At 44.7% G+C, this 143,051-nt stretch overlaps 5 protein-coding genes across 11 annotated transcripts in view; 2 read left to right on the top strand and 3 right to left on the bottom strand.

Annotated features, from left to right (window-relative positions):
• Positions 1–1,578: 1,578 nt before the first annotated feature.
• Positions 1,579–2,478, bottom strand: LOC123021921 (syntaxin-3-like). The gene has a single exon (XM_044427177.1). The coding sequence runs from the start codon at positions 2,476–2,478 to the stop codon at positions 1,579–1,581; it is 900 nt and encodes a 299-aa protein (XP_044283112.1).
• An 8,467-nt stretch (positions 2,479–10,945) lies between these two features.
• On the bottom strand, positions 10,946–61,122 carry BRWD3 (bromodomain and WD repeat domain containing 3). 4 transcript variants are annotated; one of them, XM_044427225.1, is made up of 40 exons: positions 61,038–61,122; positions 60,866–60,924; positions 60,676–60,705; positions 59,762–59,821; positions 51,029–51,179; positions 50,542–50,640; positions 48,445–48,605; positions 47,265–47,486; positions 46,629–46,729; positions 44,237–44,307; positions 43,909–44,009; positions 43,007–43,047; positions 41,788–41,892; positions 40,656–40,809; positions 39,495–39,629; positions 38,616–38,744; positions 37,355–37,580; positions 36,254–36,421; positions 35,948–36,131; positions 33,746–33,839; positions 33,217–33,366; positions 32,204–32,280; positions 31,560–31,737; positions 31,344–31,460; positions 30,855–30,962; positions 29,754–29,878; positions 28,835–28,917; positions 28,463–28,574; positions 27,534–27,595; positions 27,258–27,413; positions 26,610–26,730; positions 25,932–26,057; positions 25,531–25,612; positions 24,693–24,749; positions 23,684–23,824; positions 22,689–22,841; positions 20,630–20,799; positions 19,928–20,025; positions 19,073–19,231; positions 10,946–18,289 (listed from the first exon to the last, which is right to left on the bottom strand). In XM_044427225.1, the coding sequence occupies exons 1-40, from the start codon at positions 61,078–61,080 to the stop codon at positions 17,523–17,525; spliced, it is 5,376 nt and encodes a 1,791-aa protein (XP_044283160.1). In that variant the 5' UTR covers positions 61,081–61,122; the 3' UTR covers positions 10,946–17,522. The 4 variants fall into 4 exon arrangements, with proteins under 4 accessions (XP_044283160.1, XP_044283162.1, XP_044283163.1 ...); XM_044427227.1 differs by lacking the exons at positions 10,946–18,289; positions 19,073–19,231; positions 19,928–20,025; ... (12 more) ...; positions 30,855–30,962; positions 31,344–31,460 and having other exon boundaries at positions 31,566–31,737; positions 32,204–32,276; XM_044427228.1 differs by lacking the exons at positions 10,946–18,289; positions 19,073–19,231; positions 19,928–20,025; ... (17 more) ...; positions 33,746–33,839; positions 35,948–36,131 and having other exon boundaries at positions 36,260–36,421; positions 37,355–37,459.
• Positions 61,123–90,705: 29,583 nt separating this feature from the next.
• HMGN5 (high mobility group nucleosome binding domain 5) lies at positions 90,706–112,620 on the bottom strand. 4 transcript variants are annotated; one of them, XM_044427388.1, is made up of 8 exons: positions 112,570–112,620; positions 109,051–109,110; positions 100,717–100,746; positions 99,950–99,979; positions 98,347–98,397; positions 96,177–96,320; positions 92,532–92,614; positions 90,706–91,413 (listed from the first exon to the last, which is right to left on the bottom strand). In XM_044427388.1, the coding sequence occupies exons 2-7, from the start codon at positions 109,054–109,056 to the stop codon at positions 92,558–92,560; spliced, it is 318 nt and encodes a 105-aa protein (XP_044283323.1). In that variant the 5' UTR covers positions 109,057–109,110; positions 112,570–112,620; the 3' UTR covers positions 90,706–91,413; positions 92,532–92,557. The 4 variants fall into 4 exon arrangements, with proteins under 4 accessions (XP_044283323.1, XP_044283325.1, XP_044283321.1 ...); XM_044427390.1 differs by lacking the exon at positions 112,570–112,620 and adding an exon at positions 111,021–111,514; XM_044427386.1 differs by lacking the exons at positions 109,051–109,110; positions 112,570–112,620 and adding an exon at positions 102,368–102,767.
• SH3BGRL (SH3 domain binding glutamate rich protein like) lies at positions 111,946–138,898 on the top strand. The gene is made up of 4 exons (XM_044427385.1): positions 111,946–112,325; positions 130,798–130,983; positions 133,605–133,685; positions 134,924–138,898. Exons 1-4 carry the CDS (start codon positions 112,281–112,283, stop codon positions 134,954–134,956), a joined length of 345 nt encoding a protein of 114 aa, XP_044283320.1. The 5' UTR covers positions 111,946–112,280; the 3' UTR covers positions 134,957–138,898.
• Positions 138,899–142,373: 3,475 nt separating this feature from the next.
• The window catches only part of LOC123022117 (TLR adapter interacting with SLC15A4 on the lysosome-like), a 5,066-nt gene continuing 4,388 nt past the window's right edge, over positions 142,374–143,051 (top strand). The window contains exon 1 of the mRNA XM_044427542.1: positions 142,374–142,575. The gene's annotated coding sequence lies outside the window, so the exon portion shown is untranslated. The remainder of the gene's footprint in view (positions 142,576–143,051) is intronic.

Genomic DNA, 143,051 nt, shown 5'->3' with positions numbered 1-143,051 from the left:
GTCCAAAATCCTAACATACAGCCATTAAAAGTAAATGTGCCATGAGATGAACAAAGGCATACCTTAATTTAAAAGCACCCGCTTGAATTGCATGCTGCCCATAATGCAATCTCTTTAGAGCTCACCTAAAATGTGTGTGTGTGTTTGTGTGTCCGTCTGTCTGTCTGTCTGTCCGTCTATCTGTCTGTCTGTCCATCACTCCACCCTGCCCCAGGTTATCTGATCATTGCAAAACAGAGCAGGGGTGTTGCATTTTCTTTCTGCTACGCATCACTCTGCAGTCAACACTCCTGTTAAACAACCGGGAGTCAGAAAATCCTTGCTGACCTACAGCAGATCACTCCAAGATCTACTGAGAGACTCAAATTTGCCTCCCACTTGCCCAGTACCAGCTCGAGCTTTTGCGAGTCCTTGAGAGCAACATCCAGCAGGTCTACCTCCTCACCTCCACAGTCACCGGCAACCTATGGTTGGGAGCCGCCCCGAGGCATTGGCGAATGGGGCGGCATAGAAGTTCCCTAAACAAACAAACAAACAAACAAACAAACCTGCTCTTCTCTTGCACTTTCTCAACATGGTTACCATGCAGGGAGAGGGCCGGAGAGCAAGTCGGCTTCCTGGCACCTCCCGCTTGTCCTTCTTACCTCTGTTGCCCAAGCCAGAATGAGAGGCAAGGGAGGAAGCAGGCTGCAGTGGCAAAGAGGCAGAGCAGAGGCAGGGAGCTCCAAGACCTTGGTGGGTACCTAGCCATGCCCACCTCGGGTGCCACTCCTAGTCCACTCTTAAAAGTATCCCTGATCCTTGAGGCACAGTCCCTCCATCCCTTTATTCTGCCACAACCTCCATCAGCTGCTGCCTGAAGTAGGTCCGGATCTCAATTTTGGCACACGGAAAGACACCAAAGAGGAGAGCGTGCCTTGAAGTGTGTGCAAAAGCACCTTTATTTCATGACTGTGTAATTGTGACCAGCTGGGAAAATGAGTCAAGGATACTTCTTTAGATGCTTCTGGGCTGGTTTGACCCCAGCTGGCTTTCTGATTTGAACCCCTCTAACGGAGAGGTGCTAGAGCTGTAAAACTAACACCGTTGTGGCTGTCATGTCATTATTAAGAGCAGTGGCGGGAAACTGAAGCGTAATAAGCCAAACACGTGGAAGATAAATCCACCCACCTCCATTAGCCATAAATAACTAAACTGAAACTCCAGGTGTACCAGCGCAGGATACCATGGAATAGTAAGTACTGGGAACCCATGATGATTTGACTTTCCTGTGGGCTTCCCAGAAGCACTTGGGCATCGTGCATCTGCACTTCTGGAACAGATGTGCTTTTCGGATAGGATGTTCAACTTAACCACTGACCCCTGGACCGATGCAGCAGACCTTTTCTTGCCCTCTTCATAACTGAATACGAGGTGGCGCTCCAACAGCGGAGCTCAAGAACTCGTTGACCTGCATCTCCAGATGCCTCGGTCTACCCGAAAGATGCACGGAGGACCACCTGGGATTGCGATACACATCCAATGCTCCAAGGCATCACCAGTCTCCTTTGAGAAAATGCCTGTGCCCCAGGTTTTGGTTCAGCCCACCACACTGGGAGTTGCCAAGCACGAGACACATGTACAGCAGGCACAAAGACCCAGCACTGTGGACAACACAGCAGAGAAGCGGGAGTGTCGCTCATATTTGAGGGCTTTCTTGACCTCCTCGTTGGACTGGGAGATGTAGTCGAGGGTGCGCAGGACGTTGAACTCAATGCTGTTGATGGTCTCCTGCTGTTCTGAAACTAGGACCTCCATGTGTAGGAAGAGGGCGTTCAGCTCGCCGATCTGGGCTTCCAAGTCAAGTAACTGCTGGTGGCGCACCTGAACCATGGCCAGGTGTTGCTTTGCTTTGAGGACTTCCAGGTCCTGGCCAACGATGCATGGTGCTGCAGGGCTCTCCACCAGTCTCCTGACGTCCTCTTCCTGGAGCTTCAGGCCAGCCAGCTCTGTTTGCCTCTGGATCTGCTCTTTTAGCCTGTGCACATACTGAGTCTCCTTGGCATAATGGCGGGTGATGATCTCCCGGTAGCGGTTGATGAGGACAGAAAGTTGGCAGTGCCGGATGCGGCTGACAGCCAGCCACTGCTCGCCGTCTCTCATAAGAGCCTCTTGGATGGTGCTGAGCTTTGGCTGAAGAGCTTTGGCCTCCCTGGTGAAGTTGTCCTTCATCTTGCTCAGCCCCTGTTTCTGCTCGCAGATGCTTTCCTCAGTGGTGCAGCAAAGGACCTGCTGCTGCTTCTTGTCAATGTTCTCCGATAACTCTTCCAGCTTCTCCAGAGCCATGGAGAGGCTGGAGATTTCCTGAAAAACCTTGCTCATGGGGTTCTCCTCGTCCTCTTGGAAAACGGGGTTGTCGAAGGAAAGAGGATCATCCAGATCCCAGGAATCCCCATCTTCATTCACTCGGTTCCTCAGTTCCTCTAACCGGTCCTTCATCTTCAGCGCTCCTTGAAGCTTGAAGCTGAAACATCTGTGTGAAGGGAGGCAAAGAAGACACGCCCAGAGGCCTTTATGGGGCCTGGAGAGGGAGCTGCAGAAGTTTTGCGTCAGCAAACGCCACTTTTTCGAAAAGGAAGAAAGAAAGAAAAAGCAAACTTCCCTCCCTAAAGCTACTGCAAATATTGACCATGGCAAAAGAGCTCCAAGCCTGCATTTACTCTCCGTATCACAGGGTTAAGTCAGACCGGCTGGACTAGATTCCAAGTCAGGTGAGCATGGCAGGCGGCCCAATGGTGGAACGTGAGCTGCAGAAATGAACTTTCTGAGAACAGCCACAGGGAACTATGAAAAGGAGGAGGAAATGCTGCGAACCGGACTCAGCTGACTCCCAAAGGGACCCCCTGCCTACTTTAACTACCAATGTCTGAAGCAAATGCAAGCTGGACAGAACTGGAATACAGAGGGGTGTTTGCGTGGGCGTTTCACGCCATTCCAGCCACTTCTGTGCCCAGGACTGAATAAGTGATCGTCCTTGAACAGCTCGGCTTGCTGGCTTGGTTGTGGGGATTTTTCCTTTAGGGGAGGGCATTGTGGTTAAAGCTACTTACTAGTCCTTAAGTGATAGCTTTTGCTTTAATGTAGGAAGTTGGCTCTTTGACCATGATCAGGACTGGCAGAATCAAAATATATTACGCAAGATGGAGCGACACGTAAGAAGGGAGCTGTTTTGTGCCTCCTGCACAAAGATCTAAGAGGTAAAACAAAAACGATATGGCAGGTCTGTTAACTGATCTCCAAGGGCTCATTTTGATTGGTGCAGTGGTGCTTACCTTAGTGCTGTTTTCATTGTCGTAATCATCCCTGCTCTGGCACAATAATAAGGTTGGCTCCAGCTCTGAGGAGTTTTGGCAAGACGCCCCTGCATGTGCTGCGCCTTCCATAGGTTGCTCATCTGGGCAGCCAGGACTGCTCCCTGCTGCTCTCGCCGATCACCTGCCCACCAGGTGAGGGGACAGGTGCACCAGTTGCTGGCGCCATTGGGCAGGAAGGGCTGCCGTTTCCACACGCTGCTTGTGGGATGCTGGGAGCAGCCAGTTTGCCAGACCAATGGACCCCTGTTCTGATCCAGAATGACTTTCCTTCCATTCTTATCTCCTGTCCTCTAAGTCTTTCTGACAGATGGAGATGGCCCAATCCTCACTAGAACCCAAGGAAAGATGACAGAGGCTGACCATACGAACAAGGACCTTTTCTGGAGGGGCTGAAATAAGCTTCCATTGAGGGCCTCCCAGGTCCCATCCTTGCAGGATCTGAAGAAGGTCATGAAAACTCTTCACACTGGCCTTCCTTCAGTGATGTTGTATCCAACCACTCTGTGGCTGTAGTTCTGGGTTAAACATTGCCCAGAACTACATCCACAGACCGGTTTGATACACTTTATCTTGCCCGGCCTTTCAAGCAAAGGCTGGCCCAGCCTTTCTTGGTTTATTCCAATGCCTTTAAACCCAGCATCGCTCTGGAATATTGTGAGAAATCGGAATGGAAGCCCATTTTAAAAAAGTAAGTGAAGGGGGATCCAAGGCAAACAATGGTCAGCAGGGTTTGGTGGGACATCGGGGTGCCAGCAGCCCCAGAGGTGCTGGCTGCTAACGCCAACAAAGAAAACTAAGATGCTTGGCATAGATCCTTTGTCCTCAACCAGTATTAGTTGTTTTTATTTCAAAGCAATTGTTTTGTGTTGATGGAATTCACACTTGCTGACGGGATAAAGTCAAGGCCAAATGGAAGATTCAGGATGTATCAATGCTAGCACTGTTTGTGTGTTCTGGCTCAGGAAGGGTCACATTCTATAGAAATGCAAGTCCGTGAAGAATGACTCATCTTCCACAATACAAGAGCTGATAATATTTTCTTTGTTCTTTTAAAAAAATCCAGCATGGCTAAAGAATTTCAGCAAGATAAAGGGAAGGTGCAGGTACACTCAGTCAGCTCAGGGAACAGACAATATTTTCCAGTGGGTCTTACAGAACCATAACCTGATGGTACAAGTGGAACCTATAGCAAACGGCATGGTCCTATGACCAAAGTCACCCATCGCTGTCTTTTGGGGGACAGGAGAAGCTTGGAGGCAATGCAGGCCCTGTGTTCTTCCCATGCTCGATTGGGTAGCTGTAATCCTCTGAGTGTGGAAGATTATGGACAGCCAAGAATCTTGGGGTAGCACCCAAAGTATTTCCAGTCCCTGTGCAGAATTTCATCTTGTACCCAGAGGAGGATGACTGACACGGCTATCGCCAGGGCCCCAGTGAAACTTCCTAGCAATGGTGGAACGCAGCAAGGATGCTGCTAGCTGCTGGGCCTGCCTGCCATTTTAATTTCCCACAATTCCCCACTGTGACATTCTCACAGAACGTAAGAAAATGAAATAGGGGCTGGATGCAGCTACATGGTGCTACTCAGAGCACCAAGACAGGAAATCAAAGTAAATGGGCCCCAGGATAGGTATCTCCAGTGGGGATGGGACCCTGGCAGCTGCCCAAGGATGCCAGACACTGGTGCCAATGATGTCCTGTAAATCAGGGCAGCTGGAGAAGATGAAAGAAGCACTATTGGCTGGGTGAGGAAGAACCGAGTCAGACAAGCAAGTCTTCATAGCTGCCCATAGCTGCAAATATAAAATACAAGCATTGGCATACCGGCTGGGAATGGAGGGAGGGGGGAGCGTAGTTTTGAGAAAGGCTAGAAATAAACATAAATACACAGAAAACAAAGCAGGAAGCGTGAGAGAACAAGCTGGGAGATGAAGAGGCTAAATTAGAGGTGTATTTTTACAGCGTGCCAGTAAGCTGATCAGAAGGTTCAGGCCAGCTTTTATTATTTTTCCCCTTCTTCATGCAGTGAGTCAGCTTCATTATATCACGCCCTTGTCTTCCTGGGGAACTATTGTTTCTTTCTTTACAGAGTGGGACTACATGGGGACAAGTTTCAGAAAGACTCCAGCAGAGACTAATTATGGTGATCAACTGATCTGTGCAGCTGGTGCTCCTTCAGGGGCTGCGAGGGTCTTCTCCATCTCCAGCCACACAGCCGTGCTTGTGCCCCAAAACATCTGGAAGCTCTACATTCGAGCAGGCTGGCAACTTAGCACCTGGGCGGGTCCACCCTCCTCCTTGCCACCAAAGCACCCGAAGCATCTTGCACAACACCTTTCCAGGTTATAAAAGGCCATTCAGTCCTGTGAGCCTTCCCTGCACATGGGGGCTGCCTCAAGGCCTACCAGATGTTCATCAACAATTTTGGGGAGCATGTGATCTATAGGGGGTCTTGCAGGGAGCAGAGACCTTTCTTATTATAGGCATAGAAGGTGAGGGTGACAAATTAATTTTGGACACGGCACTGTGTAGCCTTTTCTGAAAATAGCCAACTGTACTGGGTCGAAGTCTATATTTTATATCATTATATTTAATTGCAGGAAGTGAGTGTTGTGTTCTGATCAGAGGAGCATGCCTTCAGGCTGGGGAAAGTCCAAAATGATTAACTTCTGGCGATTTAGGGTGAGATCCCACTTCAGGGGTGTTTTGGGCCTCATTGCAGTATGCATGGGTTTTCTTTTGAGGTCTTCAAACCCCCTTCAGCAGAGAGGGCATTTTGCCAAGGGTCCTGAATTATATTTGAGGAGCAGCTGCGCACCTGGACAAGCGCCAGCCGCGCGCTGGCTCTCCAGGGGCAAGGCCTGCAAAATGTTGCACAGGTGCAGTGCCTGCTTCGACTAAGGTCCCGCCTGGTTCCAGCGCTGAGCACCGAGCCCCGCAAGCTCAGCCGGGTGCTTTAACTCGTGAAAGTATGAAAGAGAGGTTTTCTCATGGGAAAAACGAAGCACGGCTGAGCTACCAGGAAGAGGGCTTTCCAGTGGTGGCAACCTGGTTTTGGGATACCCTCTTTCAAACAAGGAAATTATGCTTCTGTTAACGTCATATAGCACGAGGGCACTTTATCCCGTCACAGACGAATGCATTTGATCCTAATGCTGGCCAAGGTGTAAGTCTGCCTGCCTGAAATTGCCTAATCCTTTAAAAAAGTGGTGAGATCCAAGGGCATCACATCATCTTGCAGTGCATTCACGTTTGCAGTGCTTGGATTAGTATTTTCCCCACCTTGCCTGCTCTGAATCTTTCTCTCTCTCCATCCAATTCCGATCCTATCTTGGACCCAGTAGCTCAAAGCAGCTCACATGGGCATTATAACAACCCTGTGAGGTAGATTGGCACAAAGACACAGACAGACAGACACACACAGAGAGAGAGAGAGAGACTGCTTCAAGGTTACCAAGTAACTCTTGTGCTAAACAAGGATTTGAACTCAGCTCTCTCTCCCTCAAGGACAGCACTTTAACCACAAGGCAATCCTACTGCCACCATTGTCATTGTGCAAGCCCAGCATCCTTATACTATGAGAGAAAAATACAGTCTTGGCATCTGTCTGCAGCATTTCATGTCTGCAGCATTTCATCAGCTTAGATGCTGAGATCCCTTCCCTTCCCCTCCCCTCCCCTGAAAGCACAAACAAAGTGCATGGGAGGCCTGTTGAATTCCATGGGGGATCTTGTGTTGTACTGTCCCGCTTTCCATTTATTTTCAATGGATGGGCTTCCTTTATACTGGCAACGTCTCTTCATTCTAACAGGCGGGGCGTCTGGATTGACGTTCGTGTTGTAGTTTGGGTTTTTGCCGTTCTCCCTTTCTTGGGTGCACTGTTGTGAGGACCTGTCCATGTTGATTTCTTGCCCGTTAGCCACTTTGGTTTGCTTGGAGGAAAACCTGGGTGTACAGTTCAAAAGACAATAAGTGCGACATTGTGGCTACCTGCAGTTTTATTTTCAACTCCTTTAGCGGTGTCCCCCGACACTGAATTTCCTTCTTTGTCCCTGCCCCTGAACTGGCATTGTACTAAGAGCTTTCCCATGGAGTTTTCTTTCCACAGCTTAGGACACACAGAAGCTGCACTTGCCATTTCTGCATTGACATGTTCCGATGTGGAAGGACATGGCTCGCCACGCCCTGCCACACCAAATCCTCAGATGTGCTTTAAGCATTCCCTGTTCATGGGGCCCAGGGAGTAACCTCTGCATTAGTAAGCTTGCTGATAGGAGAGGGGGCAGCAGTGGTATATTGATCTGTGCCCAGTGATTGGCTGCTGTGTTGGGTTCCCACAATGCTTTGGAGCAGCAACAGAAGCATTGTGGGAAATTAAGAAGGCAACTCCCCGATTCAGGCAGGATTTCAGGGGCCCAGGATAGGTCTGCTAGGAGCACCCTCCCCACCCCACCCCACGCTGCACCTTGGCACAATTTCTGCATGATTTTGTCCTCTCTTCACCCTCCACATAGTAAGATGTCGCAGTTCAACACAAAGCATCGATGGTGCGTTGACATTACTGCAGCCAACTGGATCCCTCACACGCCCTCAGTCTGAAGCCAGAAGCAGAAGTGATTTCTATTGCAGATAAGGCAGCAGTGTGTCCTCTTTTACAGAGGACAGTCCTCTTTTTGAAAGGCTGGCCAATCCAAGTCCATCAGAAGGAAACGCCAGGCCTTGATGGCTGCTTAAGGAAGGCACACTGGTCCCGTCCCTGGTCCGTGTCTTCCACACCGTGGCATTTCTATACACTGCATATCCATGTAAATTGCCTGTATTTGCATCGATACATATAAACCGGCAAATGCAAATTGGTGCCCCTTTTCCCCTCTTCTGTGACCATTCAGAAGCGGCAATCACACTGCAGAGAGACAGATCCTGCTCTCTGCCACACAGCGGTGTGTTGCCAGTTTCGTGGCACGCTGCCAGCTTAGCAGAGCAAAGCCAGGATCTCTGGACTCGTTGCCTCGGCAACAGGGACAATGCACAATGGGCAAACACTTTGTCCTTTCCTAGAACACTACAAAAAGATTGCAGAAAGGGGAGGTACCTTTCCATTGATGGGGAGCTTGAAAGATTACACAATAAGCCCATCAGCCCTTTCGTTTTAGCTCCTTTAGTTCTCCATCAACTTATAAGTCGAGTTTACAAGTTTCTGTTTCTTATGCCAGGACACCTTGTGTTTAACTTTTGTATCACACTGCACAGCCCGTTCTATAGCCCATTCACAAAATACGCAAAACACTCAGCATGATATGAAACGATGAGCGAGTAAGGGCCCCCGTTTTCTCCTACAATGCCCAAGCTGGCCTGAATGAGCTGCAAGACTTTAAGCAAGGAAATAGGAGAGGAGGCCAGCGTGGGGGGTGTGAACAAAACCTCCATCAAGTTTCAGCAGATGTGACAAATCATTTTCATCTAAAGGATTAGATGTATTCCAGAAAGAAGATGTACTTCAGAGCCGTGGCAAACATGACGTACTTCATCTATTTTCAGAAGCATTTATAGAGATGGTTGGGGGGTGGCACTGATGAGAGATTTCTCTTGCCCTTTAGGTACACAACGAGCTTCACAGAGTCATTCTAATCAACCGGTTGCGTGGGCTGAAACCAAGGAGATGGGAAATGCTCCGTTAATATTATTATTGCAGAGGATAGCATTAAATGCAACAGAAGAATCTTGCTGGCAAATAAAATGAGTAAACCTAGGAGCACTCAGGACTAAAGTTTGAACACAGTGGCAACTTCAGGTTCGGATCTATGCAGCTCTGTCCCGGCAGCCCCTCCTGCTCCAGGTGCGACTGAGGGATGGAGGGGGCCATGCCACTGGCAAAATACACAGCACACATGTTCAGAGGCATCTTTCCATCCATGCAGCAGAAGCATCAAAGGCCAGCACCACTGTTGGCATCCTCAGGTCTTTGGCACCCCGGCGTTGATTGTCCTTGATACTTAACAGAATTCAGAGACAGGCATCATGTGAGGACAAATCAGGAGGTTCCTGTTGAGTTCCATACACATGAAATCCATCCAGATTTTCAAAAGCAAGGTTCCAGATCACAGGTATTTCCCACACACCCAGAAGGTCTAGCCCCTTTGAAGAAAATGCATCCTGTCACAGGTCGGGTTGGAAAGTATATTAATCCAAGGTTATGGACCACTGTTTCAAAAAAGGGTGCTGCATATTTTGAATTGTTTCAGGGTGTCATTCATGGAAATCTGAAGGTCTTGCATAAGCTGGGTTTGTGGGGCAGGGCTGGGTAAGGGATGCTCTTCTCTGCTAGGTTCTGCATGGAGGTCATTAAAAGGCCAGGTGTCTCAAGTGGAGAACCTACAGGCACCACAGGCACGACCATCAATACCACAGTTGAGATTACGTGCAGATTACTGTTGCTTTTATTCATTTAGGCATTCTTGTCTCCAAAAAGACAACTGTGAAGAGGGATTATTTATAGGTGTTTTATCTGCCAAACAGCAGACCTTCTCAGGGCCACATATTTAACAGATGGGAGAAGAAGGGCGAGTAGATCACTAAGGTTCTTCCAGTGGTTCCCTGAGCACCATTTGAAGTTCTCTGCGGAATTAATTCCCTGCCAGTTGCTGGAAAAGGCACCAACATTGCTTTGGTTGTGGCAGCTGCTAAAGTTATTACTGCTTTAAGGCAGCTTTTAAAAAAATGACTAGCCATGACATTATTGCTTTTACTTGATTTTAAATATGCTTATTCCTTTGTATGCTGGTTCTTTTGTTTTCACCACTGAGAAACATTTACACACACACACACTCCGTGGGGGGGGCGGGACTGAACCACTCACAAATTCCATCTATTCCATCACCCCCCCCCCCCCCGTTCTTGTAGTAGCCAAACAGAAGCTTCTGGAAAGCAAAACTGGCAGGGGGCACTCTGCCCCTCACCAACTGGTACTTGCAGGATTATTTCCTGAGCACAAAGGGGCGAACTGCCAACCTTGCAGTTCGAAAGCCTGCAAATGCAAGCGGATGGAAAGGTACCACTTTGGTGGGCAGGTAACAGCGTTCCTGCACCTCGGTGTTTAGTCATGCCGGCCACACGACCACGGAGACCGTCTGCGGACAAGCGCTGGCTCCCTCGGCCAGGAGAGGGAGATGAGCACCGCCCCCGAGAGTCAGGCATGACTGGACTTCACGCCAAGGGGAAACCTTTACCTTTACCTTACTGGGGGACAAGCCCCCGATTCGGTGGCCAAAGCAGCCTAGACCTCCGAGCGTTTCTTGTGGCTGGGAAGAACAGCACTCACAGAGTGGTAACCTCCTTGCCGTCCGAGTGAATGCGGAATGGCATTAATGGACTGGCGACCTGCGCACAGAGATCTCTTCACTGCCTTGCGACAATCCCCAACGCTTCTTCTCCCAGGACCGGCCCAAGACACGGCAGACCGCCACATGCGAATGGCAAAGGCTCAGCAGCCTGGCATTTGAATCCATTTGCTCCACTGCACCTTAGGTATGATTTACCATCAATGCATCTCATTTTTCTTTCACACTAGTTCAATGAAATAGGAAGAACAAAAACATGAGAATGAGTTTTTTTTTATTAAGATAATCCCACAGCTGGAAAATGAAACATCCTAAATTACATTAAGTGGCATCCCTCCCCCACTCCCCCTCCCTCCCAAAAATCTCTAAGAAATTTTTTTTACAAATTTACATTTTTTACAATACAAAAAACTAATAGCTCATTGCATATAAATATTACATTTGGTCTGCCATCATCAAGTGGCATTAAAAATCCCTGAAGCATTTCAGTTTTAAAGGGACCTGAGATAGCAGATGTAAAGATATGAACAAAGAGCATCCCCTGAAATTAAGAGAGAAGCAAAACAATATCAATTGAAACCAGTTTGTGTACACTTTTTCTCTTCTATTTTGGTGGCGCATTTGACGTCACAAACACACGAGTGTGCCTAGGTCAACTGTAAACAAATGAACTCCAAATGGTTAGTTCTAAACTACGTTTATGTTGAAGTTTCATCATCTTTTCCCTGACCTGGTACTCTGCCAATGCTGGACTCCGACTTTCGTCAGTCAGGCCAGCGGTCAGCAAGGAAAGAAGAATTGTTCCAAAAGATATGCAAAGCAACTGGGAAAGTGCTTTACTAAAAAGAGGCGGGGGTGGGGGGAAGGCATGACATTTAAAAAAGACTGAAAAAAAGCCTGGGATATGGAAACATGGCCACTAAATACTATTTAGTCAAGATATGTTACCACCACATTCAAATATTAACAATCACTTTCATTCTATCACATTGCAAACACCCTTATCCTACATCCTCACAGGCCTCCTTCGTGGGGGGAGGGAAAATAAGGAAGACGTGAACTATAATCTAACCAAGATTGAGGCCTACTATTCTTAATGTGTTACTGAGTTTAGATATTGGGATGATGAGAAATACAAAAACCTTATAACTGGTATGCAACAGGTCTATAGGACTTCCAGTTCCTTTGCTTAAACACTGTCTGAAAATGACTCACCCACTTCCATGCATATACATGTATTTATAAGCACCATCATATATAACACTATAGGTTAAGGCTGTGACAGCAATTCCATTGGAAAATACAGGCCGCATCCCAGCAGGGATCTTTCCTGGCACACCCCATGGAAATAAAAAAGAGCGTGCCAAGACATGGCTCACGAGTGCTTCCTGTTGATTTAAAGGAGCTTGCACAAGAGCGGACCAACGTGCGTTGCACTGATAGCATTTTCACTGGGATCCCATGACACGAATTTGCTGTGGGCTAAGCTGTACAGGTTCAATATTGTTCTTTAACTCCGGGCAATCTCTTTCAAAAATAGAATTGTTAAAAACATTGCCGATTGGTATCTTTTTTTAAAATGTAAACATCTGTTATAGTCATATTTGAAAAGTGACTTCTTATAAATGCAGACATTTATGACACATATTTTAAAGAACGTAGAGCTTTCCCCGGAAGTGCCTCCTACTCAGTCTCCCTTAGGTGTTGAACAGAGCCATTGGTCTAGAAATGTCAGGCTGATTTTTTTTTAAGGAAAAAAATAAAGTTCACATGACATTTCTTAGGATCAATTATGAAACCAATTCAACATGTCTTTAAAAGCATTAACATTGCAATACATACTGAATGGAAGCAGTTCTCTACAGGTTGACAAAACACCCTTAGGGTTGAGCCTACGCTATGCCTTTTTGTCCTGGTATGTTATCAGCACAACTAGAGAAAGATAAATTGTTCAAGTTAATCTCCTCAATTTCATTATGAATCCATTAAACACACACGTCTTTGCATGATTTGGATTATTGCTGAGAAATGTGCCATTATCAGTTTCTAAGGCTGCTAAACAGTATAGGCAACATTTTATAGGCCATTATGTTTCCTCCACAAAAAGACAGCAGAGCACTTTAATCTTTGCTCTTGCAAATCCTCACTATTTTAACATCAACTACATGCGGGGGAATCACTTGACTCTGCAAGACATTTAGATGGTTTGCCACGAGGCTTGAACCAGAACCCTTGATTCCTGTGGAGAAGTTACCGCTCCGAAATTTTCCATGAGGACTCCAGTTGTGGCAAAGAACAGCAATGCCAGACAGCAATGGGAAACAAGAAAACGACACTGAGTACAGTCAGATACTTTGCTTCTTGGTGGCTAAAGGTAATGCTTGAGAAAGAAAGAGAACTGACCAAAACTGAGTTGGTTTCATTATACATTTAGCTCCCAGTTCTCCCAACCTCAGAAGTTCAGCAAGGCATTAAACAACTTTCAGATGAAGCACCTAATATTGCTTTTGATACCAGCACATTTCATGTACCTATAAAGCCTGTATGCAAAAATCCAAAGCTATTAGTTATTTCAAAATCTGTGAAAATAGTCATTTATACTTCCTCCTATTTCATGCTGGTTATTTCTAAAGATGATGCATTACTATCCTTTTTAAAAGACTGCTTCCAAAATGCACGTGCTAAATTGCACAAGAAACCTAAGGTGTCAAAAGGGTAAAAAGCAGACTGTGGGCGGAAGAGCCAGGGACAATGGGCAATTCAGATAAAACAGAGCCAGTTATTCCACCTGCGACAAAACATTGTGCTAAATTTTGAATCTGAACATCCAGTGTACATGGATGGAGTTTTGCACACCTTGTAGAATCCCTTAAAATGTAAGGGTTAGATTTACTCTGCCCAGATATTCAGTAGCTTATCTATTGAAACACAACAGAATTTCCTTTCTAAATAAATCCCCCCCTTTTGGAAGGCTTATTGTCAAAGATAATTTGGTATCAAAATCACTAAGTTACTTAAGTTATTGCCAGTTACAACTATTGGGAAGAATACGAGGACGAATATGAGTCCCCAAGTGTGAGGGACAAGGAGCAAGACTGGAAGGCAGCAAAGAATGGATCAAGTCTGATACAAAATGACTGGAAAAGCATACAAAAGTCCTGCTGTGGCCAAATCCTTCAAATGAAGCGCTCGTGTCCAAGCAGAAGGGAAGAGATGATGTGCAAGGTTTAAAAATACGAAGACTATCACATTTGACACTTGTTTACGGCCTGGGAGAGGGGGTTGGGTGGGCTGTGGTGGAAGTGGCAGAAATCAGTCAACACTAATTTGTCCTTAACGCCTCTTAAATTTAAATTTAAACTTAAATTTGGCTGGAAATTTCTTTGGTTGCACCCTGAATGGCTGTAAAGCAGACAGAACTGGGGGGGGGGGGACGGACGAAGAACTAATCAGATACATATCATGTATTCGTGATATGCATAATATGCACATAAACTTACTGAAGTACAGTTAGTATATCAACCTATGTTATCTACAAGTACATAAACCTACTGAAATGAACAGAACCAAGCAAGCTGACACTGATTCCCACACAAGCAAGAATCCCAAGGGGTCTTTTAAGCTCAGTTGGCTAAGGATGGGATGCTCATTCAGTTCAAACATTTGATCTTTGCTGCAAGCATTCAGTGAGTAACCATGAAAGCTTGACACAAGCATGGCTGCCTCCAGGTGGTACTGGGGCGTCTGCAAGGAACAGAAAAAGGCAGAGCACAAGATGGGAGACAAATCATGGCGTCCTGAGTGCTGTCTACAGGAGAATGGGCCTTACTTGGTCAGTCTTTTTCCTTCTTCCTGAGGAAAATTGCTACATGGTCCTATCTAACTCTGACACTGGAGAGGAGACATTTCCAAATGATTCACACATCGAGATGACTCATGAACAGCACTTGGTATCCTTGAGCAGCCACAATAAAAACAAAATAAGCAGGGCTAGGGAGGAATCCTCATTGAACGCTATCCAAATAACCTAACTCAAAGTTTCACCTACTTTCTCCCATGCATCTGATTTCCCGTGCACAAGAAACTCTCTGATCTTTTAGAACAGGTGAAGCCTCTGCTGTTTTCACATCTTTGCTGCCTAGCTCTTTGTCAGTTTAGAAAACTCGCTTCTAATCAATGAAATGATTTCGCTAGGCTATCATCTGCACATTAGATAATTACACCTACGGACGAGAAACCACTGAAGGTTTTTCATCCATATACTAATTGCTGCTAAAAAGTACATCTATATTTTAGAGAGGAAACAGCAACAATGCACAGTCTCTCTCTCCCCCAAGAAAGAATTCTTCACACTGAGTACAATAACAACTGGTTTCAGCAAGAGGAAAAAATATACAAAACTTCTATGGCCCAGAATATCAATTTATTGAGATAACATTATTTGTTCCCATGGTGGTTATGCATACCCTTGGTGGGGTTATATACTGAAATTCAAACACCCATGATGTTCTAGTGGAGGAAGAGGCTGATATGAGAGCCCTTTTAAATTTGCCCCCGGCATGTAAATCTGAAGCGCTGTTCCGAACTGGGAGACTCCTTACTCGCCCGTCCTGAGCTAGAGCCATGCATACTTGCAGATGGATAGAAGGGCCTCGTGTATTCAGGCTACTGCTCCGTGATTTCACTAAGGGGAGCAGATCCACATGCAAAGAGGACCAAGCAGGACGGAGCCGTGTTGGGGGCCGAGAGCTCCGTGTGCACCTCAGGCTTCCCATGGGCAAAAGAAGTGACTGAACTAGCACAACTGTGCACTCCATGAGGCTGTCGGACTAGCATCTAAACTAAGGCCGTCTAGAAATGCTCCGTCACTTATCCATGACAGTATTTCATGTTTGCCCACATGGTCCTTAACACTTTGGCAAACAGCTTTCCGTCTGACTGTGGTTGTTTAAACATGTCCATTCACACTTAGGATACCTAAGCGATTTCTGTGTGTGCATTTGGTTGAACATAGCATGCAAGTAATCCTACTGTTGTTGTGTGGAAGTTTGCCAACTGTGACCAACAGTGTTAGGCAAGGACTTTGCCCGCAAGACCGGGGGGAAAGGATCCACATGATATACCCATCATTTTATTTGGGCCTCCTGTTCCTCTTTCCTCCACTCAATTCTCCTATATTGCAGATTACAAAAAATAGGAAAACGTAAGTTCTTTCATCTCGGGGGCATGGGGGGAAAGCACCATTCAAAACATTAATGTGCTGTTAAATGCTTGAGGAGCAGGAAAAGAATAGTTCTTCAACCCTCAATTTCCCTTAAATTAACATATTGTTAAACCACTTGTGCACTTTGCTTTTTCAGTATCAAACCATACACTTCCACTGTCATCCAAACCCTGCCAATGTGAGACTCCCTGCTCATGTCAACCGCAAAAAGCTGGTCACCCTAAATGAAGAAATAGGAGCAAGTCAACCAGGTTCCTTCAACGAAACAAACAGGGAAACACTTGCAAAATAGGGTCTCGCATAAGTTCTGGAGTTCCCGTATCAATTAATCTCTGGGATAAGAGCAAATGAATTCTTTTCTGGAACCTTGAGATGTTATCAAATGCACATGTGTGAGCTTCAGTTACGTGCATTAGCATGGGGGCAACAGTGTTTTAAAAAAGATGCTGTTACCACTGTAAGGGGCAAATTAAAAACAGAAACAAAGCGTAGCGTGTATGAGAGAGAGAGAGAGAGACAGACAGAGGGGGAAATCATATCGTAGTTTGCACAAATATGTGCAAACTCAACAGAATATCTGAACTAGCAAATCCGTGAAATATTTATCAAGTACGATTGTCAGACTGGAGGCCAACTAACAGTTATTTTGTCGTTTACTGAGCGACTCTGCTCCATAGAACCTATTGCAGCCCCATTACTGAAGAAAACTGTAAAGGTTGTATTATTTGCATGCCTGGAGGTAGCTAAACTACTAGGAAAAGAAGTGTTCATGAACAGCCAGTCAATCCAATACTGATGTCAACATCTTAGTGGTAATCTTGATTAATGCAATAAAAATAGGAGGACAGCAGAAACAAAATTGATGCAGGTCAACTTTTGCTTTTGGCACCTCTGTGTCTAGATATTCGTATTTTTCAAGTATTCTGTTATAACATTGTTAACATGTGTTAGACATCTCACGTCAAAGATTTGCTACATATTACAAGGCACCAACCCTCTCTCTTAATCTCCCTCTCTTTAAAGCATGAATTAAAAACCAATGAGGAAAGCATATCAAAATACCCAACTATGAACACACTTCAGTTCATCACAAATTCATGAAAGTTTGGCCTGGGAAGATCAAATAATCCAGAACCTGTGCACAATAGAGAAACTGTAAACATTTTATAGCTGCCTTGAGGACTGGTGTATTGTGCAAAAGATATTATGGTATGTGAGGAATTAATGGCAGACCATGTTTTTAGAACTCTGTAAAAAGGTGCTGTTTCTATAATGCACAGAAAAAGTAAGAGCAAGTATGAGAGACTTCATAAACATGATTCAAATGCCACAGCCCTGTGACCAACTCAAGGTGTAGTGTGGGGAAGCATTTTTGCAGCAGGTTATAGGATACATGGGTAAGGCTTCTTTTGGCCAAGAACGTGGGGCAATAAGAAGTCGGCAAACACACAAAAAACATATGGGCAAAATGGAAAGCACCACAGAAAAATGTGAGTGGAGTCCCCCCCACCCCCACAATTTGCTTAGTAGATTTTCTGGCAGAAATCCCTGCAGTAGAAAGCCTCTGAAGTCCTCGCCCCCATGTCCAGTTCCACCGTTTCCCCTCGGTCAATAATTCCAGCCCATGAGGTGGCTGACCCTGGCCTTTTCTGTCATTTTCCGTACCCTGCCTGACCTGGAAGTACCAAGATTCAGGGGATCCTCCGTGTGCACGAAAGTGTCATTATCTGAATCGTCATTATACAAAACAGTCCGCCTGCCCTCGTTCCTCGTTTTAATCCGAGGCGGCCGACTGAACCGGCCCCCAAAGGCATTCTCGCTGAAGCGACCGCTGAAAAGATTCTCAAATTCGTCATCCGCCATCCTGGGGCGCTTTGCTCGGGAGGCTCCTCTCGGGGCTCCTCTCCCGCGTCCTCTTCTGCCTCCCCTGCCTCCTCCTCTTCCTCTGCCACAGCCTCTTCCTCCACGATTGCCTCGCCCGCCTCTGCTCCACCGGCCCCACCGGCCCCACCGCCCTCTCCTCCCCGTCCCTCTACCCTGCCAATTTCTCTGCCCGTTGGAGATGTTCCTTCTGAGTTTTCTCTTGGGCTTCACTTGCACGGATTTGCTGTAATCGTGGTCTCCATCTACGTAGTCCTGATCGGTCCTGGAGCTCGATTCAGAGTCTGAATCAGAGCCACAACGGCTCTCAGAACTTGAGCCTGATTGTGAGTCCCCACTCTCTGAGGAAGATACACCTGGCTTTTCCTTCTGTTCTCTCTTCTTCTCCTCACTAGTCTGTTCGTCCTCTTCTGATGCACTTGACAGCTTTCGCTTGACGGCTGCCCGGAGTTCTCTGCCATCACCATTTGTCAGAGGCTTTTCCGAAGGCTGATCTATAGAATTTGAAGCAAATAAACATGCATTTGTCAACAGTGCCACAACAGTGTTTGGTCTCAGCTCTCCGGGAGAAAACCACGTTCATTCCAGTCTAGATGAAATGTGTTATTTTCGTCATGAATTCCTCTGCCAGGCTACAAACATGTCCTGGAAGTACAGTATGTTTAGCATCTACCCAAATGCAAGCCACAAAATACAAAATATGGTGAGCTTTTAAAAAATGCACACACGTTTAAGTGCTTTGCTGAACCGAAAGGCCAACACGTGCCTTCTGCAAGGCCCACCAGACGGCACTGGGCCTTGAACTAAGCTGTGATTCTACGGCCTGCATGTGTGAGGCCCAGCTGTGATGAGCCTCAGCAATTAAACCCCTCAGCCGTAGCGGCCGAGTGCCAGCGCACAAGCTACCGAAGCACCCAGGGAAGGAGAAGGTATGTGCTACTTGCTTGTTATTTACTGAGTGATCAAATGACCCCAGGTAATCACTTAAAGCTCATCAATATCAACTGAAGACAAAATGAGGGTCCAGCAAAAGGAGCTAAATACAAGCAGAGTAAACCTTTGCCAAGGTACAGTGGGGAGATAAATCCCAGGAGGGAAATCTAGCAGGAATCTGAGAACCAATGAGGACTCTGCTACATTATTGGTTGCTCCATGGCTACAAAAAAGAAGGCTATAAAGATTAGGACCATCCCTTGCTCTAAGTATCCTTGCTTCACAAATCCAAATCACACAACAAAAAAGGAAAAGGAAGTATCCTGATTTTTGTAGTTTCCCACCTTGTTTAACTGGAGTCAGTTTATTTCTGACTAGCCTGTTTTTCCCTGGTTCAGCATCATTTCCACTACGATTCAGGATGTTTGATCCAGATGAGGATGGATGACTTTCCCTTTCTTCAGCAGTTGCTGAGCCAGGTGGTTCCTCAGTAGTATCTGAAACTTTAGAAAGGAGGACATTTGCTTGGTAACAGAAGTAAAATGGTGCCATTGAAGAAAAGGTCGATACAAGGATCTGAAAGTGCAAATTCACAGTTTGGTTTGGTTTAGTAGAATGAGGGCGAGCAGGTCTCAAACACTTGCTGTGAGGACACCTCTAAGGAAACTCCTCTGGGTCTAAGACTCATGTCAGAGTTGGCATCCTGCAAAGCTAGAGAGGCCACAAAATTAACTCAGCTTTAATTCCTAAAGAGACCAAGCCTTTCGCTGTTATGCTTCGTATGGCTCCGTATGACTGCTGATTTGGGAGAGGATGCTAACATTTTTCTCTAATGCTTTGACCGTCTCCTCACTTGCTTAGAACGACGGGCATAAGATGCAGAAGCACACAGTGCCCAGATCTTGGGGGAAGGGGGCAGGGAGCCCATACAAACGGAATAAAGAAGCAAGCGTGAATGGGCAGTGACAGCAATGGTTTAGTGTTTTCGAGGGTACATCCAGCTGTTCAGGCTTTTGGGGCCAAATTGGTATGGGGTCAGTGGCAGCCCCTGTGAGTAAAACCCGCAGCTTCTGGTGGGAAGGGAATGGAAAGTCCCTGCTTCTCAAGCATGTAAAAGGCGAGCCTTGAAAAGATCTACTGAATCTGGATTGTTGGAATGAGAGACTGTGGTGCTAGGATGTAAAATCTATTCCACTTACCATGAGATGAAACTGAAGAATTAGTCCTAGTTAAAGGCAGTGAGGTATTTGAGTTTGTTTTAGGCTGCATCTTCAGTTGTTTTTGTTTTCCCTTTGGGCTAAAGGCATTAAAAAACACACACACATTTTTAACAAGGAACCTCAGCTTCCATATAATCCTACTCCAAAAATTCCAAGGAGCCCCCAAAACGTACTATCATGTGCTATGGTTGTGACTTTTCTCTCTCAGGACCAGATGTGAATGTGAGCCGTGGATCTTGTACCCAGGCAGAGTAACTTGTGGCCCTCCAGCCATTTTGCCCTATGGCTCCCACCAACCCTTGCCACTGGCTTTACTGGTGAGGGCTGACGGGAGATGTACGCTGAAGCATTTGGGGGGCCCCGAGTCGCCCACTGTGCACCACTCCTGACCGCGTTTCCCACTGCAGCTGAGAATTTGCTGAACTGCAGATCTGAGCAAGTGCAAATAGGGCCGTGTTTCTGCAAAATCTAATTGGGCCAATAAGCAAACAAGGATGCAGAGCAAGTCCGACAACCCGCCAAATGCAGAACTGAGGGCAGGGGAACGCAATGAGCGCATGGCATTTCCGCCTTGCTTGGTGGAGCCTGTTCTTCCTGCTTTTGCTGCAGTGTGTACTGTTTGGGGAGGGGGGCACCAGCGATATAAACAAGCATGTCGTGACGGCATGGGCAGCAAGGTACCTGGGCGCTCTGCTACTTGAGGAAGAACTGCTGCTGCTCCGGAGGCGCTTTCGGTACCGTAGCCGCGGCCTTCGCTTCTTCTGGCATTGCACTGCAGACTTGTACTCAGAGATTATGTTCTTAATATGGTTTTCAAACAAGGCGGATAATCGGAGTGTCATGCTGTAAATCTGGGATGGGGAGAAATGAAGGATTGCGTCATGAGATTCTGCATGGTGCGGCAGCCGTAGCCCTGGGCTTGGATGGGTGAGACCTGCTCGACCGCCAATTCCTGCTCGGCCTGAAAACGCCCTGGGCAACCTTTGTCCAGGCACTCCCCCACTGGCTTGTGCTACCTCGCAGGACTGTTGTAAGGATGAGAACAGGGCACTCCTTATGCATTGCCCTGGTTGTACTGGACGAAGGAAAAGGTGAAAATGTGGACAACAAAAATGTATAGGTCCATCCAACATTGAACTAATCTAAAGATCTGGAGCATTTAATGGGCAGGGAGATGAGGGAGTTCAGTGTAAGATGAAGAAAGAACAGTCTTTAGAGGCCAGGTATACAGCAGCCCAACCTGAGAGGGACCAGTAGGCTGGCTGCATGGCCAGCCAAGCCCGCTCTCAACTGTTTGGTACATGTCACCGGTATTCAGGTTAATATGACAGGACACTACCATCATTTTAGTGACCTGCATCATATAAAACATGTCCAACCAAATAGATCTTCTTTCAGATTGTATGCAAATATAACTAGAGGAAGATCCACATGGAAAATGTACCACGGCAAGAACCTCTAACCCTAGCTGCTAAGTCACATCAGCCAGGGTCCCAACCAGAGGTATGAAGCTTCGTGCCCCGACTGTTAGGACACGACTCTCCTTCGGTCCCAACCAGCAGAGACAATGGCAAGGGACAAGGGGAGCACCCAGAAGGCACCAGTCCACGTACACACCTTCTGGGTAACGGAGGCTTATTACTTAGCAGCCCTGCAGTCCGTGGCCATTAAGCGGAGATGCTGGGCACTGGAACGAGAACCCTTGTCTGCAAGGCATGCTGCAAGTCTCCCTGCTCTGTGCGTCCGGACAGGCAGTGGCCAGGGCCGTGATCAGGGGCCGGACCCGGCCCTCCTGCCTGCAAACCACCCAGCCCTCCGCTGAGTTACAGCCCCTCTTTAATTAGAGGAGACGCAGCACTTCACATTGTGCGGTGGGAACTGTCGAAGCCGCCACAATGCTATTTTTTAACTGCCCTCCCACGGGGTAATTAAAAATAGTGCCATGCAGCACTAGTCTTGAAGCGAACCCTTTCATACCTCCCACAATCAACAAAAAGAATGCAAAATCCTGATTTTATCCACATTTGACATGATGGGAGGAGACGCCGCGCTTATGTATTCACAACGCTTATATCCTGACTTTTTCCCTGCAGGGTGGTGGCATCATTCTTCTGCCTTCTCTCCGTTCCATCCTCATGATCACCCAGCATGGTTGATGAGGCTGAGCACCAATGCCCAAACTCACCCGACGAACGTCATGGCTGAGTGGGAATTGGAGCCCAGACCCTAATCGCCCTCACCGAAAGCCCCATTTCAACACTCCACCCCGTACAACACATGCTGTTGATCCAGCCAATGCAACGAGGGCATACCGCCTCGTTCCCTGCCTGCCGGGGTGGCGGAGGGTGTCCATGCCTCCCCCAACTACAGCTTATGAAGCTCTCCTACACAGCGAAGACAGCAAGTCTGCTCACAAACCAGGAGACGCGTGTTCATGCACACTTGAACAGTCTAGCTGTGACCATATCCTGCCCCAAGTACCAGAGGCCGCCTGCCTTTGGGTGCTAGTTGCTGGGCTACATGAAACGGAGGGGATGGGGAAACCCTCCTGCCTGTGGGTTTCCCCACAGACATCTGGATGGACTCTGGTCCAGCATGGCTTTCTTCGGTCCTTATCTATGTAAGGATATGGCTCCTGAGCTAGGGTGCAACTTTAAGATCGTAACACGAGCATGCTCCTATTCAAATTTCTTTCCTGCCTCATCGGCACATTTCAGATTGGAAGGCTTTTGCATCTTACCCTTGACTTCTTATTAGGAGTGTACGCTTTGGAGTTGCAGAATATCAAGCGAACATCTTTGTAGAACTCAAGGGGGTTTGTGTAATTACCAGCTTCCAAAGTTTCTTTCACAGTACTGAAGTCCATTGGTGTGTCTACAATATCTCGATAATCCTAGAAGAAACATTTTGTGCATGTTACTCATAAACCAAAAATACAAATATTACATGAATGAGTCCTGGCCCTCTTCCAAGCCAAAATTTTAATGGCAGTAAAATGTTCCAATACAATTCAGAGCACCTGGTGTCAAATGCAGAGAACTTACATCTGCCTGTGCCAGCTTCTCTTTGAAAAAACTCTTGGTTCTCCCAACACACGTATTTCCCATTAGCTGAGGTCAAAAGAAGCACTCCAATGATACAGATCAACCATTCTTGGGATTCTTTTGACCTGGGATCTTTTTGGCTTTCAAAGAGAAAAGTCTGTACGGACACTATCTATCTGCTTCCCTGCATAATTTTTTGTTAAAGTTTCTGTACTGAATCCCAACTTTGGCAGGGGCAGAAAAGCAGACATAACGCAGAGCCTGGTGGTATTTTCTGTCCCAGTTCATGAAACTAGAAATCACCAAGGAGTGAATGCATTCACTGCCAAGGGTCCCACTAAGTTTCCCCAGTGTCACCCAAACCAGGATGAGCTTGTATCAGGGAAAGCACAGGGGTTTTGACCTCATGGAACAGGCCTCGTTTGTCTGGATTTTACAGAAACTTGTGAGGGCGGTTTTCCGCAACTATGCAGTGCAAACATGGCATCCAGAAATAAATGCAGGATTCAGATACCAAGAATCTTTCACGTCCTTAAGCAGCCTAGTGAAGTGCAAAGCCAGGGCTGGAAGTAAGCAAGCAAAGCTCAGCAAGGTACCAGGGGCAGGCCGTGACCACTGATGAGGACAGAGTCCCTGTGTTCCACGCATCTCTTTCTTCTTCTTCCCTGAACTAAAGCACGGCAAAACTTACAGGATATGAAAAGAGATCAACAGGTTGTCGGAATGGCTCAGAGTCTTCACGTTCATAAATCAGGCTTAATAACTGCTTGCACTGCTCATTCCAAGCTTCGGCATGTGGTTTTGAAGCCTGTCCTTTATTCTGCCGTTTTACCTGAAGAGAACAGCATCCAACCCTCATCATATTTGAAAACCATTTCTTCCATCTCATTTAGTTTAGGCGTCATGTGACCAGGCACACTGCATCACACTAAGGTCAAGTGAAGAGTAGATATGCTGGTAAAATTGCTATGTTTTAAAAGGAGTTTTAAAAATGAGACATTTGTAGGGGACGGGATAGAAAAGCTTTTAAGAAGGAAGGACGGATGGATGGACGGATGGAAGGTCCTCAGCCTGGCTTGCAAACACAGAAGCAACCTTTTCCAAATGAATTTGAACCAGCCAGTACGCCATTCCCAAACCCCTAACCTTGCTCTAGAGAAGCAGCAGGGGATGTTTGTTAGACCAGGCTCTGGCAAAGACTTCTTCTCCAAAGGACCCATCTCCTACGATTAAGTCCTAACTGAATAAAACTATTTTGTTGTAAAGAGGAGGCAGTGATCTAAGAACCACACAGATAAGCTGGAAGGCAACGCGAGCCAGGCCAGGAGTAAGCAACTGTAAGACCGGAAAGAAGTCAGAAAGCCTTCAGAATTCTCTCCTGCTCATCAGGGGATTATGCTCTGCAGTTGTGCATAATGCTCTTTCATCACCAATCATTCTGTTTCCATCAGGCACTAGAGTGGGAGGGGGAGGGTAATGCATTGGTGATTAATTCTGCCATCAGCTTTTTTTTTTTCAACTCAATGATTTACCCTGTGCCATGTTTGACTTTGGGATCATACATAGTTATTAAAACTAAAAGACTAATCGATAGTCATACAAAATGGGATGCGTTTTCTGAATCAAGGCCATGCAGTTAAACATAATGTGTTGACAGTTATCCAAAAACTGGCTCTGAATGGCAACTCGGCAGCACTTACAGTTCTTTTCCCAGAGGAAGTTCCCGGGCCATCTGAATCAGCGCACGTTTCTGCCACCTGAAGGAAAGCAAAATTACTACATGCCAAGGAAGGGGCAGTCGTGGAAGCTGTTGGCAAAGCCCCACCCATCATGGATGAAAGAGAGTTTCTTCCAATTACAAAATGCGGTGAGTTACACACATTTAGTGGGAGCACGAAAACTGACTCAGGATTTAAAAACAGGCCCTCTCTGTACGCCTTTTGGTCCCCCAAAGGGCTTGGGAAGCAGCGCTGGCTGGAGGATTAGGATGGCCTTTGGCCAAGACACTCTCGATGGACCCATTCATTCACTACTCTCTCATGGCCATGGCTCTGAGCTGCTCTTGCTTCTTTATCATGGCTACCACTTTCTTGCTTTGGCAGGCAGGAAGCCAGCAGGCGGCTGTATCTGCTGCTTCCCCCTCTCGCCAGGACTGCTGCCTGAGCTCACATGAGAGGCTGGTGAACAAGCGGGATGCAATGATGAAGAGGCAGAAACGTAAGAGGTGCTTATCAGTGGGCCTCTGGCTGGGGAGTGAATCTTAAGCAGGTGCTCAGCCTTCCCTACCTTTGATGCCACCCCTCTGGGGACTGATCAAATTTGCCTGAAAAACCTCTCCTGTGTTTTCTGAACAGATCAATCACTGCATTTTTCACTTCAAAAAGGTGTGGCAAATATTTTAATAATCCAACTATTTGTACATGTGCCTTTTAAAACCAATGCAAACTTGAAGTTGCTTTGCCTGTTAACAGGAGTGGTAGCATGCGGGAAGCCAAATTAACTCTGTTCTTCAAGGTTCTCTGTTTTTCTTTTTCTTACCTCCTCCTCTTCCTCTGTGCTGCTCAAGTCTTCTGCTTTCACTTTGTTATAGATCTCCAGAATATCTGTACAACTCTGATCCCTAAAAGATACCAAAGTTACCAAAGTACCATTTCCATGCCAGATAAAACACCACATCGCTAGTAGATGATTAACAAGGTCACAGGAGATGGGTCATGTAGAAAAAATGCAGCTCAGTCATGGGAATTTGCTGTGGGATTGCTTCTCACACTGGACAAGGAGAAGTATGGGAGTGGGAATTACTTTTCAGCATAAAAGCAGGGAGGAAATATGCACACAGGTGAAGCAACTGCAGCAGTTCAGGAAAGGCTTTACTGGTCAAGCAAGTTTTACAAAAACTATTTCTCAGCTGTAGACTGTGAGGAAGACAGAGTGCTTACCCAATGTAGTGAAGTAAGACGTCTGTTACAATTTTGGCTGCTTTAACTATAGGACTATCGGGCTCATTGAAGGTCCTAGCGTTATGCTCAATGTATCGTACCTCCCACATTAGAGCAGATATTCTCCTAGAAAAGATGGTAATACATTCAGAAATACAAGTTATTTTGTGACTGGAAACCTCTTTACAGAAACTACACTGGCTTTGCGTAAGTGGTGAATACTGACAATTAAAAAAAAACCAACCTTAAGCATAAACGTCAACGGAAGAAAAGACAATTAGAAGAGCTATTGTTCACCATGTCACTGTTATAAACGGTGACACGTTGGTATCCCACAACATGAGACTGTTGAACCTCTGAACAGATGCCCTCTGGGATAGAAATCTTAGAAGAATATCAGAAGCAGGTCAAATAGGAAGTCTTTCTTAAGAATCACAAGTCACTAGGGAGCAAGTAAAAAACCATGCATCCTGGCCTATTTCAGAAATATAACTCATGGGGGTGGGGGAGGTCTTAGATACTGAGTGTAAATTAGCCTGATGTCACTGGATTCTGTAGTTAAGTGAAGCTGGACAAACTCTCAATGATGCTAGAGCTACAGCAGATTCAGCTTAGCAACCATGCTTGAAAGGCAGAGGCATTTAACAATATGTGATGGACAAAATGCATCAAGCTGACCGGTAAAATCTGTTTTCAAGTCTTCTCCTTATTGTGGTGAGGTCAGTTGGATAAGCAACAACAGTGCAATACAGAGGATAGGCACTAAGGTCCACGGGGACAGCAAAGGGGTTGGCAATATCTAAACCGAGAGAGAGAGAGAAGAAAAGCTGATTAAATTCCGTAAGTTGTGACAGGGAGAAGCCAAATTGTGAAATACAGATGTTCTCAGTAAAAACAGTAGGCATATACTACATTAAATGTCAAAAGCCCTTATCTCAAAGTGAGCATGAAACAGAATATATTATTTTTATTGTTCATGCTGTAGCCCCACCATAAGCAGAACAGTTGTCATGGAATGTTCAAATGTTTCAAGTGACGCAGGGACAGCGAAAGAACGTGGCAAGAGCCAGAACAGGATCAGTAATGCACGACTGGTACAGATGAGCTATTGACAGGAAGAAATGTTTGTGCCAGGGTGCAAGGACTCAGCCTCAGACTTCTGTGAGGGACACGAATCACACATGCAATAAAACCCCGCTTTTGAAACAGGCAAACACACAGCATCTACGGAAGCCCAGAGCACTTCAGGCTCTGGCTCTGGCATTAGACAGACTGCTCCTTTCCCCGACATCATCTCCGCCTCTTTTCCTTCTAGGCCTGCAATACCTAGGGAAAGAAGTTGATCGATGCCCTGAAGGACTCGCACACATTCTTCATCGCGGGAATGGGAGCCCCATTCGCCCTCCTGTGGCTTGTAGAGCAGAGATGCTAGTTCCTCTGTTGTCACGGGGACTCCAGCCCCGACTTCTTCTGGATAAGCAGCTGCAAGAAACGAGGGAGGGGCGTTCACTTGGATCAACTGTACAGTCACATGATTGTACTAGCATAACATGAACTGGCATGCAAATGAAAAGGGATGGGGGATAGGGAAGCATTATTTACTTCCTTCGGGAATCTGCTCCATGTCCCAGGGACTCATCTTCTCTCTTTCATTATTATCCCAGCTGTTGAAAGAAAAAGTCATTTTAAAACTTAGAAGACATTGAGCTAACACACAACAGAAACTCTAGGACAGAGTTAACTATGTGAGCACACAGGTTTTTGCAGTGTACAAAGCAGCAAAGGGAAAGCCTTCTCCTATTCTTGTACTCTCTGTCATTCCCAGGATACCTCCCCTAAACTTCCACCTGTGTTTCAAAGGGAGTTCCCAGTGGCACCAGTGTTTTCTGTCCTCTGTGTCTCTGGTCCATCTACAATAGAAAATAAAGCTGACCTACCCTATGAGGCCAATACAAAGATTATGAAAATGTCATATATGAAGCAGGCCCAGTACTGTAAAGCAGCATATAAATGCTAAGCACGATTGTCTATTCACTATAATGCAATTATATCCACCTTTTGCAGTGCAATATGATCTAGCCCCTGTGTTGTCTGCTCCGCTGGGCTCTCCAGGGTCCAAGACAAGGAAGGCCTTTCCCATCATGTAGCACCTTTTTGTTTGATGCCAGAGGCTGAGCATGGGAACTGCTGCATTTGGAGCACGTGCCATATTTACTGAGCCATGATCCCTCCAGAAAAGATGTTGCAACAAGTTTGCCAGCAGCAACTATCTGGTAAAATTCCTAGTTATCCAAATTTAATAATTCTCAATCAACCTATTAAGGTACCACGAAGTGAAGAAAGTCTAGTATGTTGGATAAAAGGGAAGGGGGGAGCCCAGATGTGGGAGAATGGTGGAGGGATGAGTTAAATGATTCCACCCACCCATCTAGTAATGGCTCGGGGCTGCTTCATTCTCACAAGAGATACAGTTTTCTTTGGTCTGTTTAAAGGAAGTACAAAACTTAAGCCCAGCTTAGAGTCATTCTTACTGAACGCTGTAGCACTGAAAGGAACTATCAGGATATTCAGACTGGAATGGCTGCTGACTTTCTACTGTTCCAAACCACCATGCATCGTCGATTATGCTGCGAAATCTGTCTCCTGCAACAGAAAAGCTGGATCACACACCGCATGCGCTCACACAAAGAACAAAAAACCACAAGCTGGAACCTACTCCCTCCTGCACAAATTTCTGGATAAAGGTGTGCATGCTGGACTTCGTTTTACAGTCTGCTTAAAAGCAGGCGCGTGCATTAATTGCTAATATTGATACCTATACCTATAAAAAGACATCAGATTCTAAAAGAAACAGATGTTTACAGATTTAACAAGGAGCTCCGGAACAGCAAACCGATACTTACCGATCTGCCAGTTCCGTTCTTTGGCTTCATTGTAAAACTGATGCAGCACAAGGAAATCAATCACGTCCGGCATGTCGTGGTACCTGAGAGAGGAATGAACCCTTCAGTTAGCAGCAGTGCAACCAAAAATGCAGGCGGCTTATGAATATATTCAAATCATTTCTAACCTCACGGGGTCTAGATTATTATTCTATTTTAATAATTAATTAATTAATTAATAGGCACGAGCACCTAAGCTAAATGGAATTTCTCTTTGGAGACAGGAACTAATGCTACAGGAAGGCTTTTTGTCTTCCTCCTCCTCATGCGTTTAGCTCTGAACTGCATCTCCCTGCGGGTAGGGAGGGCTTTTGCCACCCTTCTCATCACACCTTCTCAAAGATATTTCCATAAAGAAACACATGATGGCTATTTCCCTGCCTCCGACTTTAATTCATTGGCTGTTCCTACAGGAGAAGGAAGATGCTAAACTCGTGGATGTCGTATCGCACACTTCTTTTCCTTGACAGGCTTGGGGACAGCAGGTGGATGTGAATTAACAATTGCCAGCATCACCATAAAATTTTGCTAGCCTCTATAATCACTTGGGACTGCCGGTGGCGCAGTGGTTTAAACCGCTGTGCTGCTGGGCTGGTTGATCGAAAGGTCGCCGGTTCGAATCTGCACAATGGGGTGAGTTCCCATTGCTCCGTCCCAGCTCCTGCCAACCTTGCAGTTCGAAAGCATGCAAATGCAAGTAGATAAAAAGGTACCACTTCGGTAGGCAGGTAACAGTGTTCTGTGAACCTCGGTGTTTAGTCATGCCGGCCACACGAACATGCTCCCTCGGCTCGGAAACGGAGATAAGCACCGTGCCCTAGAGTCAGGCATGACTGGACTTAATGTCAAGGGGAAACCTTTACCTTTTATAGTCACTTACTTTATGGAAAATGATTCACCAGTCATTTTGCCTGCGATGGGATCAAGAAAGGCTAGCTTCAAGCAACAAAGCGTAGGTGGTCCAACCTCATACTTAATTCCCACAATCTTCACAAATTCTTGTTCCTGTTTATAAAACACACAGTAGAGGTCAAAGGCTCAGGGCTGTGTGCATTTTATCCCTTTGGTGAATATGCACAAAGTACTAATAATCTCTTGTCCCCCTCCCACCCCCATTCTAGACATCAGAATCAGCTGCACTTTGGACGCGTCACTCTCCAAACTGGAATCTAATCAGAACACGACGTTTTAAAAAATGGACTATACAAGGTCAGATGCGGAAATGGTTTTCAGCTGTTCAAATGCACTGAGAAGACACATTTGCCTGTCCAACAGCGATTCTCGGATACAGTCCACAGCACTCATGCAAAGACTTGGCTAAAGCTCTCACTCCACCTTGATTCCAGATGTGGAGTCTCTCAACTGCTGATCTTGTCCATGCATTACTTATCAACAACACTGATATCGCACTTTTCATTGGCCCCAGTATGATAGAGAGCACCCTTCTAGCGACCGGCTCAGAACAGCTCTTGCTCTGGGAAAAACACTGCCCTTGGGTTCTTGAGTGGAAGGGATGGACAGCGTTGAACGGATGTTATCCAATTAACAACGGACAAAAGGCATACCTTTTCATCCTGCCTTACCTCTCACACCCATTCATGTCGACATTCTCACACACATATCTATAATACGTGGGGGAAACGTCTTAATGTCAGCTCTGATGCTGCCCACTCAGCAGCGTAAAACTAACAGCGGTCCCCAGTTAGTCATTCCTGGCAGTCCAGGTATACTTCTTGCCAGATACACTTTGACTCTGTTCTCCGCTTGGTACATCACAATCTACAGCTTAGATAATGGATATGATTATTGAAAATTCTCATTCACAGAGAGATTGAGATAGGGGAGAGAAAGACTCCTCTACAAATTAAGGAGCTGCTGCGACACAGAGGACACAATACAGAGTATGTGGCCCAACAGCCTAACAAGGCAGCTTGCTAATATAACTGACAGTATTTTTAAAACCCTGTGAAGCTCCACTTACCCTGAGTTCCATTTTATTCCACGGTTGCTTTTGCATGTTAACACTGTAAATTTTTGCTTTCCTAACCGCACGGACATAAGCTTCATGCCCTTGCCTGAAATAGATTATCTGAAAGAAAGGAAGGAAGAGGATTCATACACCAAGCCTGACTTCTGAAAGCAGCTTATCTTTAACAAGTTTAAAATGCCAAAAGCTCCATCATTTGCAATTTGCTTTTTAAAATTAGCTTTCTTCCAGAAAGTGAATCACTGGTGTGTGGCCACGTTCCTTGGTAAGCCAGGACCGCTGAGAAACCATGACTGGAAGACTGAATTGCCCCTCGTGGGCCTTCTATGGACCAGACGATGGCCACTGCCCTGCTTCTTCCCCGCCCATTTTGCCTTTCTCTGTGCTGACTTCAGGCCACAGAAAAGGACCCGGCCAGCTCTGGGTGACGCAAGCTGTTCTGGGGACAGGATGGAGCACGCAACTAACAACATGAATAGTTACCTCGTCCCCCATTTGTGGGACGAAGGGGGAACGTCGTGGAATGGTATCCAATATCCAGTGGGGAGCAAACCACTCCTCAGTGGGTTCACCATCGATGGAAAGTAATCCACTAGGTTTCTTAAAACACACAAGTTCAGAGTTTAGATACAAGCAGAGTGAGCGGCTAATTCACACGCCCCTGAAGAAAGCAACCACCATGTGAGAAGGCCTGCTGACCTTTTTTCGGGCCTGTTTGGGTTTTTTGTGTTTTTCTTCCTGCCCTTTTGTATCTTTTACATTTTCATCCTCGGAGCTGCTACAAATTTTGCGAGCTGCCTGTCTTGTTTGCCTTTTTGGAGGCTGGAGATTTATTCCAGCATCTGCAGTCCAGTCAGAATATTCACTGGATGAATCACTGGAAACATCACATATAAGCAGAAAACACATTTTAAAGGTTACAAAGAGAAGTCTAGACTGTTGGCAAAAAGGTCTGTTCTAAGGAACCTCAGAGCATAGGTTTATTCACATTAAAACCATACAAACATCTGCAAGTAATTTCAAAACAGAATACCAGGAGTAAAGCCAACTAAAAGCAAACTTTTATTTGCGCTTCACAACCATTATTCCTTTCAGACATGGGACCTAGGGATACAGTTGGTAAATCTCAGTTTTATCGATATAAACACAGTCCCATCTGACCTTATGCATTCATATGAGCAGAGAAGTAAAGGCCAGAAAAAGGCCAGAGGGAGTTTATCTCCTCCTATCCCCCCTCCCCCCCACAAGAACTCAGTGGACCTGGATTCAGATGTAGCAATAAATTATCAGTGTAAAAATGGGTGGGCTGCCCTGCTGGAGTGGGTGTGCTGCCGTGAAACTACCTGGAGCTGCTTTCACTCTGCCAGGCGGCCACGTTGTCATCGACGGATGCATCACTTGTGCCCGCTGTGTCATCTTCCTGAGTTAAGGGGGGCAGGGGAGAGAAAAACAGCACACTTTGTCCATTTGCACCATCAATACAAGCATAAAGAAGCTCCAAATGGTGCATTTTCCCTGCAAGTTGTTTGGTGCCACACTTCAGGAGACGCTGGCTAAAGCGCCCTGTTGCTAACAGACAAACAGTGCAACAGAGAACACTCACACGCCGGCCTCCTGTTTCACTCGGCAAAATCAGAAACCAACCACTAAGGGAAACTTTGGGAGTTGTTCCGGAGACTCAATGTGCAGGTGAGCAGGAAGTGCAAGTGAAAATATCTGCCTTTAAAATCAAGACTATTGGAGTGCCATTGATATAGCAAAAAACCTGTTTGTGAGTAAGCACCCAACTTTCTCTCTTAGGAAGTTATATTTAAAGATATCCTGCAGATAACATGAAGATAGCCTTCCCCAACCTGGTGTCTCCAGATGTATCGGACCATATCCTTCAATCATGTAGTCTAACACTTCCGGATGTCACCAGATTGGGGAAGACAGGAGTAAAACATTGCTAAGCAGAGATAGCTCAAAGAACCATAGTGATCTAGTTGCAATCCTTATAACAATCCTGCAAGGTGTTATTATGCCTCATCCCCTGAGTACGGTTGAGAGTGTCTTCAAGTCCATGGCGGAGGGACGTTGGAACAGAGATTTCGCAGTAGGGAATTCAGTCTCTTTGGGCTCAATCCTATGCATGCATGGTTTGAAAATGAAAAGGACTACTACCTCCGCCCCCCACACTTCCTCCAGCCGCTATAGGCACGGCATTGCCTTTTTTGTTCTGCTTTGTTTTTGCAATGTGTTCTTCCCTAACAGTGTAATAATTAGAATCACTCTTTAAATTGTTGGGCGGAGCAAAGGACAATCCCAGCATGGACAGAGATGAAATTGCAAGGGAAAAAACCTTCAGATGCCTGACCTCAGAAGAACTGTCAGAGTCTTCCTGGGTGTGCGAGCGCCTCCTTACGCCTTGGGAATGATGTTCGATAGTGGAGCGTGTTTGGTAAGCATGCTGGCGCTTGCGCTGGGTTCTTCGTAAGGATCGCCCGCTGCCCGGCTGATAGTCACTCTTTCACAATAGCAGGGAAGAAGGGGAGGAAATAAATCAAGATCAAGGGAAACGTTTGCAGTGTGAAATACTATTCTCTCTCAGGGATAAACCTTCCCAACTAAGATGGGTTTCAGTCTCCTAGTTTTCCACTTAGGTACCCGTTTAGAAGTTATACTGCACTCTTTGGCAAGTTATGTGCCAGAAAACTAGTTCCACTAGAGTTCGAGTGGAAGACTCTCATTTGTACAGGCCTGGCTGCTCTGGAAGGCTCCCCCTGCACCGAACGCATCCTTCTTCTCAATAGCCCTCTTTCAACCATACACAGAGATCCTGCATCCCTACCTGGCTAACTAGCACTATGCACAGAACCCACCACATTTCTGAAAACACGTCTCACCCGCTGAAAACTGTGGGACGGCTTTCTCTTCTTTTCAAGAGTATAGAGATGAATTTCCAAGTCCCCTTTAGCAGCTCGGCACTCTTCCTGAACTCTTAGGTAAAAAAAGAAGAAACCCAGGTTATTGGCTATACTTCTAAAAACACTTTTTTGTGAAGTCTTCACTGGATGTGCTTCTTTTATTTTGGCTAGGAAGTTCACCAGTTTCTTAATACAGCCTCATTTAGATTTCCATATGCACTTGGACGAGTTCACGCATCTTCTGCTTGTCTCTAAACGCACATTTTAACGGAAGGAACAGTGCCGCGGAAGCAGCGGTCCACAAGTTTTGCTGGTCTCCCTAGCCATGCAAAAATTGTGACAGCCTTGTCCTTGCCACCCTGCCCAGTTGCCGGGAGACAAGTGCTTCCACCTAAACGAAAAGATATCCCTGTCCATCTTCCCTCTGGGAAAGGGGAGGGACGAGGGTCCGGCTGCTGCTTTGGTGCAAGGGCTCTGAGCCCCGACCGTGACCAGCGCCAGAAGCAGCTCCCCATCCTCACCTCTCCCCTCCGCAGGGAAAATGAACCGGGAGAGCACACGTTGCACTGAACACTCAGCGGTGAGACACTGAGCCTAAGCACTAATCCACAGGCCAAAGCCTGGTCATTCCTCACAAGCACCAAAGGGTGTTCTATGCTTGCCAGGGCAGGCCGAGTAAAAATAAGCGAAATCCTAAGCAGCTGCCACCACTGGACCAAATGGAGAAACTGTGTCGGGTGAGAGAAACTGCTAATTTCAGCACTGGGCACCTTTTACTCAGAACAAATGAATGGGTGGAAGAGTTGAACCTTGGGTGGTTAAAAAGCACAACAGCTTCAAAATTGGCAGCGAAACATCTGACACGCCGTTGTCCTGGGAGCGAGTCCCATTTGGCAGTGCTCCTAGACCTGTCCTTGGGACACCGGCATGACCTCAGTGGAACAGTGTGTCCATGATCCACTTTGGCTGGTAAGCCAACCCAACTGGTGCCTGGACACGTAGCCCAGCCACTGTGGCTTATGCACAAGCAAGCGCATGGCGACGGTACTGAAAAGCACACGCTCTGCGTGCAGTCGCTCTCGAGCCTGGTTTGGAAGCTGTGGCTGGTGCCGAATGCGGTACCTAAGACCGCCAGCCATGTTGACATCGCACCTATTTTAAAAGAACCGTGTGGGCTGCTGATTAGCTGCTGAGTCATGTCCAGGGTGACACATGAAGCCCTCAACAGCTTGGGACCAGGACACGTAAGAGATCTTTTCCCCCTGTATATTCCCTGGCAATCTTTCAGCTCTTCCGAGGAAGCCTCACCAGTCATTCTATAGCCAACAGACGGTTACCACGCAACATGATGCCAGCCTTCTCAGAAGCCTTTTCCATCCTCTGGAACATCCCACCCTATTTGGCTTGGGAGGCAGAAAATATGGTATGCTTTTATCACCTCCTAAAAACACTCTTTTAAAGCTAGACTTTATCTGCCCTTTAAGTAAACATATGTAATCATTCTGCCGCTCCATTAGACATTTTTTGTTTTGCTTTTATTTAGACGGGTAACTGAAAATAGTCTTAATTCTAAGAACAGGCTGTGTTTTAACCATCTATTTTAAGATGTGATTTTAGCACTGTTAAATATATACCACATAGGGATTTCTTTATAAAGATTATTTTTAATTATTTATTTATTTATTTTCCAATTTATATCCTACCTTTCTCCTACAAAGGGCTCAAGGCAGCTTACATCATTCTCCTCCTCCATCTTATCCCCACAACAACCACCCTGTGAGGTAGGTTGGGCTGAGAGTCTGTGACTGGCCCAAAGTCACCCAGTTGGCTCCATGGCCGAGTGGGGACTCGAACCCAGATCGTCTCAGTCCCATGCTCTTAACCACCACACCACATTATAAGTGATTACAGGTATTAAGAGTAAACACACACAGGCTTATAGATTGGGAGATAATCAATATAAGGCTGACAGCTGCATTGACGCAGCTCACCAAGGCATTTCTGCCCTCGGAGATCAGTCACTTAAGAAACCCTTCCAGACAAAGTGGGCCACAGGTGGGGACTCTGAGGTTTCCTTTACACTTGACTCCAAACAGATCGCAGGACTCGTACGCACAGAGCAATCCCAAGGATCGTTTTAAATGGGTCTCGGCTCGCACAGGGCTCGCAACATGCCTTTACCTGCTAACCCCAGGATGCAGTTCGTTCACTACCACTCTCCTGCTCCACGCCATGAGGTCTCTTTCCGTGGCCATCTGACTTCTGGGAGCGTTGTTGTGCATTTGCCGGACACCTTCAATCTGACCGCTCCGCCTGAGCCCAACGTTTGGCGGGGAAGCTATATCCAGACTTGGGCTTCTCAACGCTACCAAAAGAACATGGCACAAGACAAGTCAGAATGTGTGGTGCTTGTTCTACCCAAAGAACACCAGCGCAATTCGAGGCGTTCTGTCTTTGCCTGGAAGAATGACAGGAGAGAGCTCTTACTGTTAATAGACTGCGATCGGTTTTGTGGAGGGTTTGGAAGAGCTTCGCCTTCACTAAGCCTCCTCAGATCTTGTTCTCGCTGCAGCTCCCTGATCATTCCATCAAGGATGCTTTCTTCGTGGTCATTGGTTTGCTGTCCAATCACTTGCTCCACCACCTCACCATCACCTTGGCAATAGCAAATGTACCAGGTGAGACATCACAGATGTACCAGCGATAACGTGTAGCACCAATCCCCACAAGGGCCACAGAAGACTCTTCCGTAGGGTGAGTTACCATTTATCTAGCAGAAGCCTTGGGCTGGATTTAAACTATTAAAATCCTTCAACTATATTTTCTTAAACACAGACTCTCAGGAAGAGCCCAGCATAAATCAAAGGACTGCCAAGTGATCATATTAAGGATAAGATTAGCTCGCTCACAACAGAAAATAATTACCTGGGAGTTTATGCACACCTCCATTTTGCTTTGACACCTCACTAATATAGGAATGGGTCACATTGTTTTGATTAACTCTCTTATACTTTTGATTGTGCTCTTTTGTGTCCTGTAAGGTAAATGTGATCCAGGTCCTTCCTGCACTGCTTAGCCTTTTGGCCTCACTATGATAACTTGGTATATAAACCTATACAGAAGAAATTGCTACTTTAAGCAATTGGGGAAATGGACCTGGCCCACAAAAGATATGCCAGAATAAATGTGCTAATCTTTAATGTCCCATCAGTCACTGGTAGGTATTGTAGTGGTGGTGTGTTTTTAGCTGGAACAGACAAAAACAGCTCCTCCTCTGGATTTATCCTCAGAAGTACTGTCACGTGTGTCCTAGAAGAGCAGCACAGTTACTAAGACTTTAACAGAAGGAAGGAAGGAAGGAAGGAAGGAAGGAAGGAAGGAAGGAAGGAAGGAAGGCTTTTCCTCTATCCTATCTAGCAAGACAAAGGGATTTTCACTTCTTTGATTACTCCACACCTTGCAGTCAACAAGCTGGGAATAGTGAGCCCATACTTAGAAAATCTAAAATAAACCTGTGCAAGAAAATTATTTAAAAGCAATGCACCACCCCGCACCGTATCAATTTCACCTTAATGAATGATCATGTACCATTTGCCACATATCCCAGCTGAGGAATGAGTTGTTCATCTTTACAATTTTCCCGCCCTGGCACCAGTCGTTGGTATCTTGTGGGGTGAGGATTTCCATCCACATCTACCAAGAAGGGGGGAGGCATGAGATGTGGGGCCTGTTGAGTTTGTTCATCTAGCACATAGTTATTAGCATCACGGATCAGGGGGCGATAATCTGTGTGGAAGAACATCTGATCTGGAATCTACATGAGACACAAACTTAGAAAATCAGAAGAAATATACAAATGATTGTACAACACACCTTCCAGGTCAATGTTAATTCTCTCCCCAGTGATCTGCTAAATGGGAAGCTTAACCTTGAGCTTATCAGGATAGTCAATCCACGCCAGAGCAGGAGGCTTTATCAAGCCTGCATACGTTCTATGCAACAACATCAAACTCAGAGACTTTTTAAGGTGACATTCATTTTTAAAAAGTGAGCATACTTCTTTGCCCTTGCAAACAGATGCTTGGAAACATCTGGACATTGTCAGATAAAATTTTAGAAGCCACAGGAATGACTTGAAGTCCTAAACAGGCAGATATGTAGTCAGATCCCCAGCAAAGGGAATTTAAGTTACTTAATTTTGTCACTGCATACGCTTCCTGTTTGCTTCCAAGCCCTCCTACATGTTCTGGTTTTGACTTAAACCGACTTTCTAAAGGGTCTTTTTTCCTAATACATCTGCACATCCTTTGCAATCCTTTAGGAAGGGCCTGCTCAAAATTTGTTTGATAAAGGTGCCTAGATCTGTAGATAATTAGATCTATAGATCACTCCATAGCAGTGCCTCTACCCTGTGGAATACATTGCCCAAGAAGATCATTCTTAAGCAAAACTTGCTTTCTGACTAGTTTTAACTGAAATGTTTCCACTTTGTTTGTTGAAGCAAGTTCTTGTGCGGAGCAAGGAAGCTGCTTTAAAAAAAAGAAAAGAAAATGCAAAGCATCACTGGGTACACACAAATTTGTTCAGGGCCCGTTGAATTAACTGCGTACATTCTTCTTCTCATTATCTTGAATCAAAGATGCTGCGTTTAGAACGGTTCTCTAACTGCTGTCAGAATTCACTTATAAAGCTAAGCACGTAAACTCCCAAGAGACATTTAAGTACATGCTTAAACTTTCCCACTGATGAACATGGTTTAAAAGCAGTTGATTCTGCTAGATCTTGGCCACAGTAAAGATATCCCTGCTGCAAACACTACTCAAGAAAGCATTAAGATTCTGCCACCTACCTTTTCATAATATTTATTGCACCCAAAGCCAAACAGTAGAAGGTGTCCATGTGAATCTGTACAGGCAAAATGCTGACCATCCGGGGAGAATTTGCAATCAAACACTGCACCGTGGCCCTGGCCCTCGATCTGTAACAGAACATCAACACATTCTGGGGGACTTGGGCTCGGTGGGAAGCTCACTCTTCTGGCAAAGTCCCACATGCTCTCTGGTGGTGTGAGCAGGAAACAACTGGCTCCCGCAGTGGTACAAGCACAATTCCACGTCTTCGTCGTCATCATGATTAGCCACCAAACGCGATGGCTGAAATGTGGCTGCTGTGCAAAACATTGTAACTGGGGCCACAGGTAACCACAAGAAGTGGTGAAACACGGGAACCTTTCTACACACCGCTGGTTTCCATGAAACTCTACGGTGAAGCAAGCCTGCCATGCTTCACCGTGGAGGCAGGACTTGCCTGTGATGTGAGTGCCCACACGTGCAATTTCCAGCTTAGCTCGTCGCTATGGGGGAATGCAGCCAGTTTTTCTAACACAGTGTGGTGTTTGCTAGCAGTCCCGGCTCCTTAAAGCAGATCCATGTCGTAAGAACTCTCTCCCACTCTCTTCACAAGCCACAGGAAACAAAGCTGCAGTGGGATAACCTCACCTGACTCCTGCCTGTCTGCTTGGGGCATGTGCTATTTACCCAAAACCACCTCGTGGAAGGTTGCCATCTCTGGTATAAGGAACAATATTTTTTAGTAGTAGTTCTCATGGGTTCTTCCCACAGAGCCCACTTGTACATGGATCTTGTGTTGTGAGCCGCCCAGGGGTGCTGTGGCACAACTGGGCGCCACACAAATGTTTTAAATAAATCTATTCCATGCGGTGCCTTACCATGTTGAAGTAATTGCGGATTTTCGTTCCTTTCTCAAGGTCCCAAATGAAAATGTTCCCATCATGACCTGCAGAAAGCATGATCCTTTGGTCAAATGGGTGAGCTTCCAAGACGAACACTTCGTCATCGTGGCCCTGCGAAAAATGCGAAGAAAATCACATTTCAGAAACTAGCGACAGCTACCGGTGGGCTTCCCACGGTATACTCGCCCCCAGCCCTATCTTGCCACTCTTTCATACGCTCAGACAGCCAGTGCCTTCTTCTCTCAGAGGTAATTGACGGTTATATGCACAGTGTCACATTGGACTGCAGCTGAGGGCATCTAGGACAGAATATTCCTTCACACATTCAAAAAACCCCAACACAGTAATCCAGATTTTACCCCACTCTCCTCCTTCAAGGCAGTTTGCACGGTTTTACTTTATGGCACCCCTGCGATGAGCAACAAGGACAGCTCGTATGACAGGACATGGGGCTGCCAGGTCACACGATCCACCTCTGGCTGGGCGCCCGGCTGGTTGCCACTGGGCTGGAAGAGGGGTCATGACACAGGCACACTTGCTGGTGGAACCATTATCGTAGCTGCAGCTGGTTCACTGCCAAAGCATTTGAAAATGACTCTAGGTTTTAGCGTTGCCTTTTTGCTGATCTCTTAGTTTCCTGAATAAAGGAAACTTGAGAAAAAATGGGGCTGGGGTAGTGGAGGAAAACAAGACTCCACGTATAAGGCTATCAATGGCCAGGAGTTCTGATAGTGGAGGCATTATGCTGGGGGAACAGTGGCTGGCGGCCTTGACAAGTCTACTAAAAATTCGAGCCCCACATTTACTTTGAATCAGGATCTGAGAACAGCCTTTGAAGCCTGTAATATAGGAGAGAGCCCAGTTCCTCGAAGAACGCTGAAGAAGTCCACAAGTCTCTGATGCTACCTGAGATGCTCTGTTCAGAAGAACCTTCCCTCTGGGGCCCTGCTTTCACCCTTGGCTCATCTGATATTGCTCACAAGTTTCCATACAGTGCTCAAAAATTATGATTAGATGATTCGATTCTCAAAGATGCCATGTTCAGTGCTAGACATCATAGCCGAAGGCATGCAAGACACACAGAACTTTAGCAGACCATGTTAAGAAGCCTACTGATGTTTAAGATGTCCTACTTACGGATAAGGTGTGAAGAAGTTGGCCTGTGGAGGAGTTCCACACTTTCAAAAGGAAGTTGTTGACTGCTGTGATAACAGTGGTGTCGTATCGATCCCAAGTCACCATCGTCACCTTCAGCTTAGATACTTTGTCCTCCCCAGATGGCACGTTGTTCCTGAGAATATTCACACACATGCGCACATATATATTTATATAATTTCTAGGCAAAGGGCAACTTATTGATACCAACTCTGGCTAAACTAAGACACTGGGAGATCACTAATTGGATCTCTCTGTTTTTTTAAAGAAGTAAATGCAACCATCCTGGATGAACAGGAAGATGAACGAGTGAGTCCTGTATCAAGCCAAGCCACAGCTTTCCCTAGAAGCAAAAAAGACAAAACTGAGGGGCGTCATAGTTTGGGTACATCCTGAGAAGGCAAGACTCCCTGAAGAAGATGATCATATTTGGGAAAGTCACAAACAGAGGAAGAAAAGGAAGACCAGGTAGGAGAGTGACTGAATCCATTAAGGAAGCCATAGCCTGGAATTAACAAGAGCTGAACTTGCTTTGTCTCTTGTTTCCTGATAGGCTCAAGGAACTCAGTCTTAGAAGATTTGCCTACCCCAGTTGTTCCAGGTCAGTTTCATACTTAGCACAGACTTTAGCTTTCAATGCAACAAGAGCTCCCTCTAGTGGGATTCAATTTATCAATCAGGTAAGGTATACCTGGTTTAGAAAGTAGGCAGATGCTTCTCCTTAACGGAAAGGAATGCTCCTAATACTACATACGTTATTGTAGCTGCACCATTTTTAACAGCAAGCTCCTCCACATGCCAAATATAACATGACAATATGAGGCCATTACAGAAATGGTGTTTAATGAGCACTTGAAAGAGTATGGCGCTACCATCGATACCATGATTTTAAAAATATTATATCCATAGGACTTTGTTGCTAGAAACCTTGAGGGAAGCACAAAAGCCACAATGGAAAAGCAGTGTGAAGATCTGGAAAGAAAAGGTGCTTGAACAAATGAGAAACACAGTCTGAACAACTGCAGATTGCAAGTTGAGAAATCAAGATTACTATGTTTTTAAATCATTTGTACTTTTTTGTCCAGAAGATGCAAATATTATTTTCTGACTTTACCCAGTCATTTTGGTAGCCATATCCAAAACTATACTCTTCCATTCTTGCTCTTGATAGTGCCACACTCGGGCTGTTCCATCTCTGCTTCCACTGACAAACCTTAATCTGAATTAAAAAAGAATAGTTAACACTGAACGTGCCCTTAGTTGTTTATCTGATACTTTAACATAAGGCTTATTCGACAGGCAGTGGTTTGATCAATTCCTTTTAAAGAGTTTTGTCCAGTATCTTCAGAATACAAGAGATTTTAAAAGGTAAAACCATGTAAAATATTAAGCACACGTCTGCCGCACTGCCTGGATGTAACCCAGAAGAGGCCGGTCCACTTCAGAGGGCATGGTCGACTGACGCCATTCTTCAGGCTCGTATTGCTTCCTTCTCTTCTCACATACTCCCAACTCCTTCCTTTGCTTCCTGGTTCAGACACGCTTTTGCTCACTGCTCTATCAAATGCCAAAAATGGAAATCCACTTCAAAGTGTAGTTATGAGATCAAGACTGGAATTAAACTGTACCTTTTCTTTTGCCTGGAAAACACTAGTCATGGCAAAGCAGGAAGGAAAGGAAGGAATCTAATGGCAGGAGGAGAAAGGGTATGCAGTCTTGAGATGAAGCCCAGATGGCTGGGGAATTCCAAGGGGCCATTATGGATACATAAGTCCCAATGTAACTGATAGGACCAACACAGTCAAGCACTTAAATTTTGTAACTCAGGTATGCCCCGCTTTCTCTGGATTACACCCAGGCTTTTGCAAAGAGGTGCTAAGCTCTGTTATATGGTGATCTAAAACTCGGTGATGTGAACTTGCTTATTTCAACCTGAACAGGATAGTATTTCTGTGAGAACAGAAGTTACGGGATTTTACATATACTCCCCTGGGAACATCATTGATTTGGGAAACGCAACATCATCAGATAAAGTCGGCATGATATCACGCCCAATGACAAGATCAGACAGCATTTTATCTTTTCCCAGTGCATTTAGTAGTACTGCGGGATGTCTACAGTCAGAAAACAACTCACACTAAAAATCTCACAAAGACTTTTTGTTTTGTGTGAACTTAGCCTATACGATGCAGCAAAACAAGTCCAGCTACTCTGCGCCACAACCTCGTATTTGAACATTCAGAATTCAGCACTTCAGTTGTTTTTCAATCACTTGTTTTAAGGCTTAAAAAACATTTTGCAAAAATGTCATCGTAGTGGAAGAAGATGCTTACCTATCGCCATTGTTGCAGAACTGAACAGCAACTACTTTATCCTTTAAATTAAGAAAGGGGGGGTTTAGTTAATACTTTTTTAAAAAATCAACACATTTACAATTTAGTCCATCTCCTCCCTACCATAAATGTGTCTCTTAAATGTTCCAAGCTTCCTAAACTCTGGATCAGTACCCATGGTGCTATGACTGACCTGTTTCTTTTTACTGTATTTATTGTATTTGTGGGGTTGCTGTAAACTGCCCAGAGCACTTCAGCTATTGGGCAGTACAAAAACTTAAATAGCTGCTGTAAGTAGTGGGAACAACACCATCATCATCATTACCAGAACCATTTCTGTGCCACCCACAGCCAAAGCTCTCTAGGCTGCTTACAACATCACATAAAATATAATTTAAAATACATATAGCAATAAAAACATATAGTATTATAAAATTTAATAGACCAAGTTTAAACCAAATTAGAGAAGGGACAATACCTTACACAGATTAAATCACAAAACTTGTTAAGCAGCAAACATTAAACCCCAATATAATATTGAGCTAATTAATTGCACTATCACACAGGACAGTTTTAACCTGGCACTGAAAATATATTAAGAGTATTTAATCTTGGCATCCTTTTTTCCCTCTTTTTTTCAGGAGGCCCTAGACAACAACTGGGACATTTAATATAGAACGATGAAAAAGCAACTGACTCCACAGTGGGCACAGAGTTTCAAGGGAGGCTCTGCAAAGGCTTCCTGATAAATTCAGTGAAGTAAATTTCCTGCATGGGCATAGAATCTGCACACACAGTAAAGTATATTATTAGCAGAGTATAGTGAAAAAACTGATACCTAAACACTTTGCGTAATTTATTTTTAGAAATAAAGAAGATGCGATTTCATATTTTGATCTTACCGTATGAGATTCTAACTCAGCAATTTTCTCTGGAGATTCAGAGCCCAAATAATATATTCTTATCACATGGTCAGTGCTCCCTGTTGCTATAAACATACCACCTACAGGGGAGGGAACATGGAGAAAAAGCAAATGAATCTCAAGCTTTTAATTCACTAAAACAAATATAAATAGTGATGCTAGATTTAAATATGTGTGTGTGTGCGTGTGTGCGTGTGTACGTGCTCACTCTCTGTGAGCATTTTCTAAAACAAGGACGAATATCTCTTATAGCTGAAATGTCTGTATCTCCTAAGCAACATGTTTTCTTAGGAAAACTTGTACATACCAGAGCTGAAAGACGAACAAGATATCTGAACACCAGGTCTAGACCTTTCTGCAAATTTGACTGGCCGATCCCTGAAATGTAAATATAACACATTTTAATTACTTAGCCTTCACCAGTACAAAGGCTAATGAAAACAAATCTCTTTTGTAGAATAGGTTGCTGTTGGGACATTTAACATAGATATCAACAAACTCGGAGAATAATGGTTTTTGTAATGTTAATATGAGTTTGCAAAAGAAAACCTGATAGGTTGACTTCTCGCCTGTCAAAAACAAACTATACCCATATAGAACTAAACTGACCACAGATGTGTACACCTCCAATTAAGGTGACAGAGTTGATTTTTATGAGGTTCAGTGTAATCAAGTTCCTGAACAAAAATATTAAAAATTGGGAAGCAACAACTTTTCCAGAAGAATGTAAATAGCAGCAGGTAGCTCTTAGTATTTTCAAAGACTAAGGAAAATCCACTCTACAAGTAATACTTAAAATACATATATGTCCTATACATTCAACTGAATATGGAAACAGTGTGGTTAACTTTGAAAAAGTATGTGAAATGTCTGAACAGAAATCAATGCTTGCAAATGACAGTTACAGTGTTACGTAAAAGAAGAATGACAACAACAACAACAACCACCTTAGAGCAAGTTCAGCCAAAACACTGTGTTGCCAGTACCAGTCAGATTACAGTTCCCACCCTCACATCCACCAGAATTTACAAATAGTTCAACTGTGGGCTGAAAATCTCCTGGCTGAGATAAAAGGCTGAGGCTACGATTCTATCGGCCAGTTTCCTGAGTGTAAGTCCTATTTAAATGACTGTGTGCAGTACTGCCCTGATGAGCGCACTTTTCATGATGGCAACATCCTATTCACTGTCCTTGTTGAGAGACTCTGAGATTCCCTCAAAGAAAGATGCGATTTCAATGGGTGAATCAGTTCCATTGAATAATGATACTTTGCAAGAAGTTAGCTTGTCTTTCTCTTTTCATGACCGGTTTGTGTTGCCTCTTCGAATTTGGTCATGTAATTCTAAAGTGGCAGACCAATGGGTTAACATTTCTGCAATTTCATTGGAAGAGGAGGCAGTCACACTTTATGTTAAAGATGCATATCTCTACACAGAAAACAGGAGGATGAGCTTAATAGCTCTATTCAGAGCATCAGGGTTAATATAAGTGGGGCAAGTAATAAAAGGAACACAGCAGTTGGAGTCCAGTACTGGCCACCCAGTCAAGGAGAAGACAAGAATGAAACTTTTGAAAAGCAAACAAATCCTGCCAGACTAAGCTGATTTTGTTTTTTGATTGGGTAATCCCCCTGGTAGACTGTGGGACTGTTGTGGCCATAATCTATTTTAACTTCAGCAAAACTTCTGACAAAGTGCCCCGTGATAACCTGATTAACAAACGAGCTAAAAGTGATCGAAAGAACTGAGAATGTTTCGCCTTGAGAAGAGAAGACCGGGGGGAGCTGTGATCGCACTCTTCGAGTACTTGAAAGGTTGCCACAAAGCGGAAGGCCAGTATCTCTTCTTGATCATCCCAGAGTGAAGGACATGGAATAATAGGCTCAATTTACAGAAAGCCAGATTCTGGCTGAACTCCCTGTGACAGCCGTATGGCAATGCAACCAATGTCATAAGGAAGGCTGTGACCTTTCCCACACTGGAGGCTTCCAAGATGCAGCTGGACAGCCATCTGAGAGGGTGGTTTAACTTGGAGTCCTGCTCTGAGCAGGGGTTGGACCCATTGGCCTTCTGGCCCCTTCCAACTCTGCTATTCTACAATTCTATCAAGTAGCAGGGCCTGGGAAATATCTCTGCATCTGAGTGTATATGCATCTGTCATTACTTAGTTTAGTCACGAGGTGGCACTGGACATAGCTGTAGCTGGGATGTATCAACGGGTTCCCCATCTGTGTTCTCTTTTTCATGGACAGAAACAAGAAAGTTCTTACCCAACTTAACAAAGAACAAACGAAAGAAAGTTAGGCAGGCGGGCAGGCAGGCAGAGAGCGAGAGAAGAATCTCTGCTTCAAAGCTTGTGTAGATAGTACTGGCCTGACTGGGCCAATTATCTGACGCAACATGACATAGCAAGTATCACACTTCTTTGTTCTCCATCCAAAACATTAAAGCACAACTTAATGAAAAACAAAGTGAATGCTTTCATTTGTGCACTTGTTAACAGATCTATCCTAGTTCTTCCCATTCATCCCTTTGTGTTAAGTGTTGCAATGCTCACGTGTGGAGACGATAACATATTGATGCTTACAGCACAGAAAGCAGCAATACGTCTACTAGGCCAAGCATTAAGTTGACCCAACGGTTAGATTCTTTCCAGGAAAAGAAAAGTGGACTAAAAATAATAAATCAAGCCAAACATACTTAAATTTCATTGTGTTTAAATGCCATTGCCAGAAGCAGATGGTTCCATCAGCACCAGTAGATGTGAGGTATCGAGTTGTTCCTTTTCTTGCTGGAGAAAACTAAGGATTTAAACAGATTAATTACTGTAAATAATCTTTATGATTTGTTCACATTCACCCAGCTTATATAACTGTATAAGCTGACCCACAGTTACTGAATAACAGGTTGGCTTCAAGTTACCCCTTGGATTGCTTTTGGCAGTAAGGAAGTTGTCAGATATATAACACTATATTTCACAAAACAATTATTTGAGACAGTGACCTGGTTCACTCATTGGTAACAACTTAGTATTAACAAAATATGGAATGTTAAATATGCATGCATATTTTTTATCTATTTGAAGATAAATGAATATTATTTTATTTAGGGGTTTTGTTTTGTTTTGTTTGCATTCTGGCTTCTGTTGCAATAAACAACTCAAGGGCACCTGTCCTTAGGCTGTTGATGTGATGTCTATCCCCAAAATTCTGGGTTATTGAGGGATGAATAAGTCAGGGTTTCAGCAAATGCTCACCTGGCCCAACATGTGGGTCAGGTCAGTGTTAATGCATACAAAGTCAAGCAAATATATGAGGAAAAGGTTGTCTGCCTTACCTGTATGGACGTAATGGAAGCTGAGTGGCCCTGCAGCACTGCAACAGGTGCACAGGTTCGAAGACACCATACTCTGACCACCTTGTCACAGCTGCCTGCAGCAAGGAGCGTGTTTTCATAACTCACAGCCATGTCAGAAATTTCAGCTGAATGTCCTCGGAGCGTGGAAAGCAACCGCCCGTTATCTGTAGCCCAGATTTTCACCAAGCAATCATCCGAACCCTAATGTTTCACACAAAAAACACCATCCAAACTGTAAAATGCAGACGTTCCATACTTTTCACTACGAGTCTTGAGATATGCAGCATGAATCCCTGCCTTTCTGTCTGGCACTGCTTTCATGCCCTGCTCTTGGGCTTTCCCAGAGCATCCTGTTGGCCGCTGTGGAAAAAAGGATGCTGAGTAAGGTTCCAGCAGCATCCTCATGTTCTTAAACGGGCGAGCTGCATGTTTTCTTGCAAACAGGAAGCTGAAGCTGCGCTCAGAGGACTAGCAGGTTCTGTAGCATCCCCCCAAATTACTTGTAAAACAAAATCAGAAAAGCAAGGGTGCTGCACAGCACTCAACCCGAAAATGGAGATGTTCTAGAGCAGTGGTTTTCAACCGCTGGTCCGTGGACTGGCGCTGGTCCACGGGGGATTTCCTGCTGGTCTGCAGTAGGGGCTGCACCCCACTTGGCATGAACCAGCATGGGGGGCCGGCTGTGCTTCACCACCTCTTCCTTGGTTGGCATCACGTCTGTGGCGGGTGTGCCAGTGCCGCCAGCGAGGCCCGGGCGGGGAGAGACAGCTTGGTGGGAGCCACGCCGTGCCGATTTTGGTATTTTGTTCTTTTGTTGGCATATTTTGTTGCCTGGTTTCTAGTTGTTTTGGAGAATTTTCATCTTTTGGTACTGTGTTTGGAAACTAATACACAGATTACTGGATTATGTTTATGGTGCTTTTCGCTTCTGCCTCAGCAGTCCCTGGGGTGGTTTTCCTGTCTTTGCCAGTCCCCAGCTGTGGAAAGGTTGAAAACCACTGTTCTAGAGAACTGATTATTAATGCTATATAAAACCTCTGCATTTTCTTTTGTAAAAGGAAGAAAATATTCATGGCTTTTAATCATTTGGGCATTATGCCAGAGCAAAAAGCCCCTAGGCATTCAAAGTTCTGGAATATTTCAGTTTTGTTCGGCTCACCGTGAAAATTCTTCTCCCGCTTCGATCAAATGCTACACAATACACAGATGATAAATGCCCCAGAATCCTCTTGTGCATCTTGATATGCTGATAGAAGGATGATGGGAACAAATGGCTGAAGCGTCCATATCCAGTTGACTGCCGGGCACAGATTATATTGACTGGAAATGTAAAGAGGGAATACAAAATTATCCCATGATTTTAAATTGTCATGAACCTACTCTAGGTCAAGGGTCTTACTCATTTCTACTGCAGAGGGGCCCATCAGAAGTAACCACAGCAATTCACAGGCTAATTAATTAGGCCAAAAATTTTGGTGCACGATCTGCTTCCCGTCTCCAGTAACAAGGCCTTTATGTTTATGTACAAACCCAAGAACTTGGAGTTGTTTGAGAGTAGAGTGGGGTGAAGGTGACCCAAGAACAAGCCATGAGATAACTTGGGCGGATTTAATCCACAGGCAACCCTGAGTTCCAAGGTTCAGATGTCATAGTAACAACTCTGGAAAGTGCATTCAAGGAGTATTATTGGAAACAACCAGTCACAGAGTGCATCCCTGAAATTTGTGGGTTAATTAATTAGTCCATTAATTGCTACTGAACATCATCATATATCTAAACGAGTTCTGAAACAGGGGAATGAACAGCAGCAGCAGCATATATCAGGACTAGCACTAGGACAAAAGCATGTGCCCCAGAGCTTTCTGTGTTTCACAATGGTCAAGCACATGCATCCACCAAAAATGAGAATTATGTTTCGATCAGAGATAAACTTTGCACTGTTTTAGTTATGCATAACCCCTAGTGTCTGAGTTCACATGTCACAGAGCGGCCTCTAATTGCCTTGATCAGTGGCTGTGTATGAAAAGAAGCAGTGGGACACACCAGACGTGGCACTCAGCAAACTGTGGTTTAATTAATTCAACTACAAGCTGCTGCAGTTGTGTGCGAACCAAGTTCAGGCGGGCAGCTCTTCTTTCTCCTCCCAAGAATGCCTGAGGAATGACGCTACATCACGACATTTGGCCATTCACACCGAGCCACTCTGTTCCAAATGAGAAAGGAACATCACCACCCTGCCAGAACCTGGGTCACAACTTTTTCTGGAGAGGGTGGGGTGGGGGAGACTAAACCCTCTGCCACTTCAGCTTCACTACTCTGCCACCACCCCCCTCAATACTTAGCCTTAATTTTCCTCTCCAAATTTAACAGGGAATAACAAAAAATGTGGGGCTGTATTTAGCCTAACGCGAATGACAACAACTCTGCGTTTCTTCCTGCTAAATCTAAGTGGAAAAGCAAAGCATTATCGCAACTGTCTAGCTAAAAGGAGATGTCAGCACTTGGGATCTCAAGCCCACCTGGAATTCCTGGTCATGGGCTGCAACAGACAGCAGCGTTTCCACCCACACCTTGAAAAACGGTTAGGTTTTTAAACAAAGAGCTGGCAGCAACAGCTGATACACTGGGCTTGGCTCCCAGCCCTAGAATAAGGACCTCAGTTTCTTTGAGCCAGTGCTGGGAACTTTGAATGTAATCTTACACGATGCAGCACTATGCAATGGCAGCTAAGGTTAAGTAAGATAAGGTAATCACTTATACCAACTCCTTCCATAGGGCTTTTAAATGTGTATTTGACGTCATGATTCAGTGAATGCTTTTTGCCCACAGTAAGGATGTGACTTGCCACCGTATTTGGCCACTGAAAATTCCCTCCAAGGTGGCAGGCATAATAGGTAAATAAAAACCAAAACAAGCAAGTCTGGTGAATGGATGATCCCGCCTTCCCGCAGAAGATAAGTTAGCTCAGCCTTTGGTTGTTTCCAACTTTTATCATTTTATAAACTTCATTTTTCTTATGGGAAAGTACATTTTCAGCCAGCTAGAGAAGTGACCAAGTTGTGGCCCCTCCTGCTCACGACCATCAGAAATCTAGTTTGGGAAAAAATCAGTTCTCCCTTACTGTTCTCTGTCTGTGCAGCCCAAAATTCAATATCCCGGCTGAAGGAGTATTGCTAGTTCAAAAAGCTAATAGATATAAATATGAAAATGTGAAATCAAAATGTGCTCTTGAACCCGGTTAAGTATTATTCCTTACCCACATTTGGTGGCTTCCCATAGTTCGCAGGTAGTTCGGGAGGCCTGCCTCTGTGAAGCGCTGCGAATGCCGATCCCTTCCATGACGTGTGCCTGCAATCTGCGCAAAGGAAGAGTCAAAGCCAGTCAGAACCCTGAGCTGAAGAGTCGGGCTTTGCAACCCAGCCCCTCCCTCCTTCCCCGAAAAGATGTCCTGACTGCAAAAGCAAAAGGCACCGACCAAAATTCCTCGCAAGAAACACAGGCTTTACCAAGGCTGTTTCTGTTTATTTCCTCACCTCTTTATTTACAACGTTAAGAAATACTGAATAGCCATTGTCCTTTCAAAATAATATTATTTCAGTTGCACTTTTTATGCTTACTAGATTCACACTGATGGATGTGTTGTTGTTGTCATCATCGTCTTTGGTAAATCATCTTTAGGACCCCTTTAATGTGGGAGGTTTTAAAATAAAGCGAACAATAGTTGCGTGATGTCACACTGTTACCTTTGGCTGCCCTAAGCAATGATTGCCGCCCCACTCCTAGCAGAGTCCGCACTCCCAGCACACTCTGTGGGATCTCTTTGTCCAAGAGGGGCCCGATCCGCTCGCAAATTTTGAGCAGGTAATTTGGAGGGATGTGAGCATTGGCTGCCACCTGAATTACAAAACAAAATGAGAGAGAGAGAGAGAGAGAGAGACTGACTTTTTAGACCACAAATTTGTAAGGTGGGGGAAATACCAGTTTTCCCTACACTTTAACATTTTTCTGAAACAGAATTGTAATCACAAGCTTCCCATTCCTATTTAACTGAATGCAAAATAGGGGAACCGAGTACTATTCCCTACATAGCATATAAAGAACCTCAAAATACCAAAGGATAAAAGCTAAAAGGAAAAATGGAAAAGTAAAGCAAAAACAGAACATACCAATACTGTGTTTCTTCCTTTCCATGCCTAGATGTGCTAAACCTTTATTGTATGTAAGCCATCCCGAGGCTCATGCGAATGGGACGGCATACAAAAATTCTAAATAAATAAACAAACCTGTGTTTCACACTCTGCATGTATAACTTATCTCACAGAGTTATTCCTTGGTGCAAATAATACATGCAGCTTGCTCATCCACTTCAGTAGAGTTCCTACACTACAGTCCTCATCAAACAAAATGCTTGTTTGTTTGCTTGCTTGCTTTTTTAAACCCTAGGTTGTTGTGAATGTAAGAACCATGTTAGATCTTACCAAAAGACCACCTAGTCCCGCCATCTGTTCACACAGTGGCAAACAAGCTGTCCAAAGGATCCCACAACAGGTTATGAATGCAACTGCACCCTCTTGCCCATGTTCCCCAGTATATGATATACATAGGCACACTCCCTCTGACACTGGAGGTAGCTTCTAGCCATCAAGGCTAATAGCTATTAACAGCCTTTTCTCCTATGAATTTATCCAACCCCCTTTTCAAGCTGTCCAAATTTGTGACCATCGCTACATCACATGGAAGTGAATTCTACAAGCTGCATGAAGTTATTCCTTTTCTCTGTCCTGAATATTTCACCAATTACTTCATGGAATGACACTGGATTATAAGAAAGGGGGGAAAGTGCCTCCCTATCTATCTTTGCACCGTGTATCGCTCCATAAGTCTTCTCTAACTTGCCTTTTTCCCAATAATCTCAGCTGTTCTAACCTTTGTCATGTAGAATTTGCTCTAACCTTTAGGTGCTCTTTTCTGTACTTTTTCCAGCTCTACAGTATCTCTTTCTAGGTAAAGGAACCAGAATTTTGCACAATATTCTAAATGCAGTCACACTATAGATTTGCATGTGGCATTTCCACATGACAGCATGTGCCTAAAACTAAATCAGTTTTAGGTATTGTCACCTACAGTGCTTCTCCGTGCACTTTTGAGATGTTCAGGTCTGCTGGACTCCATACCCTCCTGGATGTACAGACAGACATCTCCTCCAGCATGCCCCTCCTTATTTTCCTTATGAAGTCTATGCCAGGGTATGGCCATATGCCACCGCGTCTCTCCATCTTACCAGGTTCCTGTAACACTCACTCTATTTAGGTTCATTTTCAAAACCAGACACTCCAGCTGTCCTATTTTGGCTCAGAGGCATTTGCAGAAAAACAACATATACACACTGTCCTTCCCCAGAAGGACATTTTTTTCCTCTTTTTTGTCTTTACCCCAAGGGATGATTTCACCTCAACTGGACGTCTTCCAGTTTCTGCTGGCATTCCTCCCACCCCCAGGATTTAGCTGAAAAGCTGCTCTGCCACCTTTTGTATATTTTGCATCAGCAATCTGGCTCCATTTGGGTTCAAATGCAGTCATTCTTTTTGCACAGGCACAGCTTGTCCAAAAATGTTCCCCAGGGCCTAACAAATCCGAAACCCTCCTCCCTACACCACTGCTTCAGCCATGGAGTGACAGTTCTCAGCTGCGCTGGCCTTGAATGGGCAACAGGCACCACTTCAGAGAAAGCCCCCTGAGGGTCCCTGACTTCAACCTTCTACTTAGCAACCTACATTTGGATTCCAGGACCTCAGGACCCCATTTGATCCTCCACAAGGATTCCACTGTGAAAAGGTAAATCAGGACTGCACACATTCACAAGGAAAGATCACTGTGGGCTTTGGAAGCATGTGACACGTTGATGTTTGACAAATGTCAAATGCTGGGGGAGGGAGGGGATTTGCTTACCTACACCTCCAGCAGGGCACTGGACATGGGGGGGGGGACCTGCGGGACTTTGCCAGTAGACACTCCCCCTCTACCGATTGCCCATTCCAGGTTTCCCGTGATATTTGTGAAAATTAGGGTTCCAAAAAGGGACACCCTGGAAGAACAGCTCATGACTATGCAAAGGGGGATGAGAGCAAGGGTGAAGAGGGAGATGGAAAAGGAAACTAACTGCACCGTTACAAGATGAAAGATACTTGGCTCAGTAAGACTGCAAGTGAGAAGGATCTTGAAGTTGCTGCAGACCATGAGCTGAGAATGACCCAGCAATGTGATCTGGCTGCAAAGAAGCAAAATCTATGAGCTGCCTTACCAGAAAAATAGTTTCCAAATCATGTGAGGTACTAGCTCTTCTCTATTCAGCACCATTAGGCCCCAGTTTGAGGTCTGTGTCCAGTTCGGGGCTAAGGGGAGATAGGACAGCGCTTTTCAAATACTTGAAAGGCTGTCACACACCAGGAAAAAATTCTTGACTGTTAGAGCAGTATGGTAACAGAACCCATTATCCAGGGAGTTTGTGGGCTCTCTCACACTGGAAAGAGGCAGTTGGACAGCTATCCTCCAGGGATGCTTTAACTTCAAGTTCTACACTGGGCAATGGATTAGACTTTATAGCCTTTTGGATCCCTTCCAACTCTACTATTCTATGACTTTCATCCTTAGTTGTTTGCTAAAGAAGTTAAGGGTACAGAGCCAATTCATCTGTAAATTTAAAGCCACTTGGTTCTGGCAAACAGGTGCCAATGGCCAAACATTAGGAAGCTTGGGTATGTGAAGCACTCCTACTAAGGGAAAGGGAGTGGCAAAACAATGAAGCTCCTTTGATTCATAAAAAGCAAACAAACAGCTGCGAGCATAGAGGATGTTTCAAGTATTCATGCCTCTGAGAAACAGGATTTTATTCAGCTGATGGTCAACTCTTCTGGCAAGACAACCACAAGTCTAAGGTATGAAATAGTACCATTCTAATGCAATTAGAGTACATAAGCAGCACCCACCATTACTACAGAGTTTGCCTGTTGCTTTAGAGCCTAAGCCCATGGCAGCACAGTAAAGAAACGCAGGCAAGAGTGTGGCTTCACTTATCCACTGCTGGCCCCACTGGTCTTTCTGATACTTCTGACATGCGTGATTGCTTTTGCCATCGTTTTTATATTATTATGGAGGTAGCAGCACTGAGCTGCCTTACTGTGAAGACTACTGAGATGACGTATCTCAAGTGCTTGGTACCCTGAAATGTGTTATAGGAAGATTAAGGATGAAATCCTATGCAAGTTTGTTTGTTTGTTTATTAATTAAAACATTTCTATGCCGCCCCATTCGCCGAAGCCTCGGGGCAGCTCACAACATGAAGTAAAATACAAAAATAACAATATAAAAATAACAATATAAAATAAATAACAATATAAAATAAGTCGCCCTGGCCAGATAAAATAAGCATATACTGTTAACAATTAAAATGACGCTTAAATAAAAAGGTCTTTGCCTGGCGCCGAAAAACAAATAACGACGGCGCCAGGCGGACCTCTCTGGGGAGCGCGTTCCATAGATTGGGCGCCACCGCAGAGAAAGCCCTCCTCCGAGTACCTACCCTCCTAATTTCTTTCACGGAGGGTTCCCGGAGAAGGCTTCTCCCGCAGATCTCAAGGGGCAGGTGGCCATATATGGACGTAAACATTCCTTCAGGTAACCAGGACCCAAGCCATTTAGGGCTTTATAGGTCATCACCAGCACCTTGAATTGGGCCGGGACTTCAATGGGAAGCCAGTGAAGCTGACGGAGGACTGGAGTCATGTGAACATAACGCCCAGTCCCCGTCAGCAGCCTGGCAGCTCTATTTTGAACCAATTGAAGTATCTGGACCATCTTCAAGGGTAGCCCCACGTAGAGCGCGTTACAGAAGTCAAGTCGGGAAGTCACCAACGCATGTGTCACTGTCGCCAGGCAGTCATACTCCAGGTATGGGCACAGCTGATGAATCAGCCGAAGCTGAAGGAAAGCGCTCCTCGCCACCGCTGTTACCTGAGCTTCCAATGAAAGCTCTGGGTCGAGGAGCACTCCCAAGCTGCGGACCTTGTCCCTAAGAGGGAGTGCAACCCCATTCAGGACTAGGTTAAATCCACCCTCTCCAAAGCCCGATCCGCCAACCAACAGGACCTCCGTCTTGTCTGGATTGAGCTTCAGTTTATTGGCCCTCATCCAGCCCAGCTGGCTTTTCCTATCTAAACTTGCATAGGATTATACTTAAAATCTGTTTAAAGTTTTATGAACTACCCAGAGAGTTTTGTTTATTGGGCAGAAAGGACAGAACTGAATAGTAATGAATAAAAACAAATAAACCTAATGCCTATGTGCGCTTTACACCCCTAACCAAGAGGCCCATTTGGCCTCTTTGCTTGCTTTTTTCAGGCAGACAATACAATTGTTTTTCCCTGCCAGGCTTTTTATCATATTATTTTTAAAGTGAATTAGTGCAACCCTGCTGTTTCTTTTCTCCTCTCAGTTTTGGAGATTCTGAAATTGTCACCTTGCTGCTTTGATTGGATTTATGACACTGCATTTTTTATGTGTTCTAAGCTCTGCTAGCCTCCAGTCTGAAAGACAATAGATAAAGTTCTGCATACATAGCCCAAGTCCCGCAGATGTCATTGGGCTTAGTTTTGGACATACGTCCGCAGGATTGTGTTGCAGTTAATATTACTGTGACAGATGGTTGTATATACATTTCAATACTCATCAGTAACAAACCAGCAGTGCTTAATTCCCCCCTTTAAAAAAAGATAGAGTATTAATATAATATTAGAAAGCAACAGTCCGCTTCAGTTTGGAAATTTGTAGGAAACCATGAAAATACCAGTGCAGAGTAAATGAATAAAATAAAACGATTTCACCAAAATATAAAATTACCATAAGATATATGATACTCTCTTTTACATCTCCAGGACTGACAGGAAATATTTCTGGTGGCTAGTGTTTGTGAACATCTATCATTTCAAATATTCTGTCAATGCATTTGAATTCAAAATAATCCCGCAGAGAATTAGGTAGAAATGCAGATTTAGAAAGTGCTCACTGAATTATATCAAGTCCAAAGGCTTATCAAGAGGCAGGGAGGCCTTACATGTTGATCCACAAACACACACACGCAAACCCACTAGCACATATGTCTCGTGGCAACAATGACCAATCTGGCCATTCCTCATGCGGAAGAAATTATTCCTAATTCCAAAGAACAGGCAAGAGCAAGCAAGTCTGCCTTAAAGTTTAAACTTCTCCAAAGATTCCCATGTAAGGCTTTCTTGCATAGGGTAAGACAGTGGTTCTCAAACTTTTTAAAACCATGCTGCTTCAGAACTGCTGAAGGCCTCTGTAGACCACTTAAAACTTTGTTGTTGAACAGATAACACACACAAAATCCAAGCTTTAACCATTATCGGCCAGTCCAATGAAAAGGGCTCTTTTAACTGGTAATATCTTAGGCAAAAAACATAAATTCCACCAGCATTATAAAAGGCCTCATTAGCCCTCTCATTGATGCAGCCATGGTCAAAACAGCCTTGATCTGCAACTTCAGGAGAAAAAATACATCAAGGCCCAGGCCAAGGCCAGACACTTTATATAACACAACCTTTCTGCATACCACCTGAATGGAGCATATACACAACCTTTCTGCATACCATCTGAATGGAGCGTACTGAAGGCCACAGTTGGAGAGCATTTGCATATCTATGTTCTCCCACCTTTGGAAAATATAACCACAAACTTAAATTCTCAGCACTCTCAGACCACCACTCTCAGGTTTGCTTGGGAGAAACCAAGAATATTGTTCTCGTACAACATTACCCTGTGATGGCAATGCAAACGTACCCACCAAGGGAGAAAACAAGAATTTGCCCAACTCGCTGTCATCTTGGGCCTCAGAAAAAGAACGGGATGGGACATGGAGTCAGGAATGCTCAACACAATCATGCCCATGCCATTACTGGGATCCAGACTGGGGGAGAACAGGGAGCTATGAATGGCAAGAGAGCTGCAGAACAAGGCCTTGGGGGCCACATGCGTCCTTACAGGCCAAGTGCTGGGCCACTCCATAACAGATGCTACAAATACTGCTAGTAATTAGTCCAGTGTTTGTGTAGATGTGTCAGAGAGAGATTAGCCACAAAGATGGCATGTTGGTAAGATACAATAAATATAAAACACAATAGGCTTAATGTACAGTTTACATTTACAGTTTTATTTAATCTAAAAGGGGAAAGAGGTCAAATACCGATATGAAAGTCAGAGAGAAATAGTTTATTACCATAAAAATGCTACTGAAGACTGACAGAGCAAGCCAAACCACATTTGCTTAGAAGTAATTCCACGGTGTTTAATCAGCCTTGCACCAAGGTACAGAACTGCAGCCTTAAAGCTTCTCAAAATCATTTTAGCCCCAGATCAATAAAAGTATGAACAAGGAAGGAGTATGATTAAAAATTACAATTTTGCTACAGAATTCTCACCTTGGTTTCATAGCAGTTGTTTTCCATGAGTTTGCATAATTAGGGAAGTGTATGCAGGTTTTTACCACCTTATTTCCATAATTACTTATACCACATGTGTTTCTGTGGCACCCAACCCCAATTAGGGTAAGTAGCAGAGGAACCCTTGAGCAAGACATGAATTGGCTACTTTCTGTTTGGCCTCTACAAGAGTTTAATTTACTTGCAAGTGTTAAACATGTAACATTTGAAAACAACAAAAACAACCTGAGCCATAAACAAACCAGAAAATGTTAACTAGGGAGCAGGCAACACTCAGTCTTAATCAAACAAAGTACATTTTTAAATTTGATCTTATTCTTCTGCTTATATGAGTTACATATTCACTAATTTCAGGAGAAAAATTAAATCAACATCTGGAAAACACTGCTCCATTTAAAATATTAGAAGCACACCCTCATTAGCTTCCTAAAAATATTTGTTTCAGGATAAGAATCAAGGTGTGGGATTAGTCCTGGTAACTGAGCAATTTTAACTTATCTTCCATCATAGTTACAGTTGGAGGTGAGGAGAAATCACTAATCAAGTGAGCATGCCTATTAGCTTGTATCAACAGAGCTGGAGGTTACTGCTATAAATGTAAATATTACTCAAAGGAAAATCTACAGTGAAATCTGCAAAACCTCTAATCCAGGCGTAAATGTGCTTTACCTAGCAAAATACTGACACATGCATTGCTGTCTTACAGCACACTGAAGTGCAAAGCAATAAATACATTAAAGCTACTCCTCACACAATGTTTTCTGTAAGACAAAAAGCAAAAGCAGCAAGGTTTACAGAACCACAAGCATGCCAAAAAAGCCAAGCCTGTGAAAGCAGGGTGGTTAGAACAATCCCCCTGCCACACACACACACACTATCTTTTTTAAGCAAAATGTATTTGCATCAGCCACCAGCCAGTACAATTGATCTATAGAGATACATATGTACAATTAAGCGGATAAAACCATCAAATGAAAAACTGCGATTTTAAAACACCAGTGCGGAACATTTGCATTTATGAACCGTCATTGATGACCTGCATAAACCATCTTATCTGAAAATGATACTCATGCATAGCACTTGCCATACTCCAGAATTTGACAGTACAGCCCATTTTATCATCAGACCCATAAAGATACTCTATATATCACCTACATTTTATATCTAGATCTAGGAAGATGAGTTTGCACCAATGCACCTGGTGCTTGGCATTCACAGTACAGTTTGTACAGTCTTTATTCTGAACATATTCACCAGTACAAAGTCATAAATTGAACATAATCCAAGTTCTGCTCAAAGATTTCTATCAGATGAGCTTTTATATTTTCTCCTGTCTACTTCCTTTTCTGTAAGCAGGGCTCCTGCTCCTCTATTTCACAAGCAAATCTTTAGAAACACACACATTTTCACACTGATAATTATCATGCACAGACAAAATAATTGCTCATGTAAGCGCATATTTGGATTCTGTAACGTCCTAAACATTCCAAGACGTAGAACACTTTGCACAATCCACTTGATCAAATTCTTTGATTTCACCTAAAATGACTCAGTCTACAGCAAAACTGATAGCATTTTTCTTCCTATTGCAGCAAAAAAACCCTTCCAACAAGCCTCCTGTGCTCAATTCCTATGTTTAAAGCTACAACCAATCAGCAAGCAACTCTCATGTGCAAACGCGGAACTCGATGCTGGTAGGCACCGCACCATTGGCCTGGACTGAAACCCCTTGTACGTGCCCTCAAATAACCCTCCACAATAGATACCTCTCAGGGAAAAAATCAAGACAGAAAATAGAACCCAGCATTACTGCACAGCTGAGCCCAACCATCCTTGCATTTCCCAGACTTTTTGCTCGATCTGTGGATAGGAAGGCCGTATTCTCAACACGAGTTCTGCCCAGCTTTCCTCGCTTAGAGGAAGTTCCCTTCTGCCCAAGTAGAAATGCCAACTTTCACTCACCAGGTCCTCAAAGTTTCTCCGGTGCTCTTTGCCCTGCCAATCCAGGCGTCGAGGGATCAACTAAGGTGGGAGAAAGGAGCAGAAGCCCAGTAACGTGTGTGGAGCAGAAGGAATAACAGCCCCCATACCAGCCCAGTCTCCCCCAAGCCTGCGCTGAGCTTTTCCTGCACACAAGACCCCATGCCACCAGCACCCACAACATAGCCCGCCCCTCGAAGTTGCAAAAATAAAATCCCCACGGCTGCAAGAAAAATCTGTCCCAGTTGGTGCGAGAGAGCCCTGTCTTCTTTGGGGAGCCTGGAAGAAGCAGCATTTTTCCCTACAGACATCTGGTTGCCCTGTGAAAGGGCTCCTAGTTCCTCGCCCAAACCAGAACAGACTTTCTCTCTCGCACACGGACACAGACACTGCAGTGTCCCTAAAGCAACACCCAGGTGGGAAATCCCTTCTTTTCCCCAGCAAACCCCACCTGCCTGGGTGCCTTAGGGCGAGGAGGGGTCACAGTCCCCTAACCACTCATGAGGGCCAAATACACAACCATCCTGCAACAGAGCCAAGCAGCGCTAGGTTCCCCAAGCGTGTTTCCCCCAGATGGGCATCAAATAAGTTGGCAAACGAATTAAAGGGGGCTGGAGAGATGGAAAAGGAGACAGATGTCCCTCTACAGGGGCGACCGAGGCCTCTGCAATGGGGTGCAGTGGGCAGAGCGATACCTGCGCAGGGAAGGTCCCCAGCATCAGTGACTGGGTATAAAAGGGCTGTGGGGGGGAGCAGGCCAATGCCAGGGGGGCTCCTGAAGTGGGGAGGGGGCGACACTCCCCTAAAACGCCGCGCACGGATGAGGAATCCCCTCCCCTCCCTCCGTACCCCACCTCCAAACGCCCCCCCCCGCACACCCCAGGCTGGGACCTCACCTGGTGCTCTTCCAGCTCCTCCACCAGCACCTGAGGAGGGAGAGAGGCGCGCACACAAAGGGCGTTAGGGCGTTAGGGCGGGCGGGCGAGCCGGACCCCCTCCCCACCTGCCCGGGCACCGGGCTCCCGGCGCGGCCCGGCCGGGGCTCCCGCCGCGCCCCCCGCCGCCCCGTCCGCCCCCTCCTCTCACCTGGGCGGATTTCTTGCAAGGTCCCGACTGGAGGAAACGCGCGATCAGGTAGTAGAGCTCTGCGGAGAGGGGAGACAACAGGCCCGGTTGAGGCAGGCGGGCGGGCGAGGCGAGGCGAGCCGCGCCGGCCCGCCGGCCGGGCTCCCGCTCGGCTGCCCGGGCACGCACTCACCGGCTTCCAGCTGGGTCGGAGCGGCCGCCGCCGCCGCCGCCATCCTCCGTGCTGGGGGAAGGCCCTTCGGGGAGGCGGCGAGCAGGGGAGGAGGGGAGGCGGCGGAGAGCCGGGGAGCGCCCCGCCGCCGCCGCCGCCGGGGGGTCCCTGCCCCGGCGAAGCGCTGCCCGAGGGACGGCTCCGTTACAGCCGCGCGGAGCAGCCCCGGCGGCGCCGCGGGTCGCGAGGTGCCGCTGCCGCGAGTGCCGCCCGCCGCCGCCGCCTCATCGCCGCCGCCGCCGCCGCCTCGCCGGCTCCATGGAGCGCCGCGGAAGCAGGGACGCGGCCGGCGCGGCGATGCGCGCAGGAAGGGCGGCGGAGCGGGGCGGGCGAGCCCGGGACGGAGGGAGCGCGGGGAGCCTCGGTAAAGCGGGGAACAGAGCAGCCGACCGGGGGGGGGGGCGCAGGCAGGCGGGCAGGCAGGCAGGCAGGCAAGGCAGGCGATCGGGAGCCTCCGGCCGCGCGGGGGCGATGGAGCGGGCCGGCTGCGGGGAGCGCGGGGCGGGCCGGCGGGCGGCTGTCGGAAGAGGCGGGGAGCGGGAGGGCCCGGCCCGGCCTAGCCCAGCCTGTGGCCTACGCCGAGGGCCTTGGGCGGCTCGAGGGGGCGCTTCCCTCGGCCCCGCGCCTGGAGCGTCAGCCGGGAGCGGGCGCTGGCGCGGAAGGAAGGAAGGAAGAGCCGTTGGCTTCGGGGGACTGGCCAGGGCGGCGATGGGTTGCTCCCGGGGCATCATGATGGCGATGATGATGATGATGATGATGATGATAATAAAGCATAGTAATAACACTTCCCGGCCTTGGTTTTTATGGCGCCACGGCTCCCATCCTTTCACACAACACACCTGCGAGGTAGGCTGGGTCGGGAGCACCCCAGCTCGATGGGCATTTGTGCGCCCGGCCTGGCGAGTGGCACTTCCTGACCCACTGCCACGCTGCCTTCCAATGTATATGCATCCCTGTATACACAATATTTATATGGACACATTTACATGCGTGGATGTACAGATGTTGTACCCAAGGTTTGCTGGCTGCCCTATGTTAAGAGTTTTAGGGGTGGCTCATGTCCCTGAGATGGATCAAGGACTTCTGCGAAGTGCTGGACTTCTAATAATATTGTGGGCTCCCCTTTGTGATTGATATTTCTGAAAAGGTGTTTGCTTTTGCTTTTTTGATATTTTTGTTTCTGGGAAGAGATTTGAGGAATCGGTTGGGCTCTTATTTGTCCATAGTTTTCTGCCGTCCATGATGAGTACCAAAGTTGTCAAATAAATTTTGTAGGTTTAAGCAGGCTGTGGTCTGTTCTTGTTGTGGGGAAGAGGAAAAAGATTCAGGGTACATGGTGAATATTGGTGTGACAGTTTTTAGGTTTTCATTGCATAGATGCTTTTGGTGGGTGTTGTGTGTTTTGTGGTACCATTCTATTAAATGCTTGCTAGCATTTCCAAGTTGGAAGTACTGTACAGATTTGGGGGGCTGCTGGAAATAAAAGTAAATGGATGTTGCTAGGATTTAAAATGTAAGTGTGGCTCACCTATTGTAACAGAAAAGCAAGATGGAGTGTTACCTTTTTCATGACTGAACTATAATTTGCTGCCAAATTGATGCTGGCATTCTGTGACATCATATATATGGGTGAAATACCCTAAAGAGAGCTTCCAGGGAGGTGTTCTGGCACATTAAATGCAACAAAGAACTCTGAAGCACCTTAAAATCTAATGAGATGTATTGTGGCATAAGCTTTCATGAAGTAAAGCACATTTCATTCCAGGGCAACTGTGCAGAGATGTCAGCCTATCAAGTCACATTTGGTGACAGGCTATGGATTAAATAAACCATAGGCTGCCAGGAGCAATTGGAAAAAAAATCCAATGAATGGCAGGGAAAGTACATTCTCTATCCCATTACTTGTAACTTAAGAAACCAGGTTAGAACTATGAACACTTCGTCAATGTTTTGGGCAAACTGGGGAGGAATTTAAATTTGTTTAGAGGTTAATTGGCTCTTTGGATCAGAATTTTAGTAGGTTGCCAGTATTTGGGAAATCAGCAAAGAGGTTATGGAACTGGGCTGTGTTGTTGAGCGGACTGTGGAGGTGGGGATGGGGAGGAGATGCTTGTACTAGGGCAGGGGTTCTTTGTAGCTCAGGAATATTGCTGAAGGTAGATACTGATGCATGTATGTGCAGAATCATGGAAGGGAGCTTGGAGATCATCTAGTCCAATCCCTTGCGCAGTGCAGGCTCTGCATTACATCTGCATCATCCTGCAGACATCCTTTTTGTCTAGCATCCACTTAAATGAAAACAGCTCATCACCTCTGGAGGTAGCATTTACTGCTGCTGAACAGCTCATGCTGTCAGGAAGCTGCTTCTAATGCTTAGCCAAAATGGGTCTCCCTGCAATTCCGGCCATTGGTTCTAGCGTTGCTCGGTATAGCCGTGCAGAACTCTGCTTCTTGTTCCGATGACGAGCAGAGCAGAAGCTACTGCAAAGGAAAATATTAAGCGCTACCTATTTTATCTTGATCTTAAGCTGCATCTATCACAACAAAACATCACTAAAACTACACAAGCAGGTATATTTGTTTTAAGTATGGGTTTTCTGGGAGCAGTGTGATGCTGTTAAGCGCTAATATGTACTTTAGCCACAAAATTTCAAGGCAAAACTTGACATATGCTACGTAAGCAAAGTTTTGCAAGTTCTTCTGAGACAGAGCAGTTGAGAAATAATGCATGTTCCTGTGTTGATGGAGATGTAGTACGACTTCTCCGCCCACATAAGGAAGTGCTTAAGGGTTGGCCAGGAGAACAACTGACTCAGTACTTTAAATGCACACTAATTACTCCCTTCTGATGCCCTGGAATTTCCCCCCCACACACACACACACTTGTAAGTTGTTAAAATCCTTTCTTCTTCCTGTTACCTTCATAAAAGGTAAGGAGCCTCAGTTTATTATGTGCCATTTCATGCGATACATAGGAATAAAACTTAGGTTTGTCATATGATAGGATGCTACAGCTAATTCTGGCTCCCTAGGAATATCTGTGTTTCATTAGATTTCCTATTTATTTTTACTTTGGTTTTAGTTTCTAAGTTTGCTCATTAAATCCTATCTCTTCCTTCCCTAGAGATTATGGATCTTAGGACTCAACAATGAAGAAATAGTCTGCATTCTTTTTCCGAAGAAGGTACTAATAAATTGATTCTTGCATTCCAGAATTTCAAAATAAGTGACCAGGAAGTGACAGCATTTCCTTTAGTGCTGTTGCTGTAAGTGTCATACTCAACAGGCTCCGAAACATCTAGTAATAATGTACTTGTATTAATCATATTATTGAATCTCATATTTAGTTTTTGATTGCATTTAAACTTTTTTCCTTTTACATATTTAAAGGGGGTCCTGCTGTATTTGACTAATGTCTTACCTTAGACATTCTGAAATTCAATACAGACTTGCTGGATTGCATCCTTAAAAGTTGCAGTTCTCTGCTGTGGGGTGTAGACACAAAATTCTTTGGAGACTAAAAATGAAGCATATAGGGATGTATTCTGTACGTCTGCCTCATGTATCATTAAGGCGCCAAGTAAGCCTCATCTAGAAAAAACTGTTGTTAGAGAAAGTGTATGGACAGGGTCCATTACTGCATATGTAGTTGATAAGCAACAACTTTTCTCTGTCCTTTACATTTCACACAACAACCTGAACATCAGAGCACCACAAACAATCCCAGTAGTCTTTCTGCACTCATGGGGAATAATGAAAAGCTATAACTGTGGGTAGAAAAACTTGGGACTATTGGAGTTTTAAAAAATGCCACAGTGTCAGCATTTAAGTAATGAATAATGTATGGAAATGTATATAGGAAGAACTGGGAAATTAAAGCTGCAAAAAGACAACAGAAATAAGGATATATGCCTGCATAATCTGATACAACTACATGTTCTGTAGGGAGGTCATATTGCCACCATGTGGATCACTCAATGATCTTTCTATCAGTGTTGCCTGCCTGAGCCTGTAAAATGGCTATAAAGAAAGGTTGGTGAATTCTATTGACCTCCTGTGTTCTAAGTAGGATTTTTTTTCCTGTTTCTGTTTTCTGGATTGCCAGGCACCTTTCATTCTGTCATCTACTTTGTAGGAGAATTTTGTTCTGTGTGCATAATTTGTATATCTGGGTTAGTGCTGATGTACATTAAAGTGAATTGTGCAAATCTTTCTAATAGTGGGGAGGGGAATGATAATGTGTAAACACCCCACCTGGATTTTTAAGACTTGAGCCTATGGGGGAAATGTGCAGTTTTGGTTAGTGTTTTTTTTTCAAGGCTGTGGTGGAGGGGGCCCTTGGGGGTTGGGGTGCCCCCACTTATTTTCGAGGGGGGCTCAGGGAGGGTCACTGGATCCCTGAAGCCAGGGTTCCTGTTCCTGATTCTCCCCACCACCTCTCAAGAGACTGGATTTGCTGGTTTGTGGCTGGCAGCTGCCACTGTGTTGGAGTCCTGAAATCAGCGAGTTAAGACAGTGATGTTTTTTTGACAGTTCCCAACAGTTCCTGGGAATTGGCTGGCCAGGCACGCACACGTGTTTTCTATGTCCCTCATGGTCAGCCTCTGCTCCTTAGCAACATGTGGTCAGCTTGCCTTTCCTGCTCCAAAAACTACCCCCATTCCCCCTGCTTTCACACCACACTTTTAGAACATTTTTATTCCACTTGAAACAGTCATTCCTTCCACAAAGAATCTTGGGGTTTAGTTTCTCACAGCTTCTGGGTGCTATTAGTGGACATCTATTCCTTACAAAGAGAGGCGCAAGTTCCAGAGTTCTTGGGGAAGAGGGATTGACTGGTAAACCACTCAGAGAATTGTAACTCTTTGGGGCAAATAGGTATTTTCCATCAACTCTTAGCACCAGAATTATTTGGGAGAAATAATAGCTAAGGTGAATAAAGGTATCATAACTGGAGTGTATTCACTGGAATCACTGGGAAAAATTAGCCATGACTTCTGATAGCCTTAAGTTCCTCTTACTTCAGTTAGGCTACTTTACACATGATTCAGCATGGATCCGATGAGAACTCAATGAAAGATTATTGGATATTTTGAGAAACTGGATATCTTAAACTATGGACTCAGGGGGAGGGGGATCTCCCACATATATGCACACACAAAGTCAGTGGTTGCGGAGGCTACAGAAAATTAAAAGCAACCAAGCAGTGATTGTCAGTCCAGATAGTAACAATATCTGGGTCTAGGGAAAACACTTGGTACTGATAACTTTGATAATTTAAAAACAAAAGTAGTCATGTTGACTCAGGAGAAATAAACATTCAAAGTAAATATTTTGGCAGTTCTCTTACTAAGAATTTTGTTAGGTGAAAACAAAGTAGCCAACTGTGAAAGCTGGTACTTTAAAGTTGAATGATAACAAAGTTGTTAGAAATGTAACATTGCAACATTTTGCTTAGGGTGGCTCTTTGCTTCCTCACCTTGTCAAGAGATCCAGTGTGGAGAAACAACATCCTCCAATCTTGGGGTTTCTGTCCAGTGCTGTAGTGCTTGTTGGTGATGGGAGTGGGAACGATTTATGATTTACTTAGAAGTAAATCACACTCTGATTAATTGCGTTTATTCGTTAGTAACTGTGCAAGCTTGCAGGAGAAAAGTGTAGATTATTACTCTCTATAGTACATTCTTAAACTCTCCCAGGCCAGTCAGCCACGTTCAGTTTGGTATCAATCAGTAAATGTAGAGCAAAGGTGCTCTACATTTCTTTGCTGGTTCTGGACCTGAAAGACCTGGACCTGTCTCGATCTCGACCTGAAACACCAAGGAAAACAGCGTTTGCAAGGAAGTCAAGTTTTAAGCAGTTCAGGAGATCACATAGTTCTGTCCTGGGAGCAAGGAACAAATTAAATCCCGTATTTTTCGCTCTATAAGACGCACCTGACCATAAGATGCACCTAGTTTTTAGAGGAGGAAAACAAGAAAAAAATGTTCTGAATCAAATGGTTTACTAAACTATTTAATAAACTATAACAGAATACAGTAATACTGTATTTCACCCTTGTAAAGTGAACAGCAGTCAACAGTGGCATTAAGAACCATCATCACTGTCATTAACAAAAGAGAGACTTTAAAGTTCGAGTACTCTTCTAGTTTTTGTTGAACCCCTAGAACTCATCATCACTAGAGTCAGAATTTATGAAGCTCTGTTGCTCACAAACACTGACATCACTTGCTTAGTCAGTAGTGGAATTATTGAAGGAATCCACAATCTACACCAGTTATACAAGAGCTGCTGCAGACAATTCAATAACAAATCTAAAAAAGCCAGTAACGTCCACGCTGCCCTACTAGTAAATAATAGAAAAAAACTTCTGACAAAAAATGAGATATTGTACAGTAAATCAAACGCACAGCGGACTAAGTAGCCTTTGAAGAATAAACTTCACACACGAAGGTAACGCTGTTCAAATATCCACTGATCCTAAAAAAAATGTGTCTGATCAACTAACAGATAACTGATCCATGGAAAGCTTCCTGATAATCACAGGCACATTCCCCATCACTTCCCCATGGGCTTCATTAAAAGATGGGTTGCCATTTGAAAACACACACCGACCTGTGATTAACAGCTCTCACCTGCGCCGGAGGAGGGGAGCGGAGCAGGGCACACCGAGCGCGTGCCGGCCAGGTGGTGCCACGTGGGGCCGGCAGCGTGCAGGAGGTGATCTTCCGGGCGGCACGGCAGAGGCAGGTCTTTCCGGGTGGTGGGGGTGAGCACTCTGTCTCTCCATGCAGCCGGTGGGTTAAAGGCTGCGGCTCCTCCTCCGCCACATGCCTCCCCCTGAGCGGCACAGCTCTCACCTGCGCCGGAGTTGGGGGCAGAGCAGGGCGTGCCGAGTGCATGCCGGCCAGGTGGTGCCACGTGGTGCAGGCGGCCGGCAGCGTCCCGGGCCTTGGGCACACACACATTTGCTCTATGAGATGCACAGACATTTCCCCTTACTTTTGAGGGAGAAAAAGTGTGTCTTATAGAGTGAAAAATATGGTAGTTACTTGTAACTGGGCAAGTACTTGCCCAATTTTTTATTCTGCAGGCCTAAGCCTCAGATCTTTCAAATGTTCAGCAGTGTCCTTGCCTGCATTCTCCCCCTGTCAGAATTAGGAAGTTAGAGGAGCACCATCAGTGGAGATTTATGTGGTGATTTGGAGAGACTGATAGTTTTATCTCCTCTGAAGATGGGCTTCTCCTTCAGCCCTTGGAGAGGGAAGTATAATATATCCTATGACTTCTAACGGGGAGTCACCAGAAACATCGAATTCAACCTAAATCCACTTTCAGTGTCTGAATTCTGTAAATTCTGATTTTTCAGAGCTATCAGATGTTTGGAGACCTTAATTTGGAAGCCGACTGTGCCTACATTCACTCAGCACAGTGTTCTTTTCCATTCACTGAACAGATGGTTGGGTCTGTCATCTCTGACAGTGCTGAGCACCTGTTAGAGAAGGTCAGGATTCAGTATATACCCACACCACAACTGCTGCTTTCAAAACTGACTGCATCAACTGTTCCGTGTTGTTGGAGGAGACCTTTCCATGGATACCCCCTTTGGTGTGTGAAGATACACGCCAGTAAGCCCGTTCATACACAGACGTCTACTTGCATGCATGCTTCGGACGAGAAACATGATTTCATATGTGTTTTTGTTTTCTGTTGCCAGTGAAGTTAATTTTCTGTCTGAAATTAACAGGGGATCCTGTAAGTCAAAACATTTATAGTCTAAACATTTTCTATCAAATGAGCCAGCGTATTTTAAAACAAAATTATGAGAAACCAGTACACAATTTTTAAGAGAGAGGAAAATAGGCAGCATCCCTACTACCCCTGCTTGGCCTACTAAAAGCAAAGTTAAAGGTCAAAGGGGTTTGTATTGTTTCTGAATTACTGTATGACTGGAATTTTGTTAGCTCGAGGCGGTGCCAGAGTAGATGATTGCATACATAGCAACAATCTATAAGCTATTTAAGCCATGGATAATTTAGGACTAGCAACTTGGTTTGCTGTTGGGTTAACTCTGATGTTACTCCTAAGCAAGCCGCAGTTTCATTTTGGATGTTCCTTCTGCTTTTTTCAGTTCACTCACTCTCACTAGATATCTGCAGATACCAAGTTTTAAACTTCTGAACTTACTTATATTTGGGAAACAGATCGGTGCCTTCTCAGTGTCTTGTGTTCTGACATGGATCTTCCAGCAAGCATCCCTTGCTGATATTAATGGTGGATGTATATAGCTAGCAATGCAGTAATGTAGCATAAAGATTCAGTTTCTTTGAATCAAGAGATGCCCTGCTTTAATTTGAACCAATGGCTGCAAGTTAAAAAGTAAGGAATTTTGATGAACCCTTAACATTTCGTTATAATCCTGCATGATATAAACATTTCCCCTAGGTGGAGCTCCATATTCAAGAATTGCTTTTAATAGTAAGGTGGTGGTGAATTTTGGGGGAGAGAGACCCTTCTTTGTCTCGCTGTTCTGTTTCTAAATCAGATTCTTTGTGTGGAAACATAAAGGTCATTACACCTGTAAAACACAGATTTATTATTAAAAATTGTTCATACTACTGAGAGAAAAGAAAACCTGTCTACTGCATACTATAATCTGTTTTGCTATGGTTCAGTTGACATAGTTGCTAGGCAGCCATTGTGTTCCATGTTCTGCTGATCTGCTGGAGCTTCCCCAAACTGGTGCTCACCATCTTTCCTAGCCAGCCGTGCCGGTGGGGGAGATGCTGAGTTGTAAGCTGACATCTGGAGGGTACAAGTGGGGAAAGTTCGATCTACAGGATGGCGTAGACTTCATTGCAAAGTACAAATCTGTTTGATTCTTCTGAATGAAATAGTTCTTTCTAAAACTGTAGTTGTATGTTTTTAATCATGTATGTTGTTCATAACGTGTGTGTGTGTGTGAGAGAGAGAGAGAGAGAGAGAGAGAGAGAGAGAGAGAGAGATTGAGAGAGAGAGAGATTATGCACGGATAAAAATGTGGAAAATATGAAAAGTAACAATTACTCAATGATATGGACTGTATACTCTCTATCCTATAAACATATCTCTTTAGGGTTGCTACAGATTTAGTCATGCTTAAAGCAGACCTGTTGAAATCAATGGAACTGTTAGTCATTATTAACTTAAATTCCATTGTTTTCCATGGATCTACTCTAAAGAAAACTAAGAGCACAATCCTATTGCAATTCTTTCAAGCAGGAGAATCAGCAGAGGCTCTCTGCCCCCTCCCCCCGCATTTTCACTAGAGAAGCCTCTTTGGTTAGAAAAGTAGCAGTTAAACTGCTCTTCCATTCTCTCATACATTGTTGTATTTTTGTATTATTTCATTTCCTGTTCCTAGAAGAAAATGGATAAAAGGGAGGCTCACTGTGGCACCTAAAAGCATCCTATTCTTGGCCGTACTGTCTGGCTTTTATAAACTTGTGAACATAAGGCTGTGATTTCCTTTAGGAATTGAACCATTTCATAATTGGTCTTCCACTCTTTCTGCTTTTGACTTTTCCTAGCATTAGTGTCCTCTCCAATGAGTCTTGCCTTCTCATAATGTGCCTGAAGTACAACAGCGTCAAGTTTTTATTAATTTATTAATTTATTTTTTTATTTATATCCTGCCTTTTTCCAACAAAGGGCTCAAGGCAGCTTGCATCATTCTCCTCCTCCATCTTATCCCCACAACAACAGCCCTGTGAGGTAGGTTGGGCTGAGAGTCTGTGACTGGCCCAAAGTCACCCAGTTGGCTCCATGGCTGAGCGGGGACTCGAACCCAGATGCTCTGAGTCCCAGTCCCATGCTCTGAACCACCACACCACCCTGGCCCTGCAGTGTGTCAAGTTTGTCATTTTTGCTTCCAGGGAAAGTCCCAGAATGCTCCAGGGCAAGACTCATGGGACAGTCACGCTAGGGAAAGCTGGAGGCAGAAGAGGAAGACCAAATATGAGGTGGATTGATTCCATAAAGGAAGGAACACCACTGAACGTGCAAGAGCTGAGCATTCATTCATAGGGTCACCTTAATTCAGAGACAACTTGGCAGCGCATAACAAAGCTGTCCTCATAATATTGCTTCATTCTGTAATTTGTATTTTCACGAAAGTTAAAGTGCCTCTTTGCATATGCTTCTTTTGAGTTCATTCCCCACCAGTGATTTTTGAAGTACTAATTTCGGCTAATATTTGGCACATATTTGGAAGAGGTCTTGACCTTCAAACTGAGCCCTTAATGACTGCAGGCTGTAGAATGCATCTGATTGTGTGAAAAAATAGGCACATATTGTACATAAAGTATGTGTGGCCATGCCCCCCCTTGCTCCCCCACCACATTATAGGAAGAAAAAGAAACAATTTGGTTGCCGATACATTTCAGCATGTACAATTGTACAGCTTTAACAAAATCCATGTATTGTTATAAAATCAATGCATATGATGCAAGCCTCATGCCAGATTTAGTTACTTTGCATATTTATCCCTCCTATCTGAAAGGTGCAGTAATATAGTATGTCAATTCGGAGAGCTTTGCCACTGGAAGTTTAGAAGTACCCTTTCAAATGTCCCCACATCTATTCTGCCATTAGTGTCTGTCTAGTCAAACTGTCAAGTAAGTTTATTTTTCCTTAACAGGTACTTTTTTCCTCATGCGTAAGAACATATTGTATGAAATCTATGGCGATCTGAAACACTTTATATGAAGTACATGGCAATACTAAAATAGGATATCAAAATGTGATGTAGATTGGAAGGGAAGTATCAGTTGGCAAGAAAGAGCACTTCATCCTTCCCCCATGCTATATTTTCCCCTGATTATTCTTTACCATTCCTCCCTAAGTTTTCTTCCAGCTGTGTCTCATCCAGGAGATAAGCCCAGGGAGCGATGACTGGGGTATGCCAGGGGTTGCATCGGGGAGCTAAACATTTGCCTTCCAAGCATAGAATCTTCCCTGCAAATGTTGCCCCACATTATCTTACTCAAAAATTTATTTATTTATTTATATGCCACCCCATTCGCAAAAAGCCTTGGGGCGACTTACAACAATAATAAATAAACATAAATAAACAGTTTATACAATTAGAGTTTAAAAACTGGAAACATCTCGGCATGTGAATTTAAATTTAAATTTAAACAAAAAAACTAGGGAAAAAAAACAAAGAAAAAAATACATTAACCCTCTTTATGGTTTCTATCCATGAATGAATGTTCCATTTCAATGGAGTAAATGTTAGCATATACAATTTCATGAAGCAATTTCATGATTTTTTTCCGTGGAAATTTGTAATGAATCAACTCTGTCTTGATTCATTCTATGTGTATCAATGGCTCCCTGCATAACTTATCCATCAGCAAAATAGAGTCACAGCAGGATAGCTAGTATGTTCTTCACTTGGTTATATGTATATTTTTAAACGTTTTATTAAAATTTTAGACTACTATTAAAAACATCAAACATCACGTACATCAGATTTACTGGGTCAGCCCCCTACTACATATTTTTTAACATTCTATAGTCAAATTTAAATCAGTTTATAATAACTTGAAAACATCTCTAAATTTATGCCAAGTACCGTTTCTCCAGCCAATTATTGAAAAAATCCCAAGTTTGATAGAAGTCAGTGTCTTCTTTCTCCTTCAACTATAAAGTCAGTCTATCCATTTCTGTGCAGTCCAGAATCTTTCTTAAAATCAATTCGTCGGTGGGTAGTTCCTCACTTTCCCAGTATTGAGCAAATGCAATCCTCGCCACTATGATTAAATGTAACACCAAATACATTTCCTGTCTGTTAATGTCTTCCGATCTAATGCCTAACAAGAAAACGTCATTATCACAAGTCCACCACATATGATAAAAAGTAACCCACTTTATGTTTACATTTCCAACATCTATTTGACATATTTGGAAACATCTTAGCTAATTGACTTGGTGACAAATACCATCTATAGAACATTTTATATAAATTTTCTTTATATGAAGTTGCTAATGTTACCTTAATATTTCTTTCCCATAGTTTTTGCCACTTTTCTAGTTCAACATTATATCCAAAGTTTTGTGCCCATGTTATCATAGTTTCCTTAACCTGTTCCCCTTCCATTTTCCTGTCAAGTAAAAAATCATATAATGTTTTAATCATTTTCTCATCTGTTTTAAGCATCACTTGATCAAATGCTGTTGTAAAACCCCAATGCTTTACAATCTTTAGCATATCTTGATTGCATCTGCACCTTATACCACCAGGAGATATTAAGTCCCTGTTCTTGTATTTCTTGATCTAGTTTCAGGCCACCGTCCTTATCCAAAATATTGTCATATCTTATGATCCCTTCAAATTTCAATACATTTGGATATACAAAAGCTTCCATAGGTGAAAGCCATCTTGGTAGTTTATTATACACTTTTAACTTTAGTTTTTCCCACACCGACATTAATGATCTTCTAATAAAATGACTCAGAAAATGACTAGTTTCTTTTCACTTGGTTATATTGTCCACTCTATCTTCTAGGCCCACTGCTGCTTAAAAAAAAAAGATAATCCAGCTACATGTCGGATAAAGATGTCCTCAAACTGGTTATCCAGCCCATTGAAGAAATAACTAGGGAAAGGGTGGGGAGATCAGATAAGATGTTTTAGATTGTGGAGATGTATAATAGATTTATAGTGCCATTGGCTCTTTATAAAATGCCAGAAAAGTATTTTTGAAACCCTTCAATGCTTGTTTGGAAAAATAGAACTGAGAAGCCTAGTACAGCTCTATATCCAGACATCCATCAACCAGGTGATGGTAAACTTGTGCAAAAATGTCAGATTCCAGTAACATTTTTACACTGTTGGCAAGAAGATCAAAAGTGTTACGATACAATGAGGTTCAGAAATTTGCAATGGCATGAGATTTTTGTAACCTGTGCCTCACATGAAACAAGAAGTTCTATATAAAATCCTACCCTGTGGAAGATTAATTTGTAAACCTTCGTGTTTTCTGCCTTCTAAAATGTGCACACACATTCTAGTGCATTTAGGTATTCAAAATAAGTTCTAAAAATCCAAAGCTGCAGAAGCTTCCTCTCCAGCCATTAGCCCTTTCTTCCTGGTGAGCCCACTGGTCCATCACTGAAGGACACCACAATTTCTATAATCCAGTCTTACTCATTTTCTTTAGCTATTCATGAATTACCCCATCTGTGCATCTACTTCAGGTTTATGTCCCTCCGCAGGAAAAAAAATAACCAGCTGTGCCAACATATGTCTGGGTGTTGCCTGTTAGACCTGTGTATTGTCCTTCATAACTGCATGCAGAGGGTGGGCTGGACTTGGCCTTCATGGGGCTCTGGCCAGAAAGAAAGATCTCATCAATGAGCCGTTTCTGTCCTTGGCGGAACAACCTTGCGGAAGAGCAGTGTGCCAGAAGTTGCGTACCTTGCTCTGGACTGGGGGACCTCTGACATCACCCTCCTCACTTTCAAGCGCTCCATTTAAAATTAAATTCATGTATGTGCCCGTTTTGCTGGCTCCTACATAGATCTCTCCCTGTGTTGGCATCCGACTACAGACGTTTACCAAAACATCAGAGTGGAGAGATTTCTTGCAACATTCTAAGTGCCCTTTGTTACTAATTCAGTTACTTTTTGTTGCTTGATTTGGTGAAGTATCTCATGCTGAAGCTTCATACGCTACATAAGTAACAGGTGCCTCCTATTGTTCAGGGGAAAAGTTTACTGGCAGAGCTAGTGTAGCGTAACAGCTGAGAAATGGAGCTACAGATCTGAATGTTGCCTCTGCAATCAGCTGAGTGGGCCATTTCACATCATCCAACCACTTGCCATGACCCGCTTAAGCCCTGGTGAGCACTGGTGCATGTGGGCAGCCCTGTCGTCGTCGTCGTCATTGCATTGCCCTTATAGCCTGTCTTTTTCCTCTTGTGAGGAACCCAAGGTATAGCTCAGTTTTATTCTAAGCAATTGGTGGGTTGGGCTGAGGGTCCGTGAATGGCCCAAAGTCACCCCATAGCCAATGGGGACTAGAATCCAGATCTCCCAGGTCCCCAGTCCAACCCTCTAACCACCACACTGGCTCTTAATATTCAAGCCACGATGCAGCATGTTGTACCGCTGCAAACCAAGACAGGAAAGCCATAATCAGACTGAGTGGCTTGCTCAGCATGATTAGCTGGTTTGCATGATCATCGTAGCCTCCCATGACTCATTTAAGCCAGGGTGCATGTAGGCAGCCCTTTTTAATATTCAGAAAGGACATCTGGAGTAGAGATGAGGCAAAGGCTGCATCATTCCCTTCACTACCCACAGTTAACCTCTCCAAAAGCTTCCTTCTTGTGAGTGCCTTTTAGTTTAAGCCTCTGGGCCTCTATTTCTTAGGCACATGCAACGGATAGTTAGAGCATTAGGTTATTGTGCCTCAGGGAGATTTAACATTAAGGTTCTGCACTCGAGCATCACTGTTTCCTAATGCCTGGTTTTGTTTCCATTATGAATAAAAAATGATAATGAAACAGAACTTGGGGTTTGGATGTCTTTGCTACCCATTTTCTATAAAATGGAGATTAGCACTTTTATTTTAAAAAATCCTTAAACTGTAATTGCAGTCTTAACTTAAATTTCTTTGTGTGTTAAATGCATGTATCACCGTGACATCCTCTGTGGCTGCTGATTCTTTTAGCCCATACAGAAAGAGCATACCCATCTGACTTAATTTACTAGACTTCTCTAGTTCAGCAAATGAAATAACCAGTCAATTGGTGTCATTAATAGCAGATGCAGACTGTGCTGCAGAAATCAAGAGACTTGCTTACATACTGTCCTCCCATCTGCTGCATTATACTTCATCTTCTCATTACTTGTGCATATTTCTCATTGTACTTAGCTTTCAATTGCATCTTTATTCCCCCTTAAAAAATAATCCTTAGATCACGGGGAAAGTCAGAATTGAAACATATCATTCTTTGTCTTAGAAATGCACTCTATAATAGAGGTGTGCCTTCTGTAACAAGAAAAAAAGTCTGTTGCAGCAAATTCAAAGGCAGAGTACTGAAGGCTAAGTCAGATAGTTGCTAAGTAGTGGATATGTTTATGCAGTAAGAGAAGAAGAGATTGGTTGGCATGTTTTCCTTGTGCTTGTGAGCTTTCCCTGCAACATTTGGCTGTCCATTTTTGGAAGAATAGCAGAACTTTGGTGTCAAAACAGTAAGGCTCCTTTAATCATACGTGAAAATCCTGAAGGCCACATGTTGCCCACCCCTGCATTTATCTTGATTTAAACAAGCAAAACAAAAAAAAAATGTGGGTTACAAGTATAATAAATCCAGTCACATAATTATTTGTGAACATTCTTTCCATCGGTCCTTTGTCTTCAGATGTATCTGTTTCACTACGAAGGGAAAATAACCTACAACAGTAGGACTGTAGCAATTTCTAGCTTTGTGGAAATTTTTGTTAAAAATGAAATGTAAATCCAGCCAAGATTTGCCTGAATCAGTCTATTAGATGAGAGCAATGCACTGTAGTAAGTTTGAAACTACACATTAAATTCACTACAATTTCTACAGTATAAAGAACTTTTACAGACCTTATAATGTACCCATAAAATCCTCTGTTCCATTTTATGGGAGAAGGAGCTGGTGGCTTGCCCAAAATACACAGCAATATATCCCTGAGCAAGGGCTTGGACTAAGGCCAAGTCTAACTCTGCATTGCCTGTGCCAACACGAATAATGTATTTCATGTTTAATTTGTTTGGGATTTTCCATACATTTTCACTTTCCATGCCAAAATCTTGAAATTACAATGGAATTAGACTAATCCACTTTACTAGGCAAAGGAAATATTTTTATAACACTAAAGGAAGACCAAGTGAGAACCTTGTTGGATGCTTGTTTTCCCATGACATAGGACAGCCAGTTTCCAAAGCTGAGATGTGCTATAAAGAAGGTATGTCTGGTAGGGGAAACAGGCAAATTTCATAGTAAGCTGCAGTCATATGAGCTGTACCAGAACTACTGAGAACAGAATCTCTGGCCATAGATCAAAACGGAAGACTCTTCAGACAAACTGGTTGCTGCCTCAAAGCCCAGAAGAATCCAATGTGGTGTGGCCAAAATGTATCACGCTTCTGCAACATCTCTTTCCCTGCCATACCACACAAAGAGTCAGTCTGATGCATATAATATGGGCAGATTGCTAAAGAATAAATGCTGATGTTTGCGGTGGGATGGAGGGACAAAAACCTTAATTCTTGACACCTTTGATTCCTCGGAAGCAGACACAGCAACTCTGCAACTTCAAGAGGAGGTTAAGAGGAGGCTGGCTTGGGATAGTGGAAGCTACTTCTACCCTGTAGCTTTTCAAGACATTGGAAGGCGCTTAGAATCACAGAATAGTAGAGCTGGAAGGCCACTGAGTCCATCTCCCTGCTCAGTGCAGGACCCCAAGCTCGAGCATCCCCGACAGATAGCTGCCCAGCTGCCTCTTGAATGCATCCAGTGTGGGGGAGCCAGCCCACAACCTCCCTCGGTAACGGGCTCCATTGTCATACTTCTGTAACAGTCAGGAATCTTTTCCTAATTTCCAGCCAGAATCTGGCTTTGTGTAACTTGAACCCATGGGTCTATGTCCTGTAACCTGGGCTGACTGAGAAGAGATCCTAGCCTTTTGCTGAGTAACAGCCTTTCAAGTATTTGAAAAGTGCTATCATATTTTACCTCAATCTTCTCTTCTCAAGGCTAAACATGCCCGGCTCTTTCAGTCTGTTCTAATAGGGCTTTCTTTCTAGGGCTTTTTTTCCAGTCTCCTGGCCATCTTTGTTGCCCTCCTCTGAACTTTTTCCAGTTTGTCTGCATCTTTCTTGAAGTGAAATGCCCGGAACAGGATGCAGTACTCAAGATGAGGCCTAACTAGTGCTGGATAGAGGAAAATTAGCACCTCATTTGATTAGGAAGTTATATTTTTATTAATACGGCCCAATATAGCGTTAGATTTCTTCCCTTCCCTTCCCTTCCTTTCTCTTGCAGCCACAACACACTGTTGACTCATATGCAACCTGTGATCTACAACAAATCCAAGATCCTTCTCACTTGCAGTATTATTCAGCCAAGTGTCTCCTGTCTTGTAACTGTGCAGTTGCTTCCCTTTTCCTAGGTGCAGAACTTGGCATCTGTCCCTGTTGAATTTCATTCTGTTGCTTTGAGGCCAAAGCTCCAGACTAAGAAGATCGCTTTGAATTTTGTTATCGGTGGGGACTGTGGCAGCTGACTAGTTCACTATGCCTCTCACCTTCCTTCTCTCCAAAACCGTATCTGCTTTTGATCTGTTTTAATGGGCTTCTACTTGCATGCTGCGTAATTTGCAATGCACTGTGTGCGTGCGTGCGTGTGTGTGTGTGCGTACAAGCGTGTGCGCACTGGGAGGAGGTCTGGTTGCACATTGTTCCTCATGCACTTCACTCCTATTGGCTCAAGTGGAATACAACTTGTGTTTCTTTTTCTTCTATAAACCCTGATCATTATCTTCAGTTTCATTACTTCCAAATCCAATTTGCCCCTGAATCATCATTATTTTAATGGAAAATGGGAGAAGAGAAGATGTAGAATTTAACACTCCTCGCTGAACATGATGGCGAACTGAGTAAAGTTGGCACAACAGCTGAAATCTAACACTAACCAGAAATCTAATCAAGTTAGATATTGGAATGATGCTTTTTTTAAACATCCTAACATCTGATTCCCCCAGAAACCCACTTCCTTTCCACATACTTCTCATTTCCTTATCTTCTGTGCTTACTTGCTATTCTGGACAGAAAGTAAAATTCTAACCTGCTAAAGTGTACAGCTGTCTGTTTCTTGCCATGACTGCTTGAATTCTGGATTAGACTACTCAAAATGAAAGTGTATTTCAAGATGCTCGAGCTATTTAAATAGCAGGGAGAGAGGATATAGGCTGAAATTTCCTCTTTTCCAACCTTCACCCCAGACATTCAACCCGAGGAAACAGGATGAAAGCCACCAGCACTTCATGCCATTTATCTGCGAATAAACTTTTAAAAAATCCTGCCCCTCTATATCAGCTGGTTGAGGAAAAGCGTTCATTTTCTTTACCGTCAGTTTAATTGTGTGCCGCTACTGGACTAATTAGAATAGTGGCTTGTTCTGAGGTCAGAAATGGAACAAATGCTTTTGAGCCTGACCCATCCTCCTTTTTTTATGCCATCTGCCATTACTATGACGGTGTGCCTTGCTTTTCATGCTTCACTAGAGTAACTAGGATATTCAGAGTAATAGGGCTATTTCTTCCACTAAGGATGAGGAATAAAGACATGGGGAATAAAACTGCTCTGTTCTATTCCTTCCCTTTGCCCTTCTCCAGAAGCTCTTTAGCATACAGTTCTCTGTAATTTTAAAGAAAATTGCCATGGAAGAATGAAACAAAAATGTTTTAAAATAATAATGATACTAACCCAAATCCCCAGCTTGCCACACAAGCAGCTGCAGAAGCTTTCTGTTCCAAATGGGTGATGTAATGGGGCCTTTGTCAGCCAATGCAATAATGAATAATAATAATAATAAAACTGGATTCCAAGCTCGGTCGGGGTTTTGATGAAACTCATAAGGTTTCTGGTGCAGAGGATACAGAAATGAATTCAAGGTTTTTGCTGCACACTGCAGATTTTTTCGGTTAAAATGAAAACAAGAAATAGAATAAAATAACCTAGAGATTAAAATGCTGTAATGCCTGAGCTGCACAACTTGCCAGAACCTTTTCCTGTTAATTCAGGCAGGAGAATTGGACGTGCTCTACCATAAAACTCCAAACCTGTGCTTGTTAATGCTGTGTTTTTAATCTTGTCCTTTCATTACATATATAATGTAGTTTCTTCCTTGGCTTGTTTAACTAGAAATAATTTCATTTAATTTCATTTACTATACCTACTCTATTTTTTTTCACATGGAAAGTTGTGAGTTCCAATGTATAAACAAGAGGCTTGACAAATACAAGGACTACACAGAGAGAGAGGCAGGTGTTGGGCCACATTATCTGGTCATCTCAGATTCTAGTTGCCTTCTGAGCCTCCTCCCCTGGGGCAATTTCCATCCGCGGTCTATTATAGGAACGTCATAACATTAAGAATGGGTACTTGAGCTTGCTGGTTTTCCTCTTCCTTTTCCATCCTTTTTCCTTTTGTGCTGTGCTTCTTTTACTGTAAGCAAGCTGTCTTGTTTTTACTGATATGTAACCTGTGCTTCTGGGATGAACAGTCAGAGTGCCTAGTTCTGTGTTGAAGAAAAAGAAATTAAATGCACTGTTACAAGATGGGGGCTTTTGGCTCAAGATTACAAGTCTTGGAATTGGATCTTGGAATGGTTGTGGATCTCAAACTGAATATGAGCCTACGTGTTATGGATGCAAAAAATAAAAAAATAAAAAGACAAATGCTATTTTGGGCTGCGTTACCAGAAGCATCATTTCAAAATCACATGAAGTTCTAGTTCTACTCTGCTCCGTGCTGGTTGGGCCACATCTGGAGTACTGCATCTGGTTCTGGGCACCACAGTTTAAGAAAGGTGCAGACAGGCTGGAGGAGGGCAACAGGAATGATCAGAGGACTGGAAACAAAGCACTATGAGGAGAGATGGAAAGAGCTGGGCCTGTTTAGCCTTGAGAAGACCGAGGGGAGCTGTGATCGCACTCTTCAAGTACTTGAAAGGTTGCCACAAAGAGGAAGGCCAGTATCTCTTCTTGATCATCCCAGAGTGAAGGACATGGAATAATAGGCTCAATTTACAGAAAGCCAGATTCTGGCTGAACATCCTGTTAAAGCAGTATGGTGATGGAACCCGTGACACAGGGAAGGTTATGGCCTTTCCCACACTGGAGGCATTCAAGATGCAGCTGGACAGCCATCTGAGAGGGTGGTTTAACTTGGAATCCAGTTCTAAGCAGGGGATTGAACCTGATGGCCTTCTTGGCCCCTTCCAACTCTGCTATTCTATGCTTCTTTGTGCTGGAAACTTTTCTTATGGGGCTCTCCAACAAGGAGCCAAGTGTGGTGTACTGGCTAAGAGACTTAGGCAATCTGGATTCTAGTCCCTGCTCAGCTGTGGAGCCAGCTGCATGACTCTGGGCCAGTCACAGATGCTCAGCCCAACCTACCTCACAGGGTTGTTGTTGTGGAGATAGGATGAGGAGGAGGAGGAGGAGGAGGAGGAGGAGGAGGAGGAAAACGATGTAAGCTTATTTCTAATTTCTTCTTATTTTTCTATATTATCAGGGAAACTGACCTGCTACAAATATTGCCCTCCAACACTACTTTCGTCTGGGTTCAGTGGCAGGGTTGTGTCTTCTGGAGATCAGACCCTGCCTTGTCCTTAGGAATTTGAGCATGCCGTTTCCCTTTCAGTCTTACTAGTCACCTTCAGGCACACTGCGATTTAAACAAGAACACCAAGAACCACACAGTGTTGTTTGACCTAACACGTGTGTTGTTGCCTGGGGTACAACAGCAGCCCGACAGGTGCCTGTTTTGGGATTCAACATCCCAATATGCTATGTTTGGGAAGTAGGCTACTATTATTCTATTCCACAAATGCATAACTGAGTTTGGAATGTTTTTTAGTGATGCATCCAATTAAGGTATGACGATGACTGGAATTTCGTGGCTAGCATGGGGGAGGTGAAGTGTGGGAGAAATACAAGCATCTTTGTGTTTCAAGTCAGCCATTCTCTACAGTTTGAAAAGAGGTGCTTCCGTACATACTGCCTTCCTTAAAGAACTGCCTTCCTTATCATGGAAATGCACAAACACACATCAAATTTCGATCTGACGGGTCTGTGCATTTCATGTGTTATATATTCCTTTACAAGTATTTAGAGGCCTTACCAAGCTAATCTTTACTCCTCTTTCAAAGCATATATTTTCAGATCTGATCAGAAAACTCATGCTTTTCAGTATTTCCCTGCGATATGATGGGAAGTAAACAGAGGAGTCTGAACTGGTTGACCTATCAATTTACCATTCCAAATGCAATTCTAATGTCATATGTCTTGCTGAAGAACCATGCCTTTAACATGACAGCAGATAAACATAAACCGTTTTGTTTTTGTTTTGTTTTTTTTGTTGGAGGAGGGTGTTGTCTCTTAAGTGAACAACAGTTAATAAAATGTAATGAACTAAATAAATATGTTGCCATGGTTGCATAATTAGCAATGCTTGCAATCCTCCCAATGCCATAACCCATTGACTAAGGAGAATAGCAGCAGGAGAGCGTTGAGTGACATGACAAAAGCCGAAGTCAAACCCTTGCCTCCTTTAGTAAAGGCGACTGTGTAAGAAAGAAATGAGCTCATTGTGGTTATAGATGAAGCCTTCCATCCAAAGCATACTCGGCCACTGCAGGAAGCCTTTCACAAAATCACAAATGTGCATTGCTCAGAGAGAGGTTTCCAATGCAAATCCAAAATGTCGAAATTCATTTTCACTCTGTGAGCAACATGAGAGTGTAACTCTCAGCACCATCACCTTATCTCTGCTCTTGATTTCTCCTTTCCCCCCTTTCTCTCTCATAATAAGAAGGCTTGGTGTTTTAGCACTGAAAGGATTGTACTACTTCACCCTACATATCTACATAACATGTAGATATAGTACTGATTACTGTGCATGTTTTCATGTTATACTGACCCACCCTGCCAAAAAGCCACAGTGGGTTGGTTGTTGGTCAAGCAACTCACAGAGTTCCCACCAATCAGGCTCACTGTGGCGGGTTTTGCTCCTCCTCCTCCCTTACTCCTCTTCTCACAGATATACTGGTGACAGGGCAGAATTGCCTCTGAACAGTAATGATGCCATACAGTGCTGTAAATTTGCTTGCTTAGGACTTAGCTTGCATGCACCCACTGATTGTCTGCTTTTGTTTTTCAGGACTAAGTTCAGATGGGGAGGTTGGCGTACCTGTGACAGGCAAAGATGACCCATACTGTCCTGCTCCTAGGAATATGAGCCTTTCTGTACTGCTGAAAGAAACCTGTGAGTCGACACACACTTATTTGTTGCTTACAAGTAAGCACAGTTTTGACGTTGCACAACATCATTACGGATCATGGGGCAAATTAGTTAAGACTGCTGCTTTAACTTCCAGTTTCCTGGCTTTGTGGCATCCAAGCCAACATGAGACCATTTTAACTTTGTTCTTAAATTGGCAAGAGTTTTAATCACTGAATTGCCTGATTTTTAAAAAGCAAAATATTATTACAATATTCTGAAAAGGCATTACTAAAACAACACTAAAAGTCACTGAGAGGTGTCTACAAATCAATAGACACATAGAATTTCAAGATAGCCTTTCCCTTCCTATCCCATTTTTATCAGTCAGTGGGAGCAATTCCTCAGCCTTCAGCATTACCTTCCCTCAGTTGACAGTTTCTTGCTGCACTTCCCTAAATGTCAGAATACTGACAGGAACACTAGAATTTCTCCCAAAACATTTACTTTATTTCACTTTATTAACTGAACAAGTGTTTCACTTTATTAACTGAACAAGTGTCATTTTAAAAGCAGTAGAATTTTGAGGCTTATAATGGTGGAAACATTAACTTCTGCAGCTCCCGCTAACTCAAGGGGCACTTCTGCATCCCTTTAACCATTCAGAATGCCTCTGTTTCAAGGCTCTCCTTTCAAATCCCTAATATTTGCTAAGACCCTTCTTGGCCGTCTTTTGCTCTTTGCCTGGAGAATACAGTGTTCAGAAACATCTAAGCAGCTTTGGGCTAACACTTGATTTTGAATGAGTGATGTTGAGAAACCCAGGAGAAGCTCAGGCCTGTAACATTTTTCTAACTTTTAACCAGCAACCAAGAAGTTGGGTTCTCCTCTGAAGTCAGGAATCATAACTGCACCTGCTCTGTTTATTTCAGTTTCCTCCTAAATCTATCAATTTTGACCCCTTCCATCCATCAGTGACATCATCAGCCAGGCTCCCTTGGTCCTAGAGTCTTCCAGTCCTTCAGCGCCACCATCTGCTCCTCTTTCGGCAAATGCTGATTTCCCTAAGCTGCATCCTTTCACTATCACTTAGACCTATTAGAACTAATATACGGTCCACATGCTAACAATGGGCATATTAACCAAGCTTTCCCTTCTGTAACAAGTTTACATCTGTTTAAATTTATTAATTATTACATGTTTACATGGCCAAAGACACGAGCTTTCTGGACAGTTCATAACATAAAATGCAGGATATTCAAATGTAAATGGTTAAAAGTAGGGTATAAAATTGAAGTAAAATCTAAAGTAAGTCCTAGCCACAATACAAAGATTTAAAGTACAATGCAGGATTTAAAACTGAAATTTAAATTCCTGTGAAAAGGAACTTTACAAATAAAAATCTATAAAAGGAAAGTCTTTGCTAAATGTTCAAGCAAATTTCCTTATTTCTAGGTTCCTATTCTCCACTTTCTTAGGAGCATAGTACATCAATCTTCTGTGTAGGCTGGTTAAAAGCCCCCTTAGAGTGGGAACCAGATTAGCAAGAACTACGCCAGTAGCTGCAGTCTAATAGAATACCCTCCTAGTTCTTCTATTTTGAATACAATTGAGACTTGTTTCTTCAGCAGTTGCAATCTTCAGAGGCTCCATTTCTGAGCAGTTGGTTTCTCTCTTCCTCTGGCTGAAACAGTTTTAGGCCCAAGCTATGTTTGAGTAGCCATGGACATGCCAGCTGGGAATGAGAGATGATGCAGTGCGAGACATACAGAGCACCGGACTGGGGAAGGAAACATGACAGTCTGCCATCTTTGTGCCAGGTTCAGGCAGCAGGACATGGTAGCTCCACCTTTGAAGCAATGTTGATTTCACCCCCAAGCTTGCCAGTCGGTGAGCCCAGATGTTCTTAGGACCCCCGTACAAGGCACACTTAGCAGACCCCTCCCAAAGCGACTGTACCTTCTCACTCCCATTGTCACCAACGGTATTCACTGATCTTGCAGGCCAGGGAGCATGTAAGCAGCAGCATCTGCTATTCACGCTCCCCGCCACTGTGGCCTGGGCCAGAGCAAGAGACGTATGAACAGCTTGCAAGGGTGAACAGGAGGAGCAGGGCCAGCAGGGGTCTTGTTAGTGAGCCTCCATTATGTTTATTATTTATTTATTTTTATTTATTAAAACATTTATATGCCGCCCCATTTGCCGAAGCCTCGGGGCAGCTCACAACATGAAGAAAAATACAATAGTAACAATATAAAAATAATATAAAATAAATAACAGTATAAAAGATACTTTTAACATTATCCCTATTTATTCTTTAACCCCTTCACTACGAAATGCTTCTAGGCATGTACAGGTACCTTTTACCATACCCTGAGAACCGTATTTTAGATACTTTTACAGGCCCTCAACCTCAACCGGTGCTCTGCCATGCCTGCCTTTGGTGCTGGCCCTGGTCACGCTCTGAGTATGCAGATGTGTCTGTCTATTTTAGTTCGGATGATTTGATAGAAAGTTGGCTGAAAGTCTTGTCAGAGACAACGTAATCATTTTCACATTATGACTACCTATTCAGGACAGAGAAAGCTACAGACACACTCATTCCTCACCATTAATTTGTGTTAAACTTTTTCTGGAGACTTCTTCCTTCCCTGTATGTCCCTTCCAATTTCTGATCATAGTTACACTCATACTTTCAATTGTTTAGAATGACTTTTTCCCCTCGTGTTTAGATTTAAATAAACTAAGAGTGGGAGCTAGCCAAAGTTGGATACATATCTGGTAGATGTGAGCACAACAGTTTTCTTAGATACTTTTTTAAAAATAATATATATAAAGAATCAACATGTCATTGTAGCCTTTTTTTAAAAAAAAGTCTTAAGCTAATAATTTGTGTCAGTTGTAGATGCAACAAGGCTACTAAGCTCTTTGGCTGATAAATAATGAATAAACCATGGCGAAGTCTCAGGAAATAAGACTCGTCTCTGATCTGCTTGGCAAGTAAACCTCTCACTTTCCTATGCATGTTACAAGGAATAGATGTCAGAAGCTGGTGGTTTTCACATTTTGTAGTTTCAGGATACTCTCTGCATCCCTTCTAACTAAAGCCATGTGCAAGATTCTCAGAGGCCTTTTAGAATCCCTAGCGGGGGCTTGCCCGGGTTGGGCCTTATCTGCACTTCATGTGAACAGAAAGCCACCTTGAAACAGATCCCATTATTCCTTGAAGCAGTGCATTTTAAGGAAACAGTGGCAGATAAGCTATCTAAAAGTTTTGCCTGTTGTCACCAATCTTGTCTCTTGAGAAGCTTCAGCCGAACTGGAGGATCCCTGGAGCAATTTGGGAACTGCCATATACTATGCAATGTATACCAACTCTGAAAACCCATCGGCAGGACTGTGTGTATTCCACCATTGGCCCATGGAAGATTGTAGCTAGATAGTTGTTTTAATTAGGTGAAAGGTGAATTATATATTTGATTATTAATTTGGTATGTGGACACATAATGCAAAGGGTTATATGAAAACCTGCTTAGAATAGAACCATTGGGATCGATGTTTCTTATTAGTAAATGCATTTTCTTTTGCTATTTCATTGTCATTTCTTGCAATCTGCTTAGCAAGTACTGCAGGGCTATTAGTGCAGAATGTAAGTTTAATAAATAGTAAGTAAACCACATTAGTCATATTTAACTTGAATCACAATGATGAAGCACGACTCATTATAAATCAAACCCAGTGCTTTAAGACTCTCTGTCCATTTAAAAGAAAACAAAGCCATTTCAAGCCCTTATAACATTTAGAGGCTTGAAAACAATATCTGGTCAAGTTTTAAAGCAGAGTAGTGCCAGAAAACAAAGTTTCAATTCTCTGTTGGTGAATTAAAAGGACTACAATGTATAAATTCTTTGTGCCTTGTCAGGACTAGCAGCAGGATTATACAAAATAAATCATGTGCAAATTTGCATTTCTCTAGGTTGAATGTAAGTTTCTTGGTAGAGAATGTTAACCTTGAAAAGTCATCCCCATTAAAAAAAAAAAACATGCCTACATAAAGATCTCTGTCTTGTTTTGTGCGTCTTTTTTTATTTTTTTGCACATCCCCTCATTTTGTAGATACATCCTCCCCACAGAAAACGCACAGCCAACTAGAAAGGGCAGCACTACTGTGGACCGTAATCTGAGAGGTTGATGAAAGATGCCTCATTGCAACAAAGAGCACTTGTCTTAAATAACAGAATAGCTGAAAGGTTGCTCTGCCTCTTCATTCAATCCGAGACAGTTGTGCAGCCCGATCCTGTTTCTATCTCCTTGAAGGTGTGTATGGGAGCAGAACCTGTGCAGGTTTACTGAGAAGGGAGTGCCATTTATTTCAGTGTAGCTGTACTACTAGACCAGTCTCTTTCTGCATCTAACCCTGTACGGTTTACCTTGAGTTGAGAACAGCTCTTCAAGGTGACAGTTGGATCTTTTCACCTGGAGATGTCAGGGCCTGCACTTGGGACATTCTGTATCCAAAATATGTTCCGTACCCCACTCCCAACCCCTATCAAGGGAGCTAACCCCAAGCTGTGTGTGCAGAGTATTTTGGCAATATGTGTCTGAAAGCATTTGCCTATTTTGTTACCTGCTGTTGAAACAGGCAGCAGTTTGAGTCAAAGAAGCCTGCTGACGATGAGGAAAGATTATTCATGAAAACTTGAGAAATCTTGAACAAAGACATTAGTGAGTTTAAGTGTCAATCTTCTATAGCAAGAAGTTTTGTGTGTATGTTTTTTTTAACAAAACATGTTCCATACCTAATCCTTTGCAAATTAGAGGACTTTCATTAAAATTTAAAATCTTTGATTAACACATCATGAAAGACAGGAATTCTCACAACACCACCCAATTAAGTTGTCACTTCACAAATAGTGATCCTGAACATAATGTCTCAAAACTTAACAAAACTTACATTAACAAGGCATGTACAGCTTGTGGTAATGTTAAACATGACTACATTTTTATACTAGTGGTCTCTGGCAGATCGTGACATTTTATCCTGTCTTATTCTAGTTTAATATATATAGAGAACATGCAGGCAGAGAAAAATCTGCAATTCTACTGGAAGAAACTCCAACTGAAATTACTAGAATTTACTACCAATTAAGCATATATAGAATAAGGCTTAGGACTGTATGGCTGTAATCCTTTACTCAGGAACAAGTCATATTAAACCCACTGAGCCTAATTTCTGAGTAGATATAACTAGCATTGCATGGAAAATTTCATTATTACATAAATCAATTGCTAACTTGATGCGGCAAATGAAAATCAGAAAGAAACGTCTATGAGCTATTCCTCTTGCCTAAATTTTTTCCAAATAATTTGCAGAATCTGTTGTTGCTTAGATGCCTGGGATTGGATCCTTAATTATGCTTTTAGTACTGCTGGCATAAATGAGACACGTTCATCAAAACTTCCTTGCTTCACTGACTTCTGTGTATCTAAGCATGACTAGTCCAGATCCTACACCCACTTATTTTTAAATTTTTGATGTTTTTAATCCTGGGAAGCCAACTCCCTTATTGGATTTCTTATATCATCATCCTGTTGTTGGCAAGTATTGATTTAGCATTCCTGTTTGGGAACCAGGAATGAGCCGCCCCGAGGCTTCGGCAAATGGGGCAGCATAGCAGCTTTCTCAATAAATAAACAAACAAACAAACCAAGCCCTACTATTCACTTCCATTTTTCGAGGGGGGATCTGAAATCAAAGGAACAGTCTGGACAAAGTTAGCTGATCACAATGTAAATGTGAATGTCTGACAGCCCATATATGCACGCTCTCCTATAAGCAGTTAAAACAAGCTAGTTTACTGTGAGAAATTTGGGGGGTTTGCATATGGAAAACATAGTTGGAAAAAACCAGTATCCAGCGCATAATACTACTACTCAAAAGTTCTGCCCCTTTTTTGTGGAAGGGGTAAAGAAAGCTGGGTCGTTTATAAAACAGCGTTCAGATTCAGATCCAAGATGGATTGACTACCCTGGCATATGTGGACTTCCGTTTCCCTCTCCTTACGTTGGCAACCCCTCTAGCCACTTAAAAATGCTACAAAGACTGTCAGTCTTGCTGAACAGGATGTTATTCCATGAGGAAGCTCTTTCTCTTAAGGTCTCTTCCTTCTGCAGAAGGCAAGCCCTGAATCCAGACCTAGATCTGGGCTACAGCTGTGTCTGCATAGATCTTTCTTGCATAACAAACAGAAATGGACCTGTATTCTTGGTTGGGTCACACAGCTAAGAGGAGAGCCAGTGTGGCACAGTGGTTAAAAGCATGGGACTGGGACTCAGGCGACCCAGGTTCGAGTCCCCGCTCAACCATGGAGCCCACTGGGTGACTTTGGGCCAGTCACAGACTCTCAGCCCAACCTACCTCACAGGGATGTTGTTGTGGGGATAAGATGGAGGAGGAGGAGGATGTAAGCTGCCTTGAGCCCTTTGCAGGAAAAAGGCAGGATATAAATCGAAAAATAAATAAAATAAATTCAAATTGCCATAAAGTTCAGTGCCAAATAGCTAAATCTACTGAAAGCCCTAAGCTGGTTTGAGAAGGCGTACAAAACTGCTTGACCATTGTTATATATGTTTGAAGACTGAACAATCCAAAATAAGACAGTAGTATCACTTAATTATGCCTGTCTTGTATTTGGACATTAATTTATGTCAATCTCCGGTCCCCTTCCCTGATAGCTTAATTGCTTTTCTGCCTCTTCTAGAGAAAAGCATTATGTTGTGACACCACTTTTGCAGAGTTTTTACTTCTTCTGGAATTCAGGGCTGTGAAACGGATGGTGGTGCAATGCTCAGTCTCAAGTTCAGCTACTGGGAAAAAGGAAAGCAAATGGTTTGCGGGGTTGTTTCCCCTTCATAGAAGAGGCAGGGGGCCATCCTGTGTCTTCTATGACCATTTTTACAGAGCCTAGCTTCCTAATGCTGATTTTGTTACCATGATAGCAAAAAGGCAGAGATTTTGCAAGAAAACAAGTAGTTAGCATTTTTGTTTGCAAACAGAATACCTGGAGAAGGGCCTCCTCTGGGGTGGCACCCGGCCTCTGGAACATGCTCCCCAGAGAAGTGTGCCTGGAACCAACACTTCATTCATTTTGGCATCAGGCCAAGACCTCTTTGTTTTCCCAATATTTTAAGAATGAATGTGGTTTTAATATGGATTTTATGTTGTTATTCATTGATGCTGCTCTTTATTATTGTACTGCCATCCTGCGACCTCAGTAAAGGGTGGGGCAGAAATGCTTCTAATAAATAAATAACAATTCTGCTTGCAACAAGATGCTTGATCCCCACAAACTTGCTTCCTTTGCAAAAGCCCTGGAGGTTTTGCCACTACAGCAGCAGATTTGGTGAAGTGGCCTCTAGTGATTTCTAGGGAGTGTTGAGAGCCCCTTGACCCTAAAAGTTGCCCAGATCTTAGACCAAACACTATTCAGTCCCTTAAAAAGCCACTCAGCTCAACTCTTCCTCTCCTGCCTGGCTTCTGACACAGAAAGAAAATGAATACACGAGGTGCAGAAATGTTTCTCCAATTTAAGCGACAAGCAATTCATCTTCTGAGGAGTCTTTTTTTATTAAGATAAATCCAGCAAAATTCCTAACAGTGGGTATAATTCAGTCAACCTGCTATTTTCTTTTTGTAAAAGATTTTTTGTATTTCATTTAAAAACATGATTACACTTTTTTAATTATTATTCTCCAAAATGTGACAAAATAAAACTACATTTGGGATACAACAAGATTTCCAGCTTCTTAGGATTTTTCAAGAAAATATCTCACCTTCTTTATAAAAGCAACCCACACAGAACCACCGGAATGTCTGACGCAATTATTGTGTTTGTGTGTGTGTGTTTTTTTTGAGACCTCCCCACATTAAGAAACCATACAACACGTAACAAGGGTGAAATTAAAATCTGAAGCCTGTATGACTTACACACAAAGGGATTATATACTGACAGAAGTCAACAGCTACCACCGATTCTTTCTGGGTACCATACAAACTATGACAATCACAAAATTTTAAAAACAATGATTTTCTGTTTGTTTTGTTGGTTTAAGTTCCAAGTAACTGAGATGAAGATGTTCCATAATTAAATTCATGCTAAAAAAACCTGCATTTATAAAATAGTTGATAAAAATATTCCTCTCTTAACAATACAGTATGGAGGTATGGATACCAAAAGATGAAGATGAAGAGGGCTAAGTTTGTTACTCGGACTTGGCTTCCTTGTCATCAGATACTTCAGCAGCAGGTGCCTGTCAGTATTTGGGAGGGGAAAAAATATTTTTAATAAGAAAACATTGTATTCTACAGAGGAAACATTCTAGTTTCTACTTTTGCTTAAAGTACCCACCTCCACAAAGCCCCTAAATCAGCCTCCATCAACCTGATGTTCTCCAGATGTTTTGAACTAGAACTTCCATCATTCCTGACCACTGGCCATTTGGGCTGGGGCTGATGGAAGCTGGAGTCCAAATCATATGCTAAATTATAAAGTATTCTGAATGTACCAGAGCTCTGTCCTTCCCTGTCCCATAGACCCTTGTTTTATTACCTCTATCCCTGCTCATGAAAGTGAATACACAATTCCAAATTGCACTCTGAAAAAGCATGGCCCACAGCCCATCTCCTTTATTCTGTGAAGTGCCAAACATCATTCCTAAGAGTGCATTTAGGTGCTTGAGTGCCTAGGTGCACAGAAAGGAAAACCGTGATAGAAAAAATAAAAATAAAAAATTGAACTGCCTGACAGAAACTCTTGAGCTTATTCAATATTGATGGCAGCTGAACCTACAGATGGGGAGAGGAGAAGCAGCAAAGGGTCTAAAGCAACCTTCCACAAGCTGGTGCACCATAGTTGTAGAGCAGGTTGTAGGACGCTGGGAGATGTAGTCCAACGTATCAGGGACCACCAGGTTGGGGAAGGTGAAAGAAACAGGAAGGCAAGCAGATCCAGTATCTATCAAGTCTGTAGTTGAAGGAAGGAATACTTGTGTATCGACTGGAGGAAAAGGAAAAATGAAGAGCAGAGGAACTGAAGAAGATAAACTGCTGACAATATTTTGGATCGGGGATGCTTTTCTAGAGCTCCAGAATTATGTACTCATTCTAGCTAAAATGCTATTGGAGGTTGTCAAACCTGCTCCCCATCACCCATAAGATCTGAACTGTTCTCCCAGATGCCTCTTCCAGGCTGCCTAGTGCCCTGAACAGAAGCAACTTCCTTGTTGCTCTTAGGTGCTGTCAAATCATCTTCAACTTTTGGCACCCCTATGAGCGAACACCCTCCAAAATGTCTTGTCCTTCACAGCCCTATTCAGTTCATGTAAGTCTGGGGCTGTGGCTTCCTTTATGGAATCAATCCATCTCTTACTTGGTCTTCCTTTTCTTCTTCTGCCTTCAACTTTCCCTAGCATGATTGTCTTCTCCAGGGAGTCTTCCTTCCTCATGATGTACCTGAAATGCAACAGGTTAAGGTGTGTCAGTTTTGCCTCCAGGGAAAGTTCTGGCTTGATTTGATCAAGACCCACTTGTTTCGCTTTCTATCGGTCCAGAGCATTCGCAAAGCTCTCCCCCAGCAGCATGTGCGAAACGCGTACATTTTTTTTCCTGTCCGCTTTCTTCACTGTCCAGCTTTCACACCCATACACAGTAACTGGGAATACAATAGTGCGGATGATCTTGACCTTTGTCTCCAGTGAAAAGTCCTTACATTAGACGATCTTTTCTAGTTTTCACTGCTCTCAGTCTTCTTCTAATTTCTTGGCTGCAGTCTCCTTTTGAATGGATGACCTTTCACAACTGCAATTTCTTCACTGTTGACCATAAAGCGCTGCAGTTCTTCTGTAGTCACGATTTTTGTTTTCTTAATATTCAAGAGCAATCCTGCTTTTCTGCTTTCTTTCAGTCTCAGCAGGAGTCATTTCAATTTATCCCTGCTTTCAGTGAGACAGTAATGGGGTATCGCTGGAATGATGGCGATGATGATGATGTCGATGCCATTGCTGTTATTACACTGCATTTCTATCCTGACTTTATTCTTCTTGGAAGGAACCAAAGGCAGCTTGCACTGCTCCATTTTATTCTCACAACCATAATCTTGTGCAACAGGTTCAGCTGAGAGTCTGTGACTGACTTGTTAGAATCTGAACCGATTCAGTTGCTGTAGCTCGAAATAGTTCTACTGGTACCCTATCTAGCCTAGGTGCTTGGTCTCTTCCAAGTCCTGTTAGAGCAGCTTTCACTTTGCTTTCTAATATTACAAGCTCTTCCTGACAGAATTCCTCTTTCAAGGAGTCTGCCATCCTTTCATCTCTTCGGTATAGTTCCTTCATATATTCTTTCCCAATATCTTTTCCTGGTCCTTCAGCTTTCCTGATTTAGCTTTAAATTTTCCTTTGGTATCTTGGATCTTCTTGTAGAGGTCTCACTTTTCCTGTTCTTTTCTATTTCTTTGTACTGGTCATGGTAATACTTCCTTTTGTCTCTATGTGATGGTTGCTGAAAAGTTGCATTCAGTATTTTTCTACTCCTTCTTCTGCTACCTTTTGCTTTTATTTCTTTCCTGTCCTTAGGAGTTGTGGTTCTTTTGTCCGCTATCTAGGTTTTGCTTTCTTTCTGCCACAGGATTATTCTTTTGTATTATTCCGTAATAATGTCTCTGTTTTCAATCTATAGTTCTTTTGGTTCATAGTCAATTGAGTTCAATAATTCAGATTCTTTACATGGACTTCAAATTCCTCAGAAATGTTATTTATATTATATTGTTAGTGATCCTTTCAGTTTTATTCTGATTTTTAATATTAAGATTTCATTGTCATATTTTCAGTTAGACAAACACAAAGTGTTTTACACTGGAAATGACAAGTGAGAAGAAATATGCTTCTGGTCTTTTTTGAGAACAAGAAACTGCTCCTTCATCTCTTACTTCCATTTACATTGTCTATTTGATCTCTCTATTTTTCATCAGGTGATGTCTATGTAAACATTTTATGGGCTTCCTGAAGCATGTATTTCTGATAAACAGATGGTTGGCTTCACAAAATTCTATGAATCGCTCTTCTGCTGTCTTGCTAACCCCTAGGCCAAATTCTCCCACAACACTTGATTGTGTTTTTCTTCTCTGGACCAGTCACCTCTGTTTATCAGCATGTCTTGGTTTGATGTGTTATCAATTTCCTCTTGAACACCTGCATACTTTTTTTCCCCGATTTCTTCTTTGGTACCTGTCACCGAAGCATCGATTTGAAAGATGGCTCTATGATGGGTTAGTCAAGAATTCTGCCTGTTATGATTGGTTGGACTTTGCACTATCACCCCTTCCTGCTTGGTTACATCTTGGCTCAGTATTAGACCCATTCCAGTTCTCAGTTGACGCTTCCGTAAAACACTTTGTCTGACTGAAATTGTTCCATTCCACTGTAGTTCACTCACATTAAATACTGCGATGTTTGATCATCCCATTTCTTGCTTTATGGTTTCCAGTTTACCTTGATTCATACTTCTTACATTCCTTGTTCCAACTGTACATGTTGTGAAGCGTCAGAATTCCCCATTTCTGCATGTTGGCCATTAGACTTCCTTTCCGGTTTGACCTATTAGCATCATTCGCGACAGTGCTATTTGTACCTGTCCTCTGCTCTTCCCCAGTAGCTGGCTAAGTGCCTTCTGACCTGAACTCCTCATCTTCTGGTGCTATTTCTCATTTCATTGTAGATTGTTTCATCATAGGGTCTTCAAGGTGTGAAAGATCCTCCACTAATCTCACCTTCAATTACCACTACTGCCCTTCAGAAGTTTATCTGGCCCATTACCATTAGAGACAGATCTACTCTCTTCTGCTGATGTCACTGTTACTCCTGAAGAGGATGGGTGCATCTTTGGCTGGTGTCTCAGCTTTGACCATTCCACCTGGGTGACCCTGCTAGGAGACCAGCCTCCTGAGAAACTCTGATCTCCTGATAGAATTGCTCTTGGATTTTCTGACATCCTGACATCCCCTTATCACACTAAGGTGTGCATCCACGAGGAGCAGCACCCTTCTTAGAGGTGTAAATACACTGCAACTTTTTGCTTTGGGTCCCAAACTTTATTCACATTTCTGCAACCGGGCCTCTAAGTAGCTCAAGTCTTATCCGTATGATTTATTTTCTCAAGGGAAAAACACTACCCCATTCAATATATAAAGGCCAGCAGCTGCCCATTCCTTCAGCAAGTTCCTTTCTTCTCCTAAACCTGCAAACTTAAAAGACAAACTTCCCTGGAAGTTAAACCCTTAGTTGTTGCAAACTAGTTTGGTTCCTATCCCTGGGTTGTTCAGTGTGCCATCCAACTGGGAGTCCTGGCTTTACCTCCCTCAATAAGCCAGATGTTGGTACACAGGCTTTAATTATGGACTCCAGAACTTTCACTTGATAGATAGGAGCCAGAATCCCAGGTCTAGACATCATGCCTGGAGTTTTTCACTGCTCCCATGCCAGAAGCCAAGTGGGGACATTTGAGGAGACTGAACTTTGCAGGCTTTCTCACTCACAGCAACCTGAAGCTTGTACAAAAGGGTGGGGAGATCAAACAGGTAACAGTTCAGGGGTTCTAAAAGAGTAACACACGTAAGTCATTCTGCTGTAGGAAAGCACTTCAAGGAGAGGGCTTCTACCTGGCATGCTAGCTCTCCAGATGTATGTTTCCACTGTCACCACTAGCAACCTGGTGGTGCTCACCCACATACATGCGTGCACACACACACTGAGAGTCGGGGGGGGGGGGAAACTCTTGCTTTACGCCAGACAGGAGAGATTCCATCTCTCTTGTGTGCAAGGACTGGGAGAGAGGGGGCAGCGTTTTGCCTTTTGCCAGGCTTTGAAGAGACAAGCAAACAGCAAAAACCACATGATCGACCTCACAAAGGTTTCCACAAATAATAACACTAAGGCCAGCCAAAATTTGCAATCTAGAATTTCAAGATGGCTGTATGGCATACTTTTAGAAATGGTTCTCAGAACTGCGGGGCAGTTACTACCTCATTAGTTTTGGTATCTCCATTCTCAGAGTGGTTTTCTTCTTTAGCGTCTTCTTGTTTAGTTTCATCTTTTCCTTTGGCACCCTTCTTCCCCTTTGCTGCCACTTTTTTCTCTTCCTTCTTATCATTTGCACCTTTTTCTTTCTGTTAAGGAATAACATCAAAAACTGGTAGCAACCATTTACAATTTATCATCGATCCTTTTAAATAACAAGGAACTTAAGACTCAAATAAAATTGTCTAAAGCTTCTCTCAGCCATAGCTTGGGCAAATATTTCTATCTTTATGACCATACCATGAAGTGCCAAATTAAAGACAAAACTACCACTGATGGGATAATACCGACTCCCCTTTAAAACAACTGCTTAAATTCCCTGTTCATGTATCTTGCGTTAAAAGGAAAGTCCTGCATGTCTTTCACGTTCATGGAAGGACTCAAGCACACCGTAAAATGCTTATAACAAAGGCACTGTCCTATGGAAGTCCAGGCAGAAAAAATCCCTATGTCTCTCAGCAATCCCCAGCCAGTATTTCTGCTCTACAAACAAAATGAAGTGGCAGAATTCCAAGGTGGAAGTATTCAGTGGTACGGCTACAGAAAACAAGCATGGCGTGCCTTTTCAAAATGCTCGTCTGTGAACAAGCAGCTACTCCGAGGGCAGAATAGGGAGAGACAGAATAGTTTCCCATAGGCATCAGGCAAGGATATTTTATCTCCCTGTCTGTCTGATCAGTATGCAGGGAAAAAAATCATAAGAAAAACTGGATTAGAATGAGAAGGAGTGAAAACTGGTGGCAGACACGTCAATAAAATTAAGTTATGCAGATGGCAACATACTACTGTTCTGTCAACAGAAATGAATGGAGAGGTCCCCTGATGAAAGGGAAAGAAGAAAGTGCGAAAGCAGGACTGCTGCTGAGTATCAACAAAAATCATGGCTACAGAATTGCAAAACTTTGTTGCCAACAACGAAGAAACTGCTGCTGCCTTCCACGTTAACTGCAGCACTGTTAATTGGCTAAGATATATTTCGTGCTTAGCAGATTCTGCTGGAGCTTGAATACTTCAAAATTAATTTGGGCACGTTGTTTATAATATTTTAAATGCACTCAGTGATTTTGGCCAATAGGACAGACTGGGGACTCTGTTGGGTACTGCTCAGCCTACTGCTCCGTAGTCTCCCTCTCTGAGCTGACAGAAGTCCTGGGTGTGCCCTTGAGGTTACCCAGACTGCTGGTTCTAGGGCATGTCGGCTTTTATGCTACGGGTACCTTGTCTCTGGTGGATCAGGCCTTCGTCATCTCCATGACCATCATGGAGCTGTTACAGCATGTCACTGGCCCAACACATGTAGCAGGGCATATGCTAGACTGGGCCTTTCTCAATTGTCCATGGAGATGCTGCTATGAAAATGTGGGACTTTGACTCAGTCCAACTGTTGTAGTCAGCTCATCCCCTTCTGAAGTAAAGACTTAAGGGCAGCTTTTTCCCTCTGCAATGATGGTAGACCTATCAAGATGGTCCACTCCTGGAAGGAATGGTTTCCAGAGGGCTCTGGGGAGGTTTCCAGCTGATATGGCTGACCCTTCTGTTGAAAACCTGGTTGATCTGTAGAATGTAGAAACAACCAGAACAGTTGACAGGAGTGTTCCAGGATGCCTTTTTGTACCACTCTGCAGCACACTCCAGCACTGAGAGAAATAAAGCAAGGAGGAGACAGCTCGAGAGCAGCTGGAGAAAGAATCCCGAGTGGATGAAATCAAAGACTGATCACACATATTCAGCACAGTGGAAGCAGAATCCTCAGAAGAAAGAGGTTGAGACAGTCATGCTCACGGTGGCATGTCTGCCACATGACCAGCAGCAGAGGTATCCAAGAGCCGAAAAACTACCCACTGTTGTAGACTAGTTATGTTGTGCATGAATTACACCAGGCCTGGGAAAATCCCATATGTCTGGATGCTAGGGAACTTTATATGACATAAGGTATGTAATATTCCTTGGTGCTGTATCTGTAGCATCTGTGCACATGCACTTTTACACAAGCAAGCAAAGTAAAAATAAGATAAACTTAAATGGAGTAAATAAAACAGGGAGAGAGAAAATCAAGTAACATCGGAGGAATAAGTCTGAACCGTTACATGTATGTTAGGCTTGTGCTCCATTTACCTTGGCTGCTGCCTTTTTGGGCTTTGGCTCTGGTTTAGGTGGAGCAGGTTTCTGCAAGAGAAGCAGACAGATGTGTAAGGCTGGTGAAGCATAAAAAGAACAGAGAGGTCCTAGCCTAGCAAGCTCAGAAGCCTGCACCTCTCCTTTAAAACAAACATTTCTTTCAGCCCTTCTGCTTGTGCAGATGGGCATCTAATACACAGGCAATGTCTAGAGACTCTCCAGTGATGGGTCTTCCAGAGGCTATTTTTGGCCTTCCTATAATTAACAAAGAGGAATATAGGAAGTAAATGAGTAGCAAAGCAAAGGAAGTACATGTACAACGTACGCATTTAATACCAGGCTCAAAAGGTAGCTTTTCGGGTGCAAGATATGACTTACTCTGCCAAAGGGGGTGACTTCTTCTATTTAAATACTCATTATATATAAAACTAGACATAATCCCAAAGACTTCTCCTGCTCAGGCCCTACTGAAATCAAGTGGAGGTCCCATACGGAGCACGGTGCACGGCCTGTTCAGGAAGCCCTACTGAGTTCAAGAAGTCCTGCACCGGGTGCTGCATTAAACAAATCTTGGCTCATTTTGAGGTGTGCCCTAGAGAACATGCCGCTACCAGAAACGTTAAACAGAAAGCAGACTCAGGGACTACTGTGTGAATTTCCCTAGACCTTAAGGACAGCCTCCTCCCAGGTGAACCTCAGCATTTTATTCCATTTCAGAGATCCTGCGTTATGTTTCTGTTGGCACATAAGATACAGCCTTTTCGGGTGTGATGTCCAGAATTTGTTTATTTCATTTCTATACTGCCCCAGAGTCATAGGCAGTTTACATAAAAACCTATGATAAAAATACAATACAATGTCATAAAATCAGAAAAAATATTTTTAAAAATAGGGACAGCTAAAACAGATAATAAAACCAGACAAAAACAGGAGGAGGAGGAGGAGGAGAGCTTCATCTGTCTGGCCTATTCACTGCCCACTTTTAGATACATGGTGGAAATTGGTTGTATTTCAGAATGTTTCTTCAAGATATGTTGCCTTTTAAAACTGTTTTAGCTTTTGGCTGTTTTTCTGCTATCTTGTTGCAATCAGATGTATACCATTTCAGATTGTTTCAAATTGTTGGATTGTTTATTCTAATTTGTCACTGCACTGCATCCTAGTTGATACAGAAAGAATGGAACTCTTGGCATAAATAAGATTTCTGGCAACTTTGTGCATTTTCCCATTCCTGTGCTACTTGAATGGCTGCTACTGCAGAGGAGAAGGAACTGCCCAGCACAGTGGCATCAGGGCATGCTACAAGCTGGAATGAGCCTGCGAGGGAGACCTCCAGGTGGAGATGCTGTTTTCCACAGCAGCCTTCTCTGTGATGTGCGGAGCCTCCCCAGGACCATGCACGGCATTCACGATAAAAGTGAGCTCTGAACCAGGTTCGGAGGTTCACTTCTAGGTTTAGGTCTACTGCAGCAATTCCCAGGGAACATCCTACTGCGGTACCACTCAGTCTTGCAGGTGCAATCGGCACCTAAGTGTGAAGATTCTCAAGCCATTTACTGGAAATATAACATGGAATAAAAGAAATGCAAGATTTACTCACAGCAGATAGTCTAGCTGATCGTCTCTTTGGCTGCATAAAAGGAAAGGTAAGTTAATAAAGCTGAAGCTGAGCTTCCTTAAAAATTCACAGAATATGAAATAGTAAAAAATTAAGCCTTCCATTATCTGCATATTTAATTTGAGGGTATATCCAACAAAGTTTGCTGAGGTTTATTTCCAAACAAACGTGAACCACGTAAGGTTGCATCATAGTATCAAATGGTTACCATTTTTTACCATTGTAGAAATGGTTACCATTTTACCTGTACACAGGACAGCTCTGGCCAAAGAAGTGGCTCAAAATTAATATGCTCACAAAGCACTTTACATACATGGTAAAGTTCAGTTCTCAAAATGCTCTGGACTGGGAACAGATGTTGATATTCACATGTATCCTTAATATTCTCCAGGACTACCCAATACTCACCGATCTATAGAAGTGTGGCACTATGCCATGCAAGATGTTACCTAAACCAGATGTTCTAGTCATGTTTGCCCCCATAAAGACCAGGGCAAAGAGACAGTGAGTTATTACAGCAGTGCAATCTTTTGCATGTGTGTGTTTGCACACACAACACACACACACACACCAGCTAGCTCCATTCTTGCAAAGCTGTGGTGGGAAATTTGGGTGATAAACCCGTTTGTGATCAACTCATGGCTTTGCATGACCTATGCAAGAGCAATGAAGCAAAATCTCTGGCATGAGTAAAGATTCTCTGTGACGAGCCGGAATATAACTTTTATAATAGTATACAGAAAACGTACCTCCTCCTTCACCTCACCTTCAGCTGCAGCCTGGTTAAAAACAAACAAGATGTGAGCGATTCGTTTCGTCTCAGTTTCATTAACGTAAATGTATGCCAAAAGACTTTGGAACTCAATGCACTTGCCAAAATGGAAGGCCCTCTTCAACAAGGAACCGAGAGCCACTGTTTTGAGTATGAAGTTCAAAAGTAACCACCGGTGTCATCTCCGACTTGTTTTGCATGCAGCATGAGAGCCAATACAGAAAAAGCAAGCACGGTAACTCCAGACTCAGCACAGATGTATTTCCTTTCTTGTTCTACTATTTAGATCTGGCAGTCTGAACTTGCATGCTTTAATGCTCAACTGCCATCCAGCTTTCCCTGTGCACTTGACCCGACTAGAAATCTATGTGCCAATCAGAAGGTGCAAAATGCATGCAAAACATTAACCGATCAATCCCTTCCCACTCAACTGCGTTTTCCCCGCAGCTCAGGCCTTTTACTCTGTTCTAAACTCGCCTCCAAGCTCCGAGACTACAAATCCAGCAATACTCCGGGAGCTTGTTATACGTCATCGCGTCCAAAGCGTCCCAGCCCCCTTTAAAAAAATTAAAAAAGGAAGATTCCCGCCAAATTACTTGGAACAACAAGGTGGTTGCGAGTTGGGTTTTTTGTCTGATTTGTTTTGCAAGGGCGCGGACACGTTCAGCATATCTGGGCAGATCCCACGGAGTCGTTCTCCGGCGAAAGCACGAATTCAGCTTGGATTTGGGTAGGGGGGATAACGGAGGCTCCGAGCGCACAGGATCCAAGCGCTCCCTCCCCTAGTGAAAATGCCTGCAAACTACATCACGTTTTTCTCCAATAAAATCCCCCCCTCTCTCCGCCTAATTGCACAAGTTAATCAAAGCATCATTGCGCAGAGCATCCCCTCGCTCATCTATAGGCAGAAAAGGAGCTTACGGAGAGGAGAGAGGAAATCTCATCTCCTCCCACCAACTTCTGCTCAGCAGGACGATCGGAATCCTATGTCAAGGCTCTTTTCCCCGCAAGGCCAGTTTCAAAACTCTGCGCCGCCTAATGGCTCCGATCACCATTGCACAACCATCTGGTATGACAAGAAGTAAGAGGAAGGACCAAAAAAAAAAAAGAACAAAGGCAAAGGCTGGAGAAAGAACCCAAATCTTGCAAGCCATGGTTGCTGCTGGAACGCTCCCAGCGCACGCCCGTGGAAGGGTTCGGCCGGGGGCCGCCTCGGGAGGGCTTGCTTCGGGGACTGGGGGAAGAGGGCGGGAGGGGGAAGCAGGCAGAAGCTCCAGCGCCCTGCCTGCGATCTCCATAAGGGCACCGCGCGGCTCTATGGCTGTTTGTAATCCAGCATGGAGACATCCCCCAGCCACCTTCCCAAGCGACACAGCCCGAAACTATTCGGCTTGGTCCTTGGCATGCCCCGATCGCCTTTCCGAAGTGCCTCTTCGTCGAGCTTCGGCTTCACTTTACGACATGCAGACATATTAAATGCGACCCCCACCCAACAAACTGGCGCGAGCGCGCGCGCAAATCAAGGCTTTTTTTTTTTTTAATCCTCCCTCCTCCCCCCTTCAAACGGGCTTGATAACGCTTTCCTCCCTCCGATACTCCCACCACCATATTTTTGTTTGCTTCCTTACCTTTCTTTTGGGCATAGTTGCACCTTAATAGTTGATTGCAAAACAAGGAGAGAAACGTGTATTTGAAAAGGAAAAAAAAAATGAAACAGCCACCCCTTCCCTCCCAAGAAAAGGAAAGAAAAAGCACCGCGCGCAAAACAAATACGGTTGTTTTTACAAAGGCTTGGATTAAAATATATATGTATATAAAAGTATATACTGCCGTCTGTTTGCAAAACTGTATAAACGACCAAGAGTTAATTGCAGCAGCAGAAACTGAGCCACCACCACCGTCACACAAAAAATAAAAAAAAAATCCCCCCCACTTATTGCAAACAGTAAAATACACCAACACTCAACCAAACTGCATGAATGAGGAGCGCGAGACGGGTCTCGGGCCGTGAGTGACGCGCCCCCCTGCCAATGGCAGCGCCGCGCAGGGAAAAACGAAGGCGGGCGCTGCGGGGCCCGGGCGAGAGGCGGGACTCGCCCGCGCGCGCGCGCCGACGGGGAAAGAGGGCCGAGCGGCCGCCTGCGCAGGCGAGCGGCGCTTGCGGGCGCTTCCCGGAGCCTTCCCGCGGCGGGCGGCGGGGCGCGTCCCCCCCGCGGGGCCGCCCCCGCCGCCCTCCTCCTCGCCCACCCACCCGCCCTTTGTGCGCGTCCGCGGGGCAGCGTCCGCCCCCGGGCACGCCCGTCTGCGCAGCGCGCGCGCTCGCGGAGCGCCCAGCTCCCCGCCGCCCGCTTTCGCAAGTGCAAGGCGGCCGGCGCGACCCCCCCGCCCCGCCCGCGAGGGCAGAAACTTCCCTGAAAGTTAACCCGGGAGGATCTGGGGCAAGGGTGGGCGTGTGCACGCGCGGCGTGCTGCACACGCCAGGCCTTCGCCGGAGCACCCGCAACATGGCTGCCCGGGCACCGTCCGTTCTTCCGCAGAGGCGGCCGGCGCGGGGGGAGACGCGCGGGGCGCCCGGGCCCGGGGCTTGGTTGACCTTGCGCAGCACAAGGCCGAGCGCTTCGCGCCGCTCGGCTAGATCCGTGCTTTTCCTCTCGGAAGTGGGGCTGGGCAAGGGGGCCTCCCCGCGTGGCGTGCCCTCCCCGTGGAATGTGAATCGGTAGGGGAAGGATCTGGGGGGACCGACGCAGAGTCGGTCGCCTTGGAGCGTGCTGCCTGCATCCCGGGCAGAATAACAGACACGCTTGCAGCTTTCTAACCTCCACTCCACGGAACGAATTTGAACTTTTTCCCGTGTTTAGGATTGCAGACTACCTTTGAAGAAGAAGTGCATAGGATTAAAAGAACTGGTAACAAACAAGAAAATAAAAGCAGGCTCCATTTTTTAAAAAAATGTTACTTATTTCATAGGATAAGGGGACACCAAACTACAGCCAAATCACTGACAGAATTATAAAAATCACAGATCTGAGACTGGCCCCACAAAACCATGCATCCAAGGCATGGATCCTCGTGATTGCACATGATTTTTAGAAGGGAACTCTGCAAACTGCAATCAAATTACAGAAAATTCATACCTCCATAGACTGAACAATAAAAATCAGGGACCTGGCACTCGCAGATACCAGGTCCCTGACTGGATCCAAAGTACGTATCTTTTGGGGCTATTGTGATCTTTGCAGGCAAAGATTCCAAACCATGCAGCTGCGGAACACGCCTGTCCATGGTGCAAATTGTGACCATGATGGAACTGATACTGACACTGAAAGTTTTCCTTGAGGATACGCATTGTTCCAGATAAAATGTCTCAAAGCACACCAGTTTTTATGAATTAAACCACAGAAATCACAGAACTGGAATTTACTGGCACCGCCGTAGCAGAAAAAAACGTGGATCCGAGGCATGGATCTTTACGAATCTTCAGGGGTTTTACAAGGAAAATCCCTGAATCCAGCAATGGATCCAGAATACACATATGCCTCCCTGGACAGAATCATAAACATTCCAGATCTTACACCCAGAGGCACCGCCACAATCCAAAAACATTGATCTGAGCCATGGATCCTCATAGTTTTACAAAGGAATTCTTCCAAGTCATTACCAAATCCCTAAGCATGCCTGCCATCATTGACCAAATCATGGATTCATAGATTTGTAACTTGGTAGCACTGTAGAAGAAGGTAAAAGCTGGGTTTAGTAAATCAAAAATGGATCTTCAAAATGTCATGTGATACTTCAAGGAAACCACCCAAGCCACCATCCAGCCTCAGAGCTCATCTTCCTCCATTGAATGAGCCAAAGATCTGCCAGTCATTGGCACTGTTACTGCACAAAAATATAGATACAGAGCACAGATCCTCATACACCATATTTACAGGGAAAACACACCAAACTCCTCCGCTTTCACAGGGCTCATCTACATGTATTAAACTGCGGCTCCAATAGTTGCAGATAGAATAGCAGGGTTGGAAGAGGCCAGAAAGCCACTGAGTCCAATCCCCTGCTCAGAGCAGGACTCCAAGTTAAACCATCCTTCTCAGATGGCTGTCCAGCTGCAACTTGAGTGCCTCTAGTGTGGGAGAGCCGACAACCTCCCTAGGTAACTGGTTCCAGTGTCATACTGTTCTAATTTCTTCCTGATGTTCAGCCAGAACCTGGCTTCTTGTAACTTGAGCACATTGTTCTATGTCCTGCACTCTGAGATGACTGAGAAGACATCCTGGCCTTTCTCTTTGTGGCAACCCTTCAAGTACTCGAAGAGGGCTAGCATATCTCCCCTCAGTCTTCTCCTCAAAGTCTAAATATGCACAGTTCTTTCAATCGCTACCCATAGGACTTTGTTTCCAGCCTCCAGAGAACCCTTGTTGCTCTCCTCCGAGCCCTTCCCAGCTTGTCTGCATCTTTTGTAAACGGACACAGTACTGCAGATGAAGCCTAGCTGGTGCTGAGTACAGGAACTGGCACTTGGCTTGATTTGGATGTGATGCATCTATTAGTGGAGGCTAAAATAGGATCCTTCTCACTTGCAGTATTGCAGAGCCAAGCATCCCACCTCTTGTAACAATGCATTTGGTTTCTTGTTTGCCGACTGAGTGCTTTCTTATATGCTCCAGAATTTTTGCAGGGATTTCAGACTGACTGGTCTGTAGTTCTCAATTTTTTTCCCCCTTTCAGTTACACTTACCAGGCTGTATTCATCTTTCTGTATTCAGGATGCCAGGCCATGCTGCCTGTTTCCCTTATTCTGGGCACTAGTATATAGACATTGAAAATTACATGCATTCTACTCTAGCTTACTTCCTGCGTTTGTGGAAGATTGTTACTAGGCACTGTTAGAGTTGTTGTGATGTGTAGGCCTTGGCCTGTTGTTACGCCCAAGTCGATGTCTCCCTCCCCAATAGGATTCAGTATACAGCCCTCAAGACAGGCTCCTTCATGCTGTGGCAAAACACCTTCTTTCCAGTCCTTTTAAGGTGCCATCCATCCCTTGCCCGCAGTCCCAGAAGCCCGTGTAGCCCGTGGTCCCAGAATCCAAATCTCTCGTGTTGGCACCACCTTCCTAGCCAGGCAGGCGTTCACCTGGAGGCTTTTTCTTTCCCTGTCTAGTCCTCTTCCAAGAACTGGAAGGACTGAAGAGAAAATGATTTGGACCCCAAAGTTCTTAACCTTCCTCCCTGAAGTCTGACATGATTTCTTCAAAGCCAAGCTCTGCTTGCCAAGGTCTTTGTTCCCACATGCATAAGAAGGAAGGGACACATGTCTGCAGACTTATGAGCAGTCTTTCACGAATCTGTCCTCCAGGGAGAAAGCAGACCTGATGATTCCGCAGTCTTCTTGGCATGCAGGTGTTTCCATCCCACGCAGCAGGGACTCTCCCACAACCAATACTCTACTTGTTCTTGCAGGCCTTAGTATTGTTGCCACCACTTGACTGACCTTCAGCCTCTTGCTCAGTGTTGCACGGGAGGACTTGCAGTTCTTCCACAGCAGGCTGCCTTCCAGTCTCATCCCTGAGTAACTCAAACCGGTTCCATAACTCCACGGCTTCCATGGGTGCTGACTACCTTCTAGCTCTTCTGCTCCCGTCACCTTTTCCAGGAAGTTTTCCCCTCATGTGCCCTTCCCTCTGGGATCTCCTCTTCCTCAGCTTGCTGCTGTACTTCTAGTTTCTGTACAACTGTTGCAAAGTTACTGCTCTGTCTAAATCTTCTCATATTTACTCCAGGGTGGTTACTCACCGCTCTAGTGCTCTCTTTTCCAACAGGGCTGTTAGCTTGCATTTGTTGCACATGTAGGCTGTCCTCAGGCAAAACAAAACAAACAAAAAACAAAAACCCAACATTGCACAGACGTTGCAGGTCACCACCACTGCGGAGTCTTCTTTCTGCTTCCTTTTTGATTGTCCCTGACTGGGCCTGTTATAACAACCGCTGCTTTCTCCTGTCTTCCCTGAAGGTCAACAATAGAGTCATACCAGTAGTGGGTTACAAGGAAGGAGACAATAGGGGGAAAACTAAGTGGAAAAAGAAAAGAAAAAGTCAACAATGCAATGTGCCTGAATAAAGGAGAAATTCTATTTTAGGCTGCATTTAGAGGAGTATCACTTCCAAATCATGTAGAGTACAAGTTCCTCTTTACTCAGCACTGGTTAAGCCTCATCTGGAGAACCGGGAGCAGGTCTGGGCACCACAGTTTAAGAAAGAAGGAGACAAGCTGGAAAGGGTCCAGAGTAGGGCAATAACGATGATCGGGGGACTGGAAACAAAGCCCTATGAGTAGAGATCAAAAGAACTGGGCAGGTTTGGCCTTGAGAAGAGAAGGCGGTGTGTGTGTGGGGGGGGGTTTAATATCAGTCTTCAAATACGTGAAATGTTGTCACAAAGAGGAAGGCCAAGAGCTCTTCTCAGTCACCCCAGAGTACAAGTCACAGAACACTGGACTCAAATTACAGCAAGTCAGGTAGCAGCTGAACATTAGGGGACAATCCTGACTGTTAGAATGCTGTGACATGACCTAGGGAGGTGGTGGGCCCTCCCACATTGGAGGCATTGAAGATGCAGCTGGACAGCCATCGGAGAAGGATGGTTTGATTGGGAGTCCTGCACTGAACAGGGGTTGGACTCAGTGGCCCTTTGGCCCCTTCCTACTCTACTGTTCTATAATGCAATAATTCTTTGTGAAGTCTGGATCCTGAAAGATCAACTGGATTTTACAAGGGGTACATCCAAAATCACAAAGTGCATCCATGTCAAAGGTGTCGATCCTTTATTATTAGAGCCAAGATAGCAGAAGGAATCTTGCTGCCACCATGCAAACCATCGCATCCAAACCGCTTCTTTGTGGCACTCTGTCGATGTGCATCATCTGTGTTTATGAGGGACACACGGAAATGCCATGAAGCAGCATGATTCAGTCCTGAATTAATCACAGAAATCCTAGTGTGACTAAAATTCAGGAGCAGAATGCAAGGCAGAGCAAAGCAGAGGAACATGCAAGGAGCATAACGGGGAAATCTGTGTATACGCAGTATCTGAGTGCAGGTAGCGATGAGTGGAAGTTCCACAACACAAGGCATCTGACACATTTTACCTTAACTTGTCTGGGAAGCATTTGGCTAGCTAAATCTAATTGTGTTAATTTAAGGCAAAATGGAATAAAATAGATCGACTGTCTTATTTATAGTTCAGGTGTCAGAAGTGTACATGCACGCCCACCCAGTTGCTAAACTGCTGTGAAGTTTTCTGTTTCTCAGTTAAACCAATTAGCCATTCTAATTGCCTTCCTAATGCAGGCACTCCCGAAGCTCTCAGCTGCTCCAGCAGGTGTCTCTGTTCAGTTGGAGAGTGATGCCCTGTGTGGACGCACACCGTTGCCACTCCAAGAGCCCACATGCTATTTTCTGCATTGTTCAAGAGCATGTTGCATATTCCTATACATTAATATATAGGGAAAATATTACTGCTGCTAAAAATAATTATGCACAACTGTCAGGGGAAGGGACCCTAATATCCATATATTTATGAATGTGTAAATTATGCGTAAAGTCCACCCATTCAAAAGTTGAATCTTTCAAATGTGGTGCAGTAGTTAAGAATTATTATATTATATTATATTTAAATGTTAATACTATTGAATTTTATCTGGCCAGGGTGGCTTATTTTATTCTAATGTATATATTTTAATTGTTATTGTCTTAATTTATTGTTGTGAGCCGCCCCGAGGCTTCGGCGAATGGGGCGGCATAAAATTGTTTTAATAAATAAATAAATATCATCATCATCATCATCATCATCATCATCATTAAAAGCGTTTGTATGCCATCCTATTATACAAGATCTCAGGACGGCTTACAATATTTAAAAAGACAATTAAAACAACAATTGCAATAAATAATAAAACAGAACAAAACAATAAATCACAAACAGAGCGACTAAACTTAAAACCTATTAAAGCTTAAAATGTTGTTTAAACAAACAGGTTTTGGCCTGGCGCCGGAAAGAGTATAAACTCGGCGCCAGGCATACCTCTCTGGGGAGTACATCCCAGAGTCTGGGCACCACAGCAGAGAAGGCCCTCCTCTGGGTTGATGACCTTTTTACCTCTCTTAGAGAGGGTTCCAGAGCAGGGCTTCTCCCATAGATCTTAAGGGGCGTGAGGATGAATGTGGGACTGGGCCCCATTGATCTGGGTTCTGGACCCCCCTCAGCCCACCGGGTGACTCTGGGCCAGTCACAGACTCTAAAACTAGCCTTACCCACATGGTTGAGATTGCAGGATAAGCTTGAGAGGAGAATTATGTAAGCTGCCTCGAGTTCTGTAAAAAAAAAAAAAAAAAAAAAGAGGATACAAATATTATTAACTGTTAATATTATTGGATTTTATCTGGCCAGGGTGGCTTATTTTATACTGTATTTTTGTATTTTTAATTTAATGTTTATATTTTTGTTTTATATTATAATTATTTTAACTTACTGTTGTAAGCCACCCGAGGCTTTGGCGAATGGAGCAGCATAAAAATGTTTTAATAAAAATAAATAAATAAATAAATAAAATACAAATATAATAAACAAACCAATGTTCCTTCCAATGTTACATTAGTCTCGTGGCTGTCAGAAGGGCCTAAAAACCCATTTACTTTACTTTCCAAGAGATGACTATGTCATGCAAAATAAAATGTGTATCCTTAAATATTAAAAAACTAGCTGCCAGAAAATTTATCCAAATTAATACCTTTTCCCAAAAGGAAGCTCCTTTTGGTCAATGTCAAAACATAATAGGAAGAGAAGCATTATACTTCCAGTAACTGATTGATTCAATTAAGCCCTTATCAAAAAGATATTGTGGTGTCCAATATACTCAAAACAATCACTTTCACTGAATAAAACATCACCAAAGTGCCATTATCCTTTCTGAGATAGATTAACATGTAAGGCACATGTAAGGACTCCTAAAAAGAGCAGTCGCTTGACAACGGAAGTGCTGGGGCCTTTGCAAAGAAGCTATGGATGGTCCTGAAAAAAATGGGTGGGGGGGCACCTCAGTCCTTGATTGTCCTGCTATGTAACCTGAATCATGGACAAGAAGCTACTGTGAGGAAAGAATATGCAGAAAAGGAATGCTTTCTTATAGGCAAAGGTGTCAGACAAGAGTGTGTTTTATCTCCCTGCCTGTTAAATCTGCATACAGAAAAAAATCATAAGAAAAATGGGATAAGGAGCAGAGGAAGGAGTGAAAATCGATGGCAGGTACATCAGGAATTTAAGACATGCGGATGATACCATTGTGCTGGCAGAAAGCAGCAATGACTTGGATCACTCCTGATGAAAGAAGAATGAGCAGAGGCAGGGCTGCCACTGAACATTACGACACAAAAATCACGACTCCAGAACAGTTGCAGAACTTTATTATTAATAATGAAGAAATAAAGAAACTCAGTCTCAATGCAAGGGGAGACTGTGGCCACGAAATCTGAAAAGACTGGGAGTTGGAAGGGCAGCAATGAAGGGACTAGAGAAGATCATCAAGTGGAAGGACATTTTATTGGAGCTTGAGGTCAGGATCATCCATTGTATCCCCATCGCGATGTACGGGTGTGAAACCTGGGCAATGAAGAAAGCTTCCTGGACAGGCAGTAAGCAGCTGCATTTGTGACATGCTGCTGGGTGGGAGCTTTGAGAATACGCTGGCCCAGCAGAAAGACCAATGTATCCTGGATCAAAACAAGCCAGACCTTTTCCTAGAGGCAAAAATGACCAAACCAAGGCAGTCATACTTCAGGCACACAAGAAGGGAAGTCTCCCCGGAGTAGACAGTCGAAGACAGAAGACGAAAAGGAAGACCAAGTATGAGATGGATTGAATCCACAAAGGAAGCCACAGACTTGAGCTTGGAAGGGCTGAGCAGGACGTTCTGGAAGGGTTTCATCCACTGGGTCGCCACAGGTCCAAGATGACTTGATGGCACATAATGACATACCAGTTATACAAAGAACTATAACGTCCTTATCTAGAACTTTATTGTACATGCAAAGCGCTATGTGGGCCATAAAGGACCACATAATTGTATATATTGGTGCACATTGTGTGTGTGTGTGTGTGTGTGTGTGTGTGTGTTTACGTGGTGTAGTGGTTAAATGTGCAGGTCTGGGACTCAGGGGACCTGGGTTCTAGTCCCTGCTCAGCCACAGAGCACACCGGCCAGCCACAGACTGTCAGCCCAGCCTACCTCACAAGGTTGTTGTGGCAAGGATAGGCGTGAGAGGAGGAGAATAACGCTCTCCCTTCTTCCACACAGGGCTGCCCTTTCTCTTCCTAGGTCAGTCACCCCTGGCTCAGATCCCAGCAGCTTAGGTGTGCAGGGAGAATTTTTCGCCCCGGCATGAGTCACCAACTGTATTTGCCATTCTGGAGTTCATTCTCCCAGTTTGGGGAGATCCTTTCAGAACACTTCACAATTCCTTTTTTGTTTTAACCACTCTCAGCAATTGGACGTTGGCAGCAAATTTGGCCACCGCGTTGGTCACTCCCAATCCACTCCCTGGTGGATCCCAGTTAACGCTTGTCCACTGGGAGAAGCTGCTGTTTCTTCCCAGAGTCTGTCCCCTATCCTTTAACCTGAGCAGATCCAAAAGCGGCCCTCTCCCTGTATCCCGCGGCTGCTACGCTTGCTCAGTCGTCCTCGGGATCAAAGCCCTTTGGGATCACCTCTGTTCTCCTTTATTGCCACTCTGGACCCATTTGGGCTCTAGCGAAACCTGCCCCACTCCCCACGCGCCAGGCAAACCAGACCCCCTCCTCTTCACGGCCCCGTTCCAGCCATGCCTGGAGACGCCTCCGCCCGCCCGCCTTCCCTTTCCTAACATCTTGTCTGACAAAGCGCTCGGGACATCTCCAAAGCTCGCCCGCGCCTGGCGAGTTGAGAATCGCTGCAATGCCTGATCAGTAGCTTAGCTTAGCTTAGCTTGGTCGGAGCTGAGACTTGAAGTCAAGCATATCACAAAGGCAACGGGGGGGGGGGGGAGGAGGGAAGGCGGCGCTCTCTGAACAAAACGACCCCCCTTTCTTTCCTGAAGGAAGCCACCCACAAAAGCGAGGACCCCGCGCGCCGGCCGCAGGAAGAGCGCTGCTCCCGTGGCCGCGATCCCGCAGCGAGCCGCGCCGTTCCTGCCTCTGGGCGCCCGCCGCACTTGGCGCGGCGCCGGCGCTGCCTTCGCCCTCTCCGCCCCCGCGGCGACTCCGCGCCGCGAACGTGCTCGCCCCGGCTCCTTCCGGGGCTGGAAGCTCCCCGCGCGAGTCGCCGCCGCAGCAGCAGCCGCAGAAGGAGGAGGAGGAAGAGGAGGAGGAGGAGGAGGGGGCGCGCCGTCTCGCGTCCGCGCCGCGCGCTCCGCCCGCCCGCTCTCCATCCTGCGTCCGCGCCTCTTGCCCGCTTGTGGGGCTGTTCGCGCTCCTGCTCCGCCCGCCTCGCACGGAAGCGTCGCTCGCCAGGATGGTGATCAAGGTCTACATCGCCACTTCGTCCGGCTCCACGGCGGTAAGGCAGGGGGCGAGCGAGCGGCGCCTTCCCACCTCCCCCTTCCCTCTTCCCCAGCAGCGGCGCGCCTAAACTTTCCCCTATTCGCACTGGAGGAAAGTTGCCAGCGCAGAGCCTCCCGCCTTCCGGCCCCCTTCCTTCCTCCCTTTCTTCCTCCCTTCCTTCCTTCCCCGCCTGCCTCCGTGCCATCTTCCACATTCCAGGCATTCCCCCAAATGGGGAGGGGGGTGCTTTCTGTGCGTACCTTTACACACGACAATACACATTTAAGGGCGGCCCTTTCCTGACTTGCGTTTCGTTGGCCTCCGGGGGAGCAGGCTGCCGGCGTCGATGGACCCCTCCGGCCCGATCCAGCATCTCCGAAATCTTATGAATGGGCTTTAAAGAAGCCACAGTGAAGGCAGCGCCCTAGGCACAAGATAATATTTCATTGTGGCTCCTCGGAAGTCACACTCGCAGCGGCCTCCGTTGCATTTTTGCGCACAAGTCAGTTCTACGCGGGGGCGGGGGCGAAGGGCTTCCTCCCATCGAAGGCAGTATGAGCAGTGCAGCCTTCCCCTGGCCTCAGTTTTTGGGCACGGATGGGCCCTTTTTCCAGGAAAGCCGCGGCTGCAAAATCTTACGTGTGCATAATGGGAGTAATCCCACCTTGGGCTCAGTGGAATCGCAGCCCGAGTGTGTAAACACGGCCCATTGGACTATTTGCTCACTTACCCAGGGGTTACTCCTGGGTGAAGGGGTACGGGATTGCAAGCTTAGTCTGCCGCCGAAATGACCAATGCCTGCTCTTCCGAATCACAGCTTAGGAGCCAGTCTGGCATTGCTTTTGGAGGAATTGACTTGCAATCATGCATTCGGTTTTGCAAGTGCAGAGAGCGCTCCGGTGTGGGTGCCCAGCAGTCTGCATTGCTCGGCCTGCCCCAGGACTGAGTTCTGCTATTCAGGACTGCTTTTGCTGGCTCATTGCTGAATCACATTAAGTTCCCCCACCCACACCCCGTTTTGCATTAAATGACTGAGTGGGACCCTGGCGAGTTTCTCACTAATGGCTTTACAAAAATAGCTCAGGCGTAGAATGGAAAGGTTAGCTTTCTGCCACATTTGGTGACTCACGGAGGCTGCAGCACCTTCATGGCCTGGCCTGGCAAGCATCACATCTACCTGCAGCCCCAGAACCTATCAACTATCTGGAACACATGTGTCCACATTCAGTGCATCGACCACCTACACCTACCATTCACTTCCGTGCCTTTTCTGTGCTGGGTGAGGGACCATTCAGGGAAGAAACCCGCTTGCACGTTCACCTTTTATTTTATGGCAATTACCTGAGCGGTAGGCTTTCATTTAATCCACTTAATGCTATTTGTTAGGCTTGAGTACGAAAACAAAGAGCTTGCTGCTTGAAATTTTAAAACGCCCCAATCTCTTCTCAGGTTTAGAAACTGAGCAGTGGGTTGGTTTTTCTTTTCATTTTCACCATCCAGACAAACATCTGGATGTTCAGGGATGTTCCTGTGCTTCAGGAGTGCGCTTCCCCCAGGTGGCCTGGGAGAGAGCAGTGTTGCCAGTCAGTCTTGCGTCCTGGTGCATCCAGACCACTGGGAAGACCAGTGCATTGGACTGGCTGGGTGAGAGACTTAAGTGGTGAGAAAGCCCGGGCCACCAAGTGGGGATGATAGCTGTGGGCCGCTGTCTGTCTCTCACCTGACCTCACCAAACCGCTGTGAGGATTACGTGGGGAAATCCCATGTTCCCCCTTCAGCCCAGCTTCTTGAAGAAAGGACCAGAAGGTGGGGCTTGGCCACCCATCTGCCACCACTGCTGTTCTAGGGCTGCGAAACCAAGACTCCCTGAGCTCAGCCTACACGCCAACGGGCTGTCGCAGGCACATCTGGGGTGATGATTTGTCTTGCTAATTTCAGCAAATTTGACTGTATTCAGTGGGAAATGGAATATTGCCTGCTTCAAACTGGCAATTAATATTTTTTCAGCTAATAATTGCAAAGAAATATATGAATGCATGCATTATTGAAATATATCTGCATCTTGGGGTGAAAGGGAACTAAGAAACTGTGACAGCAAAACTGGGGTGCCCCAGCAGCTGAATTCCGTTGAAACAGAGAAGCGGTTGTCAGCAAGTCATGCACACAGTTGCTAAAGTTTGTTAGTATGTTAACACTTTTCAGTACCTTTGGTTGTTTTCTTAAGTCATATATTGTAAGGAAGCAAATGATACTTTTCAAAATCTATGCATGTACTCCAGTTCAAATATCTATATAAAATAACATTAACTGTACTTCAATTCCCCTGCCACACTCAAATATTTCAGGCCCAACAGCAGTGCTGAGCTGGCTCAAAAAATAGAGCATTTTTCTTTTTAGTTTTGTTGTTTACTAAATGCAAGTAAAATAAACACGCTAAATTAAATCACACTAGGGCATCTAAATATTTTCTGACTCAGACAGATTTTCCCTATGCAAATCACCTGAGGCAAATTAGCTCAATTTGCATAGGAAATTTTTCCAGAAGCCATCATCTCCTGAAGCAACTGCTTCAGTCTCCACCAGGCAGAAGTAGAATAAGCTGGTGTAGGCAGACAGTCCCTGGTGACATTTCCAGTTAAAAGGCCAGGATGCAGCTGAGGCACAAGATCCCAGACTGACATCTGGAAGAGCTCTGGGAACTGCCCCAGCTCAGTGGTAGGGCCCCCTGTTTTGCCCCCACATTTGATTCTTGGTGTCTCCAGGTAAAGGATGACTAGGTAGCAGGTGAAGTTAAAGCCCCCGGAGAGGAACTGCTAATCAGAGTCAACAGTATTGGACTTCATGGGCTCATGATCTGACCCATTCTAAGCTGGGTCTTCCTGCCTCGGCAGGCATCTCTGCTATAATTTAGACAGGGAACAGATGCGATGTTTCCCTTAGAGTACCAACCTGGTGGCCTTCAGAGGCATCTGAACTGCAACTGCCAGAATTCCCATCTAGCAGGGCCATTGACTAGACATTCTGGTTGCTGTCGTCCCAACGTGTCTCGAAAGCACAAGGCTGGGGAAGCCTGCCTTAGAAGCACCTTACATGCAACTTTTGTTGGGTATATGTAACATCGCCTGCATGAACGCTGCATGCTTCTGTCCATGAACCAGAGGGAGTGAAAGGCTTAATTCACTGGACAAAAGGAGTCTGTCCACCTCATTTGCAAAGGCAAAAGAGTCACAAGATCTGTCCCCCCCACCACCTCACCCCAAAATCATGTCCTCCTCTCTACTTCTAAGCTAACCGGCTAACACTGAACCAAGCTGACCAGCAGTGAGACACCAACCTGTCTTCTTCATGCACATGATACATGGCTTGATTGGGGTTATCGAAACCTTTTTACCTTTTTTGCTAAAAAGCTTCTCGGTGTGGTTTCTCATGGATCCATCCAGGTGCAAACAGCAGTCTCTTAACTAAATCTGCTGCTTGATGCTTCCCTCCGCTGGTTCTGTGCAGCTACACAACCAAATACACAACAGGTTCCCATGAACAGTCATACAACATCACCTGCATGGAACTGGATTGTCTGAAGGGTTCCACTGTGTATTGGATTCCTCCAACTAGCCTATTGCAAAGGTGCTCATGAGACAACCTGCAGGGGTGTCTTATCAATCAATCAGTCATTCACTACTTGGCCAGCAGCTCCACTGTGGCTGGGGGGATCCATGAGATGCCCTGGCAGGGGGGCTTGCACAAGCCTTTCTTGCAGAATGAGTGCAACCCTGGGCATGTGTGTGTACCAGCTCTCCACCAAGGAGTCCTTCGCTCAGTTTGCACCTGCCAGGTTGCAGTAACAACTCTTTGCTCGGGAGAATGGCCATACGCACACATGAATGCATAGAGAATGCACGCTTAGGCAAAAGGAAGTCTGTGCCGCCAGAACTGCCTTGGGTGGTTTTTGGCAGGGCAATTTTGTTAATCTCCGCCATAAACCTAACTGGTCTCTCCTTCAAGCCAAGGCTGCAATTAAGGAATGTTTTCTTTCTTTTTTTAGCAGGGCTAAGTTCACTATGTGGGCATTTCCTCTTAAGATAATAAGATTATTATTATGATGACACATTGCTCACATTTGACCTAAAAAGGTAGCATAACTAGCAGAAAGAAAGGAACAAGAGGTTCCAGACTCCCTCTTCCACCCTCTTGAGGTCCTCAAAAACCACACCTTTCACCAAGACTTTGGCTTATTCTTTCGGAGATCCTTGGTGACTCGGTGGTACTATGTATGGATCGGTCCACCTTACACTGTAAGATTGCAGTTCTCCAGTTGGAAAGTTGGCCAGAAAAGAGCCAGGCATGGTGAAAGGCTGTGCCTGAGACCCCAGTTGCAAAGTCTTGTTTCCCCTGAGTTTTCTGCAATTTGCTGAAAGCTACTTTTTCAAGAACCCAGGAGACAAGAACCTATACTTCTCCAGATTCTTCTGGTATGTGGATCATCTTCAGCAGGTGAGGCAGGTAGCTACTGAAAAGAAGGCCTTTTTGGTGGTGGCACCTTGTTTGTGGAATGTCCTCCCAAGAGAGGCTTGTTTGGCACCTACAGTATGATCCCTGGCATCCCTGTGATCATAGAACTCTTTGGATTCCTGCATCTGTGGTCAGAGGTGATTCTCCAACCTCGGAAGGGGGATTTGGCATTCTAAACTCTTCCCCCTGCCCTGCCCCCTTGTAGCTGGCTTGGAAAGTGAGTTCAGAGAGGGGACAAAGGGGGCAATCTGGTGAGTGAGGGGCTAAAAATTTAGATGGGCTAAAAAACCATGTCTAGTTCAATCCCCCAGGCACTAAGTAGGCAAGGCAGGGATTGCTTCCACTTCGTAAGATAATCAGCCACTGCCGAGTTTAGGGAATAAGCTGATAGGATTGAAATCTGAGTGTTGTCCTTTTTAAAAAAAAATACTGTATTTTGAGATCTTTACAGTGTTTCTGTCAGTTACTGTGTTTTTAAATAGGCTTTCTGAACTTCTAAAGGTTTCATATTACATTTCATCATGGGATGTTTTGTGGTTTTAATTTTTGTGATCAGCCCAGAAAGTTTTGGCTATTGAGCAAAGTAGAAATGTAATAAGTAAAAGAGAATGTGCAGAGGTCTCCAGAAAAGTTGGATCTTTCCACTTATTTCACTCTGTGTTTTGGAGAAGTAATACAAACCTCCCTCATTCTGTCTTCCCCACCTTCTGATACAAATTAAGGTAGATGCATTCATTGGTCCAAAGTGGATTGTGAAGACACTGACCTGGTTCATAAGAAACAACAACATTTGGTAGGAACTCCTGGGTTATTTAAGACGTTTGGGATTGAAGGAGGGAGAACATGGCCAAAGGAGCAGGGAAACAACTCAGGAACTGAGAAAAGAAACCACGGTTGGGTCAGTCATTGCCAGGCAAGCCCTGATTAGGCAACAAAACATGGCTTACCATTACATGTGAACCAGGCCCGAATTTGAATGGCAGGGCAGCCCACGATAGCGCAGTCAGGTTGTGGATACTGGCTGCCCATCAGTACCATTTTTGTATGGCGCTGGCTGGGTGGAAGATACAGGGTGGACGATGGGTGAAGGGGAAGGCATTTATTGAGAAAATGGTTTGGCCACTTGTGTTCTAGATAAAACTGGGTAGGACCGCAAACCATGGCTTACATAAACCATGGGTTGGCATTGTGTACCACCAGGCCAGGGCGTCTTCGAACAGACGAAAGACTGCTGGCAGTTGCCCGGATGCTTCGTTCCACATACAGTTGCTTACTTGATTCGTAATACCCAAAAAATAACCTTACACAGGAAAAGAGCTCAGGACACATCAGTCTCTATAGTCTGTGTAGTTTTTCTATGTGAGATCTTTCTCACGTGCTGCAAAATGGTTATTGTTGGCCTGTGTCCGCTACTCTTGAAATGGAGAAAAGAAATGCTGTCCTCCTCCAGTCACTGAGCCATGTGCAAATCCCGTGCTCCACCATCAGCGCAAACCAAAGAAGCAAACAAACAGGAAACAGTCCATCTGTAATTTACTAATCGACTTTTTTGGGGCTGTTTAGGCCTCTGCCCATTTGAAAGCATTATCCGGTCCTTGCAACTTCCTCCTCCTCCTCTGCGATCATATACTATGGACACAGTCCTAATTTGTTGACTTGGTGGGTATTTTACCCAGTCAAATGATGTAAGACTCAAATCCAGCAGATCAATGATGAAGGACATTTAAAAATAAGCAGGGGATGCCCAGCTGATGGCACAGGGTTTGGTTGTCCTCCTGTCCACAGATCTGCATCTGGTCCAGATCTTTCTTTGCTTGGATGTGGTTGCCATGTTTTCACAGTGCTTTAGCAGCAATGGGCTAATCTTGCCTGCCACAAGATTCCTTTAAAGCTCACATGGGTAAGTCCTTGTTAGATCCAGAAGTGCTGCTTTTAAAATGATTAAATATTGACAGACTTAAGCTCAGCATGTTTATTTTCTCTGAGGTTTGGGAGGAAATAGAACAGGATTGCTCTGGTACCAAATCTCATTTGACAGATTCTCTCAGGCTTCAGGGCTAATGCCGCTATCTAAGGAAATACAGTCCCCATGCAGCGAGTGTGGCCCCGATCCACATTGCACATCTGTGCAGTGGGAAAGGATGGCAAGGGCTACCCAGGCCTGGCCTCAGACAGTTTGCTAAATGAAGCGGAGCAGCAAAAACCCTTCTGCCTGCAGTTAAGTCAGCTGTGAAATACTACGAGGTGCCATGTCTGAAAAATACCTAAATTAGGGGTTGGGTCTGTAAAGTAATTTTTAATCACAGGCATTCATCGCTCAATAAGCTGCAAAATAACAGTGTCAAAATGTGCAGCAGCTGGACCTTAAGGATCCATGTTTATTATAAACATTTGATAGTTTTCTGGCAAGCTTAAACAAACAGCTGTGTTGAAATCCAGGCTTTTAACATCCTTAAAGTGCCATTTTTTTAGTTCTGCTGTTGGAAGGTATTGCTAACCATGAGATTTCAATTGTATAAAAACATAGGATGGTGCGGAAATGGAGGTGGATACTAAACTGCAAGAATCTCAGTGTTTATTTCTAAGACTGAGCAGGCTTTAGTGTTTACAGATGGAGAGCTGACCCTCCATAAAGCAAAACTAGCCAACAGATAATCTGTAATGATCTGTTTCATGTCAGGTTCCTAACAGTTTTCACCATCTCCTTATCCATTCCTGGTTTCCAGTTTTCCTTGGAAGGTGCCAAGAGCTGACTGGGTAACTCCTAAAGCATTCCCAGTCAATGGCTGGGGATGATAGGAGTTGTAGCTCAGCACTTCTGGAGGGCACCAGGTTAGGGAAGACAGGGTAGATAAAGAAAGGAGAGGAAATCATGAGGTGGCTTTGATCATCAAACCAGCAGATCATCGGATCCAGGGCATGGCTGCTGGGAAGAGCAACTTTAACTGATGTATTTTAAGGAAAAATAGTGGTCTGCTCCAGTGCCATATTATGAAAATTATGGGCTATGTTAGCCTGTTCAGTAATCCAGCCCTGGTCAAAACATCCTTAATCTTTGCCCACAGGAAGGGAGAAAAATCAAGTGTGAGCATAGGCACTGTACCTCAGTCTTCCCACAGGCCAGCTGGATTGAGCTGGGGCACAGCTGGAGAACCCCTGGGCCCTGGGGCTCTTTGAAATAGTCCCTGTGGTAACTTTCATGGATTTGCTTCTTCACGTCTCTTCCTTTCTTCTTGTCCCTCATGGGCAGTTAAGAAAATAGATTCTGGTATTTCAGCTGAGTGCACAGAACAGAGCACTCCATAAGATGTACAAAACATTTTGGCCCGGGCTTTAGACTCTCTCTCTTTCTCTGTTTTCCTGACAGCCTGCCAAGGTCTGCGAACCACTAAGTCATACTTTTCTGCCAAAAAAGTGTAGCCAATTTAAGACTTCCTGTTGCCTTCTAAAGGAGCAATTAAGGAGAGCCAGTACAAAAGGTATACCTGCCATCTGTCCTCGCCCAATCTGGTGCTCTCCAGATGTGCTCTCCAGATGTGCCGGACCACAATTCCCAGCACTTCCCATCGGGAATGTCCCCAGACCCAGTGTCCCTTTTATGACCGAAGGAGCATTCTGGGACCAAAAGCCTATGCACCAGTCAAGGTCTGGAAGATGCATTCCTCGCCCCCTCAAGGGACTGCTTGTGAACTTCCAAGTGGCCTAGCCATGCTGTCATGAGGACTGTGGAGCTGGCTTTTTTTTTTTTTTTTTTTTTAGAAAATGCAATGCTAAAACTGCTGAATTCTGTTTTTAGTTTCTGTTCTGGTAACCAGCCATTGTAGACTATTTGTAGGGTGGCCACAATGGCTGTCCATGTGAACTGGTCCAGTCTTGGCTTTGCCACAGCAGGCTACTCCTGCTGATTCAGAAACCATGCCAACAACTCCTATTCAAAACAAGGAGATAAATGCGGCCAAATGGGCCCAAGTCAGAACCCGTGGAGTGTGATGGGGCTAATGCTAAGTAGAAGAAACTTTACAGTTGCATTCCTGTTCCTTTGCTGCACTTTCCAGCAGTTAATGGATAACCCATGTTAAGCAGCAAGGGAGGTTTCCTTAGTGTTTATCTTGGACTAGACAAAAGCCTTTTCTGGACCTGCAAAAGTCAAACATTGTTGGGCTGACTTCAGAAAGTGCCAAGGGGAAGACTTTTTCTTACCCAAAGGCAAGATTTGGGGTTATGGCTACGATTTAAGAAAAGAGCACAAAAGGCAACTGGGAAGCATGCTTTGGAAACCTGAGCACTTGTTTCTTGAACTGCATGACAGATGAAAGGAAATTAGTGGTTTAGGCCAAACCATGTGCTTGTTTTGTAGAACAAAGTTTTGCATTTTTTTTAATTGTTCATTTCCACGTATGTTTTGCCCCGGGGGAAGCCAATATTGGTTCTGTTTGTGCTGTTGTTTTTAGCAGGTCCTACTTCTGAATTAGATTTTGTAGGATTGTGCAGACACCATCCAACATGGCTTGCTGAATTGCACATCTGCAACTGGCAGAATCAAAAAGTGGGTGGTACATACACACCTGTCTGTCTAAAGAAATGCTCTAGATCTTAACATTTCAAAGACAAGGATGCGGTTAGTTATCCAGCTTCAAAACTCAGAAATTTAGCCAGGCAGGGGGAAGAATTGAGCCTAGCATTTTGGCTCCAGCCTCACTCCTGTCCTTTTAATCATTAAAATCTAATGCATCCAGGTGGCAGGTGACCTGCCAAAGGTGACTCAGGAGGGGAGGAGCTGAATCAGACTGAAGGGAAGGGCTTGTTTTCTCACCTCTCTGTAGGACAGAGGTCCCTTTTTGCTTTTATTCTTTTGGCAAGCATGTTATATTTCCAGCTAGGATGGCCAGGTTTCCTTTGTTTGAAGGGCTTCTCTGTTCAATCCTGGTTGAAATATGAAAAGTAAGGAATCCTAGGAAACACTGCCCATCTAGAGTTACCACCTGGGCAGCCAGCTCAGCTCGACACAGGCACGGAGCCCTGTGGCTCAGACTGTAAGAAGCCACCCCCATCTTCCCCCTCCCCCAGTTCTACAGCATCTGCTGCCTGCTCCAAGGTGGCAGGTTTGGCTTCCACGCTCTGAGATGGAGGCCTTGGCAGCTCAAAGTCCTGTGCAAATTTCCTGTTCATGCCCCCTTCTGCTCCATCCTTGAACTAAGTAGCTGGGAAGACTGTGATCTTTCATTTCAGTCCACTGACACAACTGTATTATGTCAGAGGTCCCACCAGTCAAAGATGCCATCCTCAAATTATTGGTGGCTCGTCTGAAGCCCTCCTCTGCATGGAATATGTGTAAGAGGAGTGGGCATCTGGAAACGGTTCAGTGCTGCTCCCAGCTTGGCTCTGCCAACTTGGGCACCAAGACCTCCCTCCTTAGCCAGCGGTATTTATATGAACATAAAGCTCCACAATTACTTTCAAGAGAGGGGATATTTCTCTTGTATATTCCTGGACCTAAATCACAGCAGAACTTCTGCCATTTTCCACATGATTAAAACTATAATTGTCTGTGATTTGAAAGGAAAATGTATCTTTAGAGCTGTGACTGATGATCTTAAAGCACTCTGGAGATCAGCAACTGTGCTTAAGGACTCTGGAATATTGACATACTCTTAATGCAAATCTTTCACAATTAGAGGGGGAAATCCAGTATTTATTCAGTGCGTTTTGTTGTCTCAATTGCAGTGGATAAATATATCACTAAGATTTTTCCTACTGAGAGTTAGGGATTTGACAAAGAATGTTTAACAGTTGGGGGTGGGAAGGAAACCAACTGTGTAAGGCTGATAGGATTGGTCTGTTCTGTGACTTGGCAGCAGTGGGGAAGGGGGTTGTTTCGGGATTAAACAAGCCAGAGAGAACTGAACAACAATCCATGGGTTAACTGTGGGTTGTTCAATGCCTAACCAAGGCAGAGTTTCTTTTGTTGAATGTAACAATGGCAATCCAGAACAGGATGCTCCTAGAGTGCTCATGAAAAAAGAAGGGATAACTATGCAATAACCAGCACACTTTCTAACTCTGGTGGCAACCTCAGACAGCCCCAGTAATGGTAGATCCACTAGATTGTTTGATCTTGTGCACCAAACCTTTACTATTTTAATTTCCGAAGCTAATGTGCAACCTTAGAGTATTAGCAGCATCTGTAAAACTGTCCTTAACTGTTTGAAAGTCTTGCAAAGACCTTTCAATGATCTTTTAAGTCTATCATCCTTTAGTTTTACCCACCCTATTGCAAAAGTTAGTCTGGTTTTTTTCCCCTTCTGCTTTTTGTTTCCTGAGTGCGTAAAGTACCTTTCAAAAAACAAAGCTGTAACCTTGCACCCAGTAAGTCTCTCCCGTTGTCAAGGGGCTGTTTTGTACCTGTGCATAGCAGTTCAGTTGTACTTAAAGAAGCTTTCCACACAGTGTTGTTCGCTGGTTGTCTTGGACAACATCCCCCATCATCCTATTGGCTGGAGGTTAAGAGCAATCAAAAATCCCACCCTAAATAATAATAATAATAATAATAATACTACCCTCCTGCCTCTCTTTTGTGAGGCCCAAGGCTAACTTACCTTCAAAACGAGGAAGAAAACTTAGAGTAGAACCTTGTCCCCCTTCCTCTTATCATTGTTTTCTCCAAGCTGAAAGCTCCAGATATTTTATTTACACATCAGCATTCCAAATACAGCAAGGAATGGAATTTCCTTCCCACCACCGCATTCCACAAAACAGTTGCTCTTTCTTCAGAGAACTACAGGGCTTTAATACCCAATTTTTTGTTACCTTGTTGGATGGCTTAGTGGCTTGGCAGGAATATGATTGTGTGCCTACGTGTGTCTGGACCGGCAGTTTTTGTGTGTCTTGAAGTTTACCAGAACTTCAGGCTTCAGATTAATGAGCCAATGGGTTATAAGTAATGGAGTAACCCATAGAAGTAACTTGTTTTCCCTTTCCCAGGTTGTCTTCCTCTAATCTCTCCACAAACAATTTAAAAACACTTCATTAGCTGGGAAGGATAAAACAGGCAGGAGCCATAAATCTCCATGTTCGTTGTTCTGCTGCATTTTTTAATGACTTGAGGTTCACTTATATCCCTTGCATTCAGTTTGACAATTCTGTATGTTTGCTCAGTTCAAACAGCAGTTTTATAGATTGAGTACTTGGTGCAAAATTGTAGCTTTGTTCTTGCTTAAGGAACTTTCACTAGTTGGGAGCTGAAGGAGGGATTTTATATCCATACACAGAGAAGCCTTGCCAATAAATACTCTCAGCTGTATATTGTTGTGGACTGTGTATATTGTTGCATTTTGTTGATATTGTTGACTTGTTACAGTATGCATTCAATTGCTTCTTTGTTATTTTATTGGTATGTGTGATTTTATTTTGCTTTCTCACTGTTGCCACCTTGCAATCTTCTTAGAAAGTCCTATGGGACTATCGGCTGTGGAATATAAGTTAAATAAATAAATAAAAATTTGCCAAAGCAAAGTAAAGAGGGGGAAAAAAAACCTAGCCAAGCAACCGGGAGACTGTTTCCATTCTAGCTGTACAATGTATCACCACCTTCACGAGTAGCAAGAAGCCACAGGCTACTAGCCTTTTAGGCCGGCAAACAACGAGAGTCAAGTCAACTGGCCAAGGAGAGGGAATTTCATGTTCTCTTCCACCAGTTTGCTGAATTTCTCGCTTGGTCTGGGGGAAGATACTAGCATATAAGCACAGCTTGCGACCACGATACCTGATGGAATGTGACTTCTACCCACCTTGTGCCAGGACATTGCCCCACACCTCAGACCTTCAGGGTCTTCGCTGTGGCAGCTCACACATTATGGAATTACCTTTCCAACAAGGCCAGCCTGGTGTGAATTTTGCTGTCTTCTTGGTGTCAGTTTAAGACTGCCCTCTTTGCCAAGGCATTGAATAACTCCAAAAATAGTACATGGGCATATTGGGGAGCAGTGCTTTGCTTTGCTTTGCTTTGCTAAGCAGGCATAGAGATACGGACTGGCTTTAGTTCTTTAGTGGTTTAATGTGGTTTTAAATTTTTAAATAAGGTCACAATGTTCTTATTGTTGCATTTTATCATATCTATTAAACATTGTTCACTGCTCAGAGAGCTTTGGCTATAGGGTGGAGTAGAAATAAAAATAAAAATAAAACCGAAATGTCTAGCCCAAGAGTGAGGTTCTTCACCCCTTGTTTGGCAGTATTTTTCTGACGTTTGATTTGCACATTTCTGGGATATATTTCCTACAATTCTTACTGTGCAGTTGCCAACACTCCCCTTGTCCTCTTTTTGCACCCAGCTGCCTGGGCGTTTGGGGTCTTGCATAGGTGTTCCAAGAGCCCCACACACCACTGTGCCTTTTGGCTCTCCAGTTGTTGGGCAGAATATTGTGCACCTGCACTAGCGCCTGCAGGTGACCTCACCTAATGTGTGATGGCTGAGATGAAAGTGGCAGCAAATGCTTTAGAATAATTGCCTAGTTCTAAAAATAGCTGCTTTTTGCAGAATGCATGCAAGGTAGAGGAAACGGTTTTGAGCTCTTGGCCGCAGCTATTCCAGCGCTGCTTGAATGCCCCAGCTTCCTTAGAGAGATCAACCCCTTCTGAGGGTACCTGGCACTGTCAGCACCCAAATTAGCAGGACTGCTGGAAGTCCTTGAGAAAAGGAGATCCTTGTGCCCATTCTTTGTCAAGCAGCAGCGGTGTTGGCTCAGTTTGGAGATTGCACCAAACCCATGTTTCCTGAACGTAATTTAGAACTGGAACCTGATCCCTGTCATTACTGTGGAGCAGCAGTCTTGGGAGGCAGAGGGATGGCCCTTGTCCTTTTGGGTGTTGCATCAAACTCGCAACTTTGTGGGAACTCCGAACTACCCAGCTGGGCTGGGTGAATGTGGTTTTCTGCATTTCTTGGGCCATGGGCGTGGGAAAAGGGCCCAGAAAAGCTTTGCCTGGCAAAACCATTGCACAGTTTCCTAAGGATGCTTGTTTAGACAGCACACCAAAGCATGGTTTGTCACTAACCCTGACCCTATGTGAAAGAGCCGTGTGCACCATCCTCCCCCTTGTGTGTCCCAAGCCTTTCACTTAGATTCAGGTTTGCGTGCAAAACAGGCAGAAGTTTTGTGTATACATGATCAAAATGAAACAGTAAACTGTGGTTTGCTGACAACCTCGAACTAAGAGAAGGAATTAGTGCTCAGTTCTTCCATATAGCAGCACACCATAGTCTCCAATCACGTCTGTGTGCTAATGGGAATAATCCTTCAGCAGAAGCTTTGAAGTAGTTTATTCCATTGGTAGATTAATCCACAGAAGTTCTAGCTGATTATTTGACTGGAGAGGATCTTAATCTTTAGGGCTGAAGTTGAACAGGATTGTTCTGTGTGATTTTATTACAGTGGGAGCATGCCAGTGCCAAGGTGACCTATTTCCAGGAACCAGTGGCTCTGGATTTACAAGTTTGCCTCCAGCTTCTAGCAGTGGAATGCTGCAGGCAACCTGAATATCCTGAAATGGTGGAGATAAGGAGAAGGTGGCTTATGTTTGTTAATACCCCTCTCCACACTGCCTTTTTAAGGAGGAGTGGAAGGCTTTGACACTGCAGGGGTCGTGCAGATATTCTGTGGCCTTCAGGAAACCCGAATGAAGTACTTCGGTGTGGCATCAGAGGGCACTTAAAGGGCTGCCCGATTTATTGTGGATGAGTTCACATAGGTGGAAGCCCACTTTGACCTGTCTCTGGTGATGCAAATCCTGATGATTTCCATATAACCCAGACATGAAGGCAGATCTTCGTTTGGTTTAGCAACAGGCTTTTTGTTGAGCTTTGGATCTGGGAAAATCTGGTGTGGATCAGTCAGGTGAACAAAATCTGAGCCATTTTGAAAGGAAGGCTTTTGGCTTCCTTTGTTGGTGGCATGCAGTTAACTTCTTGGACGGCTTCAGGCGTCCCACGGCCCAGCCGTCGCTCTCAGCTGGGCACTGTGCAGGGTGCACTTTTGACTTGGAACAGCAAGCGCATTCCTGCCATTCTCTGGCATGTCAGGCAAAAGCAAAACACAGCATTAGGGCCTTAGACTGGCTCTGTTCCTGGCGGGTAATCTCATTTGGCTCAGCGACGCCCCGCCATTCCTTGTCATGGCCCCATTTCCACCGAGACGGAGGTCTCGCCTGAGTTTTGCCAGCAGCGATTCAGGCAGTGTGAATGAACTCAGTGTGCCCATATCCCGCACAACATGGAAGCATGCCAAAAAGCGAGCGTTCCCCCTGGCCCTACGAGATATACTTTGGATGTAGCCTGCATAGAACACCTGATTCAGTTCCGTGCCTGGTAAACCGCCTTAATTCCTTCGAAGGGAGCCCAGGCAATAGCAGTTCTGTGAGGCCACCGGGGCTTCTCTGTTCAATTGTGTTCTTCAAGCTTTCATTGCATGACAAGATTTAGGTAAAGTCTGATCGCAAGTTTGCAGCTTTCTTTTGGTGCGCAGTGGGAGAGGGCAGCACAGCTCCTGTGTGCAGCCGGTCACCCCTTCTGCCATCTTACAGCAATCCCAGAGTTGCCTTTTCTCCTTTGCGTGATGATGAGGGCAGGGATGGAGGTTTACATTTCTCTGAGACACAAAACCTCTCCTGCATGGCTATACCACTCGAAGCTGCTTACGTCAGACCCAGGCATTATGGCCCGGAGTCAGGGATGCTGGAGCTTGCTGTCTGAACATTTGGGAGACATCAAGTTGGAGAATACTGGTGTATGTAATGGAATGACACTGGAGACATTCCAGGTGAAACTGGACAGCCCTCTGAGTGGGATGGTGTAACGTGGTGTCCTGCAACAGCAGGGGTTAAAACTGATGGCCTTCATGGCCCCTTCCAACTCTTCTATGATTCTATGAATGCTTCTCAATAAAAATAGCAGCAGCAGCAACAATTAATAATAATAATAATAATAATAATAATAATAATAATAATAATAGCAGAATGCCCTCCACACAGGAAAAGAGAACCCCTCTTTCTTTTGGACATGCTTTTGTGGGCAAGGATTTTTTAAATTACTTGATTATTTTTTGGTCCCATGAACCTGCTCTTTGGAAAAATCTCACCTAAACACTGATTTACCACCCTCTGCATGTTTGAACAGAAAAGGGTCTTCCAGCTCCCAGCATTTTCAGCCTGCCTTGCTGCGGTATGCGTAGTATCACTCCCTGTCTCCGTTCTTCCTCACATTTTGCTCCCTTGGAGCTGTGATTGCTGCTCTCTGGGAGGAGTGGAGTAGTCAGGCGTGTGGCGGGGTCTGTAGCCACCTGTCTCGGACTTCCTGCCCAGCTCCGCTCTTCCGCTCTGGATTGAGGCAGAGGTGGGGCGAGCACTGCTGCCCTGACCAAGGGAGAGAGACTTCCAGTAGACTCTGATGTGCTTCATGGATGGATCTTGCTTCCCTTGGCCTGCATGTTGGCCCCTGGACCACCTGTGGACCTTCCTGGCGCTGCCATGGGCTGCTGCTCTCCTTGCATCTTCCCTGGCCATCGTCCCAGGCGCTCATCAAAGGTTCATTGCTCAATGAGAGCCTCATCTTGAAGCACCCCTCGCCCCATCCTCCCCATCCCTGTCTCGGGCCAGCTGAGTTCTGGAATTGCTCCTGCCAAGAGGCGAAACTGCTGCAGTTCAAGGGCAAATGCAGCTCAGCAGGGCCTTCTGGCAGGAGCGGCAGCAAGCTGGGGACCACCGATCAGGAGCCTTCTTGGTCCAAGGGAGAAGCGAGTGAGCAGGGCCGGGCACGCTCGCTTTGCAAATAGCTGTTTCCAGCCCGAGCCTCTTGAAGGGGTGGAGGATGCAGGCTGGTTCCACGCTATCTGCCTCCAGTGGTGGCACCTTCCGTGTGTTTGGGCCATTGGATCTGTCATCCCCATCCAGCAGGGACAGGGATGACGGGAGCTGTAGTCGAAAGCATCTGGCATACCCCATGGGGGCGAAAAGCCATCACCCTGACTTCCCATGTCTTTGTAACAGCTAGCTTCCACACATACGCTTCCCTCCTCTTCATGATTGCGCTTCAGAGTAGTGCAGCTCCTGGTATTTGTAGGCTGTCTCTCATCCCAGGCTCTATAAATTGCTTCAAGGACCACACTGGGTGTGCTCCAGTCATGTATAAGGCAGGGGAAGGGAGATTTAAGACTCTCAGACATAGATCATTTAGATAAGCGTTCTTTTCTGCCTGATTGCCAGTCGTGTAGAATGATTTAAAGAACAAGAATTAAAGCAGAACAGAATAAGGCGAACTGTGCAAACATGAAATCAAGGGCCAGAAAGCTGGCTTAAATTAATGGTGTAAAAACACCGCACATCAAAAGTGGCAGAAGCAGTTTTGAAAGCACCCTAGAAATCAGGTCCTCCGAGCTCTGCAAACGTGCATGGAGAGTGTTCGTCAGACATGTGTGGGAGCAAGAGGTGGTCAGGCAGGGCTGACCACCTCCAGGGGCAGGCAGGGATGCCGCCGTTGAATGTTCTGCCATGTGAACCAACGAATGCCTGTGTGCTTATCAAAACTAGGACACTGGGAAGAGAGATGCGAGCCCAGCTCTTTGCACGCTGTACGGGCACTTTGCTTGCAGGGAGCTCTGAACAGAAGGGGGCATTCATACATGCGGTCTGAACCGGCGCCATCCATTGTTCTCTTCTGTGCGTAGTGCAGGGCTCCCTCTTCTACCTTGGCCGTCCACAGCGAGCATCTTTCTGTGAGCTGAGCTGCAGGAACTGCCTCGTGTTTCTCTCTCTTGCTTCCGCTTTCAGCCTCTCCTCCTGCATGCCAGAGAGCTCGGCTTCCATATTTGGAGCTCGTAGCCTGTCGACTGGCTTCACATCTGCCTGGTGGAGCATTTGGGTGTTTTTGCTTTTCCATATATGGGAAAGCTGCAGGCGGAGGGTGGTATCTGGCCTGCATTGGAAGCAATGCGCTGCATTTTTCACGATGGGCTAGTTAGCTTAAAGGCAACCCCCTTCTTTGCTGGTTTCCTACTGACAGAAGCAATCGAGGGAAGTCGGTGCTTTCTCTGAGTTTTGTATCTGCTTGTATTAACCCTTCTCTGCATATTTCTTCATATTACAAAGGCAACCTGGTGGGAAAACATAAATGCAGAACTTTTCTGTCACCAAGCTAATGTTTCACATCATGTCAGTAATGAAGTCTGTCTTTTGGAGAGGGTCTGTGGAAGCATGCATGTTGGCAGGCACAAACGGACAATAGGTCATTGGTTCAGGTGAACAGAGGCAACTGGGGGTTGCCAACACCCGTAGAACAGGACTGGGCTCACTTGTGCTTGAACAGGACAATCTGGGCCAAGCTTACACAAATCCGGCACGTGGAAGATGGGCTTGGAGCAACACGTTCCAAGCAAATGTGCTCCCATCCCCCTTATGAGCAAGACAGCCACGTGATCCAAGGAGGTGGATGAGTTAGTCATGTGAATTTTAGCTGATGAATCAATTAAAATCGGTGTATATTTGCACATCACTTCCCCCCAAAGCATCCTTTGTTTATTCTTGGATGATGTGGGAACACTTTGCCACAGGCATCATTTTAGGAGAGACATTCCCTCAAGGCAAATCATGGGTTGTTTGGGGGTGGCCCAACCTGCAGACAAGCCTTAGGTTTGTCCAACGCTTGAACCACCTCCGTCCCCTGCCTTCATATGGTACAAGTCAGGGCAAGCCAGGTACCAGCCAGCATCCTGTAAAAAAGCCTCTAGATAAATCAAGCCATGGTGGACTGTCACATTATGGAAATCAGGCCAGTGTGTGCGCTACACACCCACAATTGCGCCTGCTCTAAATGTGCAAGCCACGCACTAAACTGCGCGTGGTCTTAATTAGAACCTGTGCGTTACAGTGCGTTTCTGCCACTGTCCAGTAACCCTTCGTATTGCTGACTGGGCTTCTCTTCCTTTTCCCAGATTAAAAAGCAGCAGCAAGATGTACTCGGTTTCTTAGAAGCCAACAAGATTGAATTTGAAGAGAAGGACATTGCTGCCAATGAAGAGAACCGCAAGTGGATGCGAGAGAATGTCCCGGAAGAATGCCGACCAGCCACTGGCAATCCGTTGCCCCCTCGGATCTTCAATGGCAGCCGATACCTGGGGGTGAGAGTTGAGACTTAATTATCTGGCTTGTGAAGCAGTCCACTGAGAGGTCTGTCGTGCAAGATCTGAAATCAGCTTTGAGTTCTCCCCACCCCTTTCAAGTTGACTCCCCATTTGCAGGGGTTGAAGGGTGAAAATAGACATGGGACAAAATAGTCTCACATCAGCTGGAGCCGGCCCATTCTCATCCTCGAGAGAGAGCAGAGCAGGGGTGGATGAAACATCTTTGTGCTTCTCCCATACATGTCAGGGCAAAGATCTTGTTCCTTTGTGCGCCATTTTTTTGATACAAAGAGCTTTTTTTTTTAATCGGTGCATCGGCTCATAATATTCTCTTTCCTTTATCCTCCTTGTAGTTCAAATGTTTAACACAGGACACTTCACAGGAGGAGCTCAGTAAGAAGCAGAATTGCAGCTTTTAAATTTACATTGTGATTCATCCTTTCAAAGCAGTTTAAGGCGGCCGTCCTATGCCCACCTTCCCGGGAGTTCAGGACCATTTACTTCTGGGGGTTAACTTCACTGGTCTGGGGGCCTCTGACCCAGTAGCTCTGACCCAGGTCTCTTCGGCACCTTCAGGCACCTGAGAAAGGCACCTTTGCTTTGAAAGGCTTTGCAATTTTCACTTTCAATCATGCAAAGCTGCCTTGTACCAGGTACAATGGCAGGTAAGGACCCTGCGACCTCCTGGGATGTTGAGGAACTTGAACTCCCATCAGCCCCGACCAGCATGACCAGTGGTCATGGAGGGCCACACGTTCCCCTTCAGAATATTGCTTTATGTGCTTGCTTCTTCCCTGCTTTTTCCTTCGTTGGTTTGGATCTTTCTGGGTGCCTTTTCTGCTTGTAATAGAAGTCCTCTGGCTTCTCAGCAGGGGGAATGCTTGGCTCTTAACAGCTGCTTCCAAGCTATCTTGGCCTCACTGCAAGCTGTGCAAGAGAGCTTTCTGTTCTTTCATGCATCGTCCGTGAATCTTCTCATCAAGAAATCTTTGCTAAAAGCCCACGCTAATTATCTCGCCATGGACAAGGGAAGAAAAATGCAGATGTTCTTGGACAATTTTGGAGCATTTCCTGATGACTCTGTAAATCAGCACTTCTCAGTTACAGTTGTAAAAATTTCTGGCTTCCATTGTCTGTATTTTGACAACATGCCGGCCAGTCAGAATCATCTTGATTTGATGCAACAATACAATATATCAAATGGCACAAGGCAAATGTGCAGTGTGTATCTAACAAAAGCAGGGTGTGTGAATGGGGTTGTTTATTTTCAATCCATCTTTTCCCTCCAGGGTGTCATTATATGTATAGAGAACCAGCTGCCATTCTTAAAAACAAACAAACAAACCCCTTCACCCAAGTATATTATGTTTGCATAAGTAGCATGCAAACTTGAACTGCCCAGAGGCATTGGAATCAACCACCCTGGAGTGCTGAAATACACCGAGTTCCTGCTTCATGGGTTGGTTAGCTTACATTTGATGATCGAAACCCAGATTTGATCTATTTCTTTATTTGCGGTATTTCTATGCTGCTTCTTATCTAAGCAAATTCTGGCACAGTGAGCAGAAAAAAAGCAGGGGGAAAAAATAAACCCAATATATTAACCCAAGGATAACAAGAGATCCATGGCTGTTCGGAGAGGAAGGTGTCTTGGCACAAAGGTGTCTTTGGCAGGTGCCATAAAAAGTGCAGTGCCAGAGTGTGGCTGACCTCCTGAGGCAGGGGCTTCCATCAGAATGGAGCCGCCACAGTGAAGCCCCTGTTTCCGGTGGACTCCGCAGAGGCGCATGGGACCGTGGCCTCAGCAACTGGGCAGGTTGGTGAGGGAGAAGGCGCTTGCTCTAGCGTCCCTTTCCCAAGTTATTCAGGGACCTCTACATTACTGCCAGAACCTGGTAACCAGCATTCCGTATATATTATCCTAAATAAATGGGGCTTATTTTTTGAAAGAGTGCTGATTTCTAAAGTCAAAAGAGTGACGTGAGAGTATGTTACAGAAAAAGATGCAGCTGCTCATGGCTCGCAAGCCAGAAGCAGCATGCAATGCAGGATGGCAGCTTGTCCCAGCTTTTCTGTATCTCAAGACCAGGCAAGGTAGAGAGTACCCTCTGATGTTTTGGACCACCCTTTGCAGGATCCAGGACTTTTCGCTGTCCTGCCTACAAGCATTGTACCCCAAACAACTGGGGGGCATTGAGTTGCCTGCCACTTAGGCTCAGTAGTCAGATGATAACAGTGGCTAGCCAGCCAGTCCCTGACGGGCCTTCACAGGAAGAAGAAAAAAACGTAAAGATGCTTGTGTTGCCATTGCCATGGTTACGGAAACCTCCCATCTTGCCACTGTGTTTTTTAATGTCAGAAACATTGGATCCCACACACTGTTTGGGAGCCAGTTGGTTTCCAGTCATTAGTTTATCTCTAAACCAAGCTTTTTCTTCCATTCAATCTGGGAAGAAAAGCTCTCTGTGTTCTTTTTTCTTTCAATGCTTGTCCTTCTTCATGAGTTCATAGGTAGCCTTCCAAAAATGCAGTTTAGCAACAATAAATAAAATAGAATAGAATAGAACAGAACAGAATAAAACATTCTCTCTCTCTCTCCTCCTGTCCCCCATTTAAAGGATTATGAAGCCTTTTTTCAAGCCCGAGAGAATAACACGATGTATGCTTTTCTAGGCCTGACTGCCCCACCTGGTTCAAAGGTATGTATTGCTCTCATTTCTTCTTAATGTATGCTCTTGTCAGCTGGTTGTTTATTTCTTAAAACTTTTCCATTTTCAAAATGTGAAAACAGACTAAGTCCACCAATTCAAATGCTTGGGAAAACCAGCAGTTATTCTGAGCTGGAACCAACAGGAAGTCAGTACTGATCACACCTCCATGGGGAGGGGATTCCAGCCCCATGGATGCTTCCTCACTTGTTATATAAAGCATTTGAAAGAGTCTCTTCCCAGTGATCCAAAAGCATGGCTACCGTAGGCAGACTGAAATGGCGGAACACCATTGAGTGGAAAAGCATATTGCCACATTGCGAGCACGATCTGAGTGAAATGGAGCCGGCTGGAGCCGGGGGTCAGACTAGATGGTCTGGGAAGCCCCTTCTGACTTGCTCTCTTTCTATGTTTCTAGCAGGGATCCCCACCTGTGTTGCACAGTGTGAGCCCATTTGGAGCGTGGAAAGAAGTGGTACAGTTCCCCCCTTGGCTGCTGTGGGGAATGGGCTTGTCCATTCATCATATACCCCCATGGTTGGCCAGGCACATCCCCCAACAGGCAAAATAATGAGGCTAAAAGAACCTCAGTAGAGGAGAGTACCCAGGGAGCCGTGCAGGCAGCAGAAGTGGAGACTTGAGCTGCAAAACACTAGACTTTTGGAGCTGCCCTTCAGGAAGGGGAGAGGTGCCGGATTCTCCCCCACACCACGCTTTTGAAAGCCCGAAATCCAACTCTTGACTCCAACCTGGTCCGTTCTGGGTGAAGCACACCGACTGCTTTCACTGATGGGCCAGCAAAAGACACGAGGCGGGATCCACGTTACCAAAGCTGGGGATAAATTTAGGTATTACAATACATTTTAAAAAGCCAGTTGAAATACCAAATCCAGCAGCATCCCTTATTGTTGAAGGGGGTGAACTTTCAGAGAATAAAGTCTGCGCTGAAGTTCCAGAGCCTGGCATTGAGTTAATGAAGTTGCACTGCATTTCCCTAACCCTCAAGGCCTGTGGGTGTTAAACCCAAAATCAGAAGGAATTCTGCCATGTTAGAATCTGGTTTTGTTTTATGCTCCAGCTCCACCGCAATATTTTTCTTTCGTGTCCAGCTGCAGCAGCCATCAAAACAAACAGGCATGTTCAAGTTGTCCGTGTTTTGCTTTATTAAAACAACAGACCAAAAACCTCAGAGCTAATGGTTTTATTCATTTATGTTATTGATGTTCCAGGAAGCAGAAGCGCTAGCAAAGCAAGAAGTGTGAAAATCCTCCAGCTTAAAGCCTTACCAAGTCTGCAAAGGGAAATTTCCACAGCTTTTTATACAATAACAGAATTGTCTTATGCTTCAAGAAACACAGTATTGTTGTTTTTCCTAAACTGCACAGAGTATTCCACCAGACATGAGTATAGGATGGAGTGTCAAGAGAAAACACAATCTTCCCACAAGGACAAAGAACGTAATTGCATGGAGCATTTTGAAATTGTCGTATTTTTCCTCTCCCACCAGATGGTATAATCTACTTTTTGGCAGTTGCATAGTTTTTTGTAAACTTACAAAAGCAACGTATTTTGCTATTAATATTGTTGATATATAGTTACAAAGATTCAGCCATTTAAAAAGGGGGTAACACCACAGCAAAAAATGTTATTGAAAACCCCAGTGCCTCAAATACATTACTGAAAATAACAAAATACCATGATGATATCTTTTTAAAATTGTGATTTTTTTCTGCAAAAAGTGCCGTGATGTAGCGTAATTGTAATCGCTTGTGATTAGGATAGTGCTTTTTCATTTGTAGGGTGGGTATTGTAATGGTCTACTGTAATTTTGTAGCAAGTGGCATACAAAATCACGCCATAAGATTCTCATGGATGTAACCAATATGACCTCTTGTAACTGCTTCTCAGGGACCAAAAATACCCACATGTACAAGGTTTTAGTGCAGTCGTGTTGATGCATACATTAATAACCACAGAGAAGCCAAGAGAGCCCATTGTGGTCCTTATTTCTGCAAAATTTGAAGGTTTTTTGTTGTGTTTGCAAAAATAAAAATTCTATTCCATTGCGTATGTTTTAGACCTTAGAAAGCAAGGCCAAGTAATTGCTGGCTGGAAGAACAGGCATTCTGAAGAATTAAGATTATAAGACTCGATAGGAAGCAGGGACCCCACTGTAGATTTCTCAGCATAGGCTTGTTGGCCTGGAAGCTTTCAGCAGCTCGCAGATCTTGCAAGAAGACTGTGTGGTCAATTTCATCACATGCCCTGCGGCTCTCTTTGTGTGCCACAAGCAAGAGCCTCACCCAAAAGGCAGGTACTCAAAGGGGCTTAATCAAGAAGTTACCTTGAAAAGTGTGGCCTCTAAATTAACCCTTCCCAGCCTGGTGCCTTCCAGATGTGTGAGACTGCATCTCTTAAAACGCATGCTCTGAGTTGCAGCCCAAAGCATCTGAAAGGATTTGTTAGGCTGGTGGAAACTATTTGGGAAGGTATGTAGACAGACTCCAAGGGTTGCTTCCCTACTGTATAATGTCTTAGCCTGCTGGCCACATCTTCTCTCCTGCTGTATATTGAAAAAAATGGGATCTCTAAACCATCAGTTTTACTCACAATAGACTAATTGGTGCTTGCCACTAGCCGCCCCCTCCTTTAAAATTAAGAAAAAAATGTGCAGGACACCTTCCAGAACACAAAAACTCCAAAGAATCCTTCGGCCTAAGATTTGCAGCCATCTGAGCATTGCTTTCATTCAGTTGCCAAATGTGAGAAATTCAGTAGCTGTACTTCAAAGGTGCTGAAAAGAAAATGGAGCTGAAAGAGATGCAGCTATTTCATGATAGGTAAACCTAACACCGCAAAGGGGAAGCACGACTAAACTCTTGTTGATTTCAGTGGGTCTGCTCGAAGCATGACTAAATTTGGATCTAGTTCATGGCTGTGAGGGGAGTGTCATTCACACACTTCCCAGCTTCACTTGTGATTATTTACAGTAGAGGAAATTAGGAAATCAATGAGACACTCCATGCGCAAGGAGGAAGGAAGTGTACGCAGGTTGCTGATCCTCTAAAGACATGGTTTAAGCCTTGCATGCGCTAGAAGATCAGGGTCTAGGCAGGAACCATTTTAACCACTGAAACAGAAAGGAAGGTGCTCTTTGCAATCCATACAACTGGCCTGTATCCACGAGGACTTGTTTTACACGTGATGTTTGCCCACCTATGCCCAGAGCTGCTCAGGATTGCACAAGACTGTGTGAATCGTTCCTTTTTCCTCCAGCACACTCTTGTCTTGCAGCACTCCAGCTCTGGCTACCTTTCTGGGGAAATGGTGTTAAGGGCCTGGTCAGCATCTTCCTACATGGAGGACATGAGATCAGAATGTGGCCTAATTAGTGGTCCGTGTACCAAGCTTGCACGGAGGTGCCTTTAAGTTCCACGCATGCAGTTTAAGAATTTAGACACTTGATTTGCATGCTTCAGAGCTTGAATCCATCATGTTTCAGATGCTTGTACAAGGAACATGCAGAAACCCCCCGTTCAAAAGGCCTGCCGTGTCTATTTCAGGGCATGTATGGATCTTAGATGAGTCCAGCTTGGGGAGAAGCAGGTCTTCTGTCTTTGAATCCCCCTGCTTCTCTGGCTGATTTGCAGAAGACACTGATGGGGACAGGCACGGTGTATGATGAGAATTCTTGAGTTCTGCTACCACCCTGACCCCCCCCCCCCCCCCCCAGGCAATGGGCTTCTCCCAAATATGAGTTGCGGAGGGAATAGTTGTTCCTTCCCAAGGTGTCATCATCTGGCAGGCAGTGCAAAGATGCACATTTCAGGAAGCAAGCTCGGCTGTTCCTGGAAAAGCAGCCTAGAAGGACTTTCCTATTTCCCCCTTTTTCTTCCCATTATCTCATCTCTTGCATTGTCCTGACTCAGTAGACGGCTGTGATGCAACGGGGCTGTCTGGGCTTTGCAAAGAGCTATGTTTTGCATGTGTTTTAAGTGGCATGGAAGTTTTTCCATGCAATATTCCCCAAAATGCAACATTTTCTGATGCTATATTTTTCCCTGGAAAGGTTTCCACACCATATCTGTCAGTGTCCATGCATAACTGGGCCGTTGTGCTGCAGTCAGTCATGTTAGATGGGCTAAATATAGGATATCAACTTGTATATATCGTCCTTTTAAGGCAAGTAAAGGTGAACCCTAGTGCTCAGTGGCCCTTGGAGCAGATGAAAGAATCAAGGATAACGAGGCTTTTGGCACATGGGTCTGGACCAGACTTGGGCATGGCGCGCTTGCCCTCTGTTGCTTCTGTTCTTCAGTTAGAAACTCAAGGAAAACTAAAACGGAAATTAAGATGGCATGAATTGTGTTAAGAATTGACGCTTTTGAATTGTGGCGTTGGAGAAGGCCCCTGAGAGTCCCTTGGACTGCAAAAAGTTCAAATCAGTCAATCCTAAAGGAAATCAACCCTGACTGTTCTTTAGGAGGGTAGGTACCAAAGCTTAAACTCAAATACTTTGGCCACCTAATGAGAAGGAAGGACTCATTGGAGAAGAACCTGATGCTGGGAACAATTGATGGCAAAAGGAGAAGGGGACGGCAGAGAATGAGATGGTTAGATAGTGCCACTGATGCAATGAACTTGAATTTGGGCAACTCCAGGAAACTGGAGAACAGAGGGCCTGGAGTGCTGTAATCCATGGAGTCATGAAAAGTCGGACACAGCTGTGCAACTGAACAACAAAGATTGTGCTGCTGTTGGTTTCACTTAGGAGGCATGTGGGATGAGGACAAGGGTCCACTTAGTCTAGCAGGCTCATTCAATCATGCAGGTACCAACAAGTACCTACCTGCAGGTACAGTTCTAGGTACATTGTACAGGTACACTATCCCAGCCTGCACCTGCAGGCCCACTCCCTTCCTTTCACAAAACAGTGTTTAAGAAGCACTTCTGTGTTCGGGTTTTCTCTACTAGAAGTGGAATCTGTCAGCAGTGCAGAGAGAATGAAGCCAAAGGGGCGAGGGTGTCCTCTGCAGAAGAAAACTAAGCAATTGATAGGAGATTCAGAGGCTCTGTTTGGGTGTCTACTCTAAAAAGAAGGTTTCTTTCGGGAGGCATCATTTTTGTTAAAACAAACCTAAGGAAAAATATGCTATTGCCTTTACATTTTTGCAAATATTTCAATAAAGTAATTTCCACGTAAAGCTTGGGTATGTTTGAATATAACATTTAAGACATTTTGTGTTTAATTTCCCCTGAGCAAATGTTTCACGTATTTTGTAGCTATAGGGAAAGCTTGATATATTTATACTGCACATAAAACTGACATGGATTATATATCTTAGTTCTGCTTCCTACGTATGAAATGTGCTGTGTGCCTATTGAGGGAGAATGTGTGTTGGGAAGTGGACATGAGTATAAATCAGACAACACCATTTGGAACTTAGAAAACTTTCTGGAAAAGGTTGTGGTTTTACTTCTGCTAAAAAGCTCCATCACTGGTCAAGCTCTCGTTACAAAGTGTGGGGAGTGCATTTCCAACAGGACTGAGGCATTCTTCTGAGAACTGCACATCAGGCTAAGCAGGGCTGATTTTCAGTGTATTTGCAAAATATTGAGACTTTCCCAGTGCGATAAAGCAATGGATTGATCTATCATGGCTAAATTTACCATCTCGGGATGTTGAAATGGCAAGTGGACTTGCATTATTGGAATTATTGACACAGGAACTGGGGAACTGCAATTATTGACACAGGGAAATCAGTTGGGAATTCTTGTTGTTCTTGCTAAGTGGAATCCCAGGTCCATCCACCTGAGGAAGGAGCTTTTCTTAGCTTGGTGAAAGCTTGCAGGTTTGAGTCGCAGGTAAAGATAGATTGATAAATTGATTGATAACTTTTTTAGACTGTCCCTTACAGAAGTGTCAGGATGGTTTAACAGTAGACAAAAGTAAAATAAAACACAACATCCTGATCCATTTCTGATATTAAAACCCATATTAAAATAACAGTCAAACCTTAAAATATTGGGAAAATAAAAAGGTTTTAGCCAGGCGCCCAAAAGAATAAAGTGACGGCACCAGGCGAACCTCCCTGGGGAGTGTGTTCCACAATCAGGGTGCCACCACAGAGAAGGCCCTCCTCCGGGTAGTCACCCTCCTAATCTTCAAGGAGGGCTCCCAGAGAAGGACCTCTGACCCAGATCGTAAGGGGTGGGCAGGCACACAAGGAAGGAGACGCTCCTTCAGGTAACCAGATTTGAACACCTGCAATAGCTGACATGAATTCAGAAGGTGTAGAGTAGCCCTATTGTTTTTAATGCTTTAAATGATGCTCTAAAAGTGGCTCTTCTTTAATGATGATGTTGCTTTTCTTGTTTCTGACATGCTGTACTTTGTTGTGGAAGCTTGAGCAGAAAGGCAGTATTAAAGATGCCATAAATAAAGAAACTGCCTTTTGGCTGTAGAAGGTGATGGTGGATGACAGATAAAAGATGTTCCGGCTGCAGAAACATCTGCTTATCTGGATTAACTTTGAAAGAATAGCAGGCTGTGCCTGCAGAAGGCCTTTTTATTTTTTTAATGGGGACTTTGGCATGAAGCGATGTGCAAAGACCCTTTGCGAAAGAGTGGAAATTGCTGCAGGAACCTGCATCAGAAGCCTGAAAAAGCATTTGCAAGTGCTACTGCAAATGGGAAACCGCTCTTCTCGACTGCTGTGCGTAAGCAGCGTGTTATCTTTTTCTGATCTGAACAGGACTGTGAAACAGTCTGGCCAAGTCTGTCAGTGGTGTTGCTATGCCCAGACTGGACTCGTGTTGGCCCAGTCCGTGGGACGTGGCACAAGCATCATCTTCGTTGCTTCACAATCCCTGGTTTGCTGGGATTCGTTCTTTCTCGTGATGGAGATTTGGGGGTCATTATAGCTCTGGGTGTTTTGGCAGGTCTGGGTGTTACTCCTCCAAATAGCTTTTATGAAGATTTAAGAGACACTGAAGGGAATTCAGCCTGCAGGTGAGACCTTTTGAAGTTCTGCATTTGATGATCGGTGCTCATGAACGCTTTTGCCAAAATAAATGTGTTCACTTTCATAGTTTGTGGGTTTTGCCACAAACTAGTTCCTTGTACTTACTTTTTCAATGTCAGTGTGGTCTCCTCTGAACGTTATCATCTGAAAATTAGCTTTGGTTAGGAGGAAATGGGACAACCCACAGGATTTGGACCGCAATACTTTTTCCACCTACCTTGAGGTAAGTCACAAGGACCTCAACAAGATTTTAAAATAGCTACAAACCTGGACTTAGATTTTCACATGAGCCAGGTTCCTCCTTTCTAGCTCCTTTCAGCTTCAGATTGAGTTCACAATCCCAGGAGGACCATTGATGCTTTTGCTCATATTCGGGTGACCAGCTTAAATATCTGCTTCTAGATGAGCAGGATGCCTAAAGCAGAGCCTAAATGCCCCACATAGTGAGATACTAGGTTAACACCTCAAAATAATCCTGCTGTGCCAATTCCAAATGAAATCCTATGCAAATATTTTAGGCTACTGATGTGGCCCAGTAGACATGGCCCATGGTACTTCACAGTAGGCTCAAAACCTCAAAATCATAAAACCGTACAATAGTAGAGTTGGAAGGGGCCAGAAGGCCATCAGGTCCAACCCCCTGCTCAGTGCAGGACACGGAATCCAACCATCCCACGCAGATGGCTGACCACAAACGCATCCAGGTTTCAATGTGCCATTATCTCCAGCAGCCTGCAGCTTCTTCTGCATCAGAAGATACTGTAATTCTTTCCATTAAGACTTTTTCAAACTGGGTGGAAAGCAACCTTGGAAGCTGCAGAGCAGTGGAGAAAGAAAGTGCCCAAACAGTGCCCAGAGCCAGTTGTATTGATTTCGTAAATGTGAAACAGCATGAAAGGGCTGTTAAGGGGGTAAAAAGCACCCTCGGAATGAGGTCGCTTTCCATCTTTCCTGGGAAGATCTCTCAGGAAAGGGGAGAGCAGATTTTGGCTCGGCGCAAGTGCCACTTCTTCTCTGGTACCCGGACATCAAATTGCATCAAATTGTGATGGTGGAAGGCAGGTGGGGCCAGCCTGACAATACATTGGATGCTGTTTCTACTTGCAAAAGCAAGAACCATTATGAAAAAAGCTGAAGCCGAGCCACAAGCCTTTTCTGAAGGCTTCTGAAGGCCCGCCCTGCAAGAGACTGCCGAGCATTTCCCGCCCCTGGAAGTCTTTGGTGAAATCCCCTCCCATCCATTGCTGCCCACAAATCATGTGCAGAATTCGGGGAGGCGGTCTAGAAATTATCCAGAGTTTGGTGGGTAGGGGAAAAGAGGGTGAGGTGGGGGCAAGTGAGGTGGACACAGCCCTGGGGCTGCTGGAGAGCCTGGCCGGGTCTCATAGGCTGAGCTTCTGCATTGCTGAATTAGGGCCACCTTTTCAGTGCATGAAAGGGTTAGCAGAGCTCCTTCGCAGTGTGGATCCCCCCACCTCGCCCCCCGCCCCCCCAGGGCCGCTGCCACAGCAAGCTATCTATAGATCTCAGCACTGCTTGAGCCCGTTGACCTTAAAATGTACTTGTTCACTTTCGTTATTGAATTGCTCTTCCTGTTTCCAGTGCAATTTCCCCAGCAGCACCAGGCTCTTGGAAGATGCAAATTCTGGTTGGCTCATTGCACAATATGCTGAAGTCACATCCTCTTTTGCATTTGCTCTTACTGGAGGACGGACTATATTTTACTCAACTTCCATAGCGAGTGGATTAAAACATAGAGTATACGTCTGGCTGAACTCAGAAGTTATAGACTCAGGACGCCCTGCTTCTGTTTTGCTGTTGATCACAGAGCATGTAACTCCAACCTACGTGAAAAGGTACGTCATGGGCTTTTCCCCCACTTTCATTCCAAAAACCCTGAAGGTAACTTTTACTGTACTTTCAGTCCCCCACCCCATGAATTCATATTTATCCTAATGTATGTTGCCCTGAGATGTCACTTAAGAGTGAATGCAGGTTTGCTGGGCGGTGTGCAGTCAAACGAACAAGTGGGGACATTCAGACATACAGGAAATACCTGCAGCATGCGGGTGGATGGAGTCTCAACAGACAAAGTTCTGGGGAGGCTGGAGAAGCACATAGGCCATTTGGTAGAGGTGCATGAGAGTGAAAACAAAAAGTGGTGAATGGATTAAGACAAGCGGAAGAACTTTCAGGACAGGCATCCATCAGGGGTAGGTGAGGAGCAAGACTCACAACATGGTTTCCTGATCAGATGATTATCCCACCTGAAGTCTAAAGCTGTCCTTTCAGGGTCAGGCAGAGTTTTCCCTCATGTGTCCTGACAGTGTTC

This window comes from Varanus komodoensis, unplaced genomic scaffold (assembly GCF_004798865.1).
Source record: "Varanus komodoensis strain SLA01 unplaced genomic scaffold, ASM479886v1 scaffold18_3, whole genome shotgun sequence".
NCBI classification, from domain to species: Eukaryota; Metazoa; Chordata; class Lepidosauria; order Squamata; family Varanidae; genus Varanus; species Varanus komodoensis.
Note: the sequence above shows the minus strand (reverse complement) of the source record. Positions and strands in the feature narration are given on the sequence as shown.

Excerpts from the sequence above, each read along its gene's own strand:
- LOC123021921 (XM_044427177.1), bottom strand. The coding sequence starts at position 2,478 with ATGAAGGACCGGTTAGAGGAACTGAGGAACCGAGTGAATGAAGATGGG.
- BRWD3 (XM_044427225.1), bottom strand. The coding sequence starts at position 61,080 with ATGGCGGCGGCGGCGGCGGCCGCTCCGACCCAGCTGGAAGCCG. Across the intron at positions 46,730-47,264 it reads CTTCCATTACGTCCATACAG|TTTTCTCCAGCAAGAAAAGG; the intron begins GTAAGGCAGACA and ends TTAAATCCTTAG. Across the intron at positions 26,731-27,257 it reads CGATCAACTTCTTTCCCTAG|ATATTGCCAACCCCTTTGCT; the intron begins GTATTGCAGGCC and ends CTCTCGGTTTAG.
- HMGN5 (XM_044427386.1), bottom strand. Across the intron at positions 99,980-100,716 it reads AAGGTGAGGTGAAGGAGGAG|CCAAAGAGACGATCAGCTAG; the intron begins GTACGTTTTCTG and ends CCTTTTATGCAG. Across the intron at positions 96,321-98,346 it reads CCAAAAAGGCAGCAGCCAAG|AAAGAAAAAGGTGCAAATGA; the intron begins GTAAATGGAGCA and ends ATTCCTTAACAG.
- SH3BGRL (XM_044427385.1), top strand. The coding sequence starts at position 112,281 with ATGGTGATCAAGGTCTACATCGCCACTTCGTCCGGCTCCACGGCG. Across the intron at positions 112,326-130,797 it reads CTTCGTCCGGCTCCACGGCG|ATTAAAAAGCAGCAGCAAGA; the intron begins GTAAGGCAGGGG and ends TCCTTTTCCCAG. Across the intron at positions 133,686-134,923 it reads CTGCCCCACCTGGTTCAAAG|GAAGCAGAAGCGCTAGCAAA; the intron begins GTATGTATTGCT and ends TTGATGTTCCAG.